The sequence below is a fragment of the Ascaphus truei genome, chromosome 2 (assembly GCF_040206685.1).
Source record: "Ascaphus truei isolate aAscTru1 chromosome 2, aAscTru1.hap1, whole genome shotgun sequence".
NCBI classification, from domain to species: Eukaryota; Metazoa; Chordata; class Amphibia; order Anura; family Ascaphidae; genus Ascaphus; species Ascaphus truei.
In genome coordinates this window covers 481,917,950-482,062,128 of record NC_134484.1, presented here as the reverse complement: position 1 = coordinate 482,062,128, position 144,179 = coordinate 481,917,950, and the positions used below count along the sequence as shown (strand labels likewise).

Genomic DNA, 144,179 nt, shown 5'->3' with positions numbered 1-144,179 from the left:
GCACCAATCCTAAGAAAAGACATTATGGAACTAGAGAGAGTGCAGAGAAGAGCCACCAAATTAATAAAGGGGATGGACATTCTAACTTATGAGGAGAGGCTAGCTAAATTAGATTTATTTACATTAGAAAAGAGGCGTGTAAGAGGGGATATGATAACTATATACAAATATATTCAGGGACAATACAAGGAGCTTTCAAAATAACTATTCATCCCACGGGCAGTACAAAGGACTCGGGGCCATCCCTTAAGGTTGGAGGAAAGGAGATTTCACCAGCAACAAAGGAAAGGGTTCTTTACAGTAAGGGCAGTTAAAATGTGGAATTCATTACCCATCGAGACTGTGATGGCAGATACAATAGATTTGTTCAAAAAAAGTTTGGACATCTTTTTAGATGGGAAAGGTATACAGGGATATACCAAATAAGTATACATGGGAAGGATGTTGATCCAGGGATTAATCCGATTGCAAATTCTTGGAGTCAGGAAGGAATTAATTTTTCTCCTTAATGGGGTTTTTTGTTTGCCTTCCTCTGGATCAATAAGTAAGTATAGATATAGAATAAAGTATCTGTTGTCTAAATTTAGCATAGGTTGAACTTGATGGACGTACGTCTTTTTTCAACCTCATCTACTATGTAACTATGTAACAATAATATCCAGTTTTTAGACATAGCTTAACTGATAGATGGGGACAGCGTCCCAAGAGTCCAGGTATTTCTTCCGGACAGTGAAAGTGATGGAACTGGATACAGGGGAGCAGCGTGTCCCCAGCCTCCAGGCTCAAGGAGAGAGAGAATGAAGCAGCACGGCTAGCTGCCATACAGTATATACCTGTTTCTGTGATTAGGAGAGCAGGTGAGGGAGAACTAGACCCATTGTAAACTGTGCCTGGACTTTCCATCCACCAGCCTGAGTAAATGTGAAGCTGTGGAATGGATCCTTTTGTACTATTCCTGCACTTTCTGACCGAAATCAGACAGAAAGCTGTCTAATATCCTGGGACTAAGTCACAGTATTTATCACGTTTTTCACTTTATTAAGTTAAGATTATTTAGCACATTTACTGTCATCACCTCCTTCTTGGAGCGTCTTTGTTTTCTATCACATGACCACCAGCAGGTAAGAAGATAATATATCTCCAACTCTTTGTCATTTTCTGCCATAGGGGCCAGTAATACATTTCTTTACAAGAGGTATTATATTATACCAATATCAGGAGGTGAAACCACAAGAGCCCCCACTCCCAGCTTTACATGATGGATTTTTCTTTTCTTATTGCCAGGTTTCCCAGTGGTTGTGCTGGAGAGTTTAGAGATTAAGTCAGAGATAGAAGAACCGAACACAGAGGAACATCTGACCCCAATAAAGGAAGAAATAGATGCTTTTCCTGTTTGTGGTAAGTACCCTTACATCCTCACTTACCTGTATTCAGTATGTTTAAAAATGGACTGAAATGTGTACAATATTTTGGGAAATAATATTAAAGCATGCATACAATTATAAGATACCTGTCCTAATGAAAAAAATCATTTGTCTAAGGTTATATTGGGAATATTATTGTTATTGAGGTTTGAACATTGGTAGCTTCAAAATGTTTTCAGCACTTGGGGGTAAAAACTTCTTAAGCACTCAAAGGGTTACTAACAAAGTAAAATCAATCACTTCACCCCTCCCCCATTGGAATCAGTATGGAGTATTTCTGTATACTGATATCACAAGAAGCGCCCCAACTCCCAGCTTTACATGATGGATTTCCCTTTTCTTATTGCCAGGTTTCCCAGTGGTTGTACTGGAGAGTTTAGAGATTAAGTTGGAGAAAGAAGAGCCAAACCCAGAGGAACACCTGACCCCAATAAAAAGTGAAACTGTTCCATTTCCTGTCTCTGGTGAGTACCTTTTTGGCTTTGTCTGCACAAAGGGAAGTTATCTTGTTACAAGGCGCATAGTCACATTAAGTGATTATTCATGGTTAATTGCCTCTCATAGGAAGTCCCCAGGCCTGCTGGGTGTTCTGGGACAAGCCACATGCAGCAGAGGTAGAAGTGCAATATGGCTCTCAAACACGTAAAAAGGTTGGAAATGCAGAGTTACTGTATCGGTATCTGGCCATCAATAGATGCGATAAAACACATTTGGGAAAACAAATTCAAGGGACCCTTCCCTAACAAACCTGGTTCCCCAGCTTAAACAATACCCTCTCATTTAGGGTCATTAGACACGCAATAATAGCCACAGTCTTTAGACATAGCTTAACTGATAGATGGGGACAGCGTCCCAAGAGTCCAGGCAATTCTTCCGGACAGTGAAAGTGATGGTGGGGGCGTCCTCCCCGAACTGGATACATGGGAGCAGCGTGCCCCCAGCCTCCAGGCTCTAGTAGAGATAATGAAGCAGCACGGCTAGCTGCCATAAATACCTGTTTCTGTAATTAGGAGAGCAGGTGAGGGAGAACGAGATGATTAAACTGACGAGTTTTCATCCCTCTGCAGGCAGCCTGTAGGACGATAGTTAGATAATTTTCTCTTTCCCTTCTTCCTTGGATAAGAGCTTTGCAGGGCTTCTGAATAATTTGAATGCTTTTCTCCCTTTTCAATACGTTTAGTCCACTTGTGAGAGAATCCTGTTCCTTGCGTACATCTCGCAGTTCTGCTCTCAGAGCCTCCATCTCTTCCTGGCGCTGGCTCTGTGTGCATGAATGCATCCCTCATTACGTTTAGGAACTCTGCCTTCATTACGTCTAGGGCCTCTACAAATCTCGTTGCTAGGGTCCCATCAGCTTGCCTTTCCCAGGTTTCTTTCTCCTGGTCATCCTGACTGTTGGGGATGGAGCAGCGTCTCTGCTCCTCTAGCTCTTGCTTCAGTTTCTGGACATTCTCGTGCTCCCTCTCATACTGCTCTGCGGGGACACACTGGGTACTCAGACGCTCATTCCTGAAAGGACACCACTTTGTGTGGTCAGACACGACACATTAAACACATTTTTTCCTCCATTTTTGCACTTTCAGGTGTATTCTTCAAAACCAGAGACAGAACATAAAACACAGACAGAGCTCAGTTTTAGCACATCCAGTGAAACTCATACACGGTACAGTGCCTAAATATATATGTATAAATATCTATTAAGTAAAATGGTCTTTTAGTTTGACATTTTTGGCCAAAATTGTTGTAAGCCCCTGAGCCACTGCACGGCAGACCACATTTCAAGGGTCCCTAACACTAATATAAATTCTTAATAACCTGTGTAATACCAGGAAGAATGATTTATAATAAATCTGTCAATATTAGTTGCAAAGTTCTAAGTCTGATTGAAGCTTTTATTAACCTGTACATTACCAGGAAAAGCACTCTGTATTAGATTTGTCACAACCATACTGCAAGCAAGCAAGTTCCCCTGAGTGGAAGATGCTATGGAGTGAGCCCTTAACCATTTAAATGTGGGAGGGGGTGAGCTTCAATTAGGTAGGAGGTTGCCACCCTCCAATCAGCTAAGACTAGCTGAACAAGAATTGTAAAACATACTGGACACCTAACAAGCTCCTATTGAACCCCAAAAATAACCACAACACATACTGTATATATAAACATATGAGTGTCACAGAGGAGTGCTACTGAGCATGGCAATATATATTTAAAACCAGAGACAGAACATAAAACACAGACAGAGCTCAGTTTTAGCACATCCAGTGAAACTCATACACGGTACCGTGCCTAAATATATATGTATAAATATCTATTAAGTAAAATGGTCTTTTAGTTTGACATTTTTGGCCAAAATTGTTGTAAGCCCGAGCCACTGCACGGCAGACCACATTTCAAGGGTCCCTAACACTAATATACGGTGTGTTTTATGTCCTATCCACTTATAAATTTGATGCTTTTTCATTTAATTTGTATTGTCCTTATGAGTCTATTTACGTTTTTTGTTATTGTATTCTTTATTGTGTCCTTTTACTGGATTTCTCCCCCCCTTCTTTCCGCGGTTACATTTCCCCCGGACTGTTTTCTTCCCATGGGACGTTTTTACCTGGGATACAGGTAGGCAGTGTTTCCGGCGGGGAGTGCCTATAACGTGACACTCTCTAGACTCCAGAAACCACTCTTTGATAAAGCGCCCATGGCGAGAAACGCGTTGGAGGTTTCTCTTGTAACTTGGGCTGTGTCTCGATAACTCTTATTTTTTTTCTACTTTTGCCTCCAGTTCTTCTTTTCTGCAGTGCTCCTTTTTTTCTTTGTTTTGAATGTGAGAGGAGAAGGAAAGAGAGGAGTCAAATATTACACCAAGGCCGCGTGCTTGGGAAATTATATGAATAGTATTTGTGACTGACAAAATATGACACAAAATGGAGCAGTTTAGTTTATGTGGGTCTTATGGCAGAAGATTACATGGGCAGTGTAGTCACTGCATCACTTAGATTGTAAGCTCTCCAGGACAGGGATTTCCGTTCCTGTTGTCTGATTTTGTTTGTTGCACTTATTGCATTATAATTCCCTGTACTGTATTGTTTCTGCTGTAAAGCGCTGAGTAAATTGTGGGCCTTATATAAATAAAGACATACATACAGTACCGACACACTTTATTGCAGTGTGGTCGGTACCGCAAGCCGGGAGATTTCCCGGCTTGCTAGTGGCCGCCCCTCGGCGCGGTCACGCATCTTCGGGAGCCTGCGCCCCCTGCACGCGCGTACAGGGCTCCCCGAGGGAGCCCTGGTGTCCCGCGATCTGCGGGACGGCGGCAGGGGGTTCCGGGGGACCCGGCGGACCCGGCAGCGGTAGGGAGAGCGCCCCGATCGGAGGGCGCTCTTCCGCTGCTTCGGCGCGCGCCCGTCACACTCGGGCGCGCGCCAGGCTACTGCTGCGGCCAAGAACGGGCAAATGCTCGAATAAACTTGGCCGCAGCAGTACATGGGCATCTACAGTATCTTTACACTATAGGTTGCTGTCTGGTTTAGTTGATATTATTAACGCACTTATATGATAGACCATGAGTTCCTTAACTTTACATCTCATGGACATTTTCAGTGTTAATTATTTGGAGGATGTACATGTATCCTTGAATAATGTAGGGGTGAGCAAACTTTTTATGCCGAGCCCCCCTTTTCATCTATGAAATTTCTCGGGCCCCCCTGCCTAATGTAATCAAAATCACATGACGTCAGCGCACGTGAGCTGGTTCAGCCAATAAGGGCGAACCAGCTTTGTGACACTTCTGCCACACGTCTATAATCTCCTGCAGCCAAGTTCATTCATCCACCTCCTTGCTACCTCCCTCCCCCCCCGCCTTTTTTTCCCCTTCCCCTCCCTTTTTTCCTTCTCTCATTTGCTTTCCCCAGTGTCATCCACTCCAATTTACCAGTTTTATGTATTATTTATTTATTCCCGTTTTAACTGTTGCCCAGGGATTAGGGATCCCCATAACCAAACTCAAGGGGGGTACTGATGGATCTCCCCTGCTGATCAATAATCCCAAGTGACCCCCACTGACACAAAGAAAAACCCTCAGCCCCCCAAAACTCATCCTCCTCCCAAGCCCCTCAATACTGCCATCTCTGCCTGACCTTCATCCCTCAGTTTTGCTGGGGGGGGGGGGGGTGAGGGGGGAAGCACTCCGTTGATCTCTTCCTGGTCATGCAGGAGCTCCCTGGGGATAGGGTTTTATGAGGCAGGGGCCTGCTCCGGCTCCTGCAGGTGCTGGAAGACCCTGCTACCAATGGGTGTGCAGCTCATTGGTCTGAAAGGGGAACCACCTCCTCCCCCGCCAGAACTCCCCTCCCCTCTCCCCCAGCAGCAGCAGACACAGCAAAGCGTGCAGCTGCAACATCAATCACTCCACGGTGCCGGCCAGACCTGCAGCGGGTTTGTCACTGCACTGGGGCGTGCTCCTCCCCTGGTCTCTTTGGACCCATTTCTCTTCAGGCTTCGTACCTCCGCAGCCACCGCGCACACCATGATATTGGCCGCCAGCTAGGGTTACCAGATTTTCAAAAGTAAAAACCGGGACACATCAAAAAAAGTATTTATCACAAATTACATCACTTAAAAATAAATATTATGATATTTGTCTAATAGCGTCCCCATTTATGCTGTATTATTAATCTCTCTCTCCCCGCCGCATCAGGACCTCTCTCCCCTCTTTCACAGTCCTCTCCCCCAGTCTCTCCCTCTCCCAGTATTTCTCACTCAATCTCCAGTGTCTCTCTATCCCTCCCCTCAGTGTCTCTCCCACCCCTACTCTGTTTCCCTCTCCCCAGTGTGTGTCTCTCTCTTTCTCCCTCCCCCTAGTGTCTCTCTCACTCCCACCAGTGTCTTTCTCTCACTACCCCCAGTGTCTCTCCCTCCCTCCGTGTTTCTCACTCTCTCCCTCCCCCCCAGTCTCTCTCACTCTCCCTCCCCTCAGTGTTAATCGCTCCCTCCCCCACTCTCTCTTTCCCTCCCCCAGTGTGTCTCTCTTTCTCACTCCCCTAGTGTCTCTCTCCCTTCCCCAGTGTCTCTCTCTCCCTCCCCCCAGTGTCTATCTCACTCTCCCTCCCCCCAGTGTTTTTCTCACACTCTCCCTCCAGCCATTTTCTCTCCCTCCCCCCAGTGTCTCTCACTCTCCCTCCCCCCAGTGTCTCTCTCCCTTCAGCCAGTGTCTCTCCTTCCAGCCAGTGTATGTGTGTTTCTCCCTTCCCATCAGTGTCTCTCTCCCACTCCCCCAATATGTCTCTCACCTCATATCTCTCTTTCACCCCCCCTTCCCATGACACACTTTCACACTCCCTCCCCATGACACACACTCACCCCCCTCCCCATGACATACTCTCACCCCCCTCCCCATGACACACTCACCCCCCTCCCCATGACATCTCACCCCCTCACCCCATGACACTCACACCCTCAAACTCTCACCCCCCTTCCCCATGACACACTCACGCCCTCACCACCCCTCCCCATGACACTCTCACCCCCTCACCCACCCTCCCCTTGAGACACTCACCCCCTCAACCCAAATAAACATGACACACTCACCCCCTCACACCCCCTCCCCTTGACACACCCCCCCCTCCCAATGACATTCTCACCTCTCACCCCCCTCCCCTTGACACACTCACCCCCTCAACCCCCATACCCATGACACACCCACCCCCTCACATTCCCTCCCCATGACACACACTCACCCTCCTCCCCATTCTTGCCTCCTCTACCCATGACACTCGCCCCCTCCCCATGACACGCATCCCCTCACCCCATGACACCCCCCTTCCCATGACACACTCACCCCCCTCCCCATGACGCACTCACCCCATGACACACCTTCACCTCCTCATCCCCCCACCCCATGACAACCCCTCACCCAACCTCACCATGGCACCCTCTCACCCCCCCTCCCCATGACACCCCCTCACACTTACGCTCTCATCACGCTGCATGCAACAAGGAGGATCTGCAAGAGCTGTGCAGCACAGCGCCACCTAATAACCGAAAGGGAAATTGCAGCTACCGACTGCTTTTCTCTCTGCTCCAGGCAAAATCGCGCCCCCTGGTTTGCGTACCGCTGGAATAATAATTTATACATATATAAATACAGGTTATATATGTATCAATGATTTCACTGTCAGAGCTTGTTAATAATTATTCTCTACTGGATACGTAGGAACCTTCTCCGTACTCGAATAGATGTTTCTTTACCCCCCGGGAGGCCTTTCCCACTGTTAGGGCGCTGGAAAAGTAGACGAGCAGCTCGGAGGAGAAGAGATTGAGTCGACACCAGTTAGCTTTGCTACAAATACATTTCAGGCCTTCGGGAACCACCAATGTCATTAGGGGCCACTGGATGTCCATGTGCCACAATTATAAAACTCTGGGTGAAGAGAATATTTTGTTAATTAAGTATTGGTGAAATAGATTCTTCAGTGTTTTGGATTTGTAATTTGCGTTCAGTCATTTGATTTACAGATTTGAAAACATTTGTTCTGTCTTTTTTGTTTACTTCTGTTAGAGAACGGCCTGGATGAGGAACAGAACTTGAGCTCTGATACATCCAGAAGCTGTCTGACTGCTCGCAGCCCAGAAGTGCCAAAACACAATGATTCCTGCCACATTTTAGACATGTGCAAGGAACCAGTGCTACATGATGGTGAATTTACATACCTTGTACAACACACAGCAGAGACGGACTCTAAATATGGGTCCAGCAAAAGGTATGAGAGAGATTTAAGAAGCCGTGGTGCTCAGCCTTTTCTCTGTCGTCAGTGTGGCAAAAGCTTCTCACTGGACAGGGACCTGCTCACACACCTTTGTGTCCCCACTAGAGAGCAAACCTTTACATGTACAGATGGTGGGAGGAGTTTCTCACTGAAGGGGAATCTTCTTCCACACCAGATGATTCAGACAGCAGTGACTCCTTTTACTTGTACAGTGTGTGGGAAACAGTTAAGTACTAAGTGGACCCTCCTCAATCACCAGATGGCTCATACAGGGGAGAAACCATTCACATGTACAGAGTGTGGGAAACAATTCAGTACTAAGAGCGACCTCCTCAGACACCAGATGACTCATACTGGAGAGAAACCATTCACATGTGCAGAGTGTAGTAAAAGCTTTTATCGGAAGACAGAATTCCTCAACCATGAGTGGATTCATACAGGGAAGAAACCATTCACATGTACAGAGTGTGGGAAACAATTCACAGCTAAGCACAGTCTCCTCAGGCACCAAAGGATTCATACAATAGGAAAACCATTCACATGTTCAAAGTGTGGGAAACAATTCAGTAGAATGAGCCACCTTCTCGGACACCAGATGTCTCATACTGGAGTGAAACCATTCACATGTACAGAGTGTGGGAAACAATTCAGTACTATGATCCACCTCCTAAGACACCATATGACTCATACTGGAGAGAAACCATTCACATGTACAGAGTGTAGTAAAAGCTTTTCTCAGAAGACACAGCTCCTCAACCATGAGCAGATTCATACAGGGATGAAACCATTCACATGTACAGAGTGTGGGAAACAATTCGGTACTAAGAGCGACCTCCTCAGACACCAGATGACTCATACTGGAGAGAAACCATTCACATGTTCAGAGTGTGGGAAACAATTTGGTACTAAGAGCGACCTCCTCAGACACCAGATGACTCATACTGGAGAGAAAGCATTCACATGTGCAAAGTGTAGTAAAAGCTTTTCTCTGAAGACGGATCTTCTCAAACATGAGCGGATTCATACAGGGGAGCAACTCTTCACATGTTCAGAGTGTGGGAAACAATTCAGTAGAATGAGCCACCTTCTCAGACACCAGATGACTCATACTGGAGAGAAACCATTCACATGTTCAGAGTGTGGGAAACAATTCAGTACTAAGAGCGACCTCCTCAGACACCAGATGACTCATACTGGAGAGAAACCATTCACATGTGCAGAGTGTAGTAAAAGCTTTTATCGGAAGACAGAATTCCTCAACCATGAGTGGATTCATACAGGGAAGAAACCATTCACATGTACAGAGTGTGGGAAACAATTCACAGCTAAGCACAGTCTCCTCAGGCACCAAAGGATTCATACAATAGGAAAACCATTCACATGTTCAAAGTGTGGGAAACAATTCAGTAGAATGAGCCACCTTCTCGGACACCAGATGTCTCATACTGGAGTGAAACCATTCACATGTACAGAGTGTGGGAAACAATTCAGTACTATGATCCACCTCCTAAGACACCATATGACTCATACTGGAGAGAAACCATTCACATGTACAGAGTGTAGTAAAAGCTTTTCTCAGAAGACACAGCTCCTCAACCATGAGCAGATTCATACAGGGATGAAACCATTCACATGTACAGAGTGTGGGAAACAATTCGGTACTAAGAGCGACCTCCTCAGACACCAGATGACTCATACTGGAGAGAAACCATTCACATGTTCAGAGTGTGGGAAACAATTTGGTACTAAGAGCGACCTCCTCAGACACCAGATGACTCATACTGGAGAGAAAGCATTCACATGTGCAAAGTGTAGTAAAAGCTTTTCTCTGAAGACGGATCTTCTCAAACATGAGCGGATTCATACAGGGGAGCAACTCTTCACATGTTCAGAGTGTGGGAAACAATTCAGTAGAATGAGCCACCTTCTCAGACACCAGATGACTCATACTGGAGAGAAACCATTCACATGTACAGAGTGTGGGAAACAATTCAGTACTATGAGCCACCTCCTCAGACACCATATGACTCATAAAGGAGAGAAACCCTTCACATGTACAGAGTGTGGGAAACAATTCAGTACTATGAGCCACCTCCACAGACACCAGATGACTCATACTGGAGAGAAACCATTCACTTGTACAGAGTGTAGTAAAAGCTTTTCTCGGAAGACACAGCTCCTCAACCATGAACAGATTCATACAGGGATGAAACCATTCACATGTACAGAGTGTGGGAAACAATTCAGTACTCAGAAAAATCTCCTCAGACACCATATGACTCATACAGGAGAGAAACCATTCACATGTACAGAGGGTAGTAAAAGCTTTTCTCTTAAGATGGATCTCCTCAAACATGAGCGGATTCATACAGGGGAGAAACCCTTCACATGTGCAGAGTTTGGGAAACAATTCAGTACTAAGAGCGACCTCCTCAGACACCAGATGACTCATTCTGGAGAGAAATCATTCACATGTTCAGAGCGTGGGAAACAATTTGGTACTAAGAGCGACCTCCTCAGACACCAGATGACTCATTCTGGAGAGAAACCATTCACATGTACAGAGTGTAGTAAAAGCTTTTCTCGAAAGACACAGCTCCTCAACCATGAGCAGATTCATACAGGGAAGAAACCCTTCACATGTACAGAGTGTGGGAAACAATTCAGTACTCGGAAAAATCTCCTCAGACACCATATGACTCATACAGGAGAGAAACCATTCACATGTGCAAAGTGTAGTAAAAGCTTTTCTCGGAAGACGGATCTCCTCAGACATGAGCGGATTCATACAGGGGAGAAACCCTTCACATGTGCAGAGTGTGGGAAACAATTCAGTACCATGAGCCACCTCCTAAGACACCATATGACTCATACTGGAGAGAAACCATTCACATGTGCAGAGTGTGGGAAACAATTCATTACTATAAGCCACCTCCTCAGACACCAGATGACTCATACTGGAGAGAAACCATTCACATGTACAGAGTGTAGTAAAAGCTTTTCTCGGAAGACAGACCTCCTCATCCATGAGCAGATTCATACAGGGAAGAAACCATTCACATGTGCAGTGTGTGGGGAACAATTCCATATTAAGAGCATCCTTCTCACACAACATATGACTCATACAGGGGAGAAACCCTTCACGTGTTAAGAGCAACCTCCTCAGACACCATATGACTCATACAGGAGAGAAACCATTCACATGTACAGAGTGTGGGAAAAGCTTTTCTCAAATGAGCCACCTCCTCACCCCCCACAGGATTCATACACGGGAGAAACCATTTCCATGTACATAGTGTGGGGAAAGCTTTTCACAGAGGATCAGCCTCATTACACACATGAGGATTCAGACACGAGATAAAATATGTGATTGTTCAAAGTAGGGTTGGGCAATATACCAGTAGCATAGTAATACTGCAGTAATAAAAATGGACGGTAACGCAATACTTGCCATTACTTCTTACCATGGCATACCTATCTGCAGCTGCAGAGTGTGGGTGGGTCTGGCAGAGAGGCGTAGGGGTGGGGACTGTGTCAGAGAGAGGACAGAGTGTGGGTCTGTTAGAGACAGTGGAGTGGGAGCGAGTCTGGGAGCTCCTTGACTTTCACATGCTGCAGCAATAAGGAATCCTCCTGCTGGTAATCTCACCCCTCCATATTAACCTCTTCCCCTCTGCCATGCCTCTTAACCCTTCCCTTCCACCATGACTCAACCCCTTTCTCTCCTCCCCCTTATTTCTCTTGGCTCTCACCCATACCTCTTGACCGCCTCCTTCCTCATGCCCATTAACCCACGCCTCCCCATGCCCTATTAATGTGTACAGGAGAAGGGGGTCGAGGGGGTAATTGTAAATTTTCTTACCAGGCACCCCAAAACTGGAACAACCACCGGAGACTCTCACATCTAACACCAGTTTACGTTCTTTCAAAACTAAGGCTGTCTCACATTTTAATCTGGTCTGTAACTGTTACATACGCCTATAATATATATTATCTTTAACTGTGCATGCAGTGCCTTGTATATAATGTATAACCTGTTCACTTATGTAACTGTATTTGTAACCATGTACTATTTGTCATCTTAACTCTATGCCCAGGACATACTTGAAAACGAGAGGTAACTCTCAATGTATTATTTCCTGGTAACACATTTTATAAATAAATAAAAATAAAATGGTGAAGAAAGGGGTCTTTCGTGTGGGTGTAGTTAGTGTAACATTTTCATTGAAACATTTTTTATTCTTAAAATTAAAATATACTAAAATGTATTTGCTTTTTTAAATTTTATTAAAAATTAAATGCATTTGTATAAGAAATGTTTCACAATTAATGACCTTGAACATTTTGAGGACTTTTGCTTTTTTCCTTTCTATTGGGTGTTAATATATTGCTGAATATTGTTATCACAATAAATTACTTAATACTCTTATGGTGGGAAGTATTTTTGTTATTGTCTAACCCTAGTTCAGGGTGTTGGAAACAATTCAGTACAAAGTGTGACCTCCTGTCACACCCAAGTATTTACACGGGAGAAACCATTTGCTTGTTCAGTGTGGGAAACAATTCAGTGTTAGGATCACCTCTTCAGAAACCAACAAATTCATGCAGGGAGAGGCCTCTCACATGGACAGAGTACAGGAAAAACGTTTCTTGGATGAATGACCTCACACACCACATGATTCACAAAGGGGAGATAATTTGCTTGTTCAGAGTATGGTAAACCATGTTATACAAAGTGGGACCTCTTGTTACACCAGCAGATTTACACAAGGGAGCAACTTTTTAATTGTACAGAATTTGGGAAACATTTCAGCCCTGAGAGGCACCTCAACACACACCAAACAATTCATAAAAGGGGATTACATCATAATCAATTCCGTAATAGGAGGACACTCCTCAGACACCAGAGCATTTACACAGGGGAGAAACCTTTCCCATGTGCAGAGTGTATAAAATGTATCTCAGTAAGAAAACCTTGTCACAAGTGTTTACACAGGGTAGGTATCTATGTCTTTATTTATATAGTGGCATTAGTGAGGCTTGTATGTTTTGGAGGGTTATTATTATTAGGAAATGGAAGGGCTCCGGCGCAACTGCGCATGACAAACTCCAAGCAACTCCCGGATGACTTCAACAAAACTTTATTGCACCGAACACACTAGGGCTACACCACTGTCTCCCCCTCTACGCGTTTCACCCTCTAGAATAGGGCTTCGTCTCGGAGTGGGGAGAAGTGGAATGAGCCTGATATTTTATACTTAAAAGCCAGCGAAAATGGGTAAAACTGTTAACCCCTTCATTGCATAATTGCCCATAGCTCAAATGGCGTGATAACATATGGTAATACATTACATAAATTCACTTCAAGAGCCCACATGGTATTATCATAATCAGTACTATAGTAGGCTTATCTTATCATAGAGCAATGCCACAAGGGTATTATAAAATCTGTGAGCAACATTTCCAAAAGAAATTGTACCCCTTATTGTCACATATCATTAAACATAATACAGCTTCAACCCAATAACCATAAGTGAAGGTATTATTAAGCCCCATTCACAACGTTAATAATGCATTAGGGCTAAAATGAGGCTGGTAATTAGATTAGAGGCATAATTCAGGGAATTATGAAGGGGAGGAAGGGGAAGGAAGGGGGGGAGGGAACACTGGGGACGGGGGGGGGGGGAAGTGAGACATAGAAGGGGAAAGGGGGGGAGGGAACACTGGAAAAAGGGATGCAAATAAAAGAAAAAACGCGTGGAGGATACATAGCAAAACATATATATAGAAATAAACTAAATATAATCCTTTAAAGATTAAAAATTCAAAAAATGCAAGGACAGAACAGATTTCAAAGAACCTCTACACAAAAAGGAATAACTCATCATAAGAAATACCGTAGATCCCAGTCTACATTGAGTCCATTGGGTTGAAGGGTGTTTAAAGCAAAAATCCAATGAGCTTCTCGCTGATGCAGGATTTTAACCCGATCTCCTCCACGGGGAGGTAAAGGGATGTGCTCAATAGCTAGGCATTGCAAAGCACACAATGAACCCAATGGACAGGTATTGAAGTGTGCAGATACTGGATGCAGCATATCGTGGTTGCGTATGAGTCTAAGATGCCCTAAAATGCGAATCTTAAGGACTCTGCTAGTTAAGCCCACGTATTGTTTATTGCATCCATATTTGAGCAGATAAACCACGAAGCTTGTCTGACATGACATATAGGATTTTATTTTAAATCTACGGGTTTCATCACGATTGGTGAAGTGTGTTACTTTATTCATGTGGGGACATATTTTGCAGCGACCGCATTTGAATGAACCCATTAATTTGGGAAATAAAGTCAGCCTATTTTTGTTTTGGGTATTAGGCCGTAACATGCTGGGTGACAGAAAGTTCCCTAATGTAGCTGCTTTGCGAAAAACTACACGCGGGCCAGTGCAGACCATGTTTTGCAATAGTGGGTCCAAAGATAGTGTGGCCCAGTGCTTCCAAATAATCGATTTAATGGCATTGGCTTGTTCGCTATAGTTGGTTATAAAGAAAGGCGCATCAGTGCTCTCGAATTGTGTACTTTCACTGGATTGACCTTTATCCATATTGATAAGCACATCTCTATCAGTGCCACTAGCCATCTCGTAGGCTAAATCGAGGTCCTTTTTGGCATACCCCCTTGACAGGAATCTGTCCCTCATCTCACCCGCCCTGTGTACAAAGGCCTCCGAAGAAGAACAGTTCCGACGTAAATGAAGGAACTGTCCTCTTGGGATACCTCTGACCAGAGGGCGGGAATGGCAGCTTTTGGCATGAAGTAATGAATTTCTGGCATTTTGTTTTCTAAAAATTTCAGATTGGATTTTAGTTTCAATATCAATATATAAATTGAGATCTAGAAATTGTATTTGATACATATCAAATGAATGTGTAAATCTGAGATTTAGTGTATTGTCTGCCAGATATTCAAAAAACCTCATAAGATCCTCCTCCCCACCACTCCAGATCAAAAGAAGGTCATCTATATAGCGCTTATAAAACGCTATATGATGCCTAAAGGGATTTGAATCACCAAACACGTGGGACATCTCCCACCAACCCATGAATAGGTTGGCGTAGGAGGGTGCAAACGAAGTCCCCACAGCAGTCCGACGTGTTTGGAGATAAAACTGCTGGTGAAAAAGAAAATAATTGTGCGTGAGTGAAAATCTGATGCTATCCAATAAAAAAGCAATGTGTGCAGGAGAGAGAGAAGAACTGTGTAGAAAAAACTCAACTGCTGTGAGCCCATGTTCGTGGTGAATAATATTGTATAAAGAAGCTACATCCAGTGTAACCCAGATGTAGTGAAAGTACCATGTGAAAGGTGCTAAAAGTGCTAAAAGGTGTTTAGTGTCAATCAAATGTGAAGGTAAGGAGTGCACTAGTGGTTGTAAAAAGTGATCTATATATTGAGAAAGGTGCTCGCCCAGGGAACCAATGCTGGAAATGATGGGTCTACCTGGGGGTGCTGTGAGTGTTTTGTGAATTTTGGGGAGGTGATGAAAAATGGGTGTGATGGAATCTGGAGTGGTGAGGAAGTCTCGTTCAGATGGTGTGAGGATGTATAAAATCTCACCTTCCTCCATTAGGTCTGCTAACTCTCTGCGATACTGAGGTGTAGGATCACTGCCAAGGGCCTCATATGCCTCAGGATCCCCAAGTTGCCGCGGGGCCTCCAGAACATAGTAATCTCTATCGAGAACAATGACTGCGCCCCTTTGTCAGCTTTCCTAATGAGAATAAGATCATTATCAGATAAAGTTCTAATAGCTGCTCTTTGATCTAAAGTAAGGTTATCTCGATGAGAACTTTTGTCACCTACTCCCTTGGCAAGAAGTGAAAGATCTCTTTCTATCGCTCTTTGAAAAATATCAATGTATTGCCCCTTCATGTGGGAAGGGTAAAACAGAGATTTCCTTTTAAAACCTGAGTTGATGCTGCCCAAAAAATGTATAGGGTCATCAACTATTGTTTTCATTAGAGAGATCTGTCAGGTCTTGCTGGTGGCATTGATCCTGGAAACCTAAGGGAATAGAAGTATCATGGTTAACATCAAAAATAGGTAACGTTGCATTTCTGGTTCCCATCTTGGGAGTAAAAAATCGTTTAAGAGTTAATTTACGTATGAATTTGTATACATCAACCATGGTCGAAAAGAGGTTAAATTGTGTACTGGGTGCAAAAGATAGTCCAAGATGTAGAATAGACAATTCAGACTGTGTAAGTTCATACTTAGAGATATTAATGACGTTACTGTTCGTAATGTCTAGGTCTTCAATCTCTTTGACGGCATCCCAGTATATGTTTTTCCTCCTGCCTCTTCGTGTCTTTCCCCGTTTTTTGAAGACTTTTGAGTTGCTGCTCTGCTCGGATGGGTCATCTCACTGGACACAGCAATATCTTCACCCGATGATGGATAAAAGTCACTCTCAGAGAAGGAGAAAGAAACTGCATGGGGTGTTACTTCATTATCTTTTGATACAGTGGCGACACATTTTATTCTAACTCGGCTAGCTCTGCGAATTTCAGATTATCCCCGTTATGTGCGGTTTTGTGTAGTTTTCGCCCGGAGTGAATTGCGTTATTTTCGCGGCTGTGATTTAAGCATTTTATTCCCGCTGTCTGCAATACTGCAATGCCGTGTAAAAACTCATGGGGGCGTTTGCGAGCTGTTGTCTTTGAAGACGAGAAGCCATCCCCTGGGGAGATGTGTTTGCAGCAGAGAGAGATCCGCTGCTCTCTCTGCGCAAACATCGGCACATTAAAAATTATGTAAAATAAATTTTTATTCATAGTGTAGATGTGCAGGGGGTATCCGGAGCTGAACCGCATTGGTTTCAGGTCCGGGGACCCCCTGCTTCCCGAGATACAGGCCCCTTTATGAGGTGCCGGTATCCCTCTGCATTTAAAGGTCCCGATCACGTGACCGCGGCATGTAAACCAAGCAGAGGGATACCGGCACCCCATAAAGGGGCCTGTATCTTGGGAAGCAGGGGGTCCCCGTACCTAAAACCAAAGCGCTTCAGCTCCGGAGACCCTCTGCGCATCTACAGTATAAATAAAACACGCATATCAATAAACAATCGTTCCTTACCTTTGCAGTTAAAATACATAAACAATAAATACATTAAATACATATAACACATATAATACATTTTTATTCATAGTGTACATGCTAATACCCAGGAATATCAGCACCGGAGGCCCCCGGCATGCATCCGAGGCAGGAAAAATGCATGTACAGCCCACTTCATTACCTTAGCGGCTAACCGCTAAGGCAATGAAGGGGTTAACCCACCGTGCCCGCTTTATTGTGGGTAGCGGGGGTGGGTGAAAGGGGTATTTGGCCCTTGGTGTGAGTTTAGGACTTGCGGGGGGGTTGCGGGTGCACTTAACCCCTTCACGACCGTAGCAGTTAATACCGCTACGGTCATGAAGGGGTTAACCCCTCCCGCTACCCCCCCGCAAGCCCTAAACAACCACCGTTGGGGCTAATACCCCCTTCACCCACCCCCGCTACCCACAATAAAAAAATTCACACAGCAGCCCCACAATAAATAAATAAATAAATACATGAATATAAATAAATATCGGCACATTAAAAATTATGTCAAATACATTTTTATTCATAGTGTACATGTGCAGGGGGTCTTCGGAGCTGAACCGCGTTGGTTTCAGGTCCGGGGACTCCCTGCTTCCCGACATACAGGCCCCTTTATGAGATGCCGGTATCCCTCTGCATTTAAAGGTCCCGATCACGTGACCGCGGAATGTAAACAAAGCAGAGGGATACCGGCACCCCTTAAAGGGGCCTGTATCTCGGGAAGCAGGGGGTCCCTGGACCTAAAAGCAAAGCGGTTCAGCTCCGGAGACCCTCTGCACATCTACAGTATAAATAAAACACCCATATCAATAAACACTCGTTCCTTACCTTTGCGGCTATGTGCTACGGTAACGAAGCAACATGAATGTAATTTTAATAATAGTGTACTGTGAGCAGGGGGTCTCTGAGCCACAAATTAATGTGGTTCAGCTCAGGGGATCCCCTGCTTCCTGCACAATATTATTAAAATACAGAAATGCTGCTTCATTACCATAGCTGCTAGCCACTAAGGCAATGAAGGGTTAAGGCAGAATAGCATGTTTATTGGGGACATTTGCCCCCAATAAACATTGCAATAAACAACATACTGTACACCCCCTGTGTATTTAAAATACATAAACAACAATGTAATCTGTGTAAGGCCCCCTCCCCCTAATGTGTCTGTTAAATCTCCCTGCCTGTGTTCCTGTGAGTGCAGTTTATGTAAATGTGGGGAGGGGGAGAGGGTTATAACCCCACCTCCTTGACTGTAATCTGTGTAAGGCCCCCTCCCCCTAATGTGTCTGTTAAATCTCCCTGCCTGTGTTCCTGTGAGTGCAGTTTATGTAAATGTGGGGAGGGGGAGAGGGTTATAACCCCACCTCCTTGACTGTAATCTGTATAAGGCCCCCTCCCCCTAATGTGTCTGTTAAATCTCCCTGCCTGTGTTCCTGTGAGTGCAGTTTATGTAAATGTGGGGAGAGGGATCCCGATGTGCAAATAATGCAGCGCCTCACTGCCAATGGCCCACCCAGTGAGGCCTAACCACCCTCACCCACTACCGCTTTATTGTGGGTAGCGGGGGTGGGTGAAGGGGGTATTTGGCCCTTGGTGTGAGTTTAGGACTTGCGGGTGGGTTGCGGGTGCACTTAACCCCTTCACGACAGTAGCAGTTAATACCGCTACGGTCAAGCTTTCAATGACGTCACATCCGTTCTCCCCCAGCCTCTGTCACATGGTATACTAGAGCCAATCAGAGTAGGGATGGAGTTCCCACGCTCTAATTGGCTCCCGTACCATGTGAGGACGGCCATGTTTCTTTTCATGACGTCATCTTAAAGGCAATTGAAGCAAAGCCATTCTGATTGGCTGTGCTTTCATTGCCTTTAAGTGACGTCATCATTTTTATTTTTTATCGGCCAAAACACATGGTTTTCACGGCCCAATCAGGACCGTGGGAACCATGACGAAAATGTGACGTCATAGGCCTTTAAAAGCCTATGTCGTCTCATTTTGAAGCCAGACGCCGCGGAGGACGGACCTCCGGAGAAGAAAAAAGACAAGGGCGTGGCCGAAGACGGGAAGAAGACCCCGGAAGAAGGTAGACTAAAGAAGAATACAGATGAAGATGGATTACAATTAGAAGACCCGTGGATTGATTTGGATTTTTAGTTTAATGTTTATTTTTTTATGGTTTTTTATTTTATGGGTTCCTGTGCCTGGTGGTTTTGTACGTGAGTAAAGTGTTCAACGGGAGTCGGTGGGGCCAAGTAATGGTAAGTGAAGTAAAGAAATGTATCTAATTGTTATTATCCGATAAGGTGTTTAAGGGGTTAATTGATATCTGAATGTACTTGCAATGTATTGGCTTGGTATTGGCTATGTATTTTGTGGGCAAGACAAGGATGTTGCTGGCGACGGACACTTCATATTGATGAGGTCAGTAGTACTTTATTTATTTGAATATGCTAGTTAATGTTTTTAATAATGGGCAAATAATCTATTATCCCTATCTGGATAATAGTTACTGCACCGACACACTTTATTCGAGCAAATACCCAGTATGTACCTGGCAGATACCTGGAATGCGCCGCTCCTCACCTCTGACAAGCCCCGTTGCGTTTGCCTTCCCAGCCTGGGTTCATGCCTGGCTGACGGGCGGCTGATCTGTTAAATGATAATGATTAGGATTTAATAGGCTGCAATGCTTCGCGTGTCTACCAGATGGCATAAATTCATGAATTGTAATGCAGTATATATATATATATACTGTGCAGTATTGCAGCCAGCGGGAATAAAATGCTTCAATCCCTGCCTGGAAAATACCTCAATGCACTCGGGCAGAAAACAGTCACAAACCTCAATACACCCGGGTATACCCGAATTCGTGGGACTAGCCGAGCTCGAATAAAGTGTGTCGCCAGTGTATTTTGCACATTATTGTACTGTAGGTGTTGGGGGGGAGGGGGGAGGTGTATGCATTGAATGTATAGGGCAGGTTTATTTTTTTTACATTCAGGGTTTGTTCCGTGGTTCTGCATGGAACCTCTGGAGACCACCTGCGGGTCTCCTCGGGTATCCCATGGGTATCAGGCTGGTGGTTCCACGGGTGACACATGCGGTGATGAAGCGGTGGCCTCACATCTGTGGGGGCACCGCGGACCCGTAGTCTGCGGGGATGAAGCCGGTGGCCCGACTTCCGTGGGGGCACCGCCGACCCGTAGGTGCGGGGATGAACCGGTGGTCCCACTTCTGTGGGGGCACCGCGGACCCGTAGTGAGCACTCGTGAGTTCCCCAGACCCCTGTGGGAACCACCTGAGGCCCCGCAGACACCTGTGGGTCTGACCCGGGGCTCCCAGACATCCGCGGGCCTACCGTGGGGACCCAATTATGGCCCACGGTGACCCAAGGAGACCACGTGGGGGCCATGGCGCTTGGCGGGACCCACCAGCAGGCCTCCAGAACCTGTTTGAAAAGGGCTGCTGGTACCCTGTAGGTCTGTCAGGTGCCCCGCCAGCCCACCGGGGACTCGCGTGGGGCTGCGCTATGAACCCTGTTTGTAAAAGGATAAATCTTGTATTTATGGGGGGGCACAGGGTAATGTATTTAATAAATATAATGATGTTTATTGTGGGTCACTGTATTGTTTTTATTGTGGGTACTGGGGATGGGGGGGGGCAACGGTATGTGGGTAGGCCTCCCTTGTGGGTAGTGGGTGAGGGTGGTTAGGCCTCACGGGGTGGGGGGTTAGTGTGGGAGGGTATGTAGGCGTCCCGAGTGGTGGGTGAGGGTGGGTTAACCCCTTAATGACTGTAGCGGTTAATAACCGCTATCGTGATTAAGGGGTTAGGGGACATTACTTTGGATGTTTTAATTTTTGTGTCTGTTTTGTGTCTGTAATTGTGGCCATTACTACTGTATACTGTATGTGTTAGGGGGGGGGGTTATTTCTTTAAAAGTATGTATGTGTTTATTCATTAATTTGGGGGGGGGCACATAATTGGTACTGCAGGCCTGCGGGTAACACCCGAGGGCCCCCGCCGGCATATAGTATCATTGATGTGCATACAGTATATGTGTATGTTAGGGGTTATAGGGGTTGTTATTATATATATATATATATATAATAACAACCCCTATAACCACCCTCACCCACTACCGCTTTATTGTGGGTAGCGGGGGTGGGTGAAGGGGGTATTTGGCCCTTGGTGTGAGTTTAGGACTTGCGGGGGGGTTGCGGGTGCACTTAACCCCTTCACGACAGTAGCAGTTAATACCGCTACGGTCATGAAGGGGTTAACCCCTCCCGCTACCCCCCCCTCAAGCCCTAAACAACCACCGTTGGGGCTAATACCCCCTTCACCCACCCCCGCTACCCACAATAAAAAAATTCACACACAGCAGCCCCTATTATATATATTTGGGGGGGGGCACATAATTGGTACTGCAGGCCTGCGGGTAACACCCGAGGGCCCCCGCCGGCATATAGTATCATTGATGTGCATACAGTATATGTGTATGTTAGGGGTTATAGGGGTTGTTATTATATATATATATATCTATATATAATAACAACCCCTATAACCCCTAACATACACATATAGTGTATGCACATCAATGATACTATATGCCGGCGGGGGCCCTCGGGTGTTACCCGCAGGCCTGCAGTACCAATTATGTGCCCCCCCCCAAATATATATAATAGGGGCTGCTGTGTGTGAATTTTTTTATTGTGGGTAGCGGGGGTGGGTGAAGGGGGTATTAGCCCCAACGGTGGTTGTTTAGGGCTTGAGGGGGGGGTAGCGGGAGGGGTTAACCCCTTCATGACCGTAGCGGTATTAACTGCTACTGTCGTGAAGGGGTTAAGTGCACCCGCAACCCCCCCGCAAGTCCTAAACTCACACCAAGGGCCAAATACCCCCTTCACCCACCCCCGCTACCCACAATAAAGCGGTAGTGGGTGAGGGTGGTTAGGCCTCACGGGGTGGGCCATTGGCAGTGAGGCCCTGCATTATATGCACATCGGGATCCCCCTCCCCCTCCCCACATTTACATAATCTGCACTCACAGGAACACAGCCAGGGAGATTTAACAGACACAATAGTGGGAGGGGGCCTTACAAAGATTACAGTCAAGGAGGTGGGGTTATAACCCTCTCCCCCTCCCCACATTTATATAAACTGCACTCACAGGAACACAGGCAGGGAGATTTAACAGACACAGTAGGGGGAGGGGGCCTTACACATATTACAGTCAAGGAGGTGGGATTATAACCCTCTCCCCCTCCCCACATTTACATAAACTGCCCTCACAGGAACACAGGCAGGGAGATTTAACAGACACAGTAGGGGGAGGGGGCCTTACACATATTACAGTCAAGGAGGTGGGATTATAACCCTCTCCCCCTCCCCACATTTACATAAACTGCCCTCACAGGAACACAGGCAGGGAGATTTAACAGACACATTAGGGGGAGGGGGCCTCACACAGATTACATTGTTGTTTATGTATTTTAAATACACAGGGGGTGTACTGCTGCGGCCGAGTTTATTCGAGCATTTGCCCGTTCTCGGCCGCAGCAGTATCCTGGCGCGCGCCGGAGGGTGCCGGGCGCGCGCCAAAGCAGCGGAAGAGCGCCCTCCGATCGGGGCGCTCTCCCTACCGCTGCCGGGTCCGCCGGGTCCCCCGGAACCCCCTGCCGCCGTCCCCCACATCGCGGGACACCAGGGCTCCCTCGGGGAGCCCTGGACGCGCGTGCAGGGGGCGCAGGCACCCGATGACGCGTGACCGCGCATCGGAGACGCGCGGCACGCCGAGGGGCTGCCACTTGCAAGCCGGGAAATCTCCCGGCTTGCGGAACTGGCCACACTTCAATAAAGTGTGTCGCCAGTGTACAGTATGATGTTTATTGCAATGTTTATTGGGGGCAAATGTCCCCAATAAACATGCTATTCTGCCTTAACCCTTCATTGCCTTAGCGGCTATCAGCTATGGTAATGAAGCAGCATTTCTGTATTTTAATAATATTGTGCAGGAAGCAGGGGGTCTCCTGAGCTGAACCGGATTGATTTGTGGCTCAGAGACCCCCTGCTCACAGTACACTATTATTAAAATTACATTCATGTTGCTTCGTTACCGTAGCACATAGCCGCAAAGGTAAGGAACGAGTGTTTATTGATATGGGTGTTTTATTAATACTGTAGATGTGCAGAGGGTCTCCGGAGCTGAACCGCTTTGCTTTTAGGTCCAGGGACCCCCTGCTTCCCGAGATACAGGCCCCTTTAGGGGGTGCCGATATCCCTCTGCTTTGTTTACATTCCGCGGTCACGTGATCGGGACCTTTAAATGCAGAGGGATACCGGCACCTCATAAAGGGGCCTGTATCTCGGGAAGCAGGGGGTCCCCGGACCTGAAACCAACGCGGTTCAGCTCCGAAGACCCCCTGCACATGTACACTATGAATAAAAATGTATTTTACATAATTTTTAATGTGCCGATATTTATTTATATTCATTTATTTATTTATTTATTGTGGGGCTGATGTGTGAATTTTTTTTATTGTGGGTAGCGGGGTGGGTGAAGGGGGTATTAGCCCCAACGGTGGTTGTTTAGGGCTTGCGGGGGGGTAGCGGGAGGGGTTAACCCCTTCATGACCGTAGCGGTATTAACTGCTACGGTCGTGAAGGAGTTAAGTGCACCCGCAACCCCCCCGCAAGTCCTAAACTCACACCAAGGGCCAAATACCCCCTTCACCCACCCCCGCTACCCACAATAAAGCGGGCACGGTGGGTTAACCCCTTCATTGCCTTAGCGGTTAGCCGCTAAGGTAATGAAGTGGGCTGTACATGCATTTTTCCTGCCTCGGATGCATGCCGGGGGCCTCCGGTGCTGATATTCCTGGGTATTAGCTCTGGAGCCCCCCTGCATCAATCCGAGCCAGGAAAAGGGCGGATTTTCCTCATTTTTTACTGGTCTTAATGTCTTAATGTCGATACATTACTGGAGCGCATGCGCATTACAATTCATGAATTTCTGCCATCTGGTGGACACGCAAATTTTTGCAAGCTTTTAAATCCTGAACCATTATCAATAAACCCATCAACCGTGCGTCAGCCGGGCATGACCCGTGGCTGGTAAGTCAAAACAAAAGCGGCATGCGCCAGCTGAAAGCGTCGCATTCCAGGTACAAGCCAGGGAAAAACCGGGTATTTGTTAGAATAAAGGCTGCCGCAGCTGTACCTTGAGAATAGACTTATTGCCACCACCCTCTTCGTGTGTTTTCTTGGATCTAGGAGGATAACTTTTGCCACATGTAAGTTTGATGTGCCTCATAGTCATCTTTATCCCTCTCGAATTTCGTTTGCTTATTTAGCATAATGATCTTCTCTTGTTTGTTCAATTTACTGGCGATTTTAGAATCTAACTCTTTGAAATTCTCCATATGAGAAAAGGCTTGCAGTTTTTTCTGCAATTCTGCCACTTGTTTGGACACAGCCTTGTTTTCTTGGGCTTTATATTGAATGATAAGATCCATTAGCTTAAATGAGCAGTCATTTAAAATAAGACACCATTGTCGTTCAAATTCTTCATTGACAAATCCAAAAGACGGTGTTTTAGTGTGGCGCAGCCCTCTGGGTATACGTTTAACACGATTATAATTTTCCATGGTGGTGATTTCCCATCATAATCTTTGACGTTGTAATAAACACTTCTCCAACCTTGCAAAGTGTATCTTGAGGTCTGCCGTGTCTTCGCATAACAATTCATTATTATTGCTAAAAATAGCCTCCGCTCTGTGAGAGCGATTGGAAATGTTGCAGCAGCTAAATAAAAAATCTGAATCTTGGTCAGGTTTAGTATCCATATTGGTGTAGCCCTTATGTGTGTATATGTGCACCAACGTTAGATAAACAATTGGTAGCAATCCCAACACTGAGAACACAGTGTAAAGGGAATAAATTGAAAGTCCAGGAGAAAATGTATCTTAATGCTGACACGTCCCCGAGCTGCTGACAGAATATAATGAGTTTTTTCTACACAGTTCTTCTTCTCTCTCTCCTGCACACATTGCTTTTTTATTGGATAGCATCAGATTTTCACTCACGCACAATTATTTTCTTTTTCACCAGCAGTTTTATCTCCAAACACGTCGGACTGCTATGGGGACTTCGTTTGCCCCCTCCTACGCCAACCTATTCATGGGTTGGTGGGAGATGTCCCACGTGTTTGGTGATTCAAATCCCTTTAGGTATCATATAGCGTTTTATAAGCGCTATATAGATGACCTTCTTTTGATCTGGAGTGGTGGGGAGGAGGATCTTATGAGGTTTTTTGAATATCTGGCAGACAATACACTAAATCTCAGATTTACACATTCATTTTGATATGTATCAAATACAATTTCTAGATCTCAATTTATATATTGATATTGAAACTAAAATCCAATCTGATATTTTTAGAAAACAAAATGCCAGAAATTCAATACTTCATGCCAAAAGCTGCCATTCCCGCCCTCTGGTCAGAGGTATCCCAAGAGGACAGTTCCTTCGTTTACGTCGGAATTGTTCTTCTTCGGAGGCCTTTGTACACAGGGCGGGTGAGATGAGGGACAGATTCCTGTCAATGGGGTATGCCAAAAAGGACCTCGATTTAGCCTACGAGATGGCTAGTGGCACTGATAGAGATGTGCTTATCAATATGGATAAAGGTCAATCCAGTGAAAGTACACAATTCGAGAGCACTGTTGTGCCTTTCTTTATAACCAACTATAGCGAACAAGCCAATGCCATTAAATCGATTATTTGGAAGCACTGGGCCACACTATCTTTGTACCCACTATTGCAAAACATGGTCTGCACTGGCCCGCGTGTAGTTTTTCGCAAAGCAGCTACATTAGGGAACTTTCTGTCACCCAGCATGTTACGGCCTAATACCCAAAACAAAAATAGGCTGACTTTATTTCCCAAATGAATGGGTTCATTCAAATGCGGTCGCTGCAAAATATGTCCCCACATGAATAAAGTAACACACTTCACCAATCGTGATGAAACCTGTAGATTTAAAATAAAATCCTATGTCATGTCAGACAAGCTTTGTGGTTTATCTGCTCAAATGCGGATGCAATAAACAATACGTGGGCTTAACTAGCAGAGTCCTTAAGATTCGCATTTTAGAGCATCTTAGACTCATACGCAACCACGATATGCTGCATCCAGTATCTGCACACTTCAATACCTGTCCATTGGGTTCATTGGGTGCTTTGCAATGCCTAGCTATTGAGCACATCCCTTTACCTCCCCGTGGAGGAGATCGGGTTAAAATCCTGCATCAGCGAGAAGCTCATTGGATTTTTGCTTTAAACACCCTTCAACCCAATGGACTCAATGTAGACTGGGATCTACGGTGTTTCTTATGATATGAGTTATTCCTTTTTGTGTAGAGGTTCTTTGAAATCTGTTCTGTCCTTGCATTTTTTGAATTTTTAATCTTTAAAGGATTATATTTAGTTTATTTCTATATATATGTTTTGCTATGCATCCTCCACGCCTGTTTTTTCTTTTATTTGCATCCCTTTTTCCCAGTGTTCCCTCCCTCGCCCCCCCCTTTCCCCTTCTATGTCTCACTTCCCCCCCCCCGTCCCCCCTCCTTCCTTTCTGTTGTATCCCTGAATTATGCCTCTAATCTAATTACCAGCCTCATTTTAGCCCTAATGCATTATTAACGTTGTGAATGGGGCTTAATAATACCTTCACTTATGGTTCTTGGGTTGAAGCTGTATTATGTTTAATGATATGTGACAATCAGGGGTACAATTTCTTTTGGAAATGTTGCTCACAGATTTTATAATACCCTTGTGGCATTGCTCTATGATAAGATAAGCCTACTATAGTACTGATTATGATAATACCATGTGGGCTCTTGAAGTGAATTTATGTAATGTATTACCATATGTTATCACGCCATTTGAGCTATGGGCAATTATGCAATGAAGGGGTTAACAGTTTTACCCGTTTTCGCAGGCTTTTAAGTATAAAATATCAGGCTCATTCCACTTCTCCCCACTCCGAGACGAAGCCCTATTCTAGAGGGTGAAACGCGTAGAGGGGGAGACAGTGGTGTAGCCCTAGTGTGTTCGGTGCAATAAAGTTTTGTTGAAGTAATCCGGGAGTTGCTTGGAGTTTGTCATGCGCAGTTGTGCCGGAGCCCTTCCATTTCCTAATAATAATAACCCTCCAAAACATACAAGCCTCACAGGGTCGTACCCCTTCACCCTGAGCACCCAACACGCTGGTGTCCACAGAGTTAATCACCCTCCCACGTGTGTGACAGCGCTGCCCCACTAGCCTGTGTATGGTTGGTGCACTTGATGAGATGAGATTCCAGCAGGGTGTGTCCACACCTGGGCACGCAAGGATGAATATGGGATCCACTAATCCGAAGCGATGAACCGCGACGCCTCCGCCTCTACGTTGGGTGGGTCCCGCGTTGATTGTACCACCTTAGAGTCTCTGTGGTCATAGATGGATGATCTTGCCCCAGATCAACCTGGTCCAGGATGCAGCCACGTCCTGGCTTTGTCCCTAAGCACTGGTTCAATAGGGCAGTGTCCCTGCAGCAACCACAAGCTACACAGGGGAGTCGGGGCCTAGCTGGGGCCTAATAGGGGATATCTGGCCTATTGCAGGTGCCACAGACACCTGCACATACCTCTTACCCCTTCCTTGTCCCAGCTTTAACTTTCGTGGCTTGTAGCACACGAAAAGTATCTATCTGCAGAGCAGGAGAATTCAGGAGCCCTATTGGCTGATACACGCTATGTGACTCTGTCCCAGAGGCTTATGGGATATGTAGTCCCTGCTTGGAGCCTCTTCCAATTGGCCGCCATTCGCACGCTTGTCCTGCGAATGCGCAGCATCTCGCGCATGTGCAATTGCCTCTAAGATAACGGTGCCCTGCAAAAGGAGCCACCAGCAACACGATCGCCATCGCAACCTTCCTGGCACCTCCGGAACCTGCTCCGTGCCTCAGCTCCCATCCACAGCCCTCCCCATCCTCCATTGTCGGTCACAGCGGCAGGAAAGGGAATTTAGGGGAACCCGGGGGGAACCAACAGGGTCAAGGGGAGCCCAGAGGGAGACACATGCTATACACCTCTGCACACATCTCTTACACAAAGATATGCTCTTTCCACTGTTGCTCGACTGCTAAAACTCTGACAGACCCTCATTCTCTCCCGTCTTGATTACTGTAACCTCCTGCTGTCTGGCCTTCCTGCCTCCCCTATAATCTATCCTAAATGCTGCTGCCAGAATCACTCTACTTTTTCCTAAATCTGTCTCAGCGTCTCCTCTGCTGAAATCCCTCTTCTAGCTTCCTATCAAATCCTGTATCACACACAATTCTCCTCCTCACTTTTAAAGCTTTGCACTCTTCTGCTCCTTCTTACATCTCAGCCCTAATTTCAGGCTATACACCATCCCAACTCTTGCGTTCTGCTCAAGGATGTCTTCTCTCTACCCCTTTCAAAACTAAAGCCCTCTCCTGCCTTAAACCACTCGCTGACTGCCCCACACCTCTGGAATGCCCTTCCCTGCAGTATCCGACTAGTACCCTCTCAATCCACCTTTAAAGACACACCTGCTTAAGGAAGCATATGAGTAGCTCCATGGATGATAATTTACAACTCATACATAAACCTTGGCATCTTGCAGACACATTTACCAGAACGCCCTCCTACTGTCTCTGTACGTTCTTACTACCAACCAATTAGATTGTAAGCTCTTTGGAGCAGGGACTCCTTTTCCTAAATGTTACTTTTATGCCTGAAGCACTTCTTCCCATTATGTTTTATTTGTTATTTATATGATTGTCACGTATATTAGTGCTGTGAAGCGCTATGTACACTAATGCCACTATATAAATAAAGACATAGATACCTACCCTGTGTAAACACTTGGGTGACAAGGTTTTCTTACTGAGATACATTTTATACACTCTGCACATGGGAAAGGTTGCTCCCCTGTGTAAATGCTCTGGTGTCGGAGTACTGTCCTCCTATTACGGAATTGATTATGATGTAATCCCTTTTTATGAATTGTTTGGTGTGTGTTGAGGTACCTCTCAGGGCTGAAATGTTTCCCAAATTCTGTACAATTAAAAAGTTGCTCCCTTGTGTAAATCTGCTGGTGTAACAAGAGGTCCCACTTTGTATAACATGGTTTACCATACTCTGAACAAGCAAATTATTTCCCCTGTGTGAATCATGTGGTGTGTGAGGTCATTCATCCAAGAAACGTTTTTCCTGTACTCTGTCCATGTGAGAGGCCTCTCCCTGCATGAATTTGTTGGTTTCTGAAGAGGTGATCCTAACACTGAATTGTTTCCCACACTGAACAAGCAAATGGTTTCTCCCGCGTAAATACTTGGGTGTGACAGGAGGTCACACTTTGTACTGAATTGTTTCCAACACCCTGAACTAGGGTTAGACAATAACAAAAATACTTCCCACCATAAGAGTATTAAGTAATTTATTGTGATAACAATATTCAGCAATATATTAACACCCAATAGAAAGGAAAAAAGCAAAAGTCCTCAAAATGTTCAAGGTCATTAATTGTGAAACATTTCTTATACAAATGCATTTAATTTTTAATAAAATTTAAAAAAGCAAATACATTTTAGTATATTTTAATTTTAAGAATAAAAAATGTTTCAATGAAAATGTTACACTAACTACACCCACACTAAAGACCCCTTTCTTCACCATTTTATTTTTATTTATTTATAAAATGTGTTACCAGGAAATAATACATTGAGAGTTACCTCTCGTTTTCAAGTATGTCCTGGGCATAAAGTTAAGATGACAAATAGTACATGGTTACAAATACAGTTACATAAGTGAACAGGTTATACATTATATACAAGGCACTGCATGCACAGTTAAAGATAATATATATTATAGGCGTATGTAACAGTTACAGACTAGATTAAAATGTGAGACAACCTTAGTTTTGAAAGAATGTAAACTGGTGTTGGATGCGAGAGTCTCCGGTGGTTGTTCCAGTTTTGGGGTGCCTGGTAAGAAAATTTACAATTACCCCCTCGACCCCCTTCTCCTGTACACATTAATAGGGCATGGGGAGGCGTGGGTTAATGGGCATGGGGAAGGAGGCGGTCAAGAGGCACGGGTGAGAGCCAAGAGAAATACGGGGGAGGAGAGAAAGGGGTTGAGTCATGGTGGAAGGGAAGGGTTAAGAGGCATGGCAGAGGGGAAGTGGTTAATATGGAGGGGTGAGATTACCAGCAGGAGGATTCCTTATAGCTGCAGCATGTGAAAGTCAAGGAGCTCCCAGACTCGCTCCCACTCCCCTGTCTATACCAGACCCACACTAAGTCCTCTCTCTGACACAGCCCCCACCCCCACGCCTCTCTGCCAGACCCACCCACACTCTGCAGCTGCTGATAGGAATGCCATGGTAAGAAGTAATGGCAAGTATTGCGTTACCGTCCATTTTTATTACTGCAGTATTACTATGCTACTGGTATATTGCCCAACCCTACTTTGAACAATCACATATTTTATCTCATGTATGAATCCTCATGTGTGTAATGAGGCTGATCCTCTGTGAAAAGCTTTCCCCACACTATGTACATGGAAATGGTTTCTCCCGTGTATGAATCCTGTGGTGGGTGAGGAGGTGGCTCATTTGAGAAAAGCTTTTCCGACACTCTGTACATGTGAATCATTTCTCTCCTGTATGAATTCTCTGGTGTCTGAGGAGGTTGCTCTTAACATGTGAAGGGTTTCTCCCCTGTATGAATCCGCTCATGTTTGAGGAGCTGCGTCTTCGGAGAAAAGCTTTTACTACCCTCTGTACATGTGAATCGCGTCTCTCCAGTATGAGTCATCTGGTGTGTGAGAAGGATGCTCTTAATATGGAATTGTTCCCCACACTCTGCACATGTGAATGGTTTCTTCCCTGTATGAATCTGCTCATGGATGAGGAGGTCTGTCTTCTGAGAAAAGCTTTTACTACACTCTGTACATGTGAATGGTTTCTCCCCTGTATGAGTCATCTGGTGTATGAGGAGATTTTTTCGAGTACTGAATTGTTTCCCACACTCTGTACATGTGAATGGTTTATTTCTGTATGAATCTGCTCATGGTTGAGGAGCTGTGTCTTCCGAGAAAAGCTTTTACTACACTCTCTACATGTGAATGGTTTCTCTCCAGTATGAGTCATCTGGTGTCTGAGGAGGTGGCTCATAGTTATGAATTGTTTCCCACACTCTGTACATGTGAATGGTTTATCTATTGCATGAATCCTGTGGTGTCTGAGGAGACTGTGCTTAACTGTGAATTGTTTCCCACACTCTGTACATGTGAATGGTTTCTCTCATTTATGAGTCCTCTGGTGTCTGAGGAGGTCGCTCTTAGTACTGAATTGTTTCCCACACTCTGAACATGTGAATGGTTTCTCTCCAGTATGAGTCCTCTGGTGTCTGAATAGGTCGCTCTTAGTACCGAATTGTTTCCCACACTCTGTACATGTGAATGGTTTCATCCCTGTATGAATCTGCTCATGGTTGAGGAGCTGTGTCTTCAGAGAAAAGCTTTTACTACACTCTGTACATGTGAATGGTTTCTCTCCAGTATGAGTCGTCTGGTGTATGAGGTGGCGGCTCATAGTACTGAATTGTTTCCCACACTCTGTACATGTGAATGGTTTCTCTCCAGTGTGAATCATCTGGTGTCTGAGAAGGTGGCTCATTCTTCTGAATTGTATCCCACACTTTGAACATGTGAATGGTTTATCTATTGCATGAATCCTGTGGTGTCTGAGGAGACTGTGCTTAACTGTGAATTGTTTCCCACACTCTGTACATGTGAATGGTTTCTCCCCTGTATGAGCCATCTGGTGATTGGTGAGGGCCCACTTAGTACTTAACTGTTTCCCACACACTGTACAAGTAAAAGGAGTCACTGCTGTCTGAATCATCTGGTGTGGAAGAAGATTCCCCTTCAGTGAGAAACTGCTCCCACCATCTGTACATGTAAAGTTTTGCTCTCTAGTGGGGACACAAAGGTGTGTGAGCAGGTCCCTGTCCAGTGAGAAGCTTTTGCCACACTGACGACAGAGAAAAGGCTGAGCACCACGGCTTCTTAAATCTCTCTCATACCTTTTGCTGGACCCATATTTAGAGTCCGTCTCCGCTGTGTGCTGTACAAGGTCTGTAAATTCACCATCATGTGGCACTGATTCCTTGTATGTGTCTAAAATGTGGCAGGAATCATTGTTTTTTGGCACTTCTGGGCTGCGAGGAGTCAGACTGATTCTGGATGTATCAGAGCTCAAGTTCTGTTCCTCATTCAGGCCGATCTCTAACAGAAGTAAACAAAAAAGACAGAATAAATGTTTTCAATCTGTAAATCAAATAACTGAACGCAAATTACAAATCCAAAACACTGAAGAATTTATTTCACCAATACTTAATTAACAAAATATTCTCTTCACCCAGGGTTTTATAATTGTGTCCCATGGACATCCAGTGGCCCCTAATGATATTGGTGGTTCCCAAAGGCCTGAAATGTATTTGTAGCAGCTCTGACAGTGAAATCATTGATGAAGAATGGTGTGATATTAACTTGACAAAAGAAAGCCAAACCTGAAACTTATAAAGAGATATAGTATGAGATCTCTTCACATATTTTGAAATACAAATATATCTTGCACACTATTTTTACATGTATATCTAAAACCAGAGAGACGCCATATTGTCTCTTTATAATTATCTGGTACATATGAAGTTAAAAAGGGAAAATGGTTTTATTAAAAGAAATATATCGTGCCAAAATGTATGACCATTAAGAGATAAAATTCTGGGATGAAGTTCAAGGATATCAGAAGAAAGAGATAATTGGAAAAACAGGACATTGCCAGGTATCAAGAAAGGTTAAACAGGTTAAGAAATAATGAGGATGAGACACAGTAGGAATGTATGACACAATTTGATGAGGAACACCTGGAAAAGTAACACTTTTGGGAAAAACAAGTACTTATTTGGCTTTATCGGAAATCCGATAATAGGGTATAAAGATGTGGACTTGTGGGAGGAGACTTCAGAATTATTAGAGTTGTCAGAATTATCAGACTCATGTTAGGATTTACAACGGCCTATAATTGAATAATTCTCCATCCATAACCTGTGCTAAGGATGCCTGTATAATTTGACGCTATGATGCTGTGCTCTGAACTTGTCTCTGAATAAATCTGGGAGAGAATTCGCTCTGTGTTCTTATTGACTAAGGTTGCTACACCTTAGATACCAGAACCTCTACAAAGAAGGATCTTCAATGGCGAGCCAGTGCCCGAGTCCGTGACTTAACTCTACTCACAAAGGGGGGAGAAGGGGTGAGCCCCAGGAGGGGCGAGTCCTTCTTCCTCTCACCCACGATCGTGTGAGTAGGGGTCCGGATAAAAGAACCTGAGGAAAAGAAAGAAAAAAGCATCGGACGGATATCCCTGACCAGTGGAATTTATTGGTGGCCACCAAGACCAAACGCGATCACGGAGAGACACTCCAGGTCTGTGCAATCGAGGATTCGCAAGGAGTTGATCGCCTGCATTTTGAAAGCCTGGTAGAGCTTGTGAGGATCCTAATCGACAAGGATCTTCCAGCGCCAGGGCTCCTAGAGGCAGCATCACTAAAACAGTACGTGAGTAACGTTGATTCACTTAATTTACAGTATGGATTTTATCCAAGAACAGGCTAATCAGAGTAAATTACCCCTCACACCCCCAGAGAATGTGGGTTGTGCAGATTTGTGGTACTCTCTGTTGAAACAGGTTATGAATGCTTTTAAAGATATTGATGCAAAAAAATTAAGCAAGAATAAGAACATAAAAAAATTCCAGCTATTGACTAAACTGGTTTTTATTTATGAACAGCAAATGACAGGTACAGCTTTAATTCAAAGCTATGCGCAGGCTGTACAAACTGATCCAAAGTGCACACGATGTCCTGACTTATGGCGTCAATTAAAATTCTTGCAGTATCAGATGACTATTAGAAGTAATTTACACACAAGAAAAATTGCTGGGTTAGAAACGAGAGAGGGGGAGGAAGCAGCCCAGGAAGTGGATAGGGAACCGCATAATGAGGACTTTGAAACTTTAAGGCAACAGCATAAGATTACGATGAAAGAATACGCCGAGTATAGAGAAGGAGCCAATCAACACATACATCAGTTACAAAATGAACTGAGGGAACTGCAAGCCCAGTTACAACACAAAGATGATTGCATTAAAAGGTTTAGGGAATCCACTAATGTAGAGTCTGAGTTTAAAGGGTTTGCAAGCAAAGATTTTCTTGCCTCTCCTTTAACTCCCAAGGGATTCCCTATGCCTAGAAAGACTTCCACACCCTCACCTGCACCAGACATTGACACACTGACAGGAGGTCAGAATATTATGAAGGCAGTCAAATCTATAACACCTTATGACAATGCTAAGGGACCTTTTCAGAATATGGAATGTTTTGAGGGATGGAGACGCAGGCTAAATTGGTCAGATCAGATAGCTTGCCAAGCACTGATTTTGTGGCTCCCATTGCATGTTGCTAACAAGGTAGAACAGGTGGGAAAACCCATAGAAGAAGGTACAGCAGGTTTGGGTACCAATACATACATGAATGCAGGTCAGACATTGCGCACCATTGTAAAGGCTGTCACGGGAGTACCCCAACTGGGACATACTGCCCTGGATTCCTTTAAAATTGGTCCACATGATGATCTACAGGCATGTGCTATAAGCTGGGAAAATGCTTGGAAATTGGTTATGGGGAAAGAGTCTGTACAAATGACTGAGGAAGATAACAAGCAATGCATAATTGAGTTTTTGCAGAAAATAAGGGAATTTGACCCTGCCATAAAAGTGTTGGCTATGGCAGCCCCAAGTGTAGAAGCAGCTGCACAAGTTTTGATAAACAAAGGGTTGGTTTCAGAGGGGGGAACACAATTGAGACAACTTTTTGGGTATAATAATACAGGTCCTTATGCCTATGGTAATGACTACAACCCGACCTACCCTAATCCCACATACAATCCAAACGCCAGACGTGGTAGAGGAAGAGGTATGGGGAGGGGGCGGGGAGGACAGGGACAAAATGCTCCTTTTGTATGTTATTATTGTGGCAAGCCAGGACACATGAGAAGGGATTGGAGATCTTTGATGTATGATCAGGCACAAGAAGGGTACAAAGGGGGATCAGAGGGTAATGAGAATGGGCTTTACCCACAGCATAGGGGACCCCCACAGCCCACAGCACCACCCATGCCCCCTATGCAACAACAGTATTCACCCCCCGCACCAGTACCACAATATAAAGACCAACACAACCCCATGCCAAACACAAGTCCCTATCACCAGGCACAGAAAATGCTAGAAGCAATAGTAGGGACTGGGGAGCAGGGAATGGGAAATATGGAGAAGGGCAACCCCGTGAGTTCAGCATAGGGGTGTGCCCCCCCTGTCACTCTGTCATTTGTTGCAAATATATCCTTAGCAGGTGACGGGAGACCACATCTCCTAGGAGTGATAGAGGGGATAAAGGTTGAAATTGATAGTGGGGCATCCGTTTCTACAACAGGTTTGCCTTTGAGGGTCCCCGAGGCTGCTGAAGAAGCGGTCTTGGTGAGCTTCAATGGCAAAGCTACCCCGGCTGTTTTGTGCCCGGAGGTAGTGGTTTATTTATAAGATCATGTTATCTGTGTTGCAATGTGGAAAACGGAGGCTATGCATGCTACTATCTTGGGTTCAGAGGTCATGCAGAGAGAAGGATGGCTTATTGATTATCCTAATACGTGTATCTGGAGGGTCCAGCCCTCTAGAACAAAAACACATGCTATTGAAAATACATTTACACCTTTCAAGTCACGTTCCAAAGTATGGGTAATTATAGCACAACCCTGGCTTCCTGGAGCGCCCGAGGCAGTAGAACCCTTTCTGGAATTGTATCCCAAGTTTTGGGCAACTTCCAGAATGGATTGTGGTCGCATGGAAACGGAGGTTACTGTCTCGGGTCCCCATCCGCCAGCTGTGAAACAATACAAATTCCCAGAGGAAGCTGTAGAACCTGTACAAAGGATAATTAACCAGCTACTAGAACAGGGCGTAATAAGGCCATGTAATTCACGGTGTAATTCTTCGCTTTGACCTGTAAGGAAACCAGATGGAAGCTGGAGACTTACTATTGATTTAAGAGCTGTCAACAAGGTCACACCTTCAGCCACACATTTGGTAGCTTCCACACCAGACATTACAGCACGAATAGACGGTAATTGCACGGTATTTAGTTGCCTAGACATTAATAATGGTTTTTTTTCCGTAAAATTAAGCCAAGATTCGCAATATCGTTTTGCATTCAGTTTCAGAGATACACAGTATACATTCACCGTTTTACCCCAAGGTTTTCATAGTTCGCCAACATATTTCCACCAGGCTCTGGCTAGAGTACTGGAACCTCTAGGCTTAGGGGATACCATTTTACAGTATGTTGACGATCTGTTGATACAAACTGTTACAAGGGAGGAACATGTAACCATTTTGCATAGAGTCTTTTCTGCTCTAATGGAGGCAGGATTGAAATTAAACACCTCTAAGGCACAGCTGCTGCAGGGGTCGGTTAATTTCCTAGGGTTAAAAATCTCTAGTGGAGGAAAAGCACCCCATGAACACAGAGTAGAAGCCATACGTAAGTTACCCCGCCCTGATTCAATGACAGGATTGAGGAAATTTCTGGGCCTTGTTAATTTCTCCCGGGAATTTATTGAGGGGTTTGCTGAAATTGCCCGACCACTGTATGATTTGCTTAAAGGGGAACCTTTGCCAGAGGGATTACGGTGAACCGATGAATGTCACAAATCTTGGTTATTGTTACGTGATACTCTGTCCACAGCTTCAATTTTGGGAACTGTGAGGAAATCAGAAGAGTTTGCCATTCAAGTACATGCTTCTGACACTGCCATCAGTGCAGTCCTGTTACAACAAGATCCTTTGGGATCTGTTCGTATTCTGGGATATTTCTCTCGGGTGCTGTCCCCGGTAGAGAAAGGCATGTTTGAGTGTGTAAAACAGTTAATGGCTGTACATTGGGCTGTTAATGCAACGGAGCATATTGTGGGATTTAACAAGATTTGCATTCAAACTCCACACACTCCATTGAAAATGCTGTTACAAAATCAAGTAAAGGGAGTGTCAAACCAGCGATACGCCCACTGGCTCACAAAGCTACAAGACAAAATGATTAAGGTAGATCACAATGCCAAATACATTCAACCTCAGCTTATGCAGTACGAGGGTACATTACACGATTGTCACACTCAAGTCCAGCGGGAAAAAGCCTCTCCCTTTGCTAAGGAAAAGGATGAGACGGCTCCTGCTGTATTTGTAGATGGAGCTCGTTACTGGGAGGATGGGCAGTTTTGGACAGGGTTTGCGGTGAACGACCCTGAGGGAAAGAAAATGTTTAAATTCCAGCTGCCACCTTCATACTCCGCACAGCGTGCTGAGCTTGAAGCTGTTAAATGGGTTATTGAGAATGTGGAAGGAAAGATAAACATTTACAGTGATAGCTCATATGTAGTGCGAGCATTAACAGAACACTTACCTCTGTGGTGTAAACGAGCTTTAGTTGATGCATCAGGTAAAGGCTTACAACATGCAGCCATACTAGAAAAACTGTACCAGGAAGGCCTTGATTCACCTGACAGAGTAGCAGTGTTAAAAGTAAAAGCTCATCAAGGAATTTCAGAGGATCCTATAATTATGGGAAACTTTGAGGCGGACATTGCAGCCAAGGATGCCGCCAGATATGGGGAAATTTTATATCCTATAGTGAGAATACAGGATATTAGCTCTGTGAGTAAGGGCCTACCCACAGTTTTTATTGAGTCAGTTGCATTTGAAGGAGAACAGGCAAAAGACCCCAACATCAAACATTTGAGAAACACAATGTCCACTGACACTTCATTATCTGATCAGGAAGGAATTTTGTGTAAACAAACTAACACGGGTTGCTTACTACCCATTTTGCCTGCACATTTAGAGCCTTTATTAGTCAAGTACAATCATGACACAATGGGTCACATTGGCACAGATTTGTTAACTAAAGTAATGCAAGACAAGTTTTGGAGTGCCACACTAGTGCAGACATGTAAAAATGTTTGTGCCGAATGTTTTATCTGTGCCCAAACACATCCGAGACCTAAGGGTCAAAAGCCCCAGGTACAGAGAGTACCTATCGCAGGTGGACCATGGGAAAACATCCAAATTGATTTTATAGGCCCACTTCCAAAAGCTAAGGGTGGGTATGCCTATGGGTTGGTGGTTGTAGATGTATTCACTAAATGGCCTGAGGTTATCCCTGTGCGTAATTGCACTGCTCTAACAACAGCCAAGGCCCTGTGGACTCATATTTTCAGTCATTGGGGTTTTCCAAAGGTAATGGAATGTGATAACGGCCCACATTTTGTAGGAAACATCACAATGGCCCTATGTGGTTTACTGGGAATATAACAGAGATTCCACATACCCTACCATCCACAATCTGCAGGAATAGTAGAGCGTATGAACCGTACACTCAAGACACGCATACGCAAATGCCTTTTAGACCAAGGTAAAGATTGGGCCCTACACATCCCCGCAGTATTATTAAGCATTAGGGCAACACCATCTCAGGCAACACAAGTGTCTCCATTTGAACTCATGACAGGAAGAAAAATGCCAGTGTGGTTTCCTAATGAACCAACTTTATCTGGACCAATGATCGCAGCGGCTGCACGATCAGAATGGTTGAAAGATTTACAGACACAACTTCAAAGTTTGTCTCAATTTGCAGCTTGCAACATGACAAAACCAGTTGCTACTACCGCCAACGGTGCTGACAAATTTATCAAAGGGGGGATGGTTATGATAAAGACATTTCGTAAACCAGGCCCCTGGGAGGCAAATTGGGAAGGCCCATACAAAATTCTTGATAAATTGGGCTCTACAGTGATACATGTGGAAAAAGTGTCTCAGAGACACAGCAAAGGTTGTAAACCTCATAAAGGTACCACTATGTGGGTACACATTGATCAATGCAAATTGTACAAAGGCAGGCTTCTGCCACTTCAGGTTGCCACTGATAAGGAGTGATGCTGTACTTGTTGTTTTTCAGGATATGGATCCGGAGTGGATGTACCGAAAGTTCTTTGGATACCCTCACCATATGGTACCAGATGACCCCAGACGATCTGATGTTGGTACCCCACAAGTACCACCGCAGCCATGGTACCAACGGCTCTTCGGGACCCCAACCCTTCCATTCCATGAAGTACAGAGACTAATTCCTGAACCGGAACCAGAGATGACAACTGAACCGGAACCAACACCAGTGATGACAACACAACCAAGAAGTGTGAATGAAGAATTCCAATCGGGAATGAAAAAGACTATACCGATTGACACAATAAGCAAACCACTGCCACGAAACAAATCATATAACACTCAATATGGTGCCACATCTCACACCATAACACAAACACTATGTTACACAATAATATGTATTCTTATGTGTGAACACATTGCAGGACTAGGTCTAGATGACAGAGAAAGATGTGAATACATTGACCGAGGTCTCTTTTGGTACACCATACGTCACTGTGACCCACCGTATTTAAACTCCACTGACGAATCTGCATGGACAATAATGACAGAGTATGCATACAGACAACAGGAAACGGCAGTGGAAGAGTGGTTATATGGGCTAATATGACGGGTAATATTGGATTAATTGGGAAATGTAACATGACAAGCATAGCAAACACTCGTATTCAAATTTCAGTAGAGTACACTATGCCTACACGCATCTCAGGAATGTGTCAGTTAATTCCAGAGGGAGAAACTTACATACCTTCCCGATATATGAAAAGGACCAGTCAGACAAGGAAGGAAGGGACACGTGTTATAAATGGGGAAGAACGTACATGGTGTACTTTACAGAAAACGGTATGGCCTTTTAACATACAAGGAAGAGGTTATGATTCATTTTTAAGACCATGGGATATTTCTGTGGGAAGATTTATCCATGACCGATATCGTTGGTCCGGACGGATCTTACGAATTGAATTTAATTCACATGAATGGACCTATGTTACTAACGGTTCACTCAAGTGTCTTAAAGACGTACAGGTAAAACAGACTGACAATCCAATTCAGATACATGCAGACAGTCCAGGTGTCCTAGCAATGGAAGTAAGGTTTGGGCTTCACACCTGGCATGTCAACATGTCTGATTGGAATATTACTAACCATGATAAACAATGTGGTCCCTATGTTAGGACAGCTCAGTATAATTTTGGTCAATGGTTAGATTCTCACACCACAGGATACGCCCGAAAGAGAAGAGAATGGTATGATACGGTTCTGGGAGGAGTAGGAGCTGTATCAGGAGTTCTTAATGGTATTGACATTGAAACCCTATCTAGCAGATTAGCACATATGGCAAAATTAGGAAGCAAACATGCTGACCTAGATGTATATGCTTCAGCCGTCCAACAGAGCATAATACATTCTCAAGCTAAAGTACAAACGGCTATATACAGGTCCATGACAGCGGGATATTTGAATATAACCACAATAATCTCCAGATTAGCCAATGATACTGGGAAAAGCATGATGTGTATCCACTTACAACAGGAAATGTACACAAATGCTAAGTTAATGCTTCAGACATTACTGTCAGGACACTGGCCATGGGAAATAGCTACAGAACATCCACAAATAAGTACCTATGCCCGCCAACATATCAAATGGTGGAAGGTAGCATGGATGGGATGTAGAGCTAAGGATAAACAAAAGCGATATGAGAATTGTTACTTTGAAAGCTTGATACCTGTGTACTGGACGGATTATACTTTGATAAGAATGGTTGATATGGGTATTATCCAGAGCAGACACTGGACCAAGTTAGAAAGACCAGAAGGTCTACAATATATCAAGATACTCACCAGATATGATGACGTAACTAACTACTACACAACTAACTACTACGAAGTAGATGTAGACAACTGCGAAAAGATAAATGGAGATTATCTGTGTGCTTTAGGAGTCACAACCTATAGAAATATGTCGTGGTGTTGGCAGAAAGACAAATGCACAGTTAGGGTTACTAACTCTCCCTTAACTCCTGTTTGGTATTTAGGGGCAGGAAAATTCTGTTGGAATCAGGAGATGTATGGACCACAAGAAATCCACACACATGATTGTTCAGTAATCAAGTGGGTTGAGAAAGGTTTGTGGTGTACTCTGAACACAACCATCCTGATGAAAGGACGTTATGGTATTATTAGAGCCCCAATAATACAAAAAAGCACACACAATCTTGAATACAATAGACCAAAAGGTTGGGTGGAACATCTTGGTTTTGGGAAAGAAATGTATCAATGGTTGATTGAAGCCGACAATCTGAAAGAAGTGATTGACAGAGGTAACAAAGAGTTAGGACAAGCCAAGGCAATCCTAGACCACAATACTAAGGAATTGTTACACATACGAAAGGAATATGAGTCACATGACATTTCCTGGTGGACATCTGTACTACAGAAAGGACCAAACAAGGGAATAGGTGCAGGTATACTACAGTTTATGTTGCACCCTATAATCGTACTCTTTTTATCTATGATTTTAATGTTTGTCATACTTCTGTATTTGTACTGTAAGTTGAAAGGTTTGGTGGGATCTACTCGAAGCCTCATAGCGGACGACCATGAGACTCGGAGATCTCTTGTATTCAGAGGAACAAAAGGGTAGTTCATTAATGCAGGTTCGTTTATGAACTAAAGGGGGGACTGAAGAATGGTGTGATATTAACTAGACAAAAGAAAGCCAAACCTGAAACTTATAAAGAGATATAGTATGAGATCTCTTCACATATTTTGAAATACAAATATATCTTGCACACTATTTTTACATGTATATCTAAAACCAGAGAGACGCCATATTGTCTCTTTATAATTATCTGGTACATATGAAGTTAAAAAGGGAAAATGGTTTTATTAAAAGAAATATATCGTGCCAAAATGTATGACCATTAAGAGATAAAATTCTGGGATGAAGTTCAAGGATATCAGAAGAGATAATTGGAAAAACAGGATATTGCCAGGTATCAAGAAAGGTTAAACAGGTTAAGAAATAATGAGGATGAGACACAGTAGGAATGTATGACACAATTTGATGAGGCACACCTGGAAAAGTAACACTTTTGGGAAAAACAAGTACTTATTTGGCTTTATCGGAAATCCGATAATAGGGTATAAAGATGTGGACTTGTGGGAGGAGACTTCAGAATTATTAGAGTTGTCAGAATTATCAGACTCATGTTAGGATTTACAACGGCCTATAATTGAATAATTCTCCATCCATAACCTGTGCTAAGGATGCCTGTATAATTTGATGCTGTGATGCTGTGCTCTGAACTTGTCTCTGAATAAATCTGGGAGAGAATTCGCTCTGTGTTCTTATTGACTAAGGTTGCTACACCTTAGATACCAGAACGTCTACAAAGAAGGATCTTCAATTGATACATATGTAACCATGCTGTAAAACGGCTGCAGTCATCTCTCCTGCTGACAGTAAGGCCTGGTAAGTTATGGGCATGCCAGCAGTAATTATGGAGGTTTGCCCTCATACCCTGGTGAGGTGCCCTATGTATGGATGGGAGTGGTCATAAGTTCTGAATCCATGATTAGTGATGTCAGAGTTATGCCAGCCCCCAGAGGATACATAAGGCACAGCACTGCTCAAAAGTTAGGTCTTGTGTATTGGAGGTGTTGGAGGAAAGGTTAAAGAAACAAGTCTGTGTTGAGACTTGAAAGGACAGTTCATGACACTGTGACCAGGGACCTGGCACAGGGAAGATCTCTCTGAGGGGAAATAGGGAATCCACCAATTAAGGGAAGAAATACCTTTCAGAGGGAAGTGCGGTGAACATGAGGGGCTAAGAATACCCGCTGTGAGGGGCAGTTGGCCCGCCGTACGTCAATAAAGATGATCCTGTTAAAAGATACCCTCGTGTGTAAGTGTGGAGTGATTACACAGAGGGGTGCACCACAGAGGAGTTCCTCACCAGGACCATCCACAAGCGGACGCTGGGATCCTGATGAGATGGAGGCGCTGCACTGGATCTAGGTAGGACTCAAACACACTACCTCAGCTACCTGTCTGGGTTGGCAATCCCCACACAACATCATGCGGGAGACTGAGGAGTCCTGTTGCCAACAGGTGCACCACCAGACACTACCATGTAACTACCATGGGACAATCCGAAGGTAGAGAGTGGGTCGGAACCCCGCGGATACCAATTGCTCGCCCTTACGCCCAACCCCATGCCCTAGATAAAGCCCCTTCTGGCGGAGGTAGCGGAGCGACCGGAAGGAGAACGCCAACGCTTCGGCGATCGGGCAGCGGTTCCCGATCACCTCTGAAGACCAAGAGCTGGCAGGCCGTGAGGCGAGCCGAGAAGGGTGAGGCTCAGCCGGCGGAGCGTCCGCGCAGTGATCCGGGACAATCCGAAGGTAGAGAGTGGGTCGGAACCCCGCGGATACCAATTGCCTGCCCTTACCCCCAACCCCATGCCCTAGATAAAGCCCCTTTCCCAGTCACCTTTTCCCGGGGTCCACGTCCAGTTTGGGGAAGCCGGGTCGGTGGGATTCACCATGGGGAGAATGTAACCATGCTGTAAAATGGCTGCAGTCATCTCTCCTGCTGACAGTAAGGCATGGTAAGTTATGGGCATGCCAGCAGTAATTATGGAGGTTTGCCCTCATACCCTGGTGAGGTGCCCTATGTATGGATGGGAGTGGTCATAAGTTCTGAATCCATGATTAGTGATGTCAGAGTTATGCCAGCCCCCAGAGGATACATAAGGCACAGCACTGCTCAAAAGTTAGGTCTTGTGTATTGGAGGTGTTGGAGGAAAGGTTAAAGAAACAAGTCTGTGTTGAGACTTGAAAGGACAGTTCATGACACTGTGACCAGGGACCTGGCACAGGGAAGATCTCTCTGAGGGGAGATAGGGAATCCACCAATTAAGGGAAGAAATACCTTTCAGAGGGAAGTGCGGTGAACATGAGGGGCTAAGAATACCCGCTGCGAGGGGCAGTTGGCCCGCCGTACGTCAATAAAGATGATCCTGTTAAAAGATACCCTCGTGTGTAAGTGTGGAGTGATTACACAGAGGGGTGCACCACAGAGGAGTTCCTCACCAGGACCATCCACAAGCGGACGCTGGGATCCTGATGAGATGGAGGCGCTGCACTGGATCTAGGTAGGACTCAAACACACTACCTCAGCTACCTGTCTGGGTTGGCAATCCCCACACAACATCATGCGGGAGACTGAGGAGTCCTGTTGCCAACAGGTGCACCACCAGACACTACCATGTAACTACCATGGGACAATCCGAAGGTAGAGAGTGGGTCGGAACCCCGCGGATACCAATTGCTCGCCCTTACGCCCAACCCCATGCCCTAGATAAAGCCCCTGTCCCAGTCACCTTTTCCCGGGGGTCCACGTCCAGTTTGGGGATGCCGGAAGGGTCCTTGGGAATCGGTGAGGAACGGACTGGGGAGAGACTGGGCAGTTATGCATCCGACGGTGGGTCTAGGGGTGGAGGGCAATTGGGGAAGGTATCTGAATCCAGATGGGTGCCTAACGTGGCCATTGTAAAGCTAGAGGAGAGACCAAAACAAGAGAGATGGTCTAGGCCCCGCTCAGCAGGGACCTCTGGGGTATTCTCCTGGGGGGATACCGAGGAGGGAGACTCTCTAGAGTCTGGGTCCGAGAAACTCAAGGAGACCCGGTGGTGGGCTCCCTTATTCGAGGGATATGTGGGGTGGATGGACCGTACGCGGTTCCTATTAGAGAGAGAGGACGTAGTGGACTATTGGTGGGCTAAAGGGGAATTTACGCCCGAACAAAGGAAGAGGGAAATGCAAGAGAGGTGGTTTCAGATATGCCAGAATCACTTAGAACCAATGGGTCCAGAGATATTATCAGACCCCGTGGATCCAGATGAGCCCCTGTCATGGGTGTTGCCAGGGAGGGCAGGGAACCTGTCTGGGTTGGCAATCCCCACACAACATCATGCGGGAGACTCAGGAGTCCTGTTGCCAACAGGTGCACCACCAGACACTACCATGTAATGGGGACTGGTTAGACCACAGGGGCCAATGTGAGATTGGGTGGGTCAGGCCAGGCCAGGTCAGAAAATCCGTTACACATATATAACCTGTATTTATATATGTATAAATTATTAGTCCAGCGGTGCGCAAACCAGAGGGGGCGCAAAATTGTTTAGGGGGGGGCGCAGGTGGCTGGCGGCGATTTTGCCTGGAGCAGAGAGAAAAGCAGTCGGTAGCTGCAATTTCTCTTTCGGTCATTAGATGGCGCTGTGCTGCACAGCTCTTGCAGATCCTCCTTGTTGCATGCAGCGTGATGAGAGCGTGAGTGTGAGAGGGTGAGGGTGTGTCATGGGGAGGGGGGGGGTGAGAGGGTGTCATGGGTAGGTTGGGTGAGGGGTTGTCATGGGGAGGTTGGGTGAGGGGTTGTCATGGAGAGGGGGGATGAGAGGTGAAGGTGCGTCATGGGAAGGGGGGCGTCATGGGGTAAGGGGATGTGGGGAGGGAGAGACACTGGGAGGAGGGAGAGAAAATGGCTGGAGGGAGAGTGTGAGAAAAACACTGGGGGGAGGGAGAGTGAGATAGACACTGGGGGGAGGCAGGGAGACACTAGGGGGAGTGAGAAAGAGAGACACTGGGGGAGGAAAAGAGAGAGTAGGGGAGGGAGCGATTGACACTGAGGGGAGGGAGAGTGAGAGAGACTAGGGGGGAGGGAGAGAGTGAGAAACACGGAGGTAGGGAGAGACACTGAGGGTAGTGAGAGAAAGACACTGGTGGGAGTGAGAGAGACACTAGGGGGAGGGATAAAGAGAGAGACACACACTGGGGGGAGGGAAACAGAGTGGGGGGAGGGAGAGACACTGAGGGGAGGGATAGAGAGACACTGAAGATTGAGTGAGAAATACTGGGAGATGGAGAGACTGGGGGAGAGGAGTGTGAGACTGTGGAAGAGGGGAGAGAGGTCCTGAAGCGGCGGGGAGAGAGAGATTAATAATACAGCTTAAATGGGGAAACTATTAGACAAATATCATAATATTTATTCTTAAGTGATGTAATTTGTGATAAATACTTTTTTTGATGTGTCCCGGTTTTAACTTTTTAAAATCTGGTCACTTTAGCTGGCGGCCAATATCATGATGTGCGCGGGGGCTGCGGAAGGACGGAGGCTGAAGAGAAATGGCTCCAAAGAGGCCAGAGGAGGAGCACGCCCCAGCGCAGTGACAAACCCGCTGCAGGTCTGGGCGGCACCGTGGAGTGATTGATGCTGCAGCTGCACGCTTTGCTGTGTCTGCTGGGAAAGAGGGGAGAGGAGGGAAATTCTGGCGGGGGAGGAGGTGGTTTCTCTTTCAGACCAATGAGCTTCACACCCATTGGTAGCAGGGTCTTCCAGCTCCTGGAGGAGCCGGAGCAGGCCCCTGCCTCATGATCACCTATCTCCAGGGAGCTCCAGCAGCACCAGGAAGAGATCAACGGAGCGCTCCCCCCCTCCAAACCCAGCTAAACGGAGGGATGAAGGTCAGACAGAGATGGCAGTATTGAGGGGCTTGGGAGGAGGATAAGTTTTGGGGGGCTGAGGGTTTTTCTTTTGGTCAGTGGGGGTCACTTGGGATTATTGATCAGCAGGGGAGATCCATCAGTACCCCCCTTGAGTTTGAGTATGGGGGTCCCTGATCAACATTTAAAACGGGAATAAATAAATAATACATAAAACTGGTAAATTAGAGTGGATGACACTAGGGAAAGCAAATGAGAGAAGGAAAAAACAGAGGGGAAGGGGAAAAAAGGCAGGGGGGGGGGCTGCCCCCTCAAATGGATTGCCTTTGTGCACCAGAAAAAAACATATTACCAGATGCCAGCCAACAATAAAATAAACAGTGATCCAATACTAGTATACACCTGCGCGCACGCCTGCAGCCCAAGCGACTTGTGAACTTGGCTGCAGGAGATTGTAGACGTGTTGCGGGGGCGTGGCCGAAGCGTCACAAAGCTGGTTTGCCCTTATTGGCTGAACCAGCTCACGTGCGCTGACGTCATGTGATTTTGATTACATCATGCAGGGGGGCCCGAGAAATTTCATAGATGAAAAGGGGGGCTCGGCATAAAAAGTTTGCTCTCCCCTACATTATTCAAGGATACATGTACATCCTCCAAATAATTAACACTGAAAATGTCCATGAAAAGTAAAGTTAAGGAACTCCTGGTCTATCATATTAGTGTGTTAATAATATCAACTAAACCAGACAGCAATCTATAGTGTAAAGATACTGTAGATGCCCATGTATGTATGTCTTTATTTATATAAGGCCCACAATGTACTCAGCGGGAATTATAATGCAATAAGTGCAACAAACAAAATCAGACAATAGGAACGGAAATCCCTGCCCTGGAGAGCTTACAATTTAAGTGATGCAGCGACTACACTGCCCATGTAATCTTCTGCTATAAGACCCACATAAACTAAACTGCTCCATTTTGTGTCATATTGTCAGTCAAAAATACTATACATATAATTTACCACATATCCTTATAGTTGCTCACGATACCCCTCTGAGTGTTGTCGTTTGAGGTGTTTGTAAAAGTTTTTATTATTTACAAAAGTTATTAGTTGATGTATTGCTGGTATAAGTTTATATAAATAATGCTTTAAGACGCGCTGGCGGGGGCTACCCCCGCTGCAGGCTTCTCCTATCTCGACCCATTTCCCAGTAATGGGTCGTATCCTAGTCCCTAGGAGGCTGGTCCCTCAGGAAACACAGACAAGTCCACCGTTACGGACGGTCTGTCAGGCCATACCTATGGGCATAAGGATCTCTCTGGGTCCATCCCAGATGAGATCTTCTCAATTCTATGTATATTCACTGTCAGAAACACACTGTTTACGCTGTCATTTTTGTCTCTTTGTTCGTTGTATGTTATATGTTCCCCTGCCCCTTCCTACCTTCATGTGTCCCCCCTCCCTGGGGCCTGGCCTCCCACTTCCCCCAACCCCCGCCCCCAGAAGAAAGAGGAGCGGACGGCAAGGGAATATGTGGTAAAGACATCTCCACATCATCAGTCAATCCATCAGACGGATATCTCGGCCCTAGGAACGGGGTAAGACTATGGCTCATGATACGCCCTACACACCCACTTCCACTAGATGGCCCTTAACATCATTTCACATAACGTAAAGGGTTTCAACAGCCCCTTAAAACACAAGATAGCATTCACAGAATATAAAAGGCGGGGTGCCGACATATTGATGCTCCAAGAAACTCATTTTAGCGACAAAAGCTCCCCCCGTTTCATGGATAAGCAATACTCGCAGTTCTTCCTCTCATCAGCCCCTGAAAAAAAGAGGGGAATTGCTATACTTTTCCACAACAAGATACCCTTTAACGTTATAACAGTTAAAAAAGATAAGGAAGGTCGCTACATCATCCTAACGGGTTCCATACATGAGCAACCTATTACTCTAGCAGCCGTGTACGCTCCCTGCGAGCAAGACGAAAAATTCTTTGATACCTTCTTCCAAACCCTGAATACCTGGGCACAGGGCCATATTATTATTGCAGGGGATTTTAACATAGCCCTTCCGCCAGCACTAGATAGATCCAGCACCCCCAAAGAGAGTAACAAAAAAGCGAGAGACTCTCCCTGACCTCAGGCCTCCGGAAGAACCATCTAGCGGATATTTGGAGAGAGTTGCACCCGCTGGAGAGAGATTACACGTTTTACTCCCACCCTCACAACTCATATAGTAGAATCGACTACTTCTTCGTTTCTAGTAGACTGGTCCCGCTGGTCGCCCGTGCGGTAATCCATGATATTTCATGGTCAGACCATGCACCTGTTGAGCTAAGGTATAATCAAATTAAACATGGCAGACTGGGGGCAAACTGGAAACTCAATGAATCCCTCTTAAAAATCCCTGATATATGCGAACACATTGGTAAAGAAATCAACCAATTCTTTGAAATCAACACAGGCTCTGTGGAATCCCAGTTAACTCTATGGGAGGCTCACAAGGCGACCCTCAGAGGCACGTTGATAAGTGTCGCGGCGAGACGCAAGCGGGAAAGGGACGTTAAAATGATCACCCTTCAGTCTAAACTAAGCTCCCTATCTGAGAGCCATACAAAACACCCAGATCCGCAGGTCCTCAAGGATTTGAAAGATACTAAGATTGAATTAAATATGCTTTTGACGTCCAGGGCAGAAAATTCGTTATGTTGGTCCAAGAGGAAATTTTACGAAAAGGCTAACAGACCAGATACGATGCTGGCCCGTCTGCTACGTAACAGACAGACCAACTACAATATCCAAGCGATTAGATTGAAATCAGGTTCCACCTCGGCCAATCCTAAAATCATAGTTAATGAATTTGGTAAATTCTATGAATCTTTATACAACGGTGAGAAAGTGGCACATAGCACAAAAACGAGTAAGTCACTAGGAGATTTCCTAGCAAACTCAAATTTGGCAAAGCTCACTGAGGCGGAAAGAGAGAGCCTAGGGGCGGATTTCACTGGGGAGGAATTAGCCACGGTGATAAAAGAATTGAAACCATCAAAGGCCCCGGATGGCTTCTCGGGGCTGTACTATAAAAAGTTTCGCAAAGTGCTTACCCCAAGGCTGCTCCGAATGTTTAACGCAATATTGGCAGGAGCCCCAATCCCCGGAGAGATGCTCCGAGCGTCTATATCACTAATCCATAAATCAGGCAAAGATCCGCTGGAATGCAAAAGCTATAGACCAATCTCCCTGATTAATACTGACATTAAAATCTACGCCAAACTGCTGGCCAATAGACTAAGTCAGATCCTGCCCAGACTGATACATCCAGATCAAGACGGATTTATTAAAGGTAGACAAGCAGCGGATAATACCCGACGAATCATCGATCTGATAGAATTGGCTCACAGTGGAAAATCACAAATTATGATGTTAAGTCTGGATGCCGAAAAAGCGTTCGACAGGATCGACTGGCCGTATTTAAAAGAGACGCTCGGGCGTTTGGATTTGGGGAAAGGGTGAGTGAAGCGATTCTGGCACTTTACTCAGGCCCTACTGCTAAGGTCATACACCAGGGCTTTCCATCTGCCCAATTCCAAATTAAAAGTGGCACGAGACAGGGGTGCCCGTTATCCCTCCTCCTGTTTGCCCTTTGTATGGAACCCTTAGCAGCTCAGATCCGTGGCTGTCCTGATATAGTTGGGGTAAATATTGACTCGCAATCCCACAAAGCAGCTCTATATGCTGACGACATTCTATTATTACTTTCTCGACCCCTCACGTCTCTGCCAAATCTATTTAATCTGCAAGACAAATTCACAAAAATATCTGGATTCAAAATCAATCAATCTAAATCGGAACTCTAAACATCAGCCTCCCCTCAGAGGTTGAAAAGCTACTAAAGCTAAATTTCAATTTTAATTGGAAACAGAACCAGATTAAATACTTGGGAGACTGAATCTGGCCTTGTAGAATTGATATAAGTGAGTATGTTTGAATTTAAAAAGTTTTTTTTTTTTCTTCCTCTTAACTCTGTGCTGTTAATTGACCAAATGGAACAAGCTGACTGATTGGGGAGGGGGAGGGTCATGTGACTGTTGTAGCTGTATATAACAAACACCTCTCCTGCAATCTGCGGGAACTGCAATTGGCATTAGATAGTGAGGCATTTAAAGTGAGGTTTTTAAGTGATAAATACAGTTAGACTACAGTTTGGCTAGAGGTGACTGGGGACTGGATCTACTGCACACTCTTTTACTCAAGACAACAAACGGTAAGCTATTCAGTTCACACTATGATCCCATGCTTGCTAACCTGCCTATTTCAACCCCCCACCCCTTTACAACTTATTTACTGCAGTCTCTCCCAAAACTGACTGCACAATACACTGAAACCCTGAACTGACTCTAGCATTGCAATACAGCTAAACATTTGACAAGGAACAGGCACACACCTGCTGTTAGTCTGCTCACACTCACTCTGCTCACAACAGCTCCTTGCAGCACTGCCTACCTCTGGCATCATGAACCTGCTATGTATTTTAACTTTTTCCTTTCTCCTCGCCTCATGGAGATGTTACTCCCTCTATCCACTACAAACTCCTCCATCCTGGCCCACACCCAACATCACCATACACCCTGGACTACTCAAAAGCCTTGCACTATCTACTGAATGTTGGTGGAGAACTCTAAAAACCAGCACACCAACCACTGCTCACTCTAATGGAAAACACCACAAATTTACAACTTGCAAACAACTACCCAAATTTCTACTCATACTATTACTCTCTTTAGCAGGTGATATTGAACCTAACCCAGGTCCTCCCATTTCAGCTCTGTCCCATGCCCCTGAGAATTCCACCTTTAAATTCCAAAAAGGGCTATCTGTCGCCCATGTAAACATCCGGAGCCTGCTGCCCAAACTGGACGAACTAAGGGCATGGTGCCTTATGCATAAACCCAAAGCCATTGTTCTTACAGAAACATGGCTATCCCCTAAAACCCCTGATGCAAATATTGCCATTCAGGGATACTCCATTTTTAGGAGAGATAGGTCAAAGAGAGGAGGAGGGGTGTTATTTTATATTGCAGACACCTTACAATTTACACTGTTAAATTGCCCACCAAGTCCACCCTCTTTTGAAACTCTAGTTGGCAAAATCTGCCTCCCCTTTTCTAAGCCCATCTTGCTTGCTGGCATCTACCGCCCCCCTAAAGCCCCTCTACAATCCTTGACTGATATCACCCAATTTCTTGGCTCAATTTCCTCTCTGAATGAGAAGAGTGAGCTGCTAGTTCTAGGGGATTTCAACTTCAATTGGCTTGACCCTAAAAACCACAAAATCCAGATACAACTCAAGTCACTTAACCTATCACAACTCATTTCCCAACCCACACGGATAAACCTGAAATCGCATAACCATTCCTTGCTAGACTGGATTCTCTCCTCAAACCCCAGCAGAATCCAATCCTCTGGCATCCTTCCTGATATTTTCAGTGACCATGCAATAGTGTACTGTGTAAGGAAAATTAAACCGCCCCATTCAAGCCCTAAAGTTCTCCTCACTAGAACATTTAAAAACTTTAACCCACAACAGTTTCTGGATGACCTTACCAACTGCCCATGGCACAGAATCGATTTAATTCCCGACCCCGATTCTGCGCTCGACTATTTCAAATCCGAGTTCTTAAAACTCTGCAATACCCATGCTCCACTACGCAAAATAAGGGTACGGGGGGGCCCACCTTCCATGGGTTACACCTGACCTTATAGCACTCTACCAGTTCAGGGATGCCTTGTGGAAAAGCTACAAAGTAACTGGCACTACCAAGGATCTCAATCACTACAGATGCATGCGGAACATGTGCACAAGGCAAACAAGGCATGCAAAAGCACAATATTACTCTGACAATCTCCACCAAAATACATCAAACCCAGCTAACTTCTGGAAGGTTATCAACAATATATTCCAGCCTCCTAACCATCAACAACCAAGTAATATCACTAAGGGGGATATTACTCTGACAAACCCCACTGACATTGCAAATGCATTCAATGATTACTTTGTTGGGTGTGCCACTAACTTATTAGCGAAACGCAGCACAAACCCCAAACATGAATCTCATCCTGGGAGTATCCCTACAGTCCCACCCCCTCCCAACACTGCCCACAATTTTCAATTTAGCCCAGTATCTGAAGAGGAGATTACACAAGCGCTCCTTAAACTAAAACTAAGCAGCCAATGTGGACCCGACTTACTACAATCTAGGTTCCTACGACTTGGTGCCCCAGCCATTGCCAAACCAATTGTGTCCATGGTCAACTCTATCCTGTCTGCAGGCCATATCCTAAGACATGGAAAACTGCCAGAGTTGTCCCAATCTTCAAAAGTGGGGACAAAAACACTGTCTCAAACTACAGGCCAATCTCACTTCTCCCAATTCTATCCAAAGTTATGGAAAAATGTGTCCACTCCCAATTAAGCGATTTCTACACCAAGACAAATTTCCCTAGCCAATTCCAGTCTGGGTTTCATCCCAAACACTCCACCGTAACTACCCTGCTAAAAGTTTGCAATGAAATCCAGTGTGGAATGGAACGGGGACAACTCACTGGTGCAGTATTCCTAGATTTTGCAAAGGCTTTTGACACAGTTGATCATGCTATCCTGCTTAACAAACTCCAGAGCTCTGGAATAGGGAAACATGCTTTAAACTGGTTTCAGTCCTACCTATCAGGAAGATCCCAACATGTGTTCCTCTCAGGCTCTAACTCCAACCCCCTGGATATCACCTGTGGTGTCCCGCAAGGCTCTGTTCTGGGGCCCCTACTCTTCTCAGTGTTCATTAATGATCTTCCCACAGCTTGTAAGGAAGCTTCAATACACATGTATGCAGATGACACAATCCTATATGCACACAGCCATAGCCTCTCTGACCTTCAACACATACTTCAGTCTGACTTTTTGAGACTCGAAAACTGGATTTCCCAAAACAAACTGTTTTTAAACACTGACAAGACTGTAACACTGGTATTTGGGACCAAGACTAAATTTGTAAAGCTTCCAGTGACTGAGCTCCTGATTAGAACCAACGCTAACACCACCCTAACACCTGTCACTAGTTTTAAATACCTGGGCTTATGGTTTGACTCCCACTTAACATTCGGGATGCACATTGATACCCTGACAACCAAGACCTATGCCAAACTAGGAGTACTTTACAGGAACAAATCCTCCCTAAGTCTCCTAGTCAGAAAGCGCATTGCACAGCAGATGCTAATGCCAATTATTGACTATGGAGACATAGTATATGGCTCGGCTCCTCAAACCCACCTTAGCAAACTTGACACCCTCTACAATTCAATTTGTCGTTTTGTTCTCCAATGCAACTACAACACACATCACTGCGAAATGCTCAAAGAACTAGATTGGTCATCACTAGAGTCTAGGCGCAAAGTTCACCTTTCCTGTCTCACACTCAAATACTTTCTGGGCAAGCTACCCAGCTAACAACACATAAATAATCAGATGATTACATAAAGCTCCCTATAATTGCACTCTGGATAGGTGACATTGGTAGTACAACGTCATCTGTCAAGGGGCCACTGAATGGCCTATTCCCTCATTAGGGTAAGCCGCAAAGGTCACACTCAAATGAAAATAAAAAACTTTTAATCTGTAATGTTTAAAAACGACGAGACACCATAAAAATGCATACACAATGCATATTAAAATCCCCAAATGTGTGTAGGCACAAAAGCAGGCAAAGGACTCTCAATGTCCAGAGCCTAAGGATAGGCTGACACAATACTGCATAGATCCACACAGTATGTGTGTGTGGTTGCGTGACCAAAGTTAAATAAAGCAATGGTATGCTGCAGTAGGTAATGGAGTATCAAACACTCCTCGGTTAGGTGAAATACAACCTGATTGTAAGCGTGTCAGCGGCTGCAGTTCCAGGAAGTAATCAGGACTGATCGTGCCTTCTCCACAAGCCGCGTGGACGTCAGCGTAATGACGTCACGCGTACCCCGACGTACGTTTCGCGCGTCACAGCGCGCTTTCTCAAGGGGGAGGAGTAACAGACATGATATGGTTAGACCTTATATACACCTCCCTGAAGGGGAGGGGCGGGCAGTGGATGCGAGACCAACGTATACGCGCATCATAGGGAACGCATAGACCCTAACGAAACATAAAAGAATCAATGGGAAGGGGAGAAAAAAAGGGATGGGGGGGGGGGGAGGGATGGTTGGATGAAGGAAAACCGGAGGGGACGTGCAAATCACAACCACAGCAACTCTGAAAAAGACATGTACCAATTAGTGACTGATTTATGGTCTTTAGTCAGTGTAGAGGGATGGCCTCACCAATGTTTTGTAGACCAATGAATTACATCAAGTGGGTACATATAAGAAGCCTCAGTGGATGGAATCCTTGGTAACAAATAGAGTGATTCAAGGGGTAATTAGAGGCTCAGAGGGTACAGGAGCCAGTGTATGTGTGTTAGATGTAGAATTGTACTACTCTGGGCGAAACCGCCTATAAAGTCAAAACGGTTCCTATTAGGCTGATGTTAATAAATACTGTATACCTGGATCCCTCTAACCCCTTATGATGCATCAGGTTGGGCACAATGATGGATAATAATAATAGTAGTAGACACTTAATGGCACGTTGGCACGAAGGCAGATATATGTGTGTATGTAGGAATGAACTACTCTAGGCGAAGCCGCCTAAAGAGTCAAAACGGCTCCTGCTAAGCTGATGTAAATATATCCTATATGCCTGGATCCCTCTAACCCCTTTTACAGAAACGAAGAGAAGATAAAGCCTTCATTGAGGCCATGTGGTGCCAGTGTCTTTAATGCATGTATCCATCGACATTCGCATTGGCGTAGCTTCATGTCCCAGTTGCCCTTGCGTGGGCCCCAGGGCACATGAGCTATACCAATGAACCCAAGATTGGAGGAGTCTCCCTGATGTTCTTCATTTATGTGCCTGGCAACAGGTGTATCAAGTTTGTTCCTGATGGAGCCAAGGTGTTCTAAAATGCGTACCTTGAATGCTCTGTGAGTTTCACCCACGTATTGTTTGCCACAGGAGCATTGGATGAGATATACAACTCCTGTGGTGAGGCAATTTATAAAATCTTTAATGATGTAAGATTGGTGTAATGTTGAGTCCATAAATGTTTTTGTAACTTTAATCGATGGACAGGCCTTACATCGCCCACAGGTGTATGTCCCCTTAGGTTTATTACCCAACCATGTACGTGAGGGTCTGGTCTGAAAGTGACTTCTCACTAAGCGATCGCGAAGATTACGCGCTCTGCGGCTTGTCATATTAGGTGTTGATTTTAGTATTTTTGCCAAGTCCTCATCTTGAAGCAAGATGTACCAATGTTTCGTGAGGATTTGGCGGATGATATGCCATTGGTTACAGTAAGTGCCAATGAAGCGTATAGTTTGTAATCTGTTGTCTGTTGGTTTGATGCGATCAGTCAGTAGGCTGGGTCGGGGTGTATTGACTGCTCTGTGGAAGGCCTTTTTTACAATTGTTTTGGAATACCCTCTATCTGTAAATCGCTTCATAAGATCTTTTGACTGAATCTTAAACTCACTCAGACTAGAGCAGTTGCGTTTAAGGCGTAAAAATTGTCCTGTAGGGATATTGTTAATAAGTAATTTTGGATGGTGACTATCTGCTTTTAGGAGACTGTTTGTAGCCGTAGGTTTACGGTAAATAGTTGTCTCTAGTCGCCCATCTTGTTTTTTCGAGATTGTAATATCCAGAAAATTGATACTAGCCTTTTGTATGTCATAAGTGAGTTTTAGATTATGTGTGTTGTGATTCAGTTTGTCTATGAACTCGACCAGGAGTTTCTCCGTACCGTTCCACAGTACCAGCACGTCATCAATGTACCGCGACCAAAGCTCTATGTGGTCGGTGTACATAGAATAATCCTCCATGAACACCACGGTTTCCTCCCACCAGCCTAGGTAGAGATTGGCGTAGGTGGGGGCACACGCGGTGCCCATGGCGGTACCTTGAGTTTGATGGTAGATCTTGGAGTTAAACAGGAAGAAATTCCTGGTCAGGACAAAGTTCAACAACCGCATAACAAAATCATTGTGTGCCCGAGCATGGGTGTCTCTGGTCCGGAGAAAGTGTTCCACAGCTTTAAGTCCAGATGAATGGGGTATGCTTGTGTAAAGGCTTTCTACGTCAATCCCTACTAGTAGTGTGTCCTTATCTACAGTGACATCCTCAGTCGTAGCAGAGCTACCCAGCTACCTGAACAAGCTCCTCACCCCTACCACATGCAGCACCTATCACCTGAGATCAGACTCCAAAAGACTATTCATGGTCCCAAGGCTCAACAAAGTATCCGGACGTTCCTCCTTCCGTGCACCCCAAAACTGGAACAACCTACCAGAGACTCTCATATCCACCACCAGTTTAAGTTCTTTCAAATCTAAGGCTGTCTCACATTTTAATCTGGTCTGTAACTGTTTCATACGCTCATAATATATATTTTCTTTAACTGTGCACGCAATGTCTTGTATATAATGTATACCTTGTTCATTTATGTAGCTGTACTTGTAACCATGTATTTGTTTTACTCTGTGCCCAGGACATACTTGAAAACGAGAGGTAACTCTCAATGTATTACTTCCTGGTAAAATATTTTATAAATAAATAAATAACTATTACTAAGGATGTTGGAGACATTTATAAGGCAAACTACCCCCCCCCTATTCAGATCACTAAAAGCTGACATCTCAAAATGGTCCTCCCAGAGATAGGTAGGATACAAAGTATCAAAAGGAACCTTCTCCCTCGTATCCTATACCTATTCCAAACACTGCCGGTGCCACTGAGACTGAAAGACCTACTCTCGCTTCAGTCTGATATCTCCAAATTTATATGGGGAGGTAAAAAACCGATAGTAAACAAATTGACCATGAAAAGACCCTCCACAGCAGGGGGCTTAGCGGTACCTTGTCTGTGGTCCTACTATAAAGCGGCGCAATTAAGCCAAATTGTCCAATGGCATTCCAACCCTGCATTGAAAAGATGGGTGGAAATAGAAAGGGCAAGCTGTGACCCGATAGAGCTGCAATCCTTGATCTGGCTCCCCAAAAAAGCACATATAGGTGCTGCCAGGCCGCTTTCCTCTGTGACCAACTCGCTGTCAATATGGAACACGTCAAAGCACAATCACTCCCTCACCACCAAAAACTCCCTGATTTCCCCCCTTTGGGGGAACTCCGACTTTGCTACCGGTCTGCAGTGCAGTAGTACCTCTAGTTGGAAAACGGCCGGCTATACGCGCCTTAGAGACTTGGAAGGTAGTGGCAAAAAAATTAAATCATTTGAGCAAATCAGATCTGAAAAGCATATCCCCCATTCTGAATTTTTTAAGTACCTCCAGGTCCGAGTATTTTATAATAAACTAGCCCCTTATTCAGCGCTGACCAATTTTGAAAAGCTCTGTCTGGCAGAGTCAGACACTTCGGGACTCACATCGCAGCTATACGGAGAAGTGGTGGGTTCTGCTGACCACGGACAGGGACACCCGAGATACAGATCTCAATGGGAATCTGACCTTGGAGAATCCCTAGAAGATGAGGAGTGGAGCGATATCTATCTAGCGGCTGCCAAAAGCTCAATCTGCACCACACTAAAGGAGAATGCATATAAGGTCCTAATGAGATGTTATAACGATAAAGGGATTGGTTGATTCATTTGCAGAATGTATATGGTGCATAGATTTTATGCATCATTTATACAATGTAAATGCAATCTATTGATTGGAATGTGAGGTGTTTCATTGGCTTTTCATTGGTTTGTGATGATTTAGATTGTAAGATCAGTTAGGATTATTAAAGGAAATTGATTTTAATGTAGTGTCTATGGAGAAGTGTTATTTGTAGGACATGTATGGTTTTGATAACCCTTCTACATTTATTTGTATATTGGTTCATCACTTGTGTGTATATACTGTATATATATGTCTCTCTCTCTCTCTCTGTATATATGTATATATATATATATATATATATCTCTGTATATATATATACAGTATATATATATATAGTTGCATGATGAAGCCACTGTACAAATTCATGGGTGAAGGGTGGGTATCGGGCCACTGTGGATTAACCCCTTAATTACCATTGCGGTTATTATCTAATAAGGTGTTTAAGGGGTTAATTGATATCTTAATGTAATTGCAATGTATTGGCTTTGTATTTGCTATGTATGTTGTGGGCAAGACAAGGATTTTGCTGGCGACGGACACTTCGTATTGATGAGGTCAGTAGTACTTTATTTATTTGTATATGCTAGTTAATGTTTTTAATAATTCCATATCTGGATAATAGTTATTTTGCACATTATTGTACTGTAGGTGTTGGGGGGGAGGGGGTGTATGTATTGAATGTATAGGCCAGGTTTATTTTTTTTACATTCAGGGTTGGTTCCGTGGTTTTGCGTGGGACCTCTGGAGACCACCTGCGGTATCCTCGGGTATCCCACGGGTATCAGGCTGGTGGTTCCACGGGTGACACATGCGGGGATGAAGCGGTGGTCTCACATCTGTGGGGGCACCGCCGACCCGTAGTCTGCAGGGATGAAGATGTGTGGTCCCACTTCTGTGGGGGCACCGCCGACCCATAGGTGCGGGGATGATGATGTGTGGTCCCACTTCTGTGGGGGCACCGCGGACCCGTAGTGAGCACTCATGAGTTCCCCAGACCCCCGAGGGAACCACCCGAGGCCCCGCAGACACCTGTGGGTCTGACACGGTGCTCCCAGACATCCGCGGGCCTACCGTGGGGACCCAATTGTGGCCCACGGTGACCCAAGGAGACCACCTGGGGGCCATGGTGCTGGCGGGACCCACCAGCAGGCCTCCAGAACCTGTGTAAAAAGGGCTGCTGGTAAACTGCAGGTCTGTCCAGGTGCCCCGCCAGCCCACCGGGGACTCGCGTGGGGCTGCGTTATGAACCCTGTATGTAAAAGAATAAATCTTGTATTTATGGGGGGGCACAGGAGGTGGGTAATGTATTTAATAAATAGAATGATGTTTATTGTGGGGCTGTGTATTGTTTTTATTGCGGGTACTGGGGGTTGGGGGGTGTTTCCCCAACGGTATGTGGGTAGGCCTCCCTTGTGGGTAGTGGGTGGTTAGGCCTCACGGGGTGGGGGGTTAGTGTGGGAGGGTATGTAGGCGTCCCGAGTGGTGGGTGAGGGTGGGTTAACCCCTTAATGACTGTAGCGGTTAATAACCGCTATGGTGATTAAGGGGTTAGGGGACATTACTTTATATGTTTTAATTTTTGTCTCTTTTTTGCAGCAAGCAGCGGAGAGGCCGTGGGTAGTGGGTGTGGTTATTTACACGGGATCCCCCTCCCCACATTTAGATACAGTACACTGCACTCACAGAAACACAGGCCAGGGAGATTTAACTGACACAGTAGGGGGAGGGGGGCTTACACAGATTAGACAAAGCAGGGAATCTTAGCAGACACAATAGGGGGAGGGGGTTTTACATAGATTACAGTGAAGGCAGGGAGGTTTAAAACACACAATAGGGGGAGGGGGTTTTACATAGATTACAGTGAAGGCAGGGAGGTTTAAAACACACATTAAAAATATGTATGTAATGTATTTATTGTTTATTCTGCCTTAACCCTTCATTACCTTAGCGGCTATCAGCTATGGTAATGAAGCAGCATTTCTGTATTTTTAATAATATTGTGCAGGCGCAGGGGGTTCCTGAGCATTAATTTCTGGCTCAGGAACCCCCTGCTCACTGTACAATATTATTAAAAATACAGAAATGCAGCTTCGTTACCATAACACATAGCCGCTAAGGTAAAGAACGATTCTTTATTGATGTGTGTGTTTTATTCACTGTGTAGATGTGCAGAGGGTCTCCGGAGCAGAAACGTTTTGGTTTCAGGTCCGGGGACCCCCTGCTCCCCGAGATACAGGCCCCTTTTGGGGGTGCCGGTATCCCTCTGCTTGGTTTACAGGCCGCGGTCACGTGATCGGGACCTATAAACGCAGAGGGATACCGGCACCTCATAAAGGGGGCTCTATCTCAGGGAGCAGGGGGTCCCCGGACCTGAAACCAACGCGGTTCAGCTCCCGAGACCCCCTGCACATCTACACTATGAATAAAAATGTATTTTAAATAATTTTTAATGTGCCGATGTTTGCGCAGAGAGAGCAGCGGATCTCTCTCTGCTGCAAACACATCTCGCCCCCGCCGGCCCATAGTATCATTTATGTGCATATACAGTACTGTATGTGTACAGTACTGTTTGTTAGGGGTTATAGGGGTTGTTGTTATACAGTATATATATATATATATATATATACTGCATTACAATTCATTATAGGGGACGGCTTCAAAGACAACAGCTCGCAAACGCCCCCATGTGTTTTTACACGGCATTGCAGTATTGCAGCCAGCGGGAATAAAATGTTTAAATCACAGCCGGGAAAATAACGCAATACACTCCGGCTGAAAACCGTACAAAACCTCAGATCACCGGGATATTCCGAAATTCGCGGGACTAGCCGAGTTAGAATAAAGTTGGTCGCCTCTGTATAACTACATAGAATAAAAATATGGACAATAGCAGGAACAGCATCCGGTTGGTTAAACCCGAGTGACACTCACAGGACAGCAGAAAGTTAAAAGCAATGTGCATCCACTATGCTGATGGATTCTGTTACCACATGATGAGAACCGCAGGGCTTCCAGTTTACCGTGACCTCTCCCGTATGCCTCGGTTCCTCAAACCAGGAAGGAACGTGTCTGGTGTGCTCCTCCGCGTCCCGTGTCGATTCGGGACCGGTAGTGACGTCACCGGACGTTGCGTCACAAGCGGGCGGGACCTTCTGGCAATAATGGAAGGGACGGCGATCGCAACTCCTCTGCTGCTTCTCACAATGTGGGGATAATGGGCACAGATACTCCTCTCTCAATGTCCTGCAATGTCCAGCAATGAATAAAATAGCCCTACGCGTTTCGTGTGTGTAACCACACTTCTTCAGGGGTTAAAATGATGTCAGTGATGCCCGGGATTTAAGCTCCCGCCCCCAATTTGATTGGTCTATCAATCATGGCGGCCTTAAAGCAATACCTACTGGCAGAATAGAAATCACATAAATTTATGTTTGATGTATTTTTATGTTTTATGTATGTGTTAGGTTATAGTTGTTTACAAATTGCAAAGCTTATCAAGTGTCAGTGGTTTCTATTCTGCCAGAAGGTATTGCTTTAAGGCCGCCATGATTGATAGACCAATCAAATTGGGGGCGGGAGCTTAAATACCGGGCATCACTGACATCATTTTAACCCCTGAAGAAGTGTGGTTACACACACGAAACGCGTAGGGCTATTTTATTCATTGCTGGACATTGCAGGACATTGAGAGAGGAGTATCTGTGCCCATTATCCCCACATTGTGAGAAGCAGCAGAGGAGTTGCGATCGCCGTCCCTTCCATTATTGCCAGAAGGTCCCGCCCGCTTGTGACGCAACGTCCGGTGACGTCACTACCGGTCCCGAATCGACACGGGACGCGGAGGAGCACACCAGACACGTTCCTTCCTGGTTTGAGGAACCGAGGCATACGGGAGAGGTCACGGTAAACTGGAAGCCCTGCGGTTCTCATCATGTGGTAACAGAATCCATCAGCATAGTGGATGCACATTGCTTTTAACTTTCTGCTGTCCTGTGAGTGTCACTCGGGTTTTACCCAACCGGATGCTGTTCCTGCTATTGTCCATATTTTTTATTCTATGTAGTTATATTAAACTAATTTTAATTATAGCTTTGCCTTTGTAGCTGTTAGCTGTAAGTCCTGAGTGCTGTTTGCTTGTCCTGTTTGTGTTGTTGCTATGTCCTGTGAGTCCCTGTCTGTGTAATGTAATAGCTGTGTTGCACTAAATATATTTTTATTTCATTACATGTTCCACTTCCCACGGATGAGGTATCTGGTCATCACAAAACCAAGAGTTTGCTGATCATTCCGAAATTTGAACTATCTTCATTGGATCACCCCCCTGCACCTCCCACCACCCTCCCCTGCACCTCCCACCACCCTCCCCTGCATCTCCCACCACCCTCCCCTGCATCTCCCACCACCCTCCCCTGCATCTCCCACCACCCTCCCCTGCATCTCCCACCACTCTCCCCCCTGCAGCTCACATCATTCTCCCCCCGCACCTCCAATCACCCCCCTGCACCTCCCACCACCCTCTCCTGCACCTCCCACCACCCTCCACTGCACCTCCAATGACCCCCCTGCACCTCCCACCACCCTCCCCTGCACCTCACATCACTCTCCCCCCTGCACCTCACATCATTCTCCCCCCGCACCTCCAATCACCCCCTGCACCTCCCACCACCCACCACCCTCCCCTGCACCTCCAATCACCCCCCCTGCACCTCCAATCACCCCCCCTGCACCTCCAATCACCCCCCCTGCACCTCCAATCACCCCCCCTGCACCTCCAATCACCCCCCCTGCACCTCAAATCCCCCCCCTGCACCTCCAATCACCCCCCCTGCACCTCCAATCACCCCCCCCCTGCACCTCCAATCACCCCCCCCTGCACCTCCAATCACCCCCCCCGCACCTCCAATCACCCCCCCCGCACCTCCAATCACCCCCCCTGCACCTCCAATCACCCCCCCCTGCACCTCCAATCACCCCCCTGCACCTCCAATCACCTCCCCTGCACCTCCAATCACCCCCCCGCACCTCCAATCACCCCCTGCACCTCCAATCACCCGCCTGCACCTCCAATCACTCCCCTGCACCTCCCACCACCCTCCCCTGCACCTCCCACCACCCTCCCCTGCACCTCCCACCACCCTCCCCTGCACTTCCCACCACCCTCCCCTGCACCTCCCACCACCCTCCCCTGCACCTCCCACCACCCTCCCCTGCACCTCCCACCACCCTCCCCTGCATCTCCCACCACCCTCCCCTGCATCTCCCACCACAGTCCCCTGCATCTCCCACCACCCTCCCCTGCATCTCCCACCACCCTCCCCTGCACCTCACATCACTCTCCCCCCCTGCAGCTCACATCATTCTCCCCCCGCACCTCCAATCACCCCCCTGCACCTCCCACCACCCTCCCCTGCACCTCCCACCACCCTCTCCTGCACCTCCCACCACCCTCCCCTGCACCTCCAATGGCCCCCCTGCACCTCCCACCACCCTCCCCTGCACCTCAAATCACTCTCCCCCCTGCACCTCACATAATTCTCCCACCGCACCTCCAATCACCCCCCTGCACCTCCCACCACCCACTACCCTCCCCTGCACCTCCAATGACCCCCCTTGCACCTCCAATGACCCCCCCATCTCCTCCAATGACCCCCCCTGCTCCTCCAATCACCCCCCCTGCTCCTCCAATCACCCCCCCTGCTCCTCCAATCACCCCCCCCCCTGCTCCTCCAATCACCCCCCCTGCTCCTCCAATCACCCCCCCCTGCTCCTCCAATCACCCCCCCTGCTCCTCCAATCACCCCCCCTGCACCTCCAATCACACCCCCTGCACCTCCAATCACACCCCCTGCTCCTCCAATCACACCCCCTGCTCCTCCAATCACACCCCCTGCACCTCCAATCACACCCCCTGCACCTCCAATCACACCCCCTGCACCTCCAATCACCCCCCCGCACCTCCAATCACCCCCCCTGCACCTCCAATCACCCCCCCCTGCACCTCCAATCACCCCCCCTGCACCTCCAATCACCCCCCCTGCACCTCCAATCACCCCCCCTGCACCTCCAATCACCCCCCCTGCACCTCCAATCACCCCCCCCTGCACCTCCAATCACCCCCCCCTGCACCTCCAATCACCCCCCCCTGCACCTCCAATCACCCCCCCTGCACCTCCAATCACCCCCCTGCACCTCCAATCACCCCCTGCACCTCACCACCTCAATGCACCTCACCCCCTGCATCTCACCTCAATGCACCTCACCCCCCTGCACCTCACCTCAATGCACCTCACCTCACCCCCCTGCACCTCACCTCAATACACCTCACCTCACCCCCCTGCACCTCACCTCAATGCACCTCACCTCAAATCACCCCCCTGAACATATCCACGTTGGGATCAGGGGGGGAAGCGGCCGCAGAAGACCTCAGCTGGCTGTGACTTCCCCCTCCGTCCCACGTTGGGAGTGGGGGTGGGGAGGAGGGAGGGAGCAGGGAGGGGGAGCCGCCATTTTTTTTTTTAATCTCATCGCGGGCCGCAGAGAGAGGCCAGGCGGGCCGCATGCGGTCCGCGGGCCGTATGTTGTGCAGGCCTGCTGTACATTACTTCAATAAAAATTACAAGTTACAAAAAAAAAAAAAAAAATACAATTCATATCATTTCCCAAGCACGCGGCCTTGGTGTAATATTTGACTCCTCTCTTTCCTTCTCCTCTCACATTCAAAACAAAGAAAAAAGGCGCACTGCAGAAACGAAGAACTGGAGGCAAAAGTAGAAAAAATAAAAAGAGTTATTGAGACACAGCCTAAGTTAAAAGAGAAACCTCCAACGCGTTTCTCGCCATTGGCGCTTTATCAAAGAGTGGTTTCCGGAGTCTAGAGAGTGTCACGTTATAGGCACTCCCCGCCGGAAACACTGCCTACCTGTATCCCAGGTAAAAACGTCCCATGGGAAGAAAATAGTCCAGGGAAAATGTAACCACGGAAAGAAGGCAGTATAACTGTGGGGGAGAAATCAAGCAAAAGGACACAATAAAGAATACAATAACAAAAAACTTAAATAGACTCATAAGGACAATACAAATTAAATGAAAAAGCATCAAATTTATAAGTGGATAGGACGTGGAGAGAATAAAATTATTTTAGATTAATTAAATTAACTATAACACCAAATAATATAATATAATCATGTAATAATAAATATATAATAAAAGTAAACTCAACTACCAAGGCAAAGAACAATTTGAATCTTGATAAGGGGGATATACATAATGAATAAGATGTAAATAAATAAACCACACTGAGAAAATTGCCACAGTAAGGATACAATACTACTCATCAAATGTGACTAGAGAGACACATATGTATCTCAATGATAGAAACAAATGTGTATGAAAAACACACAGTATTATATAACCTGAGAATGGCAAAGGAATAATATAGCTTAGAGAAAATGTTTTAGGTCCCATTCTGTATTAATCCCAAAAGGGGATAGAGTATTAAGTGAGTGGATCCAAAACATCTCACGCTGATTAAGCTGTTTAATTCTATCACCCCTCGTGTAGGAACAGGTATAGATTCAATCCCCTCGTGTAGGAACAGTTATAGATTCAATCCCCTGTGTAGGAACAGGTATAGATTCAACCCACTCGTGTAGGAAGAGGTATAGATTCAATCCCCTTGTGTAGGAACAGGTATAGATTCAATCCCCACGTGTAGGAACAGGTATAGATTCAATCGCTGAAAAATCAAAGTGGACAAGTTTCCCAATGTACAGTTTGTAAAATGTTTGGAAACTGGGAGCATCTGATCTAGTTTTTTAATAGAACGAATGTGCTCCATAATTCTGACCTTCACTGGTCTGATTGTCCGCCCAACGAATCCTCGACCACAATCGCAAGTTAAATAATAAATCACAAAATTACAATTACAATGAATAAAAACTGGAATTGTGTGTGTTTTCTTACTGTGTACAATATCAATAGATTTGATAGGATTGGCATAGCAACAAATACACATTTACCATATTTAAAAAAAAAACATGTATTACATTTGATTCATGAACACAGTCTGACCTGGAGGTAAATAAACTAGGCGAAAGATAGTTTGCCAAGGATTTAGCCTTTCTAAATGCAAATATTGGTCCTTGTTCAATTGGCTCTAAGGTCTTCCTCCAAGGTGAGCACTTCCCAATGTTTCTGGATGATTGAGGGGATTTGATCTATGCCGTGTAATAAACAGCAGATTGGACCCTTCGGGAGTGCCCTGGTCTCCTTGATTTAAACCCCCTGCCTAGAACCAGTCGAACCATAAGACAGTAACTCAGCATGAGTACAGAGTTTGGCATTCATGTAAGCCTCCTCTATTATTTATTTATAAAACATTTTACCAGAAAGTAATGCATTGAGAGTTACCTCTCGTTTTCAGCTATGACCTGGGCATAGAGTTAAGACACTGATATGAGTAAACCGCTGAAGGTTAATGGCCGAGTGCCTCCAACATGTATCTATTGAATCTGCAGTCCCCTACTGGGACAAAATAAAACAGGCAGAACTCTGAGTTACGCACTATACTGCAAACTCTTATTCTTGTGTTTTTTCTAAATAAACCCAAGAAGACTGTGTTGGTAAGAGCCCAGAAAGTCGTCAGCGCTACGCAAGTGTGGCGTTTGTCACGTATAGTGGAGAATGTGGGTCTGCAAATAAATGCGGGGATTTAAAATGGCCGCCCAGCCGAAGTAAAGTACAGACTCTGAGAGTAAAGTTTGTCCCTACTGTGTATGACTACCAGTTCGGCATACAGCATACACAGGGAAACGTGTGAAAAGTGTTGACGCAATAGCACCTCCAGAGGTCAGGGTGAAGAATACACCTGAAAGTGCAAAAATGGAGGAAAAATGTGTTTAATGTGTCATGTGTCTGACCACACAAAGTGGTGTCCTTTCAGGAATGAGCGTCTGAGTACCCAGTGTGTCCCCGCAGAACAGTATGAGAGGGAGCACGAGAATGTCCAGAAACTGAAGCAAGAGCTAGAGGAGCAGAGACGCTGCTCCATCCCCAACAGTCAGGATGACCAGGAGAAAGAAACCTGGGAAAGGCAAGCTGATGGGACCCTAGCAACGAGATTTGTAGAGACCCTAGACGTAATGAAGGCAGAGTTCCTAAACGTAATGAGGGATGCAATCATGCACATAGAGCCAGCACCAGGAAGAGATGGAGGCTCTGAGAGCAGAACTGCGAGATGTACGCAAGGAACAGGATTCTCTCAAAAGTGGACTAAACGTATTGAAAAGGGAGAAAAGCATTCAAATTATTCAGAAGCACTGCAAAGCTCTTATCCAAGGAAGAAGGGAAAGAGAAAATTATCGGCGTATACGCGCCGCAACTATCGTCCTAAAGGCTGCCTACAGAGGGATGAAAAACTCGTCAGTTTAATCAGCTCGTTCTCCCTCACCTGCTCTCCTAATTACAGAAACAGGTATTTATGGCAGCTAGCCGTGCTGCTTCATTCTCTCTTCTAGAGCCTGGAGGCAGGGGGCACGCTGCTCCCACGTATCCAGTTCGGGGAGAACGCCCCCACCATCACTTTCACTGTCCGGAAGAATTGCCTGGACTCTTGGGATACTGTCCCCATCTATCAGTTAAGCTATGTCTAAAGAACGGATATTATTGCGTATCTAATGAACCTAAATGAGAGGGTATTGTTTAAGCTGGGGAACCAGGTTTGTTAGGGAAGGGTCCCTTGAATTTGTTTTCCCAAATGTGTTTTATCACATCTATTGATGGTCAGATACCCATAACTCTGCATTTCCAACCTTTATACGTGTTTGAGAGCCATATTGCACTTCTACCTCTGCTGCATGTGGCTTGCCCCAGAACACCCAGCAGGCCTGGGGACTTCCTATGAGAGGCAATTAACCATGAATAATCACTTAATGTGACCATGCACCTTGTAACAAGATAACTTCCCTTTGTGCAGACAAAGCCGAAAAGGTACTCACCAGAGACAGGAAATGGAACAGTTTCACTCTTTATGGAGGTCAGGTGTTCCTCTGGGGTTGGCTCTTCTTTCTCCAACTTAATCTCTAAACTCTCCAGTACAACCACTGGGAAACCTGGCAATAAGAAAAGGGAAATCCATCATGTAAAGCTGGGAGTGCGGGCGCTTCTTGTGACATCAGAATACAGAAATACTCCATACTGATTCCAATGGGGGAGGGGTGAAGTGATTGATTTTACTTTGTTAGTAACCCTTTGAGTGCTGAAGAAGTTTTTACCCCCAAATGCTGAAAACATTTTGAAGCTACCAATGTTCAAACCTCAATAACAATAATATTCCCAATATAACCTTAGACAAATTATTTTTTTCATTAGGACAGGTATCTTATAATTGTATTCATGCTTTAATATTATTTCCCAAAATATTGTACACATTTCAGTCCATTTTTAAACATACTGAATACAGATAAGTGAGGATGTAAGGGTACTTACCACAAACAGGAAAAGCATCTATTTCTTCCTTTATTGGGGTCAGATGTTCCTCTGTGTCTGTCTCATCTTTCTCTGATTTAATCTCTAACCTCTCCAACACATCCACTGGGAAACCTGGCAATAAGAAAAGGGAAACCCATCATGTAAAGCTGGGAGTGGGGGCGCTTCTTGTGATTTTACCTCCTCTGATATTGGTATAATATAATACCTCGTGTAAAGAAATGTATTACAGGCATACCCCGCATTAACGTACGTAATGGGTCCAGCACATGTATGTAAAGCGAAAATGTACTTAAACTGAAGCACTACCTTTTTTCCACTTATCGATGCATGTACTGTACTGCAATCGTCCTATACATGCATAACTGATGTAAATAATGCATTTGTAACAGGCACTATAGTCTCCCCGCTTGCGCACAGCTTCGGTACAGATAGGGAGCCGGTATTACTGTTCAGGACATGCTGACGGGCGCATGCGCGAGCTGCCGTTTGCCTATGGGGCGATATGTCCTCACTCGCGAGTGTACCTAAAGTGAGTGTCCTTAAACCGGGGTATGCCTGTACGAGCCCTTCTGGCAGAACATGACAGAGGTGAATATATATTATCTTCTTACCTGGTGTAAGAAAACAAGATTAGTTTGGGTGTTTGACTCACATAACTGCAAAATAATCAGATATTCCCTCCTTGCAGATTTCAAAGACACCAAAATATCTCCTCTATACTCACTTAACAAGCGTGGATCCATGCTGGCAGAGGGCAGTGCTGCTCTGGGAGGTGCTGGCAGTGGGCAGCGCTGCTCTGGGAGGTGCTGGCAGTGGGCAGCGCTGCTCTGGAGGTGCTGGCAGTGGGCAGTGCCGCTCTGGGAGGTCCTAGCAGTGGGCCGTGCTGCTCTGGAGGTGCTGGCAGTGGGCAGTGCTGCTCTGGAGGTGCTGGCAGTGGGCAGTGCTGCTCTGGGAGGTGCTGGCAGTGGGCAGTGCTGCTCTGGAGGTTCTGACCGTAGGTTACTTAATCTATATGTGTTGGATTTTAGAATGTGCCTATATATAAAACAGAATTGGAATGAACATTTTTTTTTGGACAAATATACAGCATTTAGTATCAGCTCTTTCAAACCTAAATTATTAACCCCAAAGGAGTCGGAGAAGACAGGGGCACCAAAAACACATATGGTCCATCCGCAAACAGGCACTTAATTTCAAACACTGCAAAACTTTAATGGCTCAGGATTGTGTCACAACACAACCATCTAGAAAAGTATAAAGAGAGTCGGAGATTAGCAGCCAAAAGACCAGTAAAGTCCTCATAGTGTAACATAGTAACATACTGTACAGTTCCATAGTAGGAATAAAAAGCAGATACTGTACATGAGTGAGACTTTGATAAATGCTCCCGATACTCTCTCAGGTCCAGCAGTTCTGCTCCATACTGACACAGTCTCACTTTCCTATTTCATACGGTGAGAAGTGGGTAATGCAGAGGAACCAGTGCAGTAACTTCCCCTCACCTTACCCCACCATAATAAATAGGGGGGTTTGATCCCTCACACCCTCATTAATTTGTTCCTCGATCACCTCCAGTTTCTCACATTCAGCACATTTGTACCTGGCAGGACATGCTTATATAAAGGAATGCCTGGGAAACACTGACATTTTACTCACTGATTATTTATTTTCCCCTGGTCTCTCAATGTCAGAACATGACATGAGGGAATAGGCTCTGCCCATCTGAAGGTAGGACACAGACTTCTGACCTGCTCACACCCTTATAAGCCCGTCCTATTATGACGGAATCACTGCTTCCCGACCCAGATAATTTCCGGGAATAGTTATATTCTGATACCGAATCAAAAGCTCTATTCTGTGTTAGATCTGTGGAAAGTATCTACACGTATAATACAAGTATTGCAAACACAATTTAAATCTGTCTATGAGTGGGTTTATTGGCTTTGCATCTCATCTCAGGCTATGTTTAAAAGCTGTGTTTAAAGCAGCAAGCATTGGCTTAAGGGTTTTCCATGTAATAATGGACTTGACAAAAAGGTGGCACTTTGTGCTCATTTGCATGTCATTTCCCAGAATCCCTTGCTGCAATATATATATATTTATTATTTGTTTTTTTTCCGAAGCAGAGTTATGTGAAATTATATAAACTTGCGTAAGATGGCATTCAAAGTGAGTTAGTACGTACATACCAACAGCAATTCCCTATGCCCTCTGTCTAGGCATGGGATAGCTCTCCTCTATACACGACTATTACTCTGCATCGTGGGTCAAGAGTTGCTGACGGAGCAGGATTTGGAGGGTGAATACAGCAAAGGTAACAAACACATTGGTTGTATGTTATTTAATTATGTATTTTTTAGGATGCCCATTAACTGCCAATGTGCTTATCTATGCCACTTTATGGGTATAGATAATCAGTGACAAGCAATGTATATTTAGGCAAATGGTTGTTTAGATTTCATTGTAATGTATTTTGTGTGTTTTTATTTAGGTTGCCCATTCATTGTCAGTTTGGCAATCTATGCCCATTTTCTGGGCATGGCTTATCACAGTCACTGGCTTTACTGTCAAATGCTTGTTTTATTTAAACAGAGAGACTGCTCCATCCCTAAAAGTCAGTACGCCCAGAAAAAAGAGGCGTGGAAAATTGAAGCTGCTGCGACGAAAATCGGCAGAGCTGAAAAATATGATGAAGGAGGCATTGATGCAAACTCAGAGCTTCCACCTCTTTCCTGTGCTTGCTCTAAGTGGAAAAATTCCAGGATCAAGCTGAATTTTTCAAAAATAAAATGGAACAAGCTCTGAAGCCATTGGAGGTCAAAGATAGAGATTACAAAACTAAGGCCGCGCTTATAGTGCCGGCGACGTCGCCCGAAAACAAAACGCATTGCCGCCGGCACGTGCCCTTATAGTAAGTGCGACGGCGACAATGCGACGGAATATCCCGGAAACAATCCCTATGGATGGCTGTCACGGTAGACCAGGTTTTACCAACACATTAATACCGGGATTCTGGATTGAGCAGCACAAGGAGGGTAAAATAAATTGTAATTTATTTCCTTTTAAGACAAACACACAATACTTCACAATTACACTCAATAAACACTTACTGGGATGGGGAAACTAAATAACATGTCCATGGAACGAAACAAAGCCTTTGGGCACCCCTGCAAGTGGGTGCACGATGTGAGCCATGCAACAGTCCTTGGCTAGGGGCGCAACTTGCCACCCCTATATCTCCACCAAAAGGAAAGATTTGGTAATGTCCTTACAGGATTCGTTCAGGAATCCTTAGCTCAAACGAATTCTGGAAGAGGGGTATGATCCTTGGTTATGATGTAATTAACCCCTCACACTCCGGAACCGCTGATGCTGTAACTTGGACGTTTCTTGTTGAATCTTAGATGAATCTCACTGGGATTGCGCTGCAGGCATCTTTATAGGGTTAAGGGTCCTATTCCTAACATTTACAGCTAATCCCCTCGTGGGATTAACTTATCCACCTATCCCAGACTTGCCAGGAGTTCCTAGAACAGGCAGAAGTTGCTTCCTGGTTTGCCAAGAGCATGCTCTAACCTGACGCCTGAGCTGCTTAGCATACTGGGCCCAACCTCTTACCTGGCGACAGCAAGTCTGGGGTTTAGCTACCAAGTGTGAAGTGCCCATACTTCGCACCAGTATCTGATACTTGGGAAACACATAGGGCCTCTGAGGCTTTTCAACTCCGGACTTCTCTAGACACTGGGGCACCAACCTAGCAGGGTGCCCTTTGGAGTACGGAGATGAAAAATCCCTCAGCTCATTCATCCATAACATATGGGCATGTTAATGAATTCATTGCCGACCGGCAGGAAAGGGTTCCCGCCTTTACATTAAAAACACCATAGGCATACAGTTTATTTTTATATGTATGTTCTATGTGTGCAACAAATATAAAACTTATATGTATATGTATGGTCATGTTTTCTTTTTACCTAGCTGCACTCCAAAAATTAGAGTGCTAGCTCATTCCTAGCGCAACTTATCCACTTAATTGAATGTGCTCTGTGATGTGGGTTGCGGTTTGACCTATAATTGGTCTGGGTTACAAGCTGGCATACAAAATATCCGTGCTGACTTTGATCAGTAACCGCAGACACACACCATCAATTCACCCTAAGTGGATAATGAGACCGCTGGATACATTTTGACAAGAAGGCACTTCAAATAGACCGCAAACTACTTATCCAATTGACTTTGCGGTTTAGACGTCTGCGGCTTGGAAAGTGATACCTATTCTTCAAAGCAGCCAATTACTCGCAGGCACGCTTCTTCAATCAGCGCTTGGCACAGCACTAGAAGCTCCCCCTTGTGTCTCAAATACAATTTGTACAGAGCATATACAGTAGACATACATATAACTGCAGCTAGCTTTAGAGCTGCAAAACAGGGACAATAAAGATAGTGTAGGGGAAAACATGGTATTAGGGTGATAATACATTTTAACCCCTTCTGTCCCAACACGGTTTAGGATTAACCAACTGGGCATAATACCTTTATTATTGGCCTGGTTAACCCTCTCACCGCCACAATGGCCTACGTCCCCATCTCAACAGATTATTTAAAAACATTGATCCATCGCTGGAAGAAAAAGAGATTGAGATGGACAGGGCCCACAGGGCCTTAGGCCCTAGATCAGAAGAGCCCAAGAGATGCAGGGACGTGATCGTCAAGATGCAACACTACACCACTCAAGAAAGAATCATCAGATGCTGCAGGGAAAGAGGGGACATCCACTTCAAGAACAACAACCTCCAAATATTCAATGATCTTGCTAAAGAAACAGTGACCAGTCGGAGAGACCTAAAACCACTGACTTCCCTCGAGAGAGAGAGGGGAATCAAATACAGATGGGGCTTCCCATTCAAACTAATGATCATGAAAAACAGAAAACAATTTGTCCGGAGATATCCAGAAGAAAGTCCAAAATTCCTACATACCGCGGGATTATGCCACCTCCGGACAGCACAAGTCAAAGGCCCAAACATCAGAGACCAGAGCTGCAACGTCCCCCCACACGCCTCAGAATGGTTAGACATGGGGGACATCAATACCTGACATGCATCCTCCTCCCTCCCCCCCCTCAGTGCTCCGTGCCAAGACCCCCTCCATGCCCCAGCTCCATATCCCGCGCCCCGATCCCCCCTGTGCCCCGCACCCCAACACCCTCGTCCATGCCCAAAACTGCGGGTGGAGGCCGCAACCGTTCTGTGCCTGGACCGATTGGGTTGCGGACAGGAGAGGTGGAAGAGACATGGGTGTCCGGTCGGAGGAGCGCCAACGAACCAGGAGAGGAAGTGGCAAGGGGGACATTAAAGATCGGGGGGGGGGGGGAAGAGCAGCGCGAGGGCTCCGGAGCTCTGCTGGAGATCCGGATGCTCCCTGCCCCTCCACGCTGGTGCTGGAGCTCTGTGCTCTGCCGGAGAGCCGAATGCTTCCCCCCCTCCATGATGGCACTGGATCTCTGAGCTCTGCTGTAGAGCCGGACGCTTCCCCCCCTCCACTCTCCTTCATGCCCTGCGCCCGACCCCTTCGCCCAGATCTGCGGGAGGGGGCCACGACCGTCCGAGGTCAAGGCAAGGGACCTGAGGGAGGGGTGAGAGACAGGTGCCCAGTCTGAGGCTAGCCAGGAGTGGAGGAGAATAGCACAGACGCCCGGCCCAACCAACAACCCCAGCTACAACACCGGATGAAACTCTGCAGACACGTACAATCAGGTTTGATACCCCTGATAAATGGGCTCCAGCCGAGCGCCGACTTGGGGTCCGTGGTGGGTGGTGGATATTTGGCGCGGCACAAATGCCTGGGCAGGACTTGAGCCCGATACCAGTGGTACCGAGCAGAGCTTCGTCCCCTCCCCCTCTAGAAAGTTAAGATGGCCAAGCAGCTGTATCATTATCGTTAGCATAAATGAGGACCTAGAGGATATTCGGAGGGGCCCAAAAGTAAAAGTAAAAATAATGCTAAATGTAGTGTCAAATGCAGTGGGGGATGTTAGATAAAAGAAAACTTGGGCGCTACGTCAATGACAGATAGAAAAAAGTAAGATAGTAATAAATATTATCGTCATTTTAATGTCTCCCAAGTGGACCCCAAATAACGGGGGCACTTGATGCAAAGTAGGCTCCTGCAGCTCAACCCCACTAGGATCTATCCAGGATCCTTAGGTATATGTGAACAATAGAAACATGGGGAGCACAAGATAAATAAACAAATTCTTCAAATCAACGTATTTGAATCAACTTGCAGATCTCAATGATAGAATGGCTATGAGTATAACCAGACTACCATGGTACTCAGTGTAATGTACAAGGGTTGTAAACTACAGTCAATACACTCACACTGGTATTAGCAGAACCAGACTGAGATAGAAATGTAATATAGCATTACTTACACGGCCATGTGCAAGTACTTGATCCCTTAAATGTTTTCTTTCCTCCAAATTTCTGTCCAACAGGTGGGTCTTATCCTGGTTTTCTGGTGTTCAGCCTCACACTTGGCTTTTTGAACCAAAGAGTGCTGTACATGTACCCCCGTCACGTAATCCTCCCCCGTAATCAGGTCACATGTATGGAGAGAACATTAGGTTCAAATATAAGCCATTTATTAGCATAATAAAAATATACACTCACATGAAAAAGTCCTGGTCACCAACTGTAAAAGTCCATGCGGAAGCCTCCTCTGGACACAATTCGAGCAATGCGTTTCGCCGTTAATTCAGCCTTGTAAGGCTCAGGTGCACACCAGACGCGGTAGTGGGAACTTTTTCACGGAAGAGTGCACAGACCTTTATAGATCAGGTGGGCTTTGTCTTAGGCCGACAGGCTTCGAACAATACAAGAAAAATAGTCAATAGCATAGAACATGTCCACTCCACTAAAACAAAGGCAATCCTACTGGGCCTCGACGCAGTGAAGGCGTTCGACAGAATAAAGTGGACATTCCTGGACTAGACCATGCAGTCCTTTGGTTTCTCTGGACCATTTCTAGAAGGGGTCAGTGCCCTCTATCACTCCCCTATAGCCCTAGTTAAAATACCAAGTAATAAACTGAAGACAATAAATATTAAGAATGGCACAAGGCAGGGTTGCCGCCCCCTATCACCCCACCTCTTTGTCCTATCAATTGAGCCTCTGGCCTCAAAGATCAGAAAGCACCCAGTTATTCAAGGAATAAACATAGGTGACAATAATTACAATATATCGCTTTTCGCAGATGATGTCATCCTAACCTTAGCAAACCCACTGATCTCTCTACCAAATCTGCTGAAGTCACTAGAGAAATTTTGTGGGCTATCAGGATACAAAATCAACAAAGGACAAATCAGAAGCCTTGAACCTGTCCCTCCCACACCCCAAGATCCAAAATCTACTAAAAAAAAATCAAGTTTAAATGGCGACCAACTCATATTAAATATCTAGAGACAACTTCGCTAGAAACTACAAATTGCTCTATCAAAACTACCCCATTATTTCCCCCACTTCCACATTATTTGACAACATTAAAAAGGACCTATTGAAGTGGAGCAAGCATCAGATATCATGGATCGGTAGGATAATCTCCATAAAAATGAATATCCTCGCCACACTGCTATATTATTTCCAGACCCTTCCAATTTATGTACCCAGAGGTGAACTAAGAGCCCTACAGAACCAAATCTTTAAATTCATCTGGCAAGGGAAGAGACCAAGGGTGGCTATGTCCATGCTGATGGCCTCCAGATCGAGGGGCAGCATGGTGGTCCAGATATACTTCAGGACTTCCATGCAGCACAACTACGCCAAATAGTCATCTGGAATGTTGTTCTGCTGGGTAGCAATCGAATCAAGCTACTCAGAGGATTGCCCGTTATTAATATCGCTCTGGACAATAGGGGAAAAAAGACCAGGGACATAAAGAACCAGAACCTGTAAAATTCACAATGAACATCTGAACAAAAACAAAATGTAAACTGACTCAACTACCTCCCAGATTACCTCCCCCCCCCCCCCCCCCATTGATAACCCAAATTTCCCACCAGGGATGAGCTCAAGCCATTTCGACCAGTTTAAGAATAAAAACATTAAAAGGATAGGAGACTTTCTTCACAAGGGGAAACCCCCAAGACCTTAGAACCAAATATAACCCCAGACCTACCTCTATTCCAATTCCAACAAATTAGGCATTTCCTTCTGTCCATCTCTAGGAACTCAAAATTTCCGTAGCTGACCAACTTCAAGCACTTATGCAAAAAGGAAAAGTACCAAAAAGGACTAATAAGGATGTCATGGGAGAGGGGGTTTGGACCGGTATTAAAGGGGTTACACCCCATTTGGCCACCTCTCAACTGGGAGGCGAGGGGTTAACTGTAATGTTGTCCAGTACTGTAGTTATGCCCCTGCTTCAGCACCAACTGTGTATCCCCCTGTGAATATGTATTGTTCCCATTCCAGTGTCTGCACCAACACATACACTGGGATCTATGCGGGCGGGAAAGGGTTAATGTTAATTCTGTGTTTATGGCCCTTTGTCCCTTTTCCCACCTTTGCAGGCTCCATTTTGCAGTTTCTCCATAGGTCGCCATTGGGGCTCAATACAATCCTATGGAGATTCCGGCGATTTGGGCCCGTTTCCGTAGAAGACTTGCACGTGGCGCTCGTGAGGAGGAGCGGTGGTTCCCCATTGAAAGTAAATGGAGTAATGCATGTCAATGGAGATTCCTGGAAGCCGACCTCTGGAGACGAGCTGGCAGCCCGCCAGACCACAAAACCGCAAGAGCGGCAACATTGTCAAAAAAGAGCTTTGATCGCGCAATTGGCGTGGGAACTAGGGCCTCGGTCAAATTCACGGCCAATTGGTGTGGGAACTTTGGTTCTAGGGCACCCAGAAATAAAATTCCTTTTGCCCCTAGATGTTAGGAACCCCCTCACTTGACCCCAACAGGGTCCAACAATTAATGGCGACGAGAAAGGGTCGCGCCGGCCAGGAGGGTCCTACCATTGAATCCTAAGGCGGCGCCGGCCCATGCATTTCCTATGGAGGCGCCGGCCCTATTGATTTTAATGGAGGGAATGAGCAGAAACCTGGGACTCATAGCTCCGGTTCTGTTCAACCTAGAGGGCTGAGATTCGGTCACCGTGTAGTCCTAGTTCCGGCAGGATTGCATGGCAAATATCAACCCTCTCGGGGCAACAGAACGGAGTCAGGGTAATGGCAAAGTTTGTGTTTCTGCCATTGACTTGCATGGCAGAAAAAAAGTCACTTTTTGTAATGTGCTTTCAAACTGTATTTTTGTATCTCCGGTTCTGGGGGTCGTGGAAGGCTGATATTTGGCCACTATGGCAAGGGTCCTCCGGCATGAGGACCTGGCAAATTTCAGCCCACTCGGACCCACAGAACGGATTATTTTAATATGTGTAGATATTAAAGAATGTATTGTATTTTGGGTCTGGTATAAAAGCCCAGAGCCCATATGGTATGTTAATGCTCAGGGGGGAGACAAGTGGTCTACAATAGACCCCCTGATCAAAGGCTCCCCCACCCTGCTTGTGTATGCTACAACAAAGCAGAGCAGGAAGTTGGTACTTGGGATAAGTGTTGTGTTTCACACCTTGGAACAAAGGGTTTCCTATCCCAAGCAGACTGGGCGACGCCAGTCTTGTGGGAGGGGGGCTAGGGAAAAGAGCCCGATTAGAACAATGTCCACCCCTGTGGACAGGAATGACTTTGCCACTCAAGTGAGGTGGCAAAGGGTCATTAGTGGAGGTAATTGATGTCCAATGCCTGACACCCTCTGTGAACGTATAGGGCTGGAATCCCATATAAACCAGGGTAAACCCTATACCCATTGTCTTTCGTGATGTCTTCATTTGGAACCCTTATTGCTGAATGAATTACCAATCCTGTACCTGATTGCTTCATTGTCCAACCCTTAAGTGTCCATTTCTTGTCTGTTATTTGTATCATCTTGTGTGTTCTCCTTCTTTAAGGAATAAAATATATTTATTATATATAAGTAGTGTTCAATTCAACCCAGATATTTGGTGTATATTATACCCTGTCACTAGTGACGAAGTTGAGACATTAGGGGGTCTGACATAACAACATTAGAGTCAAAGCAGCCATTTTGTCTATTTTTGTTAGCCATCTTGTTATTGTTCTAGTCCTTGTCTGTCAATTACGTTGTAATGTGCTGTGCTTGTGTCTTCCATTTTGTCTTCTGTCTGTATGAAAGCTGCATGAAAGTTATAGTGGGTTAAAAGATTTTTCGCTCTCAGTGTTTACCAGCTCTGACCAGCCAAGCTGCAGAAGAAGGGAGGGGGCATACAGCCTTGAGGAGTGAGATTAGAATTAGAGAAGAGTTCTCACATTTAAGTGCCAGGTAAAGTCTTGAGAAGTGAGATCAGAATTAGAACCAACTTCTCAGCATTTGAGTGTCTGGTGGACTCAGAGATAGAAATAATTTCTCACATTCAACCCCTTAAAGAATGTATGTATCATTTCATTTTTGTTATGTATTACAAGATTATGTCATTTTAGGTGACGCACACTTCCATCATTTATTATGTATTGCAAACTTACATCAGTTTTAGCATTGTTATGTATTACAAAATGATGTCATATTTAGTGACGTGCAAGCCCCCCCATAAAGGGGTGGAACTTTAGGTTTTAGGGTATAAATATATGGCATACCGTGTTATTGTTAGAGAGCTTTTTTTCAAAAGCTGTCTCCGTTGTGCACTTGACTTGAATAAATTCACGTGTTATTCTGTTTCAAAATAACCTCAGACTGTGTTTTTTATTTACACTTTTCTCAGATGGCGCATTCCGAATAGGGACTCAATATCATTTACATCAACATCGTTTACCTGATCGGCAGGTGCACGCAGACCTCACCGCAGCAGGGGACACAGCCCCATACCAGCTTCTACGGCGAACTTATGGATAACAGCCAGCTGCTTTGGGCCAACACTTTGTGAGACACGGGGTTCTGGTAAGGGTAGCAGTTTCTGTTTTTCTTGTGATTTACTCTGCGGCATGTATCACTATGTGTAGCCCTGTACTTCTAACAGTCACTGCTTTTAGCCCCCACCCCGCTTTAGTCTAAACACGTGTGTTTGGTTATACCCTTATGCATATTATTTACTGCTGACAGTGGTGTGGTCACCTCCGTTCATCTTACACAGGATACCTTAGGACTGTTTACTTTATAGCAGGCATTTGTGTCACGAGAGCTTACGACATGCTGTAATTGACACCAAAAACTATATATATAAATATATATATATACCTGGGTTTGAACTGGGACGAGACTTAGATATGATAAATATAATTTATTCCTTGATAAAGGTGAACACAACAGATTATACAATAACAGCAAAATATAGACACTTACTTAAAGATTAGGACAGAAGTCCATCAGGATACAGATTTGGCCACTTCTCCCACATTTCAGTTGACATCACAGCAAAACATGCAGGCATCAAGACATTTGCATCAAAGACACAGGCCTGATGACATGCAGACATGAAGAACAATGAAGGACTTTCTTGCATGAAGAACAATGATAAAAGGGTGGCTCTTGACTTATATATCATTTCAACCCTTGTATCCCAGCTTACGGCCCCGTGCCGTCTAGCAAACGTCCCTTTCAAGCTTTTGAAGCTCGGTTTGGACTTCCAGGGTCCAGTGTAAAAAGTTACACTTACTCTGGTTAATTTCCTTTTGGTCAGTTTGGGCCAAGCATAAGCAATTAGCAACTTAGCCTTTGATGACCAGGTAATGTGAGTCCTAGCCTTTCCTGCTCATCATCATAACAGGGGGGTTCCTCAGAACTCAACCAAAATGTCATATTTACTGCAAATCACCTCATAACTTGAGTTCAGTAATACATATAGATATATTAATACATTCTGTCCCACCTGATGCTCGCAGAGAGACCAAACATTACAGTGTAATATGAAAATTAATAGAGATATTAATATCTGGCATTTCGTAACGGGTAAATGTACAGTGTTTAGACTCAAAAGGATGGGCTACATCCCACGGATACACATATGTAATTCTTATCATGTTCAGCCAAGGACATCTCATAATATTCTTATATTTAATAAGGTCACCCATTCAGATATCCTGCTTGGGGATACCTTTTGCTGGAAGGTGTGAATAACAAACACTTCCCTTCCTGGGTCTCGCATAGCAATTCCCCTGTGAAGCCAGGCTAAATTCTAGCAGGATGTCCTATTTAGCATACAGAGGTAACCCAGCTTTAAGGTGTCAAGACCATTTGGTTCCTCATGCATTACAAAAGGGCAGGCATTCTGCCTGTACATTAGTATTAGCACACCATTAGCATTCTGCCTGTATATTTCAAAAACTGCAGAAAGGCACTTTATCAAAAATATATGTTCCTCTTATGATAAAGTTATATTTTTAATATGTGGGTACTTGGGGGGTTTCCCTGAGGCTGCACCCCAAAGCTCAGGGTGCTAGCTTACTCCGTTCCCAAACTACCAGTTTTCAGGTAACTGTTTATTCAGCACTGCCTTTTGTCACCAACCTGGGTTTAAATCACAGGACAAACCAAATGCATTGCAGTTTTAAAACACAGAGAACCAATATTTAGGCACAAGCTTGCATTCCCCCATCTGCATCTATCATGTGAGGTTTTAAAACCTTCTCTTCTCTAAGACACCAGCTAAGAATACCTTGCTGGCAGGCAAGACAGGTTAAAATCCCCCCCCCCCTTTCCCCTCGTGTTCCAGACATCCCTGCCCTGCAGCTATTTCTCATAAGAGGCCACCCATACAAGGCAATCCACTTACAAGCTGACACAGGCAGTTGCAGGCCCATGAGGCAAAGGGAATACACAGATAACGCATTAACTAGCCCACTGGGCTTACACAGTTAACCCCACATACACAGTTCCTAGTTTATAACCCTCTGGGGGGACAGTATAAAAGGAGAACAAAAATTACAGTAAGGTACAAGATTAGACCCAAGAGCTGACACTCTCAGCCCATACCATATGGTTTCAGGGGCAGCCAGCCAGGCTCCACCTTTATTAAGGAAGGCCAGCTACGCCTACCGCCACACCTCCCCCCTCAATTATGAAGGCGCCAGGACAGTCACCATCATCAGGTGGCTTGCTGAGCCTGAAAAAATTGAGGTTGCCATGAAGAAACGGATTCCCTCTGGCTGGTTAAGTCCTCCGGCATTGACCGGTACACAGTGGATTGTAAAGTCCAGTTCCTGCAAAGCCGGGCATTCTCCTTTGCCTCCCTCTGCCCCCCACCCAGTGCCTTGTGAACCAAGTCCATGGTGAAAGGGGCTCCTGTGCAGACTATGCTGCACATTGCCCAGAAACTGGCATATCTCTGCACCAACAGGAGACCAGCTATATAGCACAGACCGTCGCTTTCCTGTCAACCAAGTCTGGGACAGGGCTATGTCACCATTCTGTAGGGACCCTACCTGCCCTGGCTCTGTGCCAACCTGTAGCTGCTCCGTTATACTCCTGACTCTCCTCCCTGGCTGCCTATCTACCCACAGCCCCTCCTTTGGGGACCCGGGGGAATCTGTCAGGGGGGTCACTCCTGGCCCATAAGCGCAAGGGACTTTCTGCCTACCTAGCCCACCCCTAGCTTCTGCCAGCTGCCTGACACCCCACTGACTTCCTATCTTCCCCTGCTTCCCGGGGTCTCCCTGCCTAGCCTCCCCTAGGCCCAGCACCTCAGCCCCTGCTGATGACTCCTGCTGCTTACCTCCCTGCAGCCCACCTGCACTCCTCTCCTCCCTGGGCAATCCTAACCCAGACCCTGGAACTACCTGAGTGCACCTACCTCCCTGACCTTGTCTCCTCCTTACCAGGGATGAGCTCAGGGGCACCTCTCCAGAGGCAACCGCCTTAGCTCTTGGCTGGCAGGTATCCCTGGGGTGGCAAAAACTGGCCACTGCCCATGATACCCCCAGCCCATAGCCAGGCTGCAACAGGGGGTTGCTGATCTGAGAAACCCCCTGGGGCTCTGCCAGGGTAACGGGAAACTCTAGCGTCAATACCTGATGCTTTCCCTCCCTGGCTACCACTAGCCCTCCTTCTCTCACTGAGATCTGCTGCTGGCTACCTACCTGCAGCCTCCCCTCACTCCGCTTCTCCCTAGCTAATCCTAACCTGGATCCTAGGGACACCTGAGTGAGGCCATCTCCCTGACACTGTCTCCCCATTACCGGGGATGAGCCCAGGGGCATCTCTCCAGATGCAACCGCCTTAGCTCTTGGCTGGCAGGTATCTCTGGGGTGGCACAAACTGGCCCCTGCCCATGATACCCCCAGCCCATAGCTAGGCTGCAACAGGGGGTTGCTGATCTGAGACACCCCTGAGGCTTTGCCAGGGTAACAAGGAAAACTGGCTCTCTCACTTGCTGCCTTCCCTCCCCGGTTCCCGCTGGCCCACCCAACCCTCTCCCAGGCAATCCTACCCTAGAGCTGGGTGCTAACGGGGCAAGCCCCTCTCCCTGAAGCTGTGCCCACATTACCGGAGGTGAGCTCAGGGTTGCTGGTGCAGATGCACCCACCTTAGCTCCTGGCTGGCAGGTAATCCGGGGGTGGTCTAACTTTGCCACAACCCCGGACACCTCCAGCCCATAGCAAGGCTGCAACAGTGGGGCTCTTAACGGAGAGTCCCCTTGCTGCTCCACCAGTGTAATGGGGACGTCTAGCTGCCCTACAAGCTGCCCGTCCTTCCCCTCCCCTGGTACCCCTATCTCCTGCCACCCCCCGGTCACCCCTATAGTGAAACAACAGGGTACAGTCATAGGGAAAAATAAGTCAGGGTCAGTCTGCGACTTGGTCTGGCTTACCTTGCTGGTCCCCGCAGAGACCGCCGCCTTCGTTGGTCCCAATTGCAGGGGGACTGGAGCGGCCGCCGCCGGCCCCATCTGGGCTGGGCAGCACCGGGCCACTACCGCAACAGCGCCCGGGTTGGGTACCGGTAAAACGGTGCAGGACAAGGGTCCCAGGTCTTTGTGGAGGAACACAGCTCCATGCAAACTTGGTAAAATAACCCCCTCCCGCAAACCCTGTCCCTCCCCCCAAATAAAACTGCCGCCGGCAGGATGCCGGAGTGGCGGCTTTTCCTCTGCCGCCGCCGCTGGTTCTCCGCCGGGATCAGGTGGATGGCCGCTGCTCTCCGCCGCTGTTGCTGATGCAGCCCGTCCAGGTTCTCCAGGAGACGTCCCGCGGAGGGTTGTCGCCCCGGCTGGGCGGGAGCCATCAGAGGATACCGCTAACTGGGTCATCTTTTCCGCAGCTCGTGAGCGTTGGCCCTGAGGGGCTTCTTCGCCTGACCGCGCACGGTCAGGGCACTGGGCATTATTGTGGCCCATTTGTTGGCAGTGCTGCAGCAACTGCCGGTGCTTCTCCGCCACCGGTGGACTAACCCCAGCAAGGGGCAACGGAGTCCAGAGCGGAGTTGCTGGAGCGCCGGGCTCATTCCAAAGCTTCTGCGCCGCCGGTGGACTAACCCCAGCAAGGGGCAACGGAGTCCAGAGCGGAGATGCTTGAGCGCCGGGCTCTGGGAGGGGATAAGCGGGTCGGATCATTGCCAGCTTCAGCTGCTCGAGCCGCTCTGCCGGGGACATCTCTCCCTGCGCAAACATCAGGGCCAGCAATTCTGGGTAAAATGGACTGGCCGCCGCAACGGCCAATACCTCTCCTAGTGCAAGACCACCCGCCCCCTCCACAAGTCTCTGCCGTCCCGGGGCTGGGTCCCTTCCCTGCTCTCCGGGCGGTGTGATGGTTACAGCAGCTGCGGATCTTTGCTCAGCCTGCCGGGTTTCATGCTCACCCATTGCTGTCTCTCTCTCAGCCTTGCTGGCTGCTGGTCCCCGCGCCGACTTGATGCACTCCTCCGGTCTCAGTGCCCGGCTCCAGTCAGACGGATGGCCGGCACTTTGGTTCCGGAGGAAATGCTTCTCACAAGTAGGGGAACAGTGAGGAGGTGCCATATCTTGTGTTATATGTTGTACACTGTGTGTTCAATATCTTTAGTCCCAGGAACTTGCAATTACCATCAAGTTCCCACTGGATCACAGTAGCCCGCAGAATACTGTAATCCAGGTCCAGTTCGGTCCCGCCAGCTGCCACCAGTTAATTACAAGCCTGTCACGAGAGCTTACGACAGGCTGTAATTGACACCAAAAACTATATATATATACCTGGGTTTGAACTGGGACGAGACTTAGATATGATAAATATAATTTATTCCTTGATAAAGGTGAACACAACAGATTATACAATAACAGCAAAATATAGACACTTACTTAAAGATTAGGACAGAAGGCCATCAGGATACAGATTTGGCCACTTCTCCCATATTTCAGTTGACATCACAGTGTGAAGGTAATAAAGTATTATAAGAAACTATTCGTCCATTTTGTATGCATTCCGCCATATTGAATCTGCTTTAACTGCAAGGCTTGGAAATAACGCAGTATGTTTTTATATAAGCTAATAAGTCTCTCTCTCTCTCTCTCTCTCTCTCTCTCTCTCTCTCTCTCTGAGGTGAATCGAAACTCAACCAGGAGCCTTTTTGCTAACTCTCGGTTTCCTGTGAATTCAGACGGTCTACAGAGAATCGAAACTGAAACTTATGGTTTACAGAGAATCGAAACTGAAACTTATGGTTTACAGAGAATCGAAACTGAAACTTATTGTCTGCTATATATATTCTGTAATACATATACTCGGCACGTCAGTCTGAACTACGGAGCCTGAGGGAACTGATACATGACTCTGTGTCATTTATTGGGATCCGGGGTGCACCCAGGCTCGTGTTATACTAATTTGGCAATCCACATCTGAGCAGAGACCCTGACATGGGAAGGGAACCTCAACATTTGGCGTAGCCGGCAGGATCCTTGTGAAGGGACACCGGAACAATCCTGGACCCGTCTCTATCCACGGACGACCGTCCCCTGGCCGGACTGATTGAGGCCTGAACAACCTCTAAGGACAAGGTAAGATATATTCAGAATATATTTTCACCGAACTCCTGTCAGTCTGTTCAGGTTGGCGTTCTCTTGGTTGAGTCTAGTGATATCTATTGTTAGATAATAATAGGACCGTCCATACAGGTGACGGTCCGGGGAGTGTCTGCGCACCTTTCCGTCTAGGTCAATTTATCACTGAGACTCAAGAATCCCGGTACCGGCTGGTAGTGGCGCAGGTTCATACGAGGTTGTTTTAGAAGATAGACAATGTTCTCGAGGTTATTCACAAAGGAAACGGTGCCCCCTGGCACCAAAGATTCCGTAACTCTTGTGGCAGAAAGAGAGGGCAAAAAATACACGAAGAAATGTAAATTGTTATTCAAACTGTTAGATTTACCCCTTACGGGAAGATTGCAACCGAAGTTGTTAAGAACAAATATGCAAATGTGTAAGGGGAAACTGAAAGATGAAGGCCTGTGGGAAAATGCAGAGAAATTTCTGAGTGTTGCTATAGATCTTCAGAAAGAAGGTTATGAAGAAGTAGAGTGTGGAGAGAGAAATAAGAAATGTTATTGTTATGTGAAACCAGAAAATGTGACCCCTGGTTCGGTAGTGGCAGAAAAAGACCAAATGTTACAGGGAGATCCACCCCCATACCCGCAGACGACCGGTAGACCCTCTTCCTCAGCCCCTGTACCGGCCCCTTATTGGGTATGTTCTGTTTGCCAGTGTCAAAATCCCAAAACACGGGAAAATTGTTATTATTGTGGGGCCGCCCGACCGTCCATGTCCCCCGATATTAAAACTGGTGAGGCTCTTGTGTGCCCCTTAGTCACGCCCACTGGCCAGTATTTTAATCCCAAAGCCAAACCAGCCGACCCTGTTAAAATGTATCCCAGTATACCGCAAGATTGTCTGGTTCAGATGGATAATGGGGCCCCTGCTGAGGAAGATGCAACCTCCGCCGGGACCCCAGCTTATCAGGCACTACCATATTCTGACTCTTTTGTTACCTATGATGAACCCGAATCACTGTTTGAACGTATATTTAGCGGCCCAACCCGTCAAATTATTGTAAAAGTGATGCAGGCAGACATTACTAGCTTGTCGGTTGGCGCGATAGTTAATCCAGCAAATGGGAGGCTCCAACATAATGGGGGCCTTGCTAAATTAATTTGTGAGAAAGGGGGTGAGGCCATACAGCGTGACTCTAATATTTATATTCAGAAACATGGAGAGGTATCAGTCGGGGGTATAGCTGCCACCGGGCCCGGAGATTTACCCTGTAATTTAATTATCCATGCAGCAGGGCCAGTGTATAGGGACTATGCTCCAGAAAGAGCCAAACAACTCCTCCAAGCCGTTGTCCATACATCCCTAATCTATGCTTCCAGCCTCAATAGTGCGGCCATGCCCAGACGCACTATAGCGTTCCCTCCCATTTCTGGTGGGCTTTTCGGGTATCCCATAAAAGAATGTATCCAACATATAGTCCAAGCAGTACTCAGTACGATCAGAGAATCACCCCTCAATCTTGAAAGTATTCTGCTTGTTGCCAATGACTGTCAGGCCACTGCTTTTTCAAGCCGCCTGTGCTACCTCAGACACGGTCCGCTCTTTTCCTATTGTAAAAGCAGAACACGGAAATGCTCCTCCCGTCTCCCAACCGTGGAGTGAAGACGTTCCGGAAGGAGCAGTTAGGTACATCAAATTCACGCCCCAACAAAGCTCCACCCTCTTACAGCAACTCCCCGATCCGGAAGACAAGCCCATGCCCTTTTATAGAATGTTACGTCAGATTCAGCAGAACTACTCCGCAACATGGGCTGATTTAAAATCTCTCACCATGTTAAAAGCGGGAGACTCATTTTGGCCCCTTGTTGAGAAATCCCTCAATGATGCTAGGATAGTTGACACCACAGACTATAAATCTGGAGAAGACTTCCTAGAACAAATACAACTATGGGCCCAGGATAGACTCACAGAGCAGACTGAATCACTAAAGGATGTCACCCAAGAAGCTACTGAATCAGTCGAGAAATATCATACTAGACTACTCCAAATGTTTAGAGATATGGGGTTCTCCACCAGCAATAAATTACAAGCCAATCTGCTAGCAGCAGCATTTATGGATGGACTTACTCCCAAGCTACGGGCTGCGGTCCAAGAAGGGTGTCCCTGGATGACCTCATTAGGGTACACAGAAGCCCTCACAATAGCCAAAGCTTTCCAGAAGAAACAATCTTCCGTGAAGAAGACGATGGTAGCTACCCCAGAAGAAAAGGAGGATGATCGAATTGGTGTTTTGTATAGCGCCTCACCTGAAGTACCAATGCAGCCACCGCGCCAATTGTACCCACCAGCCCCTCAGTACCAGGAGTACCAGGATAATTGTACAACAACACCTCAGTACCAGGGAAACCAGGGATATCAGGATGGTCGTGCAACAAATCAACAAAGGCCTAGAGGACCATGCTACCACTGTGGCCGTATCGGACATATCAAGAGGGACTGTAGAGATCGTGTGAGAGGAATCCCACCCGTACAACCATTACAGGCCCAGCAGCCACCTTCTTGGCGTAGTCAGCCACCTCCCAACTGGCCACAGTCCCAACAGCCGTTACAGCCCCAGCAAGCACAGATCCAACAAAGACTGCCGTCTCCAAGACCATATCCTCATGATACTTACCCTCCTCCGCAAGATCCACCCCCGCAATGAAGCCAGGCCCAACCCGTCTCCACCATGGCTGCCATATCCAAACACACCTACCCTAATGGTTCAGCTGTCACTCTACAAGTTGCTGGTGAACCAGTCTCCTTTATGGTGGACACGGGAGCGGCCAGATCCGTCATATCAGCCAAAGATCTACCCAGAGGAATAGACCTCTCCCCTGACTTTATGACTTGTATTGGAATCACAGGACACTCAGTCGAAACTCCTCTCACTGTACCAGTCCATGTAGGACCTTTCCCAGAAGTTATGTCCCGATTTTTAGTCTCTGGATCCTGTCCTGTTAATTTATTGGGAGCAGATTTACTATCCCATATGAGAGCCACCCTGCAATATGACGACTCAGGATTACGGGTACAATTGCATGATCCCAACTGCCCAGAAGAACAAGAAGCATCATGTTGTCTCCACGCTCTCCCAATACTTCTCCAGCAGATATTAACCATGAACCCTCCATCTCCTGTCCCACAGTGGGTGAAAGACAAGGTATCTACCAGTGTGTGGTCCCAAGGCCCGGATGATATTGGTCGTCTGCCAGTCCCTCCTGTAAGGGTGGAACTTAAGCCTAACGTCATACCTCCAAGAGTACCACAATACCCACTGAAGTCTATAACAGAACAGAGTCTTCAACAGCAAATTGCGATGCTTGAAGAAAAAGGAGCCCTGATAAAATGTTCTTCACCTTGTAACACGCCTCTGTTTCCAGTCCAAAAGAAAACAGCAAAAGGAGAACCAGCGAAGTTCAGACTGGTTCAAGATCTCAGGGCAATCAATGCCGCCACCATTCTGGAAACTCCAGTTGTGCCTAACCCACATACTCTTCTTAGCCAAATCCCGCCTAACTGTGAGGCCTATACGGTCCTGGATTTGGCAAATGCCTTTTTCTCCGTGCCTCTTCACCCAGACTCTCAGTATCTTTTCGCCTTCACCTTCAGAGGAACTCAGCGTACCTGGACTGTCATGCCACAAGGTGCCCAGAATAGCCCTAACCAGTTCACACAGGCCATGAAGTTCTGCCTTGAACCCTGGGTACAAGCCCATCCGGAAATCACGTTACTTCAATATGTGGATGATCTTCTTATATGTGCCCCTTCTGTTCTAGTGTGTGAACAGGCCTCAGTGTCCCTACTGGTCCATCTCGCATCTATCAACTCAAAGGTCTCGGAAGCCAAAGTACAGTGGTGTAGCCCGAAAGTTGTTTTTCTTGGTCACTGTGTATCTAAAGGCGAAAAACATCTCACTCCCGACCGTATCGAGACAGTCGCTGGATTAAAAATGCCCACAACTGTGCGCGGTCTACAACAGGTCTTGGGACTCATCACCTTTTGCCGCCAATGGATTCCTAATGCATCACAATATATGCAACCTCTGTATGAAGCTGTGAAAAATACAGAGCTACTCCATGATGCAGCCCACAGAACAGAATTACAAGAGTCCTTTCAAACGCTAAAAGATCTAGTTACGCGCGCCCCTGCATTGGGCATCCCAGACTATGACCAGTTTTTCACTCTTTTCGTGGATGAATATGATGGGTTCGCCGCCGGTGTCCTCGCACAACCACACGGTAACCGAATGAGACCTCTGGCTTACTACTCTGCTAAATTGGACTCAGTATCACAAGGGCACCCATCCTGCTTCAGAGCAGGACAAGCAACATTGGAAATTTTCAACAAGGCAGCGGACATTGTTCTGGGTCACCCTCTTGTTATCCAAGCACCGCATGACATACATGCTATCCTGAACCTGTCTAGGCCGAAATACCTAACCATGCAACGTTTACTGAGGCTACAGTCTGCACTGCTAATACCGGACAATGTCACTCTGAAGAAATGTACAGTACTCAACCCTGCAACTTTGATTCCGGTGGAAGGGGGTATCCATGAGTCTGAAGACCATGACTGTATAATAGAACTACAGCGGCAAGGTACCCCATCCCGGGCTCAACAGACGCCTTTCGAAAACCCTGATCTATCCTTCTTTACTGATGGTTCCAGATTTGCTGATGAACATGGACGTTTCCATACCGGATACGCCGTCACCACAGTCGACCAAGTGATCCAAGCAGAAGCTCTCCCCAGCCATATATCGGCACAAGAAGCGGAGATAATTGCTGTCGAAAGAGCCTGTAACCTCGCAGAAGGTCAAAAGGTCAACATTTACACAGACAGTGCCTATGCTTTTGGAGTCACTCATGATTTTGAAACCATTTGGGCTAATCGTGGATTCATTACAGAGATGGAACGCCGGTCAAGCACGCAGATGCCATAAGAAGACTATTGGACTCTCTACAGCTACCCAAGGAAGTGGCAGTAGTAAAAATCAAAGCACATGGAAAGGTGAATACACCTGAGACACAGGGAAATTTCCTTGCGGACCAAGCAGCCAAGCAAGCTGCCCTTCAAGAAGATAAGACTCGAAAAAATCCACCGTCATCAGCGTTGCAGGAAGCCACAGTTGTTGCACCAGTAATTACAAGAAGTGCCAAGAAAAATCCTCCCATGGACGATATAGATCCTTACCAAGAACAGATGAAGAAGGAACAAGGAACAGTACCCAAAGAAGAAAAAGAGAGCTGGGAAAAGACAGGGGCAGCACAAGAAAAACAAACTGGACTATGGAAAATTAAAGACCAGATTTGTGTGCCCCGACACATGTACCATGCAATCGCCACCTGGGCACATGGACCTACTCACAGAGGACATAACCAAGCATTAGCAGTAATAAACAAGTTGTACTTTGCACCTGGTATAAGAAGGATTTTGGTGGAACTGAATAAAGCTTGTGTCATCTGTCAAACCTGCAATCCATGAAAATCTGAACCTACACCTCCAAAACATCTTGTGAAGCCAGACTTTCCCTTTCAGAGAATACAAATTGATCATATCCAGATGCCGAAGTCAGGACGATATGAGTATGCACTTGTGGTAGTGGATATGTTCTCAGGATGGCCCGAAGTCTACCCAGTACCCAATATGACAGCGAAAATCACTGCTAAGAAGCTAATCACTGAACTTTGTTGCAGATTTGGATTCCCTGAAGTAATAGAGAGCAACCAAGGACCAGCCTTCACCGCCAATATCTTCAAGGAAATATTGGAGGCCCTGGGCATGAAACAAGCCCTCCATACCCCATATCACCCCCAAAGTAGCGGGAAGGTTGAACGGATGAATCAGACCCTTAAAACAGCTCTACTAAAAATGACCCAAGAGAGTCAACTCCCCTGGCCCGACCTTCTACCTATAGTTTTGTTCCATGTTAGGACCACCCCACAGGTTAGATCTGGGTTGTCTCCCTTCGAAGTATTATTTGGAAGTGCAGTCAGAATTAGGGATAATAAAGGGAATATAAATCTCACTGAAATGCATGATAGGCAGGTATATTATGTTATCAAATTAAGTGAAGAGTTATCTAATCTCCATTCTGCAGTGTCACTTTCTCTTCCAGATTCCAGCACGGATGACACAACCCATGAAATAAAGCCAGGTGATTGGGTGTATGTAAAGAAGCACGTGAGAAAACACGCACTGGATCCCAGATACACAGGCCCTCATCTGGTAACTCTAGTCACACCCACCTCAGTCAAGATTCAAGGAAAAACTACCTGGATCCACGCATCTCATTGCAAGAGAACAGCGACACCTCTTTCGGAGAAAAAATTATTCTGTATATCCTTTGTTTGTTAGGTTTGGGGGAGGCACAAGAGATTGCTATCACCCAACATGAAGGGGCAGTCACGTTTTGGTATAATTCATCCAATACTCATGTAGCTACCTTCTCCTTCGATTACTGTAATATTGTCAGCTGTCCCTCAACCGATTGGCAGTGTAATATGTACCGAGACACTTCGAACTCTAGAGCCATATATATATATGTGTTACAGACAGTTATTGGGGACAGGAATGTGATTACTGGGGAGCAGTAGGATGGAACACGGGAACAGATTGGGGATACCAACCACAGAATGGCCTAGCACGAAAAGACAGAAATGGCAAGTCTCTAATCAGTCGAATGATCTTGCGAAAAACTGGTACATGTCTAGTCAGTGGTAAGACGGGTAAAATAATGAAACTCATATTAACTATAGAAAACCCGAGCCCCGGGGACGCTGGTGTATATGTTCTAGGAAATTGGATGAAAGGGGGTACAAGGGGAGCCTACGGGAAGTTCAGAATTCAGGATATGTATAACTCTAAAGATTGGCAGATGTCCCAAAAAAACCCCAAGATAGAGAAAAATCCCGTGGCTCCCCGGATTCAGACATTTCAAGGTATGGTAGCCACAGCAGATCCCTCTTTCCAAGACACACTGGCCATAAAAACAGGTTTTCCAGACACCAACCTTTGGTTGGAATGGATAAGATACACCACTCAAAAAAATAACAAAAGTAACTGCTATGTTTGTGCTGCAGCTAGGCCCCATCTCGGCACAGTGCCTTTAAACATACCCATCAATGCAGAAGAATGTTTCATTAGTCTATATACCAATACAAGTACCAATCACTCCCAGTGTGAAGATTGGAAACAAAAATATCCACTCACAACAAAAAACCCAAAACCAGGGGAAGGGATCACTGTATACAAGGGGAACTATACCTGCTATGAGTCTCTACAGGGCAACAGGTTTTTAGGTAATTTCTCCCAAGGATATTGTGACACTTTCTCTAATATTTCCAGTATTAAGTTACAAAATCAGGTCCAATCGTTAGGAGATATATACTGGATATGTGGGGATCTAAAATTAAGAACCAGACTTGAAGGTAACTGGACAGGTCAGTGTGCACTGACCAAAATTCTAATGCCAATGCATATAATCCCTGTTGGTACAGAAAAATCTAAGGTATTATCATCACCAATTAAAGTCAGTAAGCGAGAAGCCCCTGCAGGAAGTTTAGACCCACATGTATATATAGATGCCATCGGGGTACCGAGAGGAGTTCCTGATGAGTTTAAGGCCAGAGATCAGGTAAAAGCTGGGTTTGAGTCATTTTTGATGCCCCTAGTCACGGTTAATAAAAATGTAGATTGGATTAACTATATCTATTATAATCAACAAAGGTTTGTGAATTACACCCGTGATGCGCTACAAGGCCTGGCTGACCAACTTGGACCCACTTCCACTATGACGTTCCAAAATAGAATGGCTTTAGATATGATATTAGCAGAAAAAGGGGGAGTTTGCCATATGACTGGAGATGCGTGCTGTACATATATTCCCGGGAACACAGGCCCGGACGGTAAGGTTACCACAGCTATTAATAAACTGAAAGATTTGTCTGATGAACTTAAAAGAAATTCTGGTATAACAGACCCATGGGACAAGTATTTCTCGTGGCTGTCTGGCTGGCGACAATGGTAATGTACAACAAAGACAATATTGATCTGGAAGATATACCACTGCAGAAATCACCCAAGATGTTCAATTACAGTACAACCAAACTCGAATAAGGGGTGACCACTCTAGAATCCCAGACCCTAGTGTGTTTGTTTGAGGTCAGGGAACCCTTTTGTGTATACTGTAGGTCTTCGAGTTTAGCGAGCCAGAAGTTGTCGGGGATGGGACAAGCCCATGAACAGCCGACCAACACCCTCAGGTAGGGACTCTAGCACAAGAAACAGAAATTAGGGACAGACCCCTTCCTATACAAAATGTCCTTTTAGTGTCTAGGGGGGAATGTGAAGGTAATAAAGTATTATAAGAAACTATTCGTCCATTTTGTATGCATTCCGCCATATTGAATCTGCTTTAACTGCAAGGCTTGGAAATAACGCAGTATGTTTTTATATAAGCTAATAAGTCTCTCTCTCTCTCTCTCTCTCTGAGGTGAATCGAAACTCAACCAGGAGCCTTTTTGCTAACTCTCGGTTTCCTGTGAATTCAGCTGGTCTACAGAGAATCGAAACTGAAACTTATGGTTTACAGAGAATCGAAACTGAAACTTATGGTTTACAGAGAATCGAAACTGAAACTTATTGTCTGCTATATATATTCTGTAATACATATACTCGGCACGTCAGTCTGAACTACGGAGCCTGAGGGAACTGATACATGACTGTGTGTCATTTATTGGGATCCGGGGTGCACCCAGGCTTGTGTTATACTAATTTGGCAATCCACATCTGAGCAGAGACCCTGACATGGGAAGGGAACCTCAACAACAGCAAAACATGCAGGCATCAAGACATTTGCATCAAAGACACAGGCCTGATGACATGCAGACATGAAGAACAATGAAGGACTTTCTTGCATGAAGAACAATGATAAAAGGGTGGCTCTTGACTTATATATCATTTCAACCCTTGTATCCCAGCTTACGGCCCCGTGCCGTCTAGCAAACGTCCCTTTCAAGCTTTTGAAGCTCGGTTTGGACTTCCAGGGTCCAGTGTAAAAAGTTACACTTACTCTGGTTAATTTCCTTTTGGTCAGTTTGGGCCAAGCATAAGCAATTAGCAACTTAGCCTTTGATGACCAGGTAATGTGAGTCCTAGCCTTTCCTGCTCATCATCATAACAGGGGGGTTCCTCAGAACTCAACCAAAATTTCATATTTACTGCAAATCACCTCATAACTTGAGTTCAGTAATACATACAGTCCTATTTAGCATACAGAGGTAACCCAGCTTTAAGGTGTCAAGACCATTTGGTTCCTCATGCATTACAAAAGGGCAGGCATTCTGCCTGTACATTTGCATTAGCACACCATTAGCATTCTGCCTGTATATTTCAAAAAGTGCAGAAAGGCACTTTATCAAAAATATATGTTCCTCTTATGACAAAGTTATATTTTTAATATGTGGGTACTTGGGGGGTTTCCCTGAGGCTGCACCCCAAAGCTCAGGGTGCTAGCTTACTCCGTTCCCAAACTACCAGTTTTCAGGTAACTGTTTATTCAGCACTGCCTTTTGTCACCAACCTGGGTTTAAATCACAGGACAAACCAAATGCATTGCAGTTTTAAAACACAGAGAACCAATATTTAGGCACAAGCTTGCATTCCCCCATCTGCATCTATCATGTGGGGTTCTAAAACCTTCTCTTCTCTAAGACACCAGCTAAGAATACCTTGCTGGCAGACAAGACAGGTTAAAATCCCCCCCCCCTTTCCCCTCATGTTCCAGACATCCCTGCCCTGCAGCTATTTCTCATAAGAGGCCACCCATACAAGGCAATCCACTTACAAGCTGACACAGGCAGTTGCAGGCCCATGAGGCAAAGGGAATACACAGATAACGCATTAACTAGCCCACTGGGCTTACAGTTAACCCCACATACACAGTTCCTAGTTTATAACCCTCTGGGGGGACAGAATAAAAGGAGAACAAAAATTACAGGCAACACAGTAAGGTACAAGATTAGACCCAAGAGCTGACACTCTCAGCCCATACCATATGGTTTCAGGGGCAGCCAGCCAGGCTCCACCTTTATTAAGGAAGGCCGGCTACGCCTACCGCCACAATTTGTAGCATCGGCAATTAGCAATTAGACTGTAAGCTCCTCGGGGCAGGGACTCCTCTTCCTTAATGTTACTTTTATGTCTAAAGCACTTATTCCCATGATCTGTTATTTATTTGATTACTACGTGTATTACTACTGTGAAGCGCTATGTACATTTATGGCGCTATATAAAGACATACAATACAATACAATACAATACATCGGGACTTTTGTGGGCTCATACCCTTTTCTCTACCATTACAAGTGATTATACACTGTTACATGCACCACACAATACTTAGTTACTGGATATATTGGACTTAAGATTTGGCTTTAAGACCTGTTCCATACTATTGATTCATCCGTCTGGGTCTTATTGGATTATTCATAGGATCCACACCTGCGCTGTTCGCTATTAGAGCGCCCATTTGGGATTCATAGTTGTTAGGGACAGTAGAGAAGGCCAGAAGCTGCATTTGTGTTAAACCATCCATTTTGTCTGTACTGGTCTGCTAAAATCATGTAGTCAGCCTTTTTCTGAAATATAAATTTCCCATGTATTCAGCTTCTGCCAAGATACATTTTCTCTTTACTCAGCTTTTTGCTGAGATACATTTTCTTATGCTGTCAGCTTTCTGCTGTTTTAATCAGTAAGCAATAGACTAGTTCTATGGGAAAGGCAAAATCACCTCACATAGTTGCTAGAGAAATCAAGGTTGTTGATAACGTAGACAATGAAAAGGCTATGTATTTCAGACAGTGCCTGTCTTGGGAGAATTACGCCCCAAGATCATTCCATTAATATGTCCTGCCCCTAATCTAAGTCACGCCTAAATCACGGTTAGGTTACGCCTACGTTACGCCTCTAACCATTACTTTCTTATTTCTGTATAAAAATTTTCACCCTATGCTTAATAAACGAGACTAAGGATTTGAAACCTTGCTTGTGTTTCGTTTCATTTCTTTCATTTCCCTCGTACGTTTTATCAGATCAGAGCTAGCAGAGCCAGGACGTGGTAAAGCTTCCTGGGAAGTCTGCAGGGTGCAGTGCTGTGTGTTCGTATCCAGTCACAGAGGCCTCCAGCCCTTTTTCCAATTGGCAGGGCAGGTTCCTTCAATTTCCCTCATTCCTTCATGTGTGGGTAATCTATTTGTGATAAATACGTCAATGCAGAATATTTCGCTGGTTTGTTACACTTATTTATATTCTACAGGGGTCTTTTACCCTATATTTTGAATATTTATACAATTTTAAAGTTATCTATTTTTATCAGCATCTTGTTATCCCATTGCCTATAAAAGCTGTGCACAGAGATGCAGCGCTCTCTGTGCCGCCCTTACAGACTGCGGGAAGATCGCAGCGGTAGAACTTAGAAAAAGGCTGAGATAAGGACACAGTTAACCAGAGCGGTATTGGCATTTTTCTGCCTCATGGTTTGTGACTTGCGGTAATACTTTCTGATTCTTTCTGAATACCGTGATAACACAAATGTCAGACCGTGAGGTAGGGTCATGCCAAACCGTTCCATTAGGCACCGATTTTATCGAAGTGACTAGAATGAGCTCCATTGTATCTGTAGGATTCCTGACATCCCGTTCTCCAGGACCTGCATCTGGTCACCAGCACCTGTTCTGTAATTACTGTATATACACCACCAGCAGTGAGTGCACAGCGTGATACAGGAGCACAGATATACACCTATATATCAACAATATTATACAGAATATAATAGAATACATACAATATTCCTCTCTGCCCCTTCGCCCCCCACGGTGCGAGGCTCCACAGAGTCTGGGTCTTGGGCAAAGGGTGTGAGGTTGCCTTGTGTCAGGCCAGGATATGGGTGCTCCAGAATAATGGCAGGGCCCCATCTGGCCTAACACCTAGGCATCTCTGAGCCTATTCAAGTATGGCCCTTGGACAGACACAGCGGCGCCAAGCCTGGTAGACATCTTCCGGAATCCATGACTTAGAAAGCCCTCAGCTCATCAATATCTATACGTATTAAACTATTCCCATTTAATTAAACATGTGGTGTCCTGTCTTCTGCGAGCTACAAGTTGAGTTCTTATTCTGGTGTCAGGAATGGAGCGAGTGTAAATATTCCCTACATTCACTAGCCTCATTCTTGGTACACATTAGAAAAATACTTTAACCTTTTAAAACACTGCAAATCTGCTCAGCTTCATAACCTTAGCGTGAGCACCTTCCTGAACCCCTACTCTAGGCTCAGGATACCTGGGCATGGATGCAGGTTCCTTTGCTACAGTATACTGTCTCCCGCAGGGTGTTATAGGGGGATGACAAGACAGGCTTCTGGGGTTTTGCCCGATCGTACTCACAGGTGCAGCGCCTCCATCTCGTGCAGCTCCCAGGTGTATGGGGAGAAGTCTCTGCAGGAGAATCTCTTCACCCTCTTCCCAATAGACTTCACTCTCAGACAGGAGGTATAGTAAAACCCAGGTCCTTTATTCTCCCTGTATTCAGCACAGCAGTTGGTATCAGCTTTCAGGTTTTCCACCCTCAGGATGTCCTTGGACTTCACTCCCAGCCTATGTGCACTAAGAGCAGTGCCAGCTCCTCCCTTATCCCCTGGTGGGATAAGAGGAATAGTCTCCCACCGCTCCCCAAGGGGAGGGCACACAGTATGCAGAGCTCTGCACACTGATCACAGGTAGACTTTGCCTCTCAAGGTAGAGGCAGACTGACTAAATCAGGAAGTACAGTGCATTAAATACAGATCCAGTCAGCATCACCCCTGTGCCTCTAATTGTACACAAGACGTGATGACACTACCTTTTCTGACTGCACTGCAATGAGTGGGGAAAACCCATGATTACTCATGGTAACCTACCCTTACCAGAAATTACTGCACAGGAGGAGGGCTAACTGATAGTCAATTCTAGCCAGGGCTACATATGTATGTACATGGGCCAGTTTACATGCATGTACGGTATATAGCTGTGTATGTACACTGCTTATTGTGTGTGTGTGTGTGTGTGTGTGTGTGTGTGTGTATTAATAAGTGCAGGTATGTACACTGCTTTCTGTGATCTTTGTATATTTGCACCATTTAGAAAATGAGGGTTAACCCCTTGTATGCTACAGACACGAGGCTACCACATATTTGGGTTTCTATATGGCGGCGCATACACAGAGACCTAGACACAGCACCCACCTCTATGCCTGGGGTCACCCTGCTCTCCCTCAGCTGTAGTTCTGCACTGCAGATTGGGGGAGGGAAGAGGGCTCTGTCACTCACTTCTACATCTCCAGTTCTGCACAGACCTCCCCCCCCCCCCCCCCTCTCTGCTCTACACAGACCTCTCCTCCTCCCCCCTGTCCCAGACACATTGTTTAAAACTAGGACATGAAAGAATGCAGCAGATATTTGGGACATCAGAACATACTGTCAGACCAGGTCTGTCCCCGGGCAAACGTGTCAGCCTCACACAGAGAAGCTATAGCCCATAACACACACATGATGCTGGCCCCTGTGGTAATGAAGGAGTTAAACTCCAACCAATACTCCCTCAATCTAATTACTTTCTAACTCTATTTAATAACTTTCCCAATCTTATCCTCACTGATTCCTAATGTTAATTCCCAATGTAAAATAACCCCCATTATCTCCCAGTCCCTGTGATACCAGGAGGAGTAACCCCCCCAGTGCCAGAGGCTCCCCCTCACTATCAGAGGCTCAGCCTCTCAGGCTCCTGTGTGTAAGGAAGCTCAGAGCAGCACTGGGATAATGTGCACAGGTCACACAAGGGAGGGGAAGGGAGGAGGAGGAAAGCACTTACCCAATAACACAGGCTGAAGATCTCTGTGCAGCAGGGGGTGGGCAATGTGAGGGGGACACAGGAAAAGGGACTTAGAGGCTTCAGAGCCTATTCCTCAGTGTGTCCCCCCCTCAGTGCCTGAGATGTGCACTTTATCCCCTCCTCACTGTGTGTGTACTTCCTATGGAGGGTGGGGGGAGCCCCTGTGATCTCTCAGTCCTTCCCTGTGGGAGTGACCTGGATTCCCCCCTCAGGATGTGGGACAGTCTGTGCTCAGGGTCAGTGTTTCCTGCCGGAATCACATCTCATCATGGAGAGGGAAGAGGGGAGGCCAGAGCGCCTCTATCCAGCTCCTTCTGAGCTCATATGGAACAGTGACCCCTAGTGGGCTCCCAAGCAAGGTGCGGTGAGTGCCCCCTGGTGAGAGCACGCTTTGGCAATACTAAAATGTTCTTTCGCCAATAAAGCCCCTGTGTGGCCGGGCGCCAGTTAACTAAAAAAAAATAATAATAAATCGCTGGGTCTCCCTGTGGCAGTGCCAGAAGTAGGCTGGGTTAAGCTTCCGGTGCGCTGGCGTGAGAGGGAGGCCCTGCGCGCCGGCGTGAGAGGGAGGCCCGGCGTGCGCAGGAGCAGCATCGGGAGACAGGTGCAACGGGGCGGCAACTGCTGTGACCAGCCGCCGGGCCCCTCGCAGCACCTCCACCTCACCCCCCCCGAAGTCATTGGGCTGTCCCGCTACCCCCCCTCCCCATCGGGCCAGAACCGCTGCCCCCCCCCCCCCCCATTGCCACCGGGCCGTCCCGCCATCGCGCAGCATCGGCCCCACCCCAGTAAAGTGGCGTGATGCCTGCAGCGGGGCCGGCGGCAACTGCTGTGACCAGCCGCCTGGCCCCCCGCTGCATCGCCACCCCCCGCGCTACATCGCCACCCCCCCGCGCTACATCGCCACCACCTTGCTGCACTGCCAACCGCCCCCTCCCCCCGCAGGACAGGGCCGTCCCACTAGACCCTGCAGACGCGGGACACCCCTGTACCGCCGCCCCACTGCAGCATTGGCCCCCGGCAGCATCGGTCCCCCCCAGCACCGCCACCAACACCCGCAGGCACCGGCACGCCACTCCCCTCCCCCCTTGCAGGTAAGTCTGATTTTTATATATGGGTATTGGGGTATTTTTATATTTATTGGTGGGTGTTGAGGTATTTTTATATGGATTGGGGGGGGGGGGTATTTTTTATATGGATTGGGGGGGGGGGTATTTTTTATATGGATTGGGGGGGGGGTATTTTTTATATGGTTTGGGGGGGGTATTTTTTATATGGATTGGGGGGTTGGAGTATTTAATATATGGATTGGGGGGTGTTTCCACGGATGTGCAGTTAGATACTATATCCACCATCATGATTGCCAGGATGTGAGGGATCGTTCGCGTATCTCCCCACTGTGTGAGATGCCGCGCTGCCTACTTATGTGGTGACGGGGCCGCGGATGTGCGTATAGCTAAGCCGTTGAGTCCTCTTCGATGGACCACGGCGTCACGGTCTCCAGCAGCACGACACCATGGTTACAGAAGACACTTTCTTCCCTCGCATTGGCTGCCTGATGGTACTGCATACACAACTCTGATCCCTGTGGATCATGCAGCTGTGCTGATGACGGGCATAGTGCGACATCAGCGACTTTGGCTCTGATCATGGGACTTGATGCACGGCCAATCAGCTACTCTGGTTGAGTCATTTTGGTGGGGTATTTAAGGGATCCACTGACCATTAGTCTCAAGCACGACCCTGAGGAAGGTCCCACGAGGACCAAAACGTTGGTCATGTTTGTGCTATGTTTATTTTTGAATACAAGTTTTCTTATTTACCTTTGAGTGCTGTCTTGTGTCTGCTCCTGCTGGAGTGGATTCATTCTCTCTCTCGCTCGCTCTCTCCCCGGCCTTCCAGATAGTGGTGTGAGCAAGGCTGAGCCGCGCTCACACTCGGCACTGAGCCCCTGCAGCCGCAATGAGAGCAGCTTTAGCAGGGGCTCGCGCACGCTCGGGGAAGCGTGTGTCTCACCAAGTTTTCAAATTTGGTGCTTGCCGGAGCGCAGGGCCGGTCACGTGAGCTGGTTCGCCCAATGAGGGCGAACCAGCTCCGTGACATCACTGGCCCGCCCCCAGACACGAATCTGACACACCCACGGACGGCGCGCTGTGTAAGGCCAGGGAAAGCACCGCTTTCCCTGAGCCTCAGCGTGCCTCCGCACTGATTTAACCAATATGTCCCAGGCCTTCGATATACATATCTCCATCTATGTGTAACATAGCCTGCCGGCAGTTACTTCTTTTTCTGGGCCTTTCCTCTGTCAGGCAGTGGAGAGGTTAATTCCTTTCTTAGGCCTGTGTGTGGGTATTCAAGCTTTGAATAATGTATCGGTATTCAAGGGCGGGCCTAGCAACTCTGAGGATGTCAATCTAAGGCATCGGGCATGGTCAGCGCGTAAGTGCTGAGGCGTGCTGGTGCTTACCAGTGAGCCCCTACAGCCGCAAGGAGAGCGGCTTTAGTAGGGGCTCGCCTCCGCAAGCGGTATACTGTGTGCCCGTGTGTGTGTGTGTAGTGACGTCTGGCGGTATAATCTGTGCCCGTGTGTGTATGTGTGTAGCGAGGTCAGGAGATATACTCTGTGCCCATGTGTGTGTAGTGAGGTCTGGCGGTATACTCTGTGGCCGTGTGTGTGGTGACGTCTGGCGGTATACTCTGTGCCCGTGTGTGTAGTGACATCTGGCGGTATACTCTGTGCCCGTGTGTGTAGTGATGTCTGGCGGTATACTCTGTGCCCGTGTGTGTAGTGACGCCTGGCGGGATACTCTGTGCCCGTGTGTGTAGTGACGCCTGGCGGTATACTCTGTGCCCGTGTGTGTAGTGACGCCTGGCGGGATACTCTGTGCCCGTGTGTGTAGTGACGTCTGGCGGTATACTCTGTGCCCATGTGTGTAGTGACGTCTGGCGGTATACTCTGTGCCCGTGTGTGTAGTGATGTCTGGCGGTATACTCTGTGCCCATGTGTGTAGTGACATCTGGCGGTATACTCTGCGCCCGTGTGTGTGTGTGTAGTGACGTCTGGAGGTGTACTCTGTGCCCGTGTGTGTAGTGACGTCTGGCGGTATTCTCTGTGCCCGTGTGTGTAGTGATGTCTGGCGGTATACTCTGTGACCGTGTGTGTAGTGACGTCTGGCTGTATACTCTGCGCCCGTGTGTGTGTGTGTAGTGACGTCTGGCGGTATACTCTGTGCCCGTGTGTGTAGTGACGTCTGGCGGTATTCTCTGTGCCCGTGTGTGTAGTGACGTCTGGAGGTATAGTCTGTGCCCGTGTGTGTGTGTAGTGACGTCTGGCGGTATACTCTGTGCCCGTGTGTGTGTGTGTAGTGATGCCTGGCGGTATACTCCGTGCCCGTGTGTGTGTGTGTGTGTGTGTGTAGTGATGCCTGGCGGTATACTCTGTGCCTGTGTGGGTAGTGACGCCTGGCGGTATACTCTGTGCCCGTGTGTGTAGTGACGTCTGGCGGTATACTCTGTGCCCGTGTGTGTGTAGTGACGTCTGGCGGTATACTCTGTGCCCGTGTGTGTGTAGTGACGTCTGGCGGTATACTCTGTGCCCGTGTGTGTGTGTAGTGACGTCTGGCGGTATACTCTGTGCCCGTGTGTATACTGACGTCTGGCAGTATACTCTGTGCCCGTGTGTGTGTGTATAGTGACGTCTGGCGGTATACTCTGTGCCCGTGTGTGTATGTGTGTAGTGACGTCTGGCGGTATACTCTGTGCCCGTGTGTATGTGTGTAGTGACGTCTGGCGGTATACTCTGTGCCCGTGTGTGTAGTGACGTCTAGCCGTATACTCTGTGCCCGTGTGTGTAGTGACGTCTGGCGGTATACTCTGTGCCCGTGTGTGTAGTGACGTCTGGCGGTATACTCTGCCCGTGTGTGTAGTGACGTCTGGCGGTATACTCTGTGCCCGTGTGTGTAGTGACGTCTGGCGGTATACTCTGTGCCCGTGTGTGTAGTGACGTCTGGTGGTATACTCTGTGCCCGTGTGTGTAGTGATGCCTGGCGGTATACTCTGTGCCCGTGTGTGTATTGACGCCTGGCGGGATACTCTGTGCCCGTGTGTGTAGTGACGCCTGGCGGTATACTCTGTGCCCGTGTGTGTAGTGACGTCTGGCGGTATACTCTGTGCCCGTGTGTGTAGTGACGTCTGGCGGTATACTCTGTGCCCGTGTGTGTAGTGATGTCTGGCGGTATACTCTGTGCCCATGTGTGTAGTGACATCTGGCGGTATACTCTGCACCCGTGTGTGTGTGTGTAGTGACGTCTGGAGGTGTACTCTGTGCCCGTGTGTGTAGTGACGTCTGGCGGTATTCTCTGTGCCCGTGTGTGTAGTGATGTCTGGCTGTATACTCTGTGACCGTGTGTGTAGTGATGTCTGGCTGTATACTCTGCGCCCGTGTGTGTGTGTGTAGCGACGTCTGGCGGTATACTCTGTGACCGTGTGTGTAGTGATGTCTGGCTGTATACTCTGCGCCCGTGTGTGTGTGTGTGTACTGACGTCTGGCGGTATACTCTGTGCCCGTGTGTGTAGTGACGTCTGGCGGTATTCTCTGTGCCCGTGTGTGTAGTGACGTCTGGAGGTATACTCTGTGCCCGTGTGTGTGTGTAGTGATGCCTGGCGGTATACTCCGTGCCCGTGTGTGTGTGTGTGTGTGTGTGTGTGTGTGTGTGTGTGTGTGTGTAGTGATGCCTGGCGATATACTCTGTGCCTGTGTGGGTAGTGACGCCTGGCGGTATACTCTGTGCCCGTGTGTGTAGTGACGTCTGGCGGTATACTCTGTGCCCGTGTGTGTGTAGTGACGTCTGGCGGTATACTCTGTGCCCGTGTGTGTGTTGTGACGTCTGGCGGTATACTCTGTGCCCGTGTGTGTGTGTAGTGACGTCTGGCGGTATACTCTGTGCCCGTGTGTATACTGACGTCTGGCAGTATACTCTGTGCCCGTGTGTGTGTGTGTATAGTGACGTCTGGCGGTATACTCTGTGCCCGTGTGTGTATGTGTGTAGTGACGTCTGGCGGTATACTCTGTGCCCGTGTGTATGTGTGTAGTGACGTCTGGCGGTATACTCGGTGCCCGTGTGTGTAGTGACGTCTAGCCGTATACTCTGTGCACGTGTGTGTAGTGACGTCTGGCGGTATACTCTGTGCCCGTGTGTGTAGTGACGTCTGGCGGTATACTCTGTGCCCGTGTGTGTAGTGACGTCTGGCGGTATACTCTGTGCCCGTGTGTGTTGTGACGTCTGGCGGTATACTCTGTGCCCGTGTGTGTAGTGACGTCTGGCGGTATACTCTGTGCCCGTGTGTGTTGTGACGTCTGGCGGTATACTCTGTGCCCGTGTGTATAGTGACGTCTGGCAGTATACTCTGTGCCCGTGTGTGTGTGTATAGTGACGTCTGGCGGTATACTCTGTGCCCGTGTGTGTGTAGTGACGTCTGGCGGTATACTCTGTGCCCGTGTGTGTGTGTAGTGACGTCTGGCGGTATACTCTGTGCCCGTGTGTATACTGACGTCTGGCAGTATACTCTGTGCCCGTGTGTGTGTGTGTATAGTGACGTCTGGCGGTATACTCTGTGCCCGTGTGTGTATGTGTGTAGTGACGTCTGGCGGTATACTCTGTGCCCGTGTGTATGTGTGTAGTGACGTCTGGCGGTATACTCTGTGCCCGTGTGTGTAGTGACGTCTAGCCGTATACTCTGTGCCCGTGTGTGTAGTGACGTCTGGCGGTATACTCTGCCCGTGTGTGTAGTGACGTCTGGCGGTATACTCTGTGCCCGTGTGTGTAGTGACGTCTGGCGGTATACTCTGTGCCCGTGTGTGTAGTGACGTCTGGCGGTATACTCTGTGCCCGTGTGTGTAGTGATGCCTGGCGGTATACTCTGTGCCCGTGTGTGTATTGACGCCTGGCGGGATACTCTGTGCCCGTGTGTGTAGTGACGCCTGGCGGTATACTCTGTGCCCGTGTGTGTAGTGACGTCTGGCGGTATACTCTGTGCCCGTGTGTGTAGTGACGTCTGGCGGTATACTCTGTGCCCGTGTGTGTAGTGATGTCTGGCGGTATACTCTGTGCCCATGTGTGTAGTGACATCTGGCGGTATACTCTGCACCCGTGTGTGTGTGTGTAGTGACGTCTGGAGGTGTACTCTGTGCCCGTGTGTGTAGTGACGTCTGGCGGTATTCTCTGTGCCCGTGTGTGTAGTGATGTCTGGCGGTATACTCTGTGACCGTGTGTGTAGTGATGTCTGGCTGTATACTCTGCGCCCGTGTGTGTGTGTGTAGCGACGTCTGGCGGTATACTCTGTGACCGTGTGTGTAGTGATGTCTGGCTGTATACTCTGCGCCCGTGTGTGTGTGTGTGTACTGACGTCTGGCGGTATACTCTGTGCCCGTGTGTGTAGTGACGTCTGGCGGTATTCTCTGTGCCCGTGTGTGTAGTGACGTCTGGAGGTATACTCTGTGCCCGTGTGTGTGTGTAGTGATGCCTGGCGGTATACTCCGTGCCCGTGTGTGTGTGTGTGTGTGTGTGTGTGTGTGTAGTGATGCCTGGCGATATACTCTGTGCCTGTGTGGGTAGTGACGCCTGGCGGTATACTCTGTGCCCGTGTGTGTAGTGACGTCTGGCGGTATACTCTGTGCCCGTGTGTGTGTAGTGACGTCTGGCGGTATACTCTGTGCCCGTGTGTGTGTTGTGACGTCTGGCGGTATACTCTGTGCCCGTGTGTGTGTGTAGTGACGTCTGGCGGTATACTCTGTGCCCGTGTGTATACTGACGTCTGGCAGTATACTCTGTGCCCGTGTGTGTGTGTATAGTGACGTCTGGCGGTATACTCTGTGCCCGTGTGTGTATGTGTGTAGTGACGTCTGGCGGTATACTCTGTGCCCGTGTGTATGTGTGTAGTGACGTCTGGCGGTATACTCTGTGCCCGTGTGTGTATGTGTGTAGTGACGTCTGGCGGTATACTCTGTGCCCGTGTGTATGTGTGTAGTGACGTCTGGCGGTATACTCGGTGCCCGTGTGTGTAGTGACGTCTAGCCGTATACTCTGTGCACGTGTGTGTAGTGACGTCTGGCGGTATACTCTGTGCCCGTGTGTGTAGTGACGTCTGGCGGTATACTCTGTGCCCGTGTGTGTTGTGACGTCTGGCGGTATACTCTGTGCCCGTGTGTGTAGTGACGTCTGGCGGTATACTCTGTGCCCGTGTGTGTTGTGACGTCTGGCGGTATACTCTGTGCCCGTGTGTATAGTGACGTCTGGCAGTATACTCTGTGCCCGTGTGTGTGTGTATAGTGACGTCTGGCGGTATACTCTGTGCCCATGTGTGTAGTGACGTCTGGCGGTATACTCTGTGCCCGTGTGTATGTGCCCGTGTGTATGTGTGTAGTGACGTCTGGGGGTATACTCTGTGCTGTGTGTGTATGTAGTGACGTCTGGCGGTATACTCTGTGTCGTGTGTGTGTGTGTGTGTGTGTGTAGTGACGTCTGGCGGTATACTCTGTGCCCGTGTGTGTGTGTGTAGTGATGCCTGGCGGTATACTCCGTGCCCGTGTGTGTGTGTGTGTAGTGGGGCAAACACTGCACCAGATGTATCAAAGAAAACCTCCTATTGCTAATGTGGGATATTTTTGCTTTGATACATATGGTGCAGAATAATTGCCCCTATATGTCACCCCTTTTGCTTTGATACCTATGTCCCACTGTGTGTGTCTCTACAAACTCCCTACATTCATGTCCGGCTGTAAAAATAAGAGTTAAAACAATTACAGGATCCTTGTGTAGCCCAGTCTCCTGGGACTACCTATTCTCTGGCCTCATAACAATGTAAGTATACCCTGGTCCCCCGTCTGTCCCCTATAACAATGTAAGTGATGCCTGGGTTCCCCATGTCCCCCGTCTGTCCCCTACCTCTGGCTCCAGCTGCGTCTGTCAGCGGTGGTGTGGGGAGAGTAGCGTTGGCATGCGAAGAGTGCCGGCGGGAGCAGGGAGGTTGCGACAGGCGATCCGGAGGCTATCGGCGGCTCCCCTTGCAGGGCGCTGCCATCTTGGATGCGATTGCGCATGCGTTAGATGCCGAGCATGCGCAGGGTACGGGCGCAAACAGCGGCCAATAGAGAAAGGCTGCACACAGGGACTACATCTGGGACAGGAACACATGGTGCCCAACAGCCAATAGGGCTGCAGCTTCTCCCCTGCTGGACTACTTATACATTTTGCGTGCTGGGACCGCGAGTCAGTTGGAGCTGGGACACCAATAGGGTAGGGTGAGAGAGTGCAGGTGTCAGTGGCACCTCCACTAGGCCAGAGACCCATTAGGCCCCAGCTAGGCCACGACTCACCCCTTGAGCTTGTGGTTGCTGCAGGGACAGGCCCAGTAGATAGGGACACTGCCCCTGTAGCACTAGCATTAGGGACAAAGGCGAGACTGGCTGCATCCGGACTTCAGGTGCTCTGGGACCAGACACCTGCTACCGAGAGACTCCCTTTATGGTGGCACCGATGAGTGCAGGTTGGCACAATTCAGTACCAAACTGACAGCACCACGGAGACCACTGTTGGTGGATAGGATCACTGAGGTAAAATGCACCTCACTGTGCGTTCACTGTGATATAAGAACAGTGACATTAATGAGCAGATAAAATGAGAAACCAAAACAGAAGAAATATCATTAAAAAAATTAAATAAAAAAAATACAATTAATCTTTATGATATATATTTTTTAATATACTTGTACCCTATTTGTTCTAATAGAGCAATATTTGTCCTGATGTCTATATATTAACATATACTTTATATATATTCTAAATTTGGACAGTATGGTGTCAGTACTGCTACTTGTTCAGCATTCAGACCCCGATGAGAAGCGGAATGACTTTAGTCCCTCGCTCACGTCTCAGTACGTACAGTGTTTAGGATTACTCCCAGGGGCGATACATGTCCTTCCCCCTGGCACCTCTTTTCACCCAGGGCACCGCCTTAGTTGTTCCTAATTAACTTAATGCAAACACAGTTATTGTCTATATAGAGAAAAGCCTGAGTGGTGTACTCGCTCAGCGCTGGATCCGTATAGTGTATAAATTCAGAATTGATGCATAACCCAAGGCACAGGATATAAGGCTGTTAGTACTGTATGCAAATCAAAACTAACTCTTAGGTGATATAAACTCTCTTGGCTGTGCGCCATATTTCCAACTTTGATATCTACTGTTATTGCTTAGGCTGAAGCCACGCACCCGAGCTAAGATTGTCCAGATCCTTCAGAGAGGACATTATCTATACTATAATTCTAAGGTGGATTCCGTTTTCCGTTTATTTGTATGTCAGAAGCATCGAAATCTCACAAACGGCACCACGTAGGACCACGAAACTTTCACTGTACATTCTGCTGCGGATTTGTAGGTCAACGCAACTATTTTGGGCTTCCAATGTCACTCACCTCCCAAGTTATGGACATTCTAAGTTTCACTCGGCTGGACAGCAGTAAAAGCAGGGGGCGGGGGCGTGGCTACTAAGGGAGGGGTATCCTTGCCTGGATGGAGCTGTCCCAGGGGTTCCACCTGGCTGCCCGCACTCACTGCTGCCCCTGGCTCTCCCCCCTCTGCTCTCTTCCTCCTTCCCTCCCCTCTCCTAGGAGCCGCTGCAGGCCTCGCTACCTTCAAGCCTCCTGCTGCCTGAGGTCTGGAGCTACGAGGGGGGGTGAGGGGGATCCGTGGTGTCGGCAGTATAGGCTGCTAATGATTCTTCGGTAATCTTTGAATGTGAGCTATGGGAGGGGAGGAGGGAGAGGCTGCTTCTGCTTTTTCTGCTCCTTCTGTAAACATGTGTGTGTTTGACAGTGTGACAGTGTGTGTCAGTGTGACTGCCAGTGTGACTGTGTCAGTGTGTGTGTGACTGTGTGTGACTGTGCATGTGTGTGTGAAACCTGACGTGTGTGTCGTGTGTGTGTGTAACATGACGTGTGTGTAACGTGACGTGTGCGTGTGTGTGAGACAGTGTCAGTGTGAATGTGTGTGTGTGACGTGACAAAATATATACACATTCTTTATTCAAAAGTTTGCGTTGGTTATTATTTATTACTCCTACTGCTTTTCACGTCTATTTTGTGATTTACCCCTGTCGAAAATGTGTAATCCAGATAGGGGTTCCCCGAAATTTTACAAAATACTTCAAGGGTTCCTCCAAACAAAAAAGGTTGGGAATCACTGGTGTGTGTGATGTGAGATGTGCGGGGGAGATGTGCCAGCGGGGGGGGGGGGGTGAAGAGGGGGAGATGTGCCGGCAGCGAGGGGACATGCCACAGCAGCGCGGGGAGATGTGCCGCCAGCGGGGTGTGGGGGACGGGACACAGACAGGCAGACGAACATATACACACAGACAGACACACACACAGAGACAAATCTCACCCGCACTACATCCAGCAGTGGGAGAGGGTGGGGAGATGTGCCGGCAGCAGGGGGGAAGGGGAGGGGGGGGGCAGGACATGTATTCAATATTACATTCCCCGTGCGAAGCCGGGCAAAAAAGCTAGTTTAATTATAAAAATATTTTACCAGGAAGTAATACATTGAGAGTTACCTCTCGTTTTCAAGTATGTCCTGGGCATAGAGTTAAGATGACAAATAATACATGGCTAAAAATACAGTTACATAAGTGTGCAGGGTATACATTATATACAAGACATTGCATGCACAGTTAAAGCTAATATATATTATAGGTATAGCCCGGGTAGTTTTGGGGGCTATTATTCTGTCCTCCTCCTATGCAATAATCCCTGGTAAGGGCAGGTTTGCCAGGAGTTAAAATGGGTTTACTCCACATAAATGTAATTTGGTTGGTCAGAGAAGGTAGTGCTCAGGCCTTGTGTCAGTCAAGGGACAGGGGTGGGGCTACTGGATCTGTACTAAATGAATTATCCCTTTCTGTTTAGTGTTGTTCCTCTCCAGCTTTGAGAGAGGATGGTTGGATCTCAGTAAGCTGCCAGGGCTCTGGTAAGCTGAAGGCCCTCCCTTACGGAGAAGGGAGAGATATTCTCTTGTTCCACAAAGGAGAAAGGGACAGCTCCTATATCTGACGGGGAGTGTGTCTAGGAACATCCTGGTGGTGAACATCTTTGAGGGTGCTGTGTGCTGTAACAAAGACTGCTGCTAACAAGGACAATAAAGAACCATTCTTCTTTTATCTCCTGCCTGAGAGTGGAGTATATTGGGAGGAGAGGGAGACAACTCTTTTGCAGGTACTCCACCCCGCACAGCTGGGGGCTGCACAAGATGGAAGCGCTGCACTATTGAGAAAGATTTGGGCACAGTCCCAGAAGCCTGTCCTGTTATCCCCCATGACATCGCGGGAGACCTAGGCCCTCCTGTTACCAGAAGGTATGCACCACCAAAATCCCTGTAACCCGAGAGAGAGTTCCTGAGGAGGCCCGATATGAGATTTGGTGGGGGAAGAGCTGTTACAGATGGAGGCGCTGCTGAGATTAATCAGGACCGGCTTTCAGCGAAGCGAAGATTAGGATGTGTACTTCCAGCGCAAGTGTTGCAGAAAGAGAGAAGCTAGGTCTAGTCAGGGGGTCTCTGAACCTCGCAAAGCACAACTTAGACTGATCTACAGAGGTGACAAGAGTTGACAGCTGAGCTATTGCTGTTCTAGTTCCCTGAGGCGGGTGGTCTTAGATGCCTGGAGGAAGTAAACTGGGTGGAAGGAAAAACCTGGGCACTGCGGATTTCTGCTAAGAAAATTTATTGTGAGCCAATGATGACTCCGCTGCTTTATGCAGCTCCATGTTGATACTAAAAGATATAGAAACAAAGGATTAGTTACATAATTCACATCCACAGTTGGGTATGAAAAACATAATCTATCTAAGCATTTTTTAAGGTATCACAATATGGATCCCTCCACTCTTAGATTTAGGGGGATTAAGATTGTCCCTAAAGGTAGGAGAGGAGGTGATAGAATTAAAGATCTGTCTGTTCAAGAGACTTATTGGATTTACCAATTACAGTCCCTTTCTCCTATGGGGTTAAATGAAGATGTTGATATTTGGTCTTTGTACTAAATTCTTTGGTTTTCCTTCATGCCTCATGCTAACAACTGTGGATGTGAATTATGTAACTAATCCTTTGTTTCTATATCTTTTAGTATCAACATGGAGCTGAATTATTGCCAATTGTCAGATATTTAGATTTTTTATTTATTTTTATGCATTAAAATGTATTTTATTTGTTTATATAATTCTGTATTATGCATGCAATGCTGTTGATCATTAGACCAATTATGTCTACAGCTGAATGCCAATGCGGTGTGCCTACTGGCTATTGGTTGTTTTATTATTAACAATTAACCAATCGCAGATCTCTAGAAGGTATTTAATGTGACCATTTGTGCATTATTTTTATTCCCTGATGAAGTGGCCTTTATAGTTGCTACGAAACGCGTTGGAATTGTACTTTCATTGATCTGATTGTACCCGCAGTATTCCATCACTTTCTTGGCTAAGTGATAGCTCGATTTCAGCACCTTCCTGGCTGACGCCTATCCAATGACGTCATCTTCGTTCGTCGGCGTGTGTCGGCGTTCAGTGTGCTGGCGTGAGAGGCAGAGCAGACGCCGACTGGTGAGACTGTCCCCACACTAGCTACTCCTCAACGGAGCTTGGGACTTATTCGCTTTGACGACGTGGATGCTACCAAGGGACCCTCCGCTTCCAAAATCACAGCAGACGAGAGCACGGCGTGACATGAGCACAGACTCCTGAGATCGGGTGATCCGCTGCAGCCTCCTCCTGTGTCCTGATGCCTGAGTGGTAACAACTGTCATAGTCACAGTTACATGCCTGTTATTCCTTTTTCTGATGTACGCAGAACCTTGAATTATTTTTAAAGTATAAATTGTTCATTCTTACTTCACCATGAGTGTTGTGCGCTGTTTTGTGTTTTGTTCTGTAGATATCACGTCTCCTCAACCATCCACAGGTCGCGGCATAGCCCGGCTTAGAGACTGTGTGAAGGACTGTGTTACTGCCCTGACACCTGTCCCTAGGGCCCTGGCCCCTGCCCCGTCACGTTCCAGTTCAACGGGTCCTATTGGGGTTAAGGTGCATCATTTATCCACGGACTGGAGGGATTGGGTGACCAGTGATGACGGGTCTGATGGGGAGATACCTTGGAGTAGTAGGATTCCTGTGGACAATCCTGCTGTGTTTAGGCCTACTCGTAGGGGTAAATCAAGGGGAACCGTATCTTCTGTGGGGGAGGGTTCCATAAGAGCAAAGTCACCTGTGATGCATTCATTTGTGTGTAAGAATGTTACCCGAGGAAGAGGTAACTGTTCACTGTCAAGTGGTAGTACCTCTGGCATATTTTCCAGGAGGGATACAGAAGGGTCAGTATCCTCGTCTGGGTTAGAGGACCATAGCACCAAATGGTGAGCTCCTATGTTTAAGGGCTATTCGGATTATGTGGACCATACTAGGTTCATCATATTACAGGATGATTTAGTAGACCATTGGTGGGGTAAGGGCACCTACTCAGAGAAGGAGGCTGCTGATGAGTTGGCGAGGAGGTTAAGAGGAATTAAATAGGGCATAATAATTCCCCAAGGTCCATCCATCCTATATGATGAGATTGCCCCTGAAGAGCCATTGTCTTGGGTCTTACCAGGTACAGCTGGAGACCGCAAGTTGATAAAGTTAAGCAGAGCTGATAGAGCTATAGTGGCCCGCTATAGACAGTCACATGGGTTTACCTATCCCTACGCGCCTGAGCCTATAATGCTCGAGATAGAGGAGCAGCGTGAAGCTTGGCTCCGAGAAGCTGTACAGGAGTACTTAATGTCCAAATGCAGTATCTCTGTGTACCATTCTGAGGCAAAAGTTTGTAACCTCATGAAAGTTTGGAGTGTGGGGAGAGGGATTTATATGCACAAAGTTGTATTTTGCCCTGAGAATGGACCTCTGCAATCTTTTTCCATTACGGTTGTGGATCACAATGGGAGAGAGGTGCGTAAACCAGATCCCCGGTACTACTATTAGTTATGGGTCTTCCACGTTGGGAGTTCCCCTGTTATTTCACCATCCTGGGTGTGTGGGTGTTCAGCCACGGGTACACTGTAATGATTCATCAACTGTCATTTTTGTGTTTGTACAGGTTGTTCATCTGCAGGATGGTCCAGCAAATTTGATTCAAGTGGGGACCATTGGATTCCACCAGAGGGAGAGTATAGCGCTAGTAGGTTTGGGGCTATTATTCTGTCCTCCAGTACAATAATCCCTGGTAAGGGCAGGTTTGCCAGGAGTTAAAATGGGTTTGCCCCACACAAATGTAATTTGGTTGGTCAGAGAAGGTAGTGCTCAGGCCTTTTGTCAGTCAAGGGCACAGGGGTGGGGCTACTGGATCTGTACTAAATGAATTATCCCTTTCTGTTTAGTGTTGTTCCTCTCTAGCTTTGAGAGAGGATGGTTGAATCTCAGTGAACTGCCAGGGCTCTGGTAAGCTAAAGGCCCTCACTTAGGGGAGAGGGTAGAGATGTTCTCTTGCTCCACAAAGAAGTAAGGGAAGAGAAAGGGACAGCTCCTATATCTGACGGGGAGTGTGTCTAGGAACATCCTGGTGGTGAACATCTTTGAGGGTGCTGTGTGCTGTAACAAAGACTGCTGCTAACAAGGACAATAAAGAACCATTCTTCTTTTATCTCCTGCCTGATAGTGGAGTATATTGGGAGGAGAGGGAGACAACTCTTTTGCAGGTACTCCACCCCGCACAGCTGGGGGCTGCACAAGATGGAGGCGCTGCACCATTGAGAAAGATTCGGGCACATCCCCAGAAGCCTGTCCTGTTATCCCCCATGACATCACGGGAGAACCAGGCCCTCCTGTTACCAGAAGGTATGCACCACCAAAATCCCTGTAACCCGAGAGAGAGTTCCCTGAGGATGCCGATATGAGATTGGGTGGGGGAAGAGTCGTTACATAGGCGTATGTAACAGTTACTGACCAGATTAAAATGTGAGACAGCCTTAGTTTTGAAAGAACTTAAACTGGTGGTGGCTGTGAGAGTGTCCGGTAGATTGTAACAGTTTTGGGGTGCACGGTAAGAGAAGGAGTAGCGGCCGGATACTTTGTTGAGCCTTGGGACCATGAATAGTCTTTTGGAGTCAGAACTCAGGTGATAAGTGCTGCGTGTGGTAGCGGTGAGGAGCTTGTTCAGATAAACGGGTAGCTTGCCTAGAAAGTATTTGAAGGCAAGACAGGAAAGGTAAACTTTGCGTCTAGACTCAAGTGATGACCAATCTAGTTCTTTGAGCATTTCGCAGTAATGTGTGTTTGTAATGAATCGGAGATCACGTCCCCTGCAGCGTGTTCCCTCCTTACCTGCAGCTGCTACATCCTCCACCTTGGTTTCTGGCCATGCGCGCGTCCCCGCTCTGTTTACAGAGCGCGCACCCGCAGCCCTTCTAGTCATACCACAGAGCTTGGCTTCACCCCCTGGCCGTGCCTCTATCGCGCGCAGCGCACTCACGTGTTGTTGTGCACTGCTCCCCAGCTGAGTGGCAAGTATACTAATCACCACTTGTCTCCTGCAGCTTATCCCTGGCCCCGCAGGGCCCTCGCCTCCGTTCCGCCTCTTGCTTCATTGGATCCTGCTTCCTACTTATACCCTGCTCTCACTTTTTATCATTGCTGAGCATAACCTGTTGTAGCCTTTTGTTTCTGCGTTTGCTGTGCCTTGTCTTGTACCTTGTTGGTCTCTCCCCAGTTGCTTCTACGACCCGGCTTGACTATTGGACCCTCTCTGGATAACGACCCCGGCTTGTCTCTGACTACCCGTACCTCTCCATCCCTGACCACAACTTTTGGATATTCTACCACTTTCCCGGCTCCAACCCCAGACCACAGCTCAACGGACATCGACCATTCTACTGGCTCCGCCCCTAGACCCCTGCAAGTATCAGGACTAACCCATTCTCTCCAATCGAGGCCCGGCTACACTGACTATCCACCCTCCAGACGTGCCTCCGCTGCTCTGGGTGCGCAGTTTCATACTTCCCCCACCTCAGTACCGGGGTCCCACCTTGTTCGTGGGAAGCAGGGGGTCCCCGAAGCTGAAATCAATGCGGTTCAGCTCAGGAGACCCCTTTCTCACGCACACTATTAATAAAAATTACATTAATGCAGCTTCATTACCATAGCAGATAGCCGCTATGGTAATGAATTAGTTTATTGATATGTGTGTTTTGGTACTAGTGTATTGTAGCAGGGGGTTCCCGGAGCAGAACCGCGTTGGTTTGAGTTCCGGGGCCCCCTGCTCCCCGAGATACAGGCCCTGTTATGGGGTGCCGGTATCCCACTGCTTTGAGATGTCCCGATCACGTGACAGTCGGATGTAAACAAAGCAGAGTAATACTGGCACCCCATAACGGGGCATGTATCTCGGGAAGCAGGGGGTTCCCGGACCTCAAACCAACAAAGTCCTGCTCCGGAGACCCCCTGTACATCTACACTATGAATAACATTTTTATTGTAAACTATTTTTATTCCGGTGAGATTATCGCAGAGAGTGGCGGATCTCTCTGCTGCAGACAGATCTCGCCGGGTGAGCCCTTCTTGGAGGGCAGGTCATCTCGGCGCCGGCAACTCGCTATGTTTGCTAATGTTGCTCTCACTGGTATCCGGGCCTTTCTGCATACCGTGAGAGCAACTCGGCAAAAACATGGCGAGTTCAAAACCCTGCCGATAATTTCTATCAGACTTTACTGCATAGGCCCCAAAGGCTTCTATGCTGTATGGGCCAGTGGGTGTGTAGCTGCTCCCATTATGTTAGAAGCTTTTTCCACAGCGTATACAAGCAAAAGGCTTCTCTTCTGTGTGCTAATGCTAGTACCTGATAAGGTAATCTTTTTTTTCCCACATAGGGGAGAATTCTATGTATACATAGTGCGTAAGGAGAATAAAATAAAACAGTAGGTAGTATGATACTTTTATTGTAACAAGGATGGTTTACAATACCCTGTAAAGTTCAAAGGTTTGCATCTTTAGGTGGGACTGTCACGGGAGTCCAGGTCTTTTTACACCTTTATACCGGAATTATTCACTGAGCAAAACAAGGTAGTGAAATAAAATGAGGTTTATTCTGATAAAGCCGCGGACACATAATGAAATACAAAATACAGACGAAAGACACTTACTGGGGCTCTGGGGCTGAGAACTATACTTAACTAGGTTCGGGGCGCCCGCTTGGAAGGATTTACCCTGACCGGGACCTAGCCCGGAACGTCCTGGAGCTGGAATCGGCAGAAAAACCTAACCGCGACTTTCCTCTGATCTTCCATTGGCTGACGTCAGAGGAGGGGGCGTGTTGAGCCAGCTCGGGATGCCCTGTGGGCGGGATATATGTTCTGGCCAATAGGAAAAGTGCCTACGATCGTCATATTTTCCTTAGTCAGCCCATTGCCTCCCGCTGGGCAGGCGCCACTGAGTCCGGGGAACTAGAGTGCCCTCCCCATAAGGCGTCTCTGAAATCCTGACCAGTACTCCGCCCTGCCTCATCCACTTAACACCCCAACATCTCTCCACATCCCGTCTCCCCTTTCATCCTTCATACAGTATCTGAGTAACCATCCTGACATCCCTCCATAATGCGGGGCTGACTACCCAGAAATTAATTATACTGTGAAATACATAATTTACACGTCAGTGTCCCGGCCAGGAAGCATACTCATTAAAGTAGCCTAGCGGTAAGTCACTGAGGTGTTTTCAGGGGGAAATATCTCTGGGAGAATGTGTATACGTGTACCGGCAAACCAAGCCTGCTTGTCGTGTACTTTGATCTGGGAACCGGTAACTTTGGTCCCCGACTTTGTACGCACATTTTGCAAACTTACCGGAAAATCCCCCCTGAAACTCATGGACAATAATTCCCAGAACTCTCACTGGCCGGGAACAGGGAAAAAAGTGACATTTTGACTCTTCCACAGACATTAAAATATACAGGAGTTCCCCCAGAGACAACCCTCAACAAACAGAGCACAGTGACTCCTCAACACGAGGGCAAAGAAGTCTGAAACGCAGGCCCAAAGCCATAAAAGGAATAGTTCGGTTCGCATTTAGTTTAAACCATATTCTGTTTTCTTCTATTCTGTTGTATAGGTTTGGTTTAGTTATTAAAAAGAGGGGTCTCGGTTTCTTCCTCCTGTCAGCACCATTGCTTACGCACACAGGAAGATCTCCTAGGGCACTTCCTTCGCCATTAGGGCAGTGAAGGAGTCTATGTTGGGGCTCTCCAAAAGCCCTTCTACTTCCTACTTTCTCTTCTATTCTGTCCTTTCCCCCCGCCACTCCCCACCCTCCCCTCTCCCCTCCGGAGGGTCCCCCGCTCCCCTCCCCTGGTGGTCCTGCCTCGGTTTGGGGCCAGAGGTGATGGTCAAAGGCCCAGCTGCTCGCAGACATAAGGAGGGAAGGTCGGTCACCTTGGGGAAGCGGCCCTAAACCTGGCCTTTGAGTTATCTAAAGCAACATGTCTAAGTTATCCAACATGAAATGTCGATGAATGTAAAGGGTCTTAATTCAATAAGCAAACGTAGGCTAGCACTAAAAGAATTTAACAAACTCAAAGGGGATATCATCTTTCTACAAGAGACACATTTTAATTCCATCTCTCTCCCAAACACGTTCAACAGAACATACCCCCAGGCATTTTACGCCTCATGCAGATCCAAAAAAAGAGGAGTGGCTACACTGTTTAGCCGCAATACCCCATTTGTAATAGATTTAACCATAGCAGATCCAGAGAGGTGATACCTAATCCTCTCTGGTTCTCTTTCAGGAACTCCAATAACGCTGGTGAACTTATACGCTTCCAATGAGGGCCAGATCTCCTTCCTCGGGTCAGTGCTGGAGACCATAAGTAAAAACCAACAAAAGACTATCTTAATAGTGGGAGACTTCAATATGATAAACTCTCCAGACTATGATAGAACCAGTGCTCAGGGCTCCTCCCCACCCAAATCTTCTCTCCGTAATGCTAAGTGCTTTAAAGACATTCTAAGAGATTTTTCTCTGCTTGGTATTTGGAGATCTCGGCATCAGGGATAGAAGGACTACACGTTCTTCTCCACCCCTCATCAGTCCTACTCGGGGATTGACTATTTCCTGGGTACCAGAGATGTTCTCCAGGCGTCGCTCCAGTCAAATATTGGCTCAATCTCTTGGTCTGGCCACGCCCCCATTGATATGTCGCTCTCTATCATTCACTAAGAACACCCGCTATCAGTGGAAACTAAACCATTCTTTACTAAACTCCCCGGAAGTGGTGGATTTGATTTTCCTTAAAATGTCAGAGTACTTTGGAGGGCTCAGTAAAATCTCCGGCTACGCTATGGGAAGCCCACAAGGCAACAATTCGAGGCTCCCTCATTTCCATCGCGTCCCATCAAAAGAAAAAAAAGGAAAAAATGTACAAAGAAAAGTTGTAGATGGTTCGACTGCTGGAGGCCGAACATAAAACCAAACCAACAAAACAAATATATAAAAAGCTTACAAAGGCAAGGACGGAGTTAAAAGCCGTCCAACTAGAAGAGGTAGAGCGGGCACTGAAATGGACAAAGCAAAGATATTACAACAAGGGCACAAGATTGGCGTAAAGCAGATGTGGTGCCTATATTTAAAAAGGGATCTAGATCACACCCGGGGAATTACAGACCTGTAAGCCTGACTTCAATAGTAGGGAAACTACTTGAAGGTTTAATATGGGATAATATTCAGGAATACCTAATGGAAAACAAAATTATTAGTAATAATCAGCATGGATTTATGAAGGATAGATCTTGCCAAACTAACCTTATTTGTTTCTTTGAGGAGGTAAGTAGGAATGTAGACCAGGGTAATGCAGTTGATGTGGTCTACTTAGATTTTGCAAAGGCTTTTGATACGGTTTCACACGAGGTTGGTGTACAAAATAAAGAAAGTTGGACTCAGTAATAATATATGCACCTGGATTGAAAACTGGTTAAAGGACAGACAACAGAGGGTTGTCATAAATGGAACTTTTTCAGGTTGGGCTAAAGTCGTGAGTGGAGTACCTCAAGGATCGGTACTGGGACCCCTCCTTTTTAACTTGTTTATTAATGACCTTGAGGTTGGGATCGAGAGCAAAGTCTCCATCTTTGCTGATGATACTAAATTGTGTAAGGTAATAGAATCAGAGCAGGATGTAATTTCTCTTCAGAAGGACTTTGAGAGACTGGAAACGTGGGCAGGTAAATGGCAAATGAGGTTTAATACAGATAAATGTAAGGTTATGCATTTGGGATGCAAGAATAAAAAGGCGACTTACAAATTAAATGGAGATATATTGGGGGAATCCTTGATGGAGAAGGATTTGGGAGTGCTTGTAGACAGCAGGCTTAGCAATAGTGCCCAATGTCATGCAGTAGCTGCAAAGGCAAACAAGATCTTATCTTGCATCAAACGGGCAATGGATGGAAGGGAAGTAAACATAATTATGCCCCTTTACAAAGCATTAGTAAGACCACACCTTGAATATGGAGTACAATTTTGTGCACCAATCCTAATAAAAGACATTATGGAACTAGAGAGAGTGCAGAGAAGAGCCACCAAATTAATAAAGGGGATGGACATTCTAACTTATGAGGAGAGGCTAGCTAAATTAGATTTATTTACATTAGAAAAGAGGCGTCTAAGAGGGGATATGATAACTATATACAAATATATTCAGGGACAATACAAGGAACTTTCAAAAGAACTATTCATCCCACGGGCAGTACAAAGGACTCAGGGCCATCCCTTAAGGTTGGAGGAAAGGAAATTTCACCAGCAACAAAGGAAAGGGTTCTTTACAGTAAGGGCAGTTAAAATGTGGAATTCATTACTGATGGAGACTCTGACGGCAGATACAATAGATTTGTTCAAGAAAAGGTTGGACATCTTTTTAGATGGGAAAGGTATACAGGGATATACCAAATAAGTATACATGGGAAGGATGTTGATCCAGGGATTAATCCGATTGCCAATTCTTGGAGTCAGGAAGGAATTCATTTTTCCCCTTAATGGGATTTTTTGTTTGCCTTCCTCTGGATCAATAAGTAAGTATAGATATAGAATAAAGTATCTGTTGTCTAAATTTAGCATAGGTTGTACTTGATGGACGTATGTCTTTTTTCAACCTCATCTACTACAGTATGTAACTACTGTATGTAACTATGTAACAAGGCAGACCGGATCTCGGTCAATAAATTAAGAGGTCCAAGGGTTAAATCCCAAATTATGGCAATTTAAACTAAAACCGGCTCTAAAACATTCAAAGAAAATGAAATTGCCCAAGAATTCTCAGATTACTACATCAAACTTTATAACCTGAATCCCTCCCAAAACACTAAGCCTGGGTTGACGGCTATCTCAAAATATCTAGCAGAGTGCAGCCTACCGGCCCTCTCCGAAGAAACCGTCCTCAAACTAAATGAAAAAATAAAAGCCGATGAATTACTTGAAGTTTTAAAGCAGCTAAAAATAAACAAGACCCCAGGCCCCAGGCCCGGACGGCTTCTCCAATCTTTATTACAAAAAGTTTAAGGCGGTGCTGGTCCCACATCTATTAGAAGTTTTCAAGTCCTTCTTGGAAGGGGAAGATGTCCCTCCCTCTATGTCATCAGCAAACCTGGCAATAATCCACAAAGAGGGAAGAGACCCATTAAATTGTGGTAGCTACAGGCCGATTTCTCTCCTCAATTCGGACTTAAAAATTTACAGCGAAATATTAGCGAATAGGCTAAACCCAATAATGCCGAGCTTGATCCACAGAGACCAGGTGGGATTCATTTCGGGCAGACAGGCTTCGGATAACACCCGTACAATTATAAACATAGGAGGCGCATGCGCGACGGACTGGGAGATGGCAGCTTAAGCTGAGAGCTCCTCCGATCCCCAGCGCATTTATATAAATAAATACAATAAAAACCCACCCAAACTCGGCACAAAACATACCATCAGCAGCATTGAAGCGGCGGCTATGCCAATAACTCGGGCCACGACAAAAAGCACTAAGAGAAAGTCCCTGGATCTGAGATCTTATTTCTGGCACACAGCAAGTAAAGGCCAGGCACGAGATGGCCATGTCTGCGGGTGGGAGTTCCGACACGGACTCCATGCAGGGCAGGGGAGACCCAGAGGAGGAAGCGGGGTTGCAGCCCGTCCTAAGGAAGGACATGACTAAGTTCTTAAATGAAATAAAATACTTTTTCCACGGTGAAATAGATGGGCTGCGCAAGGACATACAGGGAATAGGAGAACGCACCCACGAGCTGGAGCAGCAGATGGATGTCTCTATGGAGTGTCACCAGCACACGGGGCAAGAATTAATCCACATAAAACAAAGGCTGCTCGAACTGGAAGAGAAGCAGGAAGACGGGGAAAACAGAGACAGGAGAAACAATCTCCGGCTGAGAGGCATACCTGAGGAGGTCACGGACATCGAGGACTTTGTGGAGAGGTGGATGGAGTCCCTGCTGCCAGATAAATCCCCTTCCGAGCTCCAACTGGACAGATGCCACCGTGCGAAACCTCTTCCCAACAATCCCCCGCGCGATGTCATCCTGCGCATCCACTATTTTAAAATAAAAGAGGCGCTTAGTAAAATCACAAGGGTATCCCCCACACTCCAGTTCGAGGGAGTGAAGCTGTCTGTCTATCAGGACATATCCCCCACTATACTAAATAGAAGACGGGCACTGCAACCCGTTACAAAAGTACTGAGAGAGAGGGGCATACATTATAGATGGGTTTTCCCCTTTGGACTCCTCGTCATTAAAGATGGCAAATCCCACAGCATACGACATTTGGATGAGGGGGCAGCACTCCTACAAACCCTAGGAGATAAGGACAAGCTCCCGCAGCAACCGGAGCAGCGCCCGACTGCAGAAACCTCCTGGACACGAGTGAGCAGGGCGGCCGAGAACAGGAAGACCAACAACAAAAACAAATCCTGAGGTTGGGAGGGTGGATCGGCCTGGATAATGCCCCCTAGTTATACCCCCGATGCTCCTGGATGACCGGGCGGCACGTTGCCCCCTGGGATGTCACGGATCCTGGCTGAAGGGACAAAGTTTCTCTTTCTAACCTGTTGCTGCAGTTTGAAGCAGCTTTAAAGTCATCCTCCTGTGAAGTCAAAGCCGGCGGATCCCAGCTAGCAGCATGAGAAATATCGTGTTCCTATGCAGGGACAATGGCCACCAAGATGGCGCCTCCTGCATCTACATCGAGGTGCCGAGGAAGAAGAGGGAGCTTTTCACGGGCAAACATGGCGTCCCTGCAAATGGCGCGAACAGACTGCTGCCAGGCAAGTGGGCGGGATGGGATGAGGCGGAGGCGGAGTTCCGGGAGGAGAGGAGGAAGAGGGAGGCCCCACTTACCCGATCCACAGGCAACAGGATCTGACGTCAGCCGGAGGCAGAGCGCCCGGATATGATGTCTTCGGCGCGCCCGGATATGACGTCATCAGCATGCCACCTGGAAGTGAAGAGGGGAACTGTCGGGGACCCGAGGCAGAGGTACGCGCATTCCTCAGCCGAGGGACCCGACGGACAGCGGAGGGGGGGGGGTGTGGAGACAATGGGAGGGGGGTCCAGAGGAGAGGCTTGGCGGCAAGATGTACAAGGCAGCCCCATATTACAGTAGGTTGCAATCGCGGAAGCTGCTATCACACGGAGCATCAGGCTCCATATCTAGGGGGCAGAGAAGGAGGGGAGGTGGTAGGAGGACAGGAAGGGGGGCAGCTGAGGAGAGGACAAGAGGGGGGAGAGAGGGCAAGATGAGTGTGCGGAGGGTAGAGAATGGAAGAAGAGTAGGGGGGGGAAGTACAGTAGAAGGGGAGTTTTAAGAGGAGCTTACCGGGGGGGGGGGGAGGAACAACAAGAGACTAGGGAGGGCGCTGTTAGATTGGCGACCGAAGGGAAGGAGGAGGTAAGAACACACATAGGAGGAGTCAAAATACAAAAGAGGGTACAACATAATATAACAAATAACAACACAGGTAAGATGATAGGCAGTTAAACAAGTTAACACATGGTTAGCGCAACAGGTTAATTAATTAATCCATACAAAGGTGTGGAGGGGGGAAAGAAGATAAAGTTTTAAGTTGAAGTTTTACAACAAGTTGGGTTTCCCAGGAAAGCTGGGTGGAAGAGTTACGCAATGGCATACACTATAAGAGTATTTAGTTTTACACAGGATAATGCTCCACAGCGCGGGGGGTTAGGAGGTAGCTCCGCTCTCCTGGCGGTAGGCATGGGCCTCAACCACACTGACCAGGGTACATTGGGGTCAGTTGGGCAAGACCCGGGGAATGTGGACTTTCTCCAGAACTGGAGCATTGCAGTGATGAACGGTGCGGTGGACGCAAGGTGTCCCCGGGCACATGAGCTCAGACCAGCAAGGTCTGGTAAAAGCTCAGAACAGTTGATATTGTTGTCTATTATGATGCTGTCTATACCACATGTTGTGTTGTCTTCCCTGTCTGTTTTTGTGCGTATCCCCCTCCCCCCTATCCAGACCCCCCGACATGGAGCGACTAAAGGAGCATTCGGAGCCACGCGGCCTAACGGCATCTCAGCTATCGTCCGGCAAAATCACCCATATCAGTGCACAGAATAGGGTAAGCAGATCTACAGTATACACACTCCACAATGTCTGTAACCTGGTTATCTCAAAATGTGAAAGGCTTTAATAGTCCACAGAAGCGGAGGGTTGCCTTTTCTGAATATAAGAAAAAGAAGATAGATGTTTTGTTCCTACAGGAAACACACTTCAGGGCCAGACACAACCCCAAATATCTAGATGCCCAATACCAGCAGTTTTATTTAGCCTCAGCAAGAGAAAAAAAGAAAGGGGTGGCTATACTTTTACACAACAACTTCCCATTCAAAATAGATAAGATTAAAAGAGATGTGGAAGGCAGATATCTTATTCTGATAGGGACAATACAAAACAGTAAACTGACCTTGGCCTCAATCTATGCCCCGTGCGAGAACGACCCGCAGTTCTTTAGATCTTTCTTCACTATCCTAAACAGGATCGCAGAGGGCAGTATAGTACTTGCTGGGGACCTCAATAAACGATTGGACCCAGATATGGACAGAACACAGACGAAACATAGAGACAGAGCGGAAGGGGTCATAGCACTCCGACAGGGAATAAGAGAGAATCAGCTGGTGGATATTTGGAGGAAACAACACCCTGGGGAGCGGAGTTACACATTTTACTCAAACCGACACGACAGCTACAGCAGGATCGACTATTTTTTGGTGTCAGCTAGACTGGTCCCCCAGATCACTTACTCAGAGATCCATGATATTTCATGGTCTGATCATGCACCAATTGAGCTGAGGTGCTCCCAGATCAAGCTGATCAGCCCTGGAGCAAACTGGAAACTAAATGAATCTTTTTTAAAGATCCCAGAGACCGCGCAACAAATTAAAGCCGAGATCTCACAATTCTTTAAAGCTAACACCGGCAGTGTGGAATCCCACGTCACCTTGTGGGAGGCTAACAAGGCTACTATGCGAGGGGTCCTGATAAATATAGCAGCGGGTAAGAAAAAAGCGAGGGAAGCTAAAACAAAATTATTAAGGGAGAGGCTCCATGAGCTCTCTATACAGCATACCCAATCCGGGAACGCAGACACATTGAAGGAGTTGAAGGACATAAGAATAGAGCTTAACCTCCACCTCACTTCCCAGGCTGAGAAAGAACTGAGTTGGACAAAGAGGAAATTTTTTGAAAAATCGAACAAGCCAGATACCATGCTAGCGAGGAAAATTCGCAATAAACAACACAACTACACAATACATGCGATCAAGACAAGAACGGGAGAGCTAACAGCCAATCCCAAACACATAGTCGAGGAGTTTAGAGCATACTATGCAAAGCTATACGATGGCCAGAAGGTTCGGCATAACGGTAAAAACAAGTAAGGCTTTAGGCGAATTTCTAGCCAAAGCAAACCTACCAAAACTGACAAGGTTGGAGCGGGAGTTCCTTGGTAAGGAGTTCACAGCGGAGGAACTAAAAGAGGTAGTTGTTAACCTTAAACCTGCTAAAGCTCCAGCCCCAGATGGATTTTCTAACTTGTATTATAAAAAATATATAGGAATCCTGTCCCCGCACTTGCAGAGGATGTTCAACCATATTTTGACAGGGGGCTCCTTCTAGGACATGATGTTGCAAGCGTCCATCTCAGTGATCCATAAGCATGGCAAGGATCCCACCAATTGTCCAAGCTATCGGCCAATATCTTTGATTAACTCAGATATTAAAATTTACTCCAAATTACTGGCCACTAGATTGAGTTCGATTCTGCCTAGGCTGATTCACCCAGATCATCGCAGGGAGGCAAGCGGCCGATAATACCAGAAGAATAATTGATACTATAGATTACATAAATGCCAACAAGATCCCGGGAATGATTGTAAGCCTAGACGCAGAAAAGCCTTTGACAGAATCGACTGGCCATACCTGGATGCCACGCTTGCAGCATTTGGAATGGGGGACACGGTGATACGGGCAATCAAAGCGCTGTACACTAATCCAACAGCGCGGGTAATCCATCAAGGGTACCCGTCAGACTCGCTGCAAATTAAAAGTGGTACAAGACAGGGCTGCCCACTTTCGCCAATGTTGTTCGCCTTATGCATGGAACCACTTGCAAACCACATTCGTAGTAATAAAGACATCACGGGAATCCACATACAGTCGCAGGAGTACAAAACTGCGTTATATGCCGATGATGTTATCCTGACACTGTCAAAGCCCCTGGTCTCCCTACCCAACCTCTTTGACCTCCTGGACAAATTCAACTCAGTTTCGGGGTTTAAAATCAACCAATCAAAATCAGAGGCGCTAAGCCTGAACCTCCCCAAACCTACCGAAAAACTAGTAGAGATTAACTTCAATCTGAATTGGCAACCCAAGATGATTAAATACCTGGGAGTTAATCTCACGAAGGAGGTCAAATCACTATATAAGGCAAATTATCCCAAACTCTTACAATCTTTGAGAAAGGAGCTGAAGGAATGGGCGCAGTTCGGTATCTCCTGGATTGGAAGAATTTATAGCGTAAAGATGAACCTTCTGCCCAGACTCTTATACATTTTCCAGACACTCCCCATACCCATAGATAGAGCGGAGATCAGTGACTTGCAGGCTCAGATCTTTAAATTTATTTGGAACAATAGGAAAGCTAGGATACCAGCAACAACACTGATTAAACCCAAAACAGCAGGCGGACTGGCGGTACCTTGCTTGTTCTCATATTACAGAGCGGCACAATTGAGCCAAATTATCCAATGGCACATAGATCCTGAGCGCCGTAGATGGGTGAAGCTGGAGAGCGAGCTGTGTGCCCCATTGGATATTCAGAATCTGATTTGGTACCCAAAACTTAGGTTAAAGAAAATCTCGAGACCGCTATCCTCAATAACTAACTCACTCTCGATTTGGGAAGCCACTAAATTTAAATGCGCCTTAACCAAGCGATACTCCCTAATGACACCACTATTCGGCAACCCAGATTTTGCTCCAGGGCTGGATGAGGGACACTTTATAGTCTGGAAGCAGAAGGGATACGGGAGGTTGAGGGATTTGGAGGGCATAAGCACTATTCAAAAATTCACGCAAATTCAGGCTGATAAAGGCATCCCCAACACAGAATTTTTTAGATACCTCCAGATCCGGGCATTTTACACCAAATACAAGAACCGTCCTAAAGTGACGAACTTCGAATCGCTCTGTGCACAAGGGCACAACACCTCAGGACTTACATCTAGGTTGTACAGAGAGATAGTCGATCCTGGGACCGGCCCCAACACACGTCTTGACTACATGACCCACTGGGAGAAGGACTTAGGGGAGACTTTAGAGGACGAGGACTGGACAGACATACTCGAGGCGACAGCAAAAACATCGATTTGCACGACGTTAAAGGAGAACTCATATAAGGTGTTAATGAGGTGGTATCTCACTCCAGTTAGATTATCAAAATTTGTCACGGGTTACTCCCCCTTGTGCCCTAGACAATGTGGAGAGCCCGGAGACCTGCTGCACATGCTGTTGTCTTGCCCTCGACTGAACCCAATATGGGAACAGATTCAGAATTGGCTGGAGAGGATCTTGGGCCTCGAAATTCCTCTAGACCCTTGGCTATTTCTCCTAAATCGGCCACTAGAGGGCCTGTCGAGAGCGGGGAACAAATTGATCGCTCATTTTGCGACGGCGGTGAGGTGTGAGACGGCAGCATTGTGGAAACAAAATACAACTCCATCGTTAGAAAAGATTCGGAACAGAATTTGGTTCGTTTGCCAGATGGAGAAGTTGACTAGTTTGGTCAACGACACTGGCACAAATTTCCAAAAAGTCTGGTTCCCCTGGCTGGTACAGACTGACATTACAGGGGTGAGCAATGCCACCATTTGGCTGTAATAATGGAAGGTGAGTTCTCCTTCGACGCGTTCCGGACGGTAACAGGGGGAAAACGAGCCCCAGACACAGATCAGAGAGGTGACGTGGAAGGAACAGCCCAACACTGGGCTGCACAACATGATCCGAGAGCTCCAAGGAGTTGCAAGAAGTTGTGGAATACGGGTCAACCCCCCTCCCCATCCCTCCTACCCCACCTCTGTCCCCCCCCTTGTGTTACCCCCCCCCATTCCCACATGTGTCTCCCCCAATGTGTCACTACCCTTTCCCCCCTGAGTCGATGTGCTATGTGTAAAAGAATCAGCAAGTTATGTGGCAACCTCAGCTAATATTGGCCAAAAAATGTCTTTACACTGCTGTATGCTTGGAAAATGATGAAAATAAAAAGTTGAAAAAAAAAAATTATAAACATAATCGACCACTTGCACCTCTCGAAAATAAAAGCTTTTATCCTCAGCCTAGATGCCGAAAAAGCTTTTGATAGAATTCGATGGGACTTCTTAGATCAAATTTACTGCAGATACTGAACTATTAGTGGAACGCTAGGCGCATGCGCATTGGAACTTTCTTGAAACGCATATGTGTGTCACTACATCGACGGTAGGCGCATGCGCATGTGGTTGGAACTGGCTGGGAACTTCTTTAGGGGGCTGACCATTACAGTAAAACTTTACTTTTTGTTTTTCCTCAGAAAAGAAAACGGCTAATGGAGGGATTGCGATGGATAATATCGCTGCACATTGCTGAATCGGATTTAAAAAGCCACGTACCGGAGTCTACAGTTTAGTGGCCGTTGTTATTGATTAGGATAGAATACTGTACCTGAAACAGTATGCTGATGTTTTCCGGCCGTACAGTATAGAATACTTTTTTATATAGTGTGTAATAAACCCGGAAAAATAAAAACTATGCATTTATTCTACATGTATTACACTGACAGTTCATACAGAACAGTACAGTATGTGTCTTCTATTTTTTTTAATACTCTTATACTGAGCATGCCTACAGTATACAGTGCAGTACAGTATGCCCCGACATTCTAGAAACACTGTATTTTGTTACAATGGAGCCAATGGAACAATGTAAAACAAATAAACATGTTCTTTTATTGGTGGAGTAAGTACAAAAACATTTATTTACAAATACTGTACAATGTAGAAACATATTAAGTGCACAGCAATTCAAAACATCAACAGGTGTATGGTTTACTGCTACAGTAGTGAAAACATTTATTTATGTACTGTATAGAAAGTAAAAACCTTTACAGTCAGTCAGTATAGTTTACAGTCACATGCTTTAAAAACATATTCTTTATTCATAAATTATACAAAACCCAACATCTCCTATATTAAAGTCAAAACATACTGTATACAGTGGGATGGTCTGCAAAACAGTCTGCACCAGTACAGTCCTCGAGGGCAGCAGGCAGGCCCTGTTTTCAGGACAACCTTACCTTGAAAATCGTGCCTGTTTGCGACCCTAAGGGACTGGAATTGTGCAGGTAGGTCCTGTGTGTTACAAGTTACAACATTTCTGTATAAATACATGTTAAAAAACACACAACAACATCTCCTTTATTTAAGTACAGCAAGTCAAAACATGTACAGTACAATACAGTTCAGCACTACAGTATGGTCTTACAGTTCATGTGATTAAACCAGAAAGTCCTCCACATTGTCCGTCCATGGCCGACTCCTTGCATGACGCAAAATGCCATTAATGCAGTCTCGAACGCCTCTCATTACAGGATCTGATACTGCATAAAAGCGCCGCAATTCCTCCAGAATGTTCTTTCTTAAATTGGCAGGAAGCGCTTTTTTTACGCGATTTCCCTCGTAGTTCACTCTGAAGGCCCATTCGCAGTACAACAAGTAGGGAACATGGTGCTTAGTAACATGGCATACTTGTGGGGTGCACCAGCACTCTTCACCCTATACTTCTCCCTGAGTGCCACTGGCATATCCCGCAGGGTGATGTCAGGCACCGCATCGATGCGAGCAGGTGTAGGTCTTTTGGGAGCGGGTGTACTTGAGGCGACAGGCGATGGTAGGTTGTCTGGGAGGAAGCTTTCCTCCGGTCTTGGTCGCCGTGTTGTCTCCTGGCATGGTCTTGACGGGGTTGTCATGTTATCCTCCTCCTCAACGGCATACATGTACTGGTACACTACATCTTCTGGTGGAGAAGATGCGCTTGGTGATGGAAGGGGGTCGAAGGTCCCATTCATCACATCCATGTCACCCCCCTGCTCCGGCGCCTGGGAAACAGGGGCATGAACACCGAGCAAATGATGTATACCTGCTATGTCAGCCTCTATCTTCTCCATCCGTCACTCCATATCTAGCATTGTCTCCAGAAGCAAATCTATCTTTGCCAGCACAATAGAGTTCCCGGGGATATCCACACTTATCCCATTGAGCATCCGGTCTAACGAGCTGCTTCTTGTGCATGGCGTCTGGTCATCTGGGTGGATGGGTGCAACGGAGGATGAGAAGGGTGGAGGAGGTGACCTGTGGATATCCGGTAGAGGAGAAGCGGCAGAGTCGTCGAAGAGGGATGGAGAAAGTGACCTTAGGATTTCTGGGCGAGAAGCAGAGTCGTCTAAGAGCAAAGGAGAAAGTGACCCGTGGATTTCAGAGGCGGCAGCGTCGTCGACGAGGGGTGGAGAAGATGGCCTGAAGATTTCCGGGACAGCGGCGGCAGAGTCGTCGAAGCGTATGGAAGGTGGTGGTCTGCGGATTCGATGGGTTGGCTGCCAATCATTTTGCGTCGACAGTACATCGCTGTATATCTTCTTGACATAATAAGGCTTACGTCTATGAAAACCCTTAGCCTTTGGGGTCAGCAGAAGGGTTTCTTTATTGGCCTTAGCCTGTCGCTTTGGCCTTGGCGTGGAAATGGCAACCGCCTTTCGCTTTTTCTGCTTGACAGGCATGGCAGAGGCGAGTGGGTTCCTGTGTCCGTAGAATCGGGGTTGCTCCATGGAAGCAGGTGGCACAATGCACTATCTGGACAAGGGCAAGTTCAGATAAACATAATCGAGTGGTGGGCTATGCAAAGTGTGTAACCTTTTATGCATGGCAGCGAGGTACAGGTGTTGAAAGTGGGCGTGTGAGTCATTACCGTATAAATACACCATCCATTTTGTGGATTCACTGCACATTGAATACACATCGACTAAACATTGAATATACATTCTTGTGTTTGAACTGTATTTCTTTCTACTCGCAGCAATGGTTGTTAAGAAGATTTCCAAAGATCTCAGCATGCGAATTAAGGAGATGTACACGAGCGGACACCGAATTGCTACTATCCAACGCTGGTTAGCTACTTCTGGCATCGTTGTGCCAGCAACCACCGTGAGCTATCATGCACGCGGAAAAAACAGAGAACGCAAAAGTGCACAAAGGGTAGCTAACGCGTAAGAATACGTTTTGTATCTTTATAGTGCAACAGTATAAAGTATATATTTTGTATCTTTAGATTGCAACAGTATACAGTATATAATTTGTATCTTTACATTGCAACAGTATACAGTATACAGTACATTTTGTGTCTTTATATTGCAACAGTATACAGTATATATTTTGTATCTTTATATTGCAACAGTATACAGTATATATGTTGTATCTTTAGATTGCAACTGTATACAGTATATATTTTGTATCTTTAGATTGCAACAGTGTACAGTATATATTTTGTATCTTTATATTGCAATAGCATACAGTATACAGTATATTTTGTATATTTATATTGCAACAGTATACAGTATATATTTTGTATCTTTATATTGTAACAGTATACCGTATAGATTTTGTATCTTTATATTGCAACAGTATACAGTATAGATTTTCTATCTTTATATTGCAACAGTATACAGTATATATTTTGCATCTTTATATTTATATTGCAACAGTATATATATTTTGTATATAAACAATATATTTTCTTTACATTGCAGGGAGACAACTCTCCTGGTGGACACAATAAGTGAGGAGAATGATGAGAACAGTGCATTAAGGGTCAAATACAATCTGCAGGAAAAGCACAATTTTGCTGTATCCGAGACCAGCATAAAGAAGATGAGACGCAGCATTGGATAGAAATATGGACGTGTAAGGCTGGTACTGGACAGTACAGGAGGTAAAAGTGTTGTTTCGGAAACTGTACTGTACAGCTAAAATTATTTATTCCTTGTCATTACAGAGCATACCCCATGATACGGGACGCTAACAAAATCAAAAGAGGTGATTTATATGTGAATTTTTATGGTACATATGTGACTGATTTACTTTCACTGGATCTGTATACCATATGCTCATTTAGCAGTTTACTAACAGTGTGTTCAGTGCTGCTTTGTGGCAGTATTATAACAGTGTCTCTTTCTCACTCAGTACCCACCAAGGAACCTTTTCCTGCACATTAGACAGGTTTCTTTCCACCATACACAGCTTTAAAGTGGCATTAGCACTCCTGACAGTGGAAGCACATTCATTAATATGTGCACAGGTATACTAATAACCACACTGCCTATAGGAGTCTATGAGCCTCTGCACATTGTGTTCTGTGTTTAACAGCCTACTCCTTTACTATTTTGGAGCTAATTAGCTGCTGTTAGGTGACTACATGTATCCACCATGAAACCTTTCTCTGCATACTAGATAGGTTTCTTTCCACCATACACAGCTTTATAGTGGCATTAGCACTCCTGACAGTGGACGCACATTCATGAATATGTGCACAGGTATACTGACAACCACACTTCCTATAGGAGTCTATGAGCCTCTGCACATTGTGTTCTGTGTTTAACAGCCTACTCCTTTACTATTCAGGAGTTAACCAGTTGCTGTTAGGTGGCTACATGTTGGATTGTAGAGAGAGTCTATACTTTCCAATTATGGATTCATGATTTGCAAAGTGAGCACACACTGGTTTGAAATACTGATCTTTTTGTCTGTACCTAGCATATTATGATCTATTTCACATTTCACCTTCACCATTTGGGACCTGTCTGACACCTGAGACAGTGAAGATCATCGGGAAGCGCAAAGTCATGTAAAACAGAAACACATTTCCTGATGGTGCAGTATTGTGATGAAAATAAAAAAAAATTTTAAGTGCGGTGTGCTAAGTACTCACAAGTGTATGGTGAGTGTTGTTCCCATAAAGGTATCTTTCAGGGACAGCCTGTCTACCCGTGGTAGAGGTGGGTCAGTGTATCTAGATGGATACTGAGGACCTTAGGTAAAAAATGAGGAAACAGACATAGTGCAGACTGTACGAAATATCTATTAAAATTGGTAAGTGGATGTACAATACACTCACAATGTATAAAAGAATAACAAGTGTTTAGATCACATATTGGATCTCTGTGCAAAGCAGCTGTATCAGTCCCCCCTTCGCCTCGGCGTGCGTTTCACTGATGCGTCTCACCCAAACCGGAAACCGGAAGTGACGTCATCTGCGCTTGGCTCTCTGGGGAACTTCGATCCTTTAGTGGTCTTCTCTCATCAGGGTTCACTCTACGCGTTTCTCCGTATTGCGGTTTCATCAGGAGTGTAATCTGACATGTTCTAAGAGACTATTTATAGGCTGTGCTAGAGTCCCATTGGCTTACATTAAGTATGGTAATCAAATAGCATAGCAGCAGCAGACTTGTAGTTAACAGCAATTAAGACTCACATCACACATATATGAGTCTTCCAAAATGACATAAAAATTACATAAAATTACATAAAAATTAAGTACATATGTTTTAATAAAAACTAAATGGCAAACATCTAAAAATACATAGATTAAAATATAAAACTTAAATATGAATCGCCTCATTACAGCTAAGATAAGCAATTAACCTCTTAATGGACTGAGCTAAATGCAAGTATTTGCTAGTGATAGTAAAATTTAGCATCTAGTGGGAAAGAAGAGAGACATGTTAGAGTCAAAGAAATGGTTTTATATCGAACTCTAGATTTAAGCCTTGAGGATGAATCGTTTTTAGCTCAAACATCCAAAAGGACTCCCTTTTAATTAAATTTAAATCTCTATTGCCCCCCCTCCAGTGGGGCAACACTTGTTCAATAGCTTTAAATGTAAAGCTAGCAGGATTAGAGTTATGTTTTAATAAAAAATGGTTTGACACGCTGTGGGTTGTGATTTTACGTTTTATGTTACCCAAATGCTCTAATATGCGCGTTCTAAGCGGACGTGTGGTTTTGCCAATATACTGTAAACCGCATTCACATTCTGCGAGGTAAATAACAAATCTTGTTCTACAGTTCAAATGCTGCTTAATAGTATAAGATTTTTGTGTTGTGTTTGATTTGAAACTGTGTGAAATTTTAGAACTGTGTTGGCAGGCAGTGCACATTCTGCAGTCATAAAATCCTAAAGGTGGATCTAACCACGTGTCAAACCATTTTTTAATCAACCAGGGTCCAGGAAGGGTAAACAAATTTACCATGTGAACTTGCTGAAACCCTGGAAGATGCAGCGGTCTCTATTCATCCACCCGGTGGAGGAGGAAACAGACTTGGGTCCTCAGCCCCCACAGGAGAACATCGTGGGTGATGATAAAATCCCAATGGGTAGACAGTTGTCCTCTGAACAAAAAGGGGACTTGTTAGAAATAATTACACAATTCAATGATGTTTTTTCTGATTTGCCAGGGCAAACTAATTTAATTTCACATGTGATCGAGACAGCACCTGGGGTAAAAGTACGTTCCCGTCCTTATAGGTTGCCTGAAAGTCGTAGGGCCCTGGTAGAGAAGGAGGTACAAGACATTTTACATTTTACATTTAGGAGTGATTGAGGAATCATGCAGTGAGTGGTGTAGTCCACTAGTTATGGTCCCTAAACCCGATGGGAAGGTAAGATTTTGTGTGAACCTCCGAAAGGTCAATGCGGTATTCAAGTTTGACGCATATCCGATGCCAAGGGTGGACGAAGTAATTGACACCCTTGGTAACGCGGAATATATATCCACGCTGGACTTAACAAAAGGATACTGGCAAATACCCTTAGAGGAAAAGTCCAAGTGCAAAACAGCCTTTGCCACTCCCATGGGTTTATACCAGTTTGTGACAATGCCATTTGGACTGGATGGAGCCCCAGCCACATTTCAGAGACTAATGGATAAAGTGCTGAGACCCCATAGGGCTTATGCCGCAGCCTACCTAGATGACATTGTCATTTATAGTAAACACTGGCGGGCCCATCTAAATAGGCTGAAAGCGGTCCTCAAATCTCTGAGAGGCAGGGCACACAGCCAACCCTAAGAAATGTGCCTTAGGCCTGGGACCCGCTGCACCCGGCGGCACGGGCGGCTGCACGAGCTTTCCCCACCAGAAGGGGAATCCTCCCGAGTCGGTCCCAGTCCCCCCTCGTGGCACATCTCACTACACGCTGTGACGCGTCAGCCGCTAGGGGATTCAAGAGAATTGTAATCCCTACCGTCGACGCATCACGTGGTGTGGCTGTGAGCCAATGAGGAGGGGAGGCTTCGGGGAGCGCGGAGGAGAGTGTGGAATGAAAGCAGCGTGCGTGCCTGTCTGTGTGTGTGTGCGTGCCTGCCTGTGTGTGTGTGTGCATGAGTGCCTGCCTGTGTGTGTGTGTGTGTGTGCATGAGTGTGTGTGTGTGTGCCTGAGTGTCAGCGTGTGAGTAGGGCAGTCCGCAGCAGCTCCCTCCTGCAGCTGCAGCCTGAGCCCAAGCCCGTGGATGAGTGGAAGGGGGAGTAGCGGGTCCCTCCGTTTAAACCACGCCCCCCTCCGCTTAAACCACGCCCCTCCCTCCCACTCCAGCCCCGGCTCCCACTCCCTACAGACTGCATATCGCGGTCTGTGTCTGTCAGCGCCCCGCCTGTCTGCATTGCGGGAGCGCTGACTGAGGAAGCGGGGTCTTAGCCTTAGGTAAGGCAGAAACCAAATACTTAGGGTATGCAGTGGGAGGTGGAAAAGTAAGGCCACTAGCCAAGAAGGTAGTTGCCCTGAAAAGTTCCGACCCCCCAAACAAAAACTCTGGTACGCTCCCTGTTGGGTTTTGCAGGGTACGATCGGAGGTTCATCCGCAACTACTCGGAAGTTACAGCCCCACTAACAGACCTCACAAAAAAGTCTGCCCCTACACAAGTGGTGTGGTCAAGGGATTGTCAGAGAGCCTTTGAGGATATAAAAAGGTGTCTATCAGAGGGTCACGTCCTTAGAAGCCCAGACTTCAACAGGCCTTTTGTAGTGCAAACCGATGCATCAGAGATAGGGCTAGGGGCAGTGTTGTCACAACAGTTTGAGGGAGTGGAACATCCGATCCTTTTTCTGAGTAGGAAATTGTTCCAGAGGAAAAAAAAAACTACTCAGTGATTGAGAAGGAGTTCCTCACAGTAAAGTGGGCAATCGAGGCTTTGAGGCTTTACCTGGCAGGAGTCCATTTTAAAACAGAAATTGTGAGGCGCTACTAGTGAAGGTGAAAATAAATAAATAAACCAATAAACAAAAATATGTGATATATAAGTGTGCTCAAATATGATAATGGCAAACTTCGCTGCTCAACCCTCTTTGGAGAAGTTCCAGATTTCTCCTTTCTTGAATGTTGAAGAGAAGCTTGTGGGGAGCGCAGGTGTCACCATAAATATGCAAAGGAAAAATAAATATAGTGTGGTATGTCTAAACAGGTACAGCAATCAACACAGGAATCATGAATGGAAACTCACATTCTGCCTGTTGTAATACAGCATTTGAAACAGCAATAGATGCAGTGAATGGATTCAGCACTGTGCAGGGGGGTCTGGCTTGTGGACACTCCCTGATGTCAGCAGGACAACCCTCAATATAATGAAAAAGACGACTCTAGTGCAACATTGTATGTTCACGTTTGATATATTGAAAATAGGCAATTGTTATTGCACTTACATGAGCAACTTGTGCTTAGACACATAAAAATCGATGCGCAGCATAGGTGTGTGTCATCCCCCTCACTCCCGAAGTTGCGTCGCGTCACTTCCGGTCTGGCCCGTCGCGTCACTTCCGGTTTCGTCGGCGATCGCAGAATGGATCAAAACGGGTTCTGGGGTATGCTGGGCACACGTCTGGACTGCTGCAAAGTTCACTCAACGCGTTTTAATTTAACTCAATAAGTTTTATCATGGAAGCAGAGTGTTTGTCTGTGTGGTATATGGGGAAGGGTGGAGGATAAGGGCTTCTCTTTCTTTAAAACTGCCACGCCAGCGAAACGCGTTGAGTCCATCACGCATGCGTCCATCACGTATGCAGCGGTGACGCATCGACCGGAAGTGACGGAGAGGACGCAGACGGATGCGGAAGACAGTGTCGGCACGCGAGACAGAGCAACAGAGCGGTGAGATCGCTAATCACCGGTACCCATTGCATACTACTTTCGTGCCTGTTGTTCATCTCTCTAATGTAAGTAATTTGTGAGTTTTTTTTATTGGGATAAAATGTTTTTTTGACCTGCACTATGGTCTGCCCTCTATTCTTTAGAGATTGCTGAGACTATCTACCCCCATCTACAAGTACAACGTATTGCACTTGTTGACCACTTCACCTATGTCACGCCTGTATGCCCGCAGACCTGGCTAGACCCCAGTACCGAGGTGGGAACGGTATGATACCACACACCCACAGCAGTGGGAGCAAGCCCGGAGTGTGGTATAGCGTTGCTGGGCCTGTAGAAAGAGTTGTTAGCATATACTTGCAATGCTTGGGATTGTCCGAGAGAATAGTCGTTTCCGTGTGCCATCCTCAGGAGTCCAGAGGTTAACGTAGTAGAAGGCGTAGCAGTGTTCACAGGGATGCCATATAGTAGAGTTGTCCAGGACGAGCAGGGGTCAAAACCAGGGAGATCCAAGATAACACAGGAGCAGGATACAGGGAGTACATGGAGAGAGCAAAGCATAGGTCAGGTACACACAGGGAAACAGGAACTATGCAGAGCGGGGAAGAAGTGGACAGACAGGGATTAGAAAGGAAGGTGCACCAATGACAGAGAGGGGAGGATTAGAGAGAGAAGTGGGTCTATTTTGATCTGACTTAAAACTTCGCCGGCCAATTCATTTGAACAGCAATTCTACTTGTTGCCAACTAGAACAAAGAAAAACCAGTCAAACAAATATTCAAAAGAAGACCAACAAGTGCACTGTTGAAGTGCACTTAAAGCAGAAGGGTTACCTCTAAAGAACCCTTGATGGGGGATACCGAGCAGAGCACCCCGCCTAACGCCCACTGGGAGGCAAACTCTGAAACCGTCCCAGTAGACTCGGCGTACGAGTACTCTGCCCGAATACAGGAGTGCACCAGCGCCCGGAACATGACCACGATGTTTGTTGGGACCCCCCCCTCCAAACACTGCCTCCTGGTTTTACAAATGGCTACCTTAGCCAATGCCAGGAGCAGGTTGACCAGGAGATCCCTAGGCCTGTCGTTCCGGGACACTGGGCACCCAAAAATAAAAAGATGAGGGGAGAAGTGTAGCCAGAACTGCAGGAGAAGGCTCCTCAAGAAGGAAAAGAGGGGCTGCAGTCTGGCGCAACTCAAATAAATGTGATATACGGACTCCCGCTCACCACAAAAGGGACAGGCGGCAGGGGAGTCCGTGAAATGTGCCAAATACTCTCCTGTGCTCAGTGCACCGTGGAGGACCCTCCAACTCAAATCCCCGGCGGGATGGGGAACCAAGGATGAATAGAGTTCCCTCCTCTGGGGTCTCTCGCCCTCGTTCGCAGGAAATACCCGCCTCCAGATTGTATCTGGGCGGGTGACAAGGGCGAGGTAGTGCACTATATGGAGCACTAGAGAATGCAGGACTTTCCTCGGCATGCCGCGGAAACATGCCGGGGACATGTCCCCCAACCTGCTGAGGTTGGGGGAGAGAGGAGCCCGAGGGGGTTGCCGTGGCTTTGGTTCCATGCAAAGATCCGGAGAGCTGAAGTTGATAGGTTGACAAGGCTCTCCGGTCTGCAATACCCCCTCAATGAAGGTGCGTGAGTCGGGGTGAATGGCATCTTTAATCTCCCGGATCAAACAATGAGGGACGCGGGCAGTACGCAGACCCATACGGGGCACGAGCACCTCTGCCCTAACCCAGTCTCGCCGCCCAAAGTCCAGGAGATCCCCGACTCTGGTCACCTGCGCCAGGATTAGCCGGTGGCAAATAGAGGGTGAATCCAACATCCGAGCCCCCACTGCCAGATTATACAGCAGGGGCTCGGCGAGGAAATCAAACTGTTCCTTCCTGGTCGCGGAGACCAGTTTCCAGGCCTTAAGTAAGTCCCGGTAGTATGCCGGCAGCACCGAGAGGTCTCTACCTAAACCCTCGGGCCTGATGATAAACAGTTGCCGGTCATACCTCATATTGCGCAGCTGGCGAAAGAAACTGGTCGCCAGCTGGCACCACTGCGGAGACGGATCAGCGAATAGGTATCTCTGCAGGTATTGGAGGTGGAAAGTGTGTAACTGGGAGCGGACACACACCACTCCCTGTCCACCCTCCTCCAAAGGGAGACACGCAACTCCCGCAGAGACCCATTGCTTCCCCATCCAGAGGAAATCCATCAACCTCCTCTGGATCTTGTAATAAATTCGGGGGTTGGACCCATGGCTATCAGCCAGTGCCATAACTGACTGGCCACCAGCTGATTAATCTCCAGGGTACTTCCCCTAAGGGAAAGCATTCACGACAGATACACCCATGATCCAGACGAGCAATGACCCGTTCTTCAAGATCACTCAAGTTTTCTGGGGCCGGGTCCTCCGCAGCAGACAGGTAGACTCCCAGATACTTGAGAGTATCGCTCTCCCACGAGACATTCCGAAAACGCGGGGGGCAAGGAGTTCACCTGTAAGGGACCCACCAAAATGCCAGAGCACTTGGACCAGTTGATCCGAGCAGAAGAGGCCGCGGTGTAGACCTCTTGGCACGCTTGTGCCCGCTCTAGATCATCTAGGTCCTGGGCCACGAGGAGCACGTCATCGGCATAAGCCGACAGGACTACCCGCATGTCGGGCTCCCGCAACACCAGCCCGGTGAGCCTCCTCCTCAGAAGGCAGAGGAAGGGCTCAATGGCCAGCGCGTTCAGTTGCCCAGACAGGGGGCACCCTTGACGTACTCCCCGACCAAACACAAAAGGTGCCGTCAGGGACCAGTTGATCTTCACCAGACACTCTGCAGAGGCATACAGCATCTGGAGAAAGCGCACAAATTGTGGGCCGAAGCCAAACGCCCGCAGGGTCTGCATAAGGTAACGGTGATCCACTCTGTCAAACGCCTTCTCTTGATCTAGGGACAGGAAGGCGAGTGATAGACCATTCCTCTGAGGGTAGTGCATCAGGTTCCGGACCAGAAAGATGTTGTCATGAATACTCCTGCCCGGGACAGTATAGGACTGGTCGGGGTGAATCACCTCTGCCAGCACAGACTTGAGCCTCAGCGAAAGCGCTTTGGCTACGATCTTATAGTTCGTGCTGAGCAGTGAGACCGGTCGCCAGTTAGAGATCTGGCGGAGATCTCCCTTCTTCGGCAGCAGAGACAGTATTGCCCGCCGACACGAAAGGGGCATCTCACCGGTCTCCAGGGCTTCGGCTAGGACCTCGGTGAAATCAGGTCCCAGCATCTCCCAGAAAAAATGGAAGAACTCCACAGTCCACCCGTCTAGCCCCGGCGTTTTTCCGCGGGACATGAGATTGAGGGCTTCAGAGAGCTCGGCCAGAGTCAATGGTAACTCAAGCCGCTCCCTTCCATCCTCACCGACCGTGGGAAGCCCCTCCCATAAGACCCTGCATTTATCTGGCTGGATGGACTCCGGAGAGAAAAGATTTACATAGAATCTCCGGGTTCTGTCCCGGATGCTCTCCGGGTCAGTCAGAGGGGTACCGTCCTCTGCCAACAAGCAGGTGATATGTCTACGTTTCCCCTCTTTTTCTCCAGCGCGTAGAAGAGGTACGACCCGCGATTCATCTCCCGAAGGAAGTGGATGCACATACGCCCCCGAGCTCTCCGATCTTCCAAGTCCCGGAGAGCGCACTTCCTCTCCACGTACATACTCTGCAGGTATTGGTCTCCTGCCACAGACAGCCGCTTCTCGAGACCGAGCACCTCCTCCCTGAGGGCCTCGATCTCAGCATCGCGCCGCCCACTGGCACCTTTGGTGTACTCCTGACACACGAGGTGCAGATGAACCTTGCCCACGTCCCACCACTGCTCTAACGTGGCAAAGTCTGACCTGCAACCTCTCCAGGCCATCCAAAAGTCTCGGACCGACGTCGCAAACCCCTTGTCCTCCAACAACGTATTGTTGAAATGCCAATAAGTGGCCGAGGGTGCTGCAGGTAGCAGCGTCACCTACACGGATGCACAATTGTGGTCCGAAAACGGCGCCAGCCTAATGGCACTGGACTGGGCTCTTGACAGGCTGTGGCTGGAAATATACAGCCTGTCGATCCGGGACCAGGACATCCGTTCACCCCTAAAGACCCTAACATGGGTGAACTCAGTGGATGCCTCAGGATGTTGTTCTCGCTAAACGTCTACCAAGGAGTAGCGGGTGATGACCTCCCGCAAGGCCGACACAGAACACGGGTGTGGCTCCGGACCATTCCGGTCTTTCTCAGCCTCGAGGGTACAGTTAAAATCACCCCCGAGAACCACGTATTCGTCCATGTCGACTGTCTCCAGGTATTCAGACATTCTGACAAAGAACTGCCTTCTCAGGGGTCCGGTGGCAGGAGCATACACGTTCAGGAAATTAAACGTGTAGTCCTCGTGCCGGACTCTGAGATGCAACAGGCGACCTGGAACAACAGGTTTGGCAAGCAGTAGCTCTGGTTGAAAGGACTCAGGGAACAGGGTCACCACCCCACTAGATGACGAAGTGAGGTGGCTAAAGAAGACACTGCCTCGCCACTCCAAATGCCAGCTGGCTTCAGCCTCTGGAGTGGTATGGGTTTCCTGCAGGAAACTCACAGAATACTTTCCCTTCTGTAAAAAGGAGAGTATCTGGAACCTGCGAAACCCGTCCTTACAGCCATTCACGTTAAGTGTACCGATGCTCAAAGCCATTTGTAATCAGGAGTTTTGCTTTCCACAGGTGCTCAGGGTGCTACACCCCGAGAAGCCTTTATGTGGTCTCGCATCAATTTATGAAATTTCAGGACACGAAGATGGATAGGCTCAGAGATTTTGGCCTTGTGGTTAGCCCTGATGTATACTAAGAGAGAGTGGAGAATGACCGAGGCATCCTTCCACCTTCCAAGGGCCAACTGCACCTTCGTGGTTCCGTGTTTGCAGAGGGTATCCTCCAGGAAACCATCTAGCTCCTGGGCAGGGATAATGGGGATCAAAGAGTCCACTGCCTCCGCGGTGCCAGAGGACTCCTCACTGAGCCCCAACTCCCCGAGCTCATCTTGACTGAAAAACTGAGGAACCCCGCCCTTCCCTGCGGGGGCCTTTCTCAGCCTTAAAGTGGGTCCCCTCCTCGGTGTTTCCACGAGGGGGTCCACTATATCCTCCACATCCAACCCCGGGGTGGGATGTTCAGGGGTAGCTGGTGGCAGTATGGCGGAGGTAGCGGTCTCCCTAGTGTCCTCGGGGGCCATCGAGGCACACAGTGCCCTCCTGGTCTCCTCTACCACCATGCGAACAAACAGGATGCCACGGGCGTTCGCATTAATCGCGGGAATCGCGGTAGGGCACTTTTCAGCAAGTACCTCATAGGGAGGGTCCAGCCCAGCAGTCGCCTCCAACAAAGTGCCCGACCAAAACTCCTCACCAGGAGAGCTCACATCTGGCATCTCCCAGATGCAAAATGAAGTGCTCGCTAAAACACCCTCACCCACACCCGCCTCCCCCGCTCCATCCTCCAAATCCCCAACCACGGGGGTCAGCCCTAGCCCATCCCCTTCTTCCGGTGACACAAACCGGGGCTCAGCCTCAGGTGAGCCACCCGAAGGCGGCACAGCCGGAGGGGGATCCTAGCCGACCTCCGAGTCCCCGAAGACAACTGCGTCCGGCGCGGCAGATTCACCGAAACACAAGTCCCCGGGGGATGTTCTCCAACTGGGAGGGGTGTTGGAAGGCTCCCCAACGTCCATTTCTAGGAGCAAAGCCTCATGTTGTTGAGCACTTTGATCTTCCACCCCAGGGACGCCGGGTACCTCCTCCTGCATGCCCTCCAGATCTTCGAGGGGGGGACTGCATATTTATGGGGTCCGGCTTACACTGGCTAATCCTAACCTGTGGGCCGGACAGGGCCACCCTGTGCGGAATTGAAGTTGCATTCCGCTTCGGAGACTTCTGAGGGTGAACGTAATACGGTTCACACTCCTCGCCTTCCTCAATCACCCTCTTGTTCTTAGTTTTTTTCTTCCTCTTCCTGGGGATTGATTCCCCAAAA

General features: G+C 46.8%; 3 protein-coding genes across 9 annotated transcripts in view; 2 read left to right on the top strand and 1 right to left on the bottom strand.

Annotated features, from left to right (window-relative positions):
• The window catches only part of LOC142488021 (uncharacterized), a 323,903-nt gene extending 311,511 nt beyond the window's left edge, over positions 1-12,392 (top strand). For all 3 annotated transcript variants that reach the window (XM_075588366.1, XM_075588367.1, XM_075588368.1), the window contains 3 exons: positions 1,285-1,398; positions 1,775-1,888; positions 7,978-12,392. In XM_075588366.1, coding sequence (XP_075444481.1) covers positions 1,285-1,398; positions 1,775-1,888; positions 7,978-11,336 — 3,587 coding nt within the window. In that variant the 3' untranslated portion in view covers positions 11,337-12,392. The remainder of the gene's footprint in view (positions 1-1,284; positions 1,399-1,774; positions 1,889-7,977) is intronic.
• A 19,304-nt stretch (positions 12,393-31,696) lies between these two features.
• On the bottom strand, positions 31,697-100,527 carry LOC142488033 (uncharacterized). 5 transcript variants are annotated; one of them, XM_075588380.1, is made up of 6 exons: positions 100,249-100,527; positions 98,788-98,922; positions 70,003-70,313; positions 69,276-69,389; positions 68,786-68,899; positions 31,697-32,691 (listed from the first exon to the last, which is right to left on the bottom strand). In XM_075588380.1, exons 2-6 carry the CDS (start codon positions 98,802-98,804, stop codon positions 31,706-31,708), a joined length of 1,542 nt encoding a protein of 513 aa, XP_075444495.1. In that variant the 5' UTR covers positions 98,805-98,922; positions 100,249-100,527; the 3' UTR covers positions 31,697-31,705. The 5 variants fall into 5 exon arrangements, with proteins under 5 accessions (XP_075444495.1, XP_075444497.1, XP_075444499.1 ...); XM_075588382.1 differs by lacking the exon at positions 100,249-100,527 and having other exon boundaries at positions 70,003-70,172; positions 70,203-70,313; positions 98,788-100,212; XM_075588384.1 differs by lacking the exon at positions 100,249-100,527 and having other exon boundaries at positions 31,697-32,378; positions 32,490-32,691; positions 98,788-100,211.
• Positions 34,508-42,277, top strand: LOC142488867 (protein NYNRIN-like). Its single transcript, XM_075589202.1, has 3 exons — positions 34,508-34,967; positions 37,266-39,984; positions 42,130-42,277. Exons 1-2 carry the CDS (start codon positions 34,508-34,510, stop codon positions 38,882-38,884), a joined length of 2,079 nt encoding a protein of 692 aa, XP_075445317.1. The 3' UTR covers positions 38,885-39,984; positions 42,130-42,277.
• Positions 100,528-144,179: the final 43,652 nt, after the last annotated feature.

What these genes read in the sequence shown, in the direction of transcription:
- LOC142488867 (XM_075589202.1), top strand. Translation starts at nt 34,508, where the DNA reads ATGAAAGAATACGCCGAGTATAGAGAAGGAGCCAATCAACACATACAT. An exon ending in GGGAAAACCCATAGAAGAAG is followed by an intron (nt 34,968 to 37,265) that starts GTACAGCAGGTT and finishes CTCTGTCCACAG; the next exon opens with CTTCAATTTTGGGAACTGTG.
- LOC142488033 (XM_075588380.1), bottom strand. An exon ending in CATGGATCCACGCTTGTTAA is followed by an intron (nt 69,390 to 70,002) that starts GTGAGTATAGAG and finishes TCTTATTGCCAG; the next exon opens with GTTTCCCAGTGGATGTGTTG. An exon ending in TGTTCCATTTCCTGTCTCTG is followed by an intron (nt 32,692 to 68,785) that starts GTGAGTACCTTT and finishes TACTTCTGTTAG; the next exon opens with AGATCGGCCTGAATGAGGAA.